At 34.9% G+C, this 144,179-nt stretch overlaps 3 protein-coding genes across 4 annotated transcripts in view; 1 reads left to right on the forward strand and 2 right to left on the reverse strand.

The window, feature by feature from the left end:
• Nucleotides 1-13,781: 13,781 nt before the first annotated feature.
• VTA1 (vesicle trafficking 1) lies at nucleotides 13,782-82,965 on the reverse strand. Of its 2 annotated transcripts, XM_074397382.1 has the most exons (9): nucleotides 82,806-82,896; nucleotides 82,456-82,641; nucleotides 63,851-63,945; nucleotides 60,837-60,964; nucleotides 60,096-60,171; nucleotides 36,325-36,433; nucleotides 27,902-28,078; nucleotides 22,494-22,574; nucleotides 13,782-16,018 (listed from the first exon to the last, which is right to left on the reverse strand). In XM_074397382.1, exons 3-9 carry the CDS (start codon nucleotides 63,929-63,931, stop codon nucleotides 15,873-15,875), a joined length of 798 nt encoding a protein of 265 aa, XP_074253483.1. In that variant the 5' UTR covers nucleotides 63,932-63,945; nucleotides 82,456-82,641; nucleotides 82,806-82,896; the 3' UTR covers nucleotides 13,782-15,872. The 2 variants fall into 2 exon arrangements, with proteins under 2 accessions (XP_074253483.1, XP_003926914.1); XM_003926865.3 differs by lacking the exon at nucleotides 82,456-82,641 and having other exon boundaries at nucleotides 82,806-82,965.
• Nucleotides 82,966-92,765: 9,800 nt separating this feature from the next.
• Nucleotides 92,766-94,498, reverse strand: GJE1 (gap junction protein epsilon 1). Its single transcript, XM_039467433.1, is given in 6 exon segments — nucleotides 92,766-92,879; nucleotides 92,881-93,025; nucleotides 93,027-93,135; nucleotides 93,138-93,156; nucleotides 93,627-93,809; nucleotides 94,460-94,498. Coding segments are annotated over 6 exon segments (609 nt in total).
• Nucleotides 94,499-140,154: 45,656 nt separating this feature from the next.
• NMBR (neuromedin B receptor) overlaps nucleotides 140,155-144,179 on the forward strand; it is a 16,316-nt gene continuing 12,291 nt past the window's right edge. The window contains exon 1 of the mRNA XM_003926866.4: nucleotides 140,155-141,138. Coding sequence (XP_003926915.1) covers nucleotides 140,717-141,138 — 422 coding nt within the window. The 5' untranslated portion in view covers nucleotides 140,155-140,716. The remainder of the gene's footprint in view (nucleotides 141,139-144,179) is intronic.

Genomic DNA, 144,179 nt, shown 5'->3' on the forward strand with positions numbered 1-144,179 from the left:
TTTTGGAGTATGTTATAGTGATACAACCCACTTTGGCTATTGTGAACCCGTACAGGTTTTCTTCAGTTGCATAAAATTGTATGATATTCTCTATTAGATTAAAATTAATTAAAAAAAAAATAGATCTACAAATTGCAAACTGTTTGCATCACCAGTAAATATTTTCTGCCTTTTTAAAAACCATTTGTCACTACAATGAACAGGCATCTATGATTTGTTTAGTCTATGAAAACATGAGTAAAATGCTGGTCTCCGTTGAGGGTTGCTGCTAGAGGTATGGTTTTCAGGTGTGGGAAAATGCAATTGCTTCAAAGAAAACGTAATTGAAAACTCTATGATGCACAATTTAAATTTTTAGAATTTTTCAACTGGAATTTTAATGTCACAACATTTTTTCACATATGAGAAACTCTCTGTAAGATGTTCTAAAATCTCCCATGTTAAAACCATTGTCATTTAATACTACTTTGAGGCCACAATGACTATATATCCTAAGTACTGAGAAATAGTACTATTGAATTCCTGAAAACACATTGAGGCCCATGAAGGATGGAAAGCAGATTTATCAACTAAATTAGACCCTGCACAGTGGAAAGCTGGCAACATTCTAGTTTTGGCATTGTATTTTGTGTAAGATCCAGTTATCATACTTTATTATACACTGTTTATAATTCTCGACCTGGGCTAGAGACAGAAATCTTTAGCACATCTGTCTTTGATTACTCAAAGGAGCTAGTCCTGGGAAATAATGATTATATTCCTTCATGCATATTTTCAAAAGCAAATTGATAAAAAATTTGGAATTTTACATCACTTGCATTGACAGCTTTAATTTTTTATTCTCTTAAGATCCAAGTGCATGCTTTAAACAAAACTGCTTGCTAACAGAGAATGTTGATGTTTTGCTGGGAAGTATACTGCAAATTAGCCTAACAGCAGGCATACGGGGCTGCTGTTGAAAAAGACAGACTCAACTTTCATTATTTCATGGTTGTGATTGTTCATAAGGAAAGAAACAATACTTTTGGATTACAAATAATTTTTTTTTCTGACTGACAGACTCTAAAATGGCAGTTAAGAATGCACTGTAAAAAATATAAGGCCTTTCCCCAAATCTTGACAAAACTTAAATATCACTACCAATTTTTGACAGATACTTCAAAAAGTGCTATTTACATTAAACAGATAGGAAATTAAAACCATGGAAAACATTGTTTTGGCATTAACATATTATAACAGGATTAGTAATTGATCCTGAGAATTCCAATCAAGATATCTTCAGAGACCCAATCACCCTTGGGAAGAGGAAACAAAGTTCCTTTGCCATATACCCTCTTCACTGGGTTTTCATTTCCCTACAACAATTCCCTAGCATGATATTTTAGTAGTTGCTGGGTTCATTTGAAAGCTCATAAAGTAATAATGTCAATTAAAAATATTAAAAACATTTTTCCCTGGGCTCTCATTCCTGCATGAATGAATTGTCTATATGAATGTAATCCAAATTTGGAAATGGTGGAAGCCAGAAAAAATAAGAACCACTGAGAAAGAAAGTCAAGGGAAAAGCCAAGCTTGAGTGAGAATTTAACTTGTGATTTTGCTACAAAAATTTTTACTGGAGCATCTGGATAATTGTGAAAACAGAGTTTTTCCTTTTGGTTCCCACTAGACATCGACTGGTGTCACTGTCAAACTACGTAAGACTTTTTTGTAATTACAGCTGCACACACTACTTAGGCAGGGTTTTCTAAAAACTATATACTTCTGTGCCTGAGAAGCTTTGTCTGGTGAAGATTCTCAGAATAATATTTTGAAATGCACAAAATAAAATAAAGGGTAGTTATTTTCTACTGCTGCTGTACCAAATTATCACGAATTTGGGGAATGAATACAAATTTATCCTACAGTTCTAGAGGTCAGAAGTCTGATAGCTGTCTCAATGGGCTAAAATTAAAGTGTTGACAAGGCTACATTCCTTTTTGGAAGATCTAAAAGAGGATGTATTTCCTTGCCTTTCCCAGCTTTTCAAGGCCACCCACATTTCTTGGCTCATGGAACCCCTTTTTCAATCTTCAAAGACCGCAAAGGTGATCAAGTCCTTTCCATCACCCTCTTTGATCCCAACTGGGAAAGGTTCTTTGCTTCTATAAAACCCGTTAGATGAGCCCATCTTTGTGATTCAGGATAATCTCCCTACCTGGTGGAATCTCCCCAGCAGTTTCCCTAACCTTAATTATATTTGCACAGTCCCTTTTGCCATTTGTAAGATCATATTCACAGGTACTGGGGATTAGAGTGTGGGCTTCTTTGGTGGCCATTGTTTTACCTAGTAGAACTATAGATAAAAGAACTATGTGGGAATTAGTAATAACAATATATTAAAAACCAAATTGTTGACATAATAATAAATATTTGTCTTCATTAATGCATAAACTAACAAGATCTAGAACAGATCTAACAATGTCCATATGTTTAAAAGAGTGATGTACATAAATTATTTTTCTGCAATGACTGTAATGAGGTATGAAAATGTCTGTAATTCCTATTTGTGAAGGTCACAGAAATTGCTAACACTACTGTGGTTTGTTGTTTATATTCATATTTATAGAAAATGCTAAATTTCAGCTAGATATAAAAAGTAAAGGTATGTTTTTACCCCTATCCAAGATCATAGACCGTTTTCCAAGTTAAGAACCTCTTATTCTAAGGAGACATCAAGAATTAAAACACTGGGAGTGTCAAAAAGAGTACAGACCCTTTTCTGCAAGTCATGCAAATTATCTTGAATGGTAAGAGTGAGGGTTTCCATAATCCAGGAAAATACAAATATGTTGAAGCTCCTTCTATTCTACAAAGCCTTTTTGGACATTTTCAAGGGCACAATGATAGCCTAAACCCTTGCTATTTTATCTCTCAATTTGCCATTTTATCATACGATTTGAAGTGTTATTATAGAATGTCTCAATTTGACATTTTATCTTGGGATATTAGGTATCTTGGTATGTGTATGTTTCTAACTGCTCTAGGGAGACTGGAAGCTCTGTAAGCAGAAGTGATTTATGTATTTTTTCTTTTGTGGAATTTTGAGGGCATTCTAGAGTAATAATGACTGAACATTTATGAAGGAATTGAATAGCCAATTAATGATCCCCACTGCACTTACACAGGTATTTGGGGGAAAATGTCAAATTTCCAAATGTGCTTAGTTAGCTGAGTCATTTTGAAATAGTCTTCAGAACATGATATAAGAAAAGAGTTAGAGGTGTTTTGCTCTTTTCTCTTTCACTAACCAGCTGTGTGATCCTGAGTAAATGACTGCATCTTTTCTGGATTTGAAGTCCATCCTTTGTTAAATAGAAGGACTGGATAATATAATCTTTGAAGTCCCTTCCTTAAGAGTTTGCGAATCAAAGACTTCAGATCACTGTCATCAACATTGCTAAAGCTTTTCATACTTCATTAGGACTGAATTCAAGTTTCCAGGATTATTCATCTTCCCTGTGTTGGTTAATAGTGAGTGTCAACTTGACTGGATTGAAGGATACAAAGTATTGGTCCCGGGAGTGTCTGTGAGTGCATTGCCAAAGGATATTAACGTTTGAGTCAGTGGGCTGGAAAAGGCAGACCCACCCTTAATTGGGTGGGCACCATCTAATCTGCTTCCAGTGAGTGTAAAGCAAACAAAAAAACATGAAAAGGAGGGACTGGCCTAGCCTCCCAGCCTACATGTTTTTCCTGTGCTGGACGCTTCCTGCCCTTGAACATCAGACTCTAAGTTCTTCAGTTTTGAGACTTGGACTGGCTCTCCTTGCTCCTCAGCTTGCAGACAGCCTATTGTGGGAACTTGTGATCATATAAGTTAACGCTTAATAACCCCCCTTTATATCTATCTATCCTATTAGTTCTGTTCCCCTAGAGAACCCTGACTAATACATTCCCCAAGTAGTATAAGAATTTAAATGCCTAAACACTAAGACTTTATTGAGAAGGTAAATTGTGACTATATAAACACACCTCTAATAACATGTGCTCCTTCTTGCCCAAAGATTCATTTGGAGTGATATTCCATCTCCAGCCCTAATTAAACTGTTTTACATTTAGATGAAAACAGGATTAAGTGGTGAGGTCCTTGGAAACTTTTTAAATGAAAGCATCCTGTGAACTTTTCAACAACTTTCTAACAAGCACTGTAGTATTTTCATGACTTACCCTAAACACTCACTGAATAGACCATGGCAACAACAATCATCAGTGATCCTCTGAGCAAAAACTGGAAAAGGAGGAACTTTTTCATAACTCATTCTATGATGCCTGCATTATCCTCATACCAAAACCTGGCAGAAATATGATGAAAAAAGAAAACTTCAAGACAATATCTTTAATGAACATCAATGCAAAAATCCTCATTCAAATACTGGCAAACTGCATCTAGCAGCACATCTAAAGTTTATTAACCACAATCAAGTTGGCTTCATCTCTGGGATGAGGATGCAAAGTTGGTTCTCTGGGATGTGAGATTAGTTCAAATGTGATTCATCATATAAACAGAAATGAAGACAAAAACCACATGATTATCTTGATAGATGCAGAAAGGCCTTCGATAAAATTCATTATCTCTTTGTGTTAAGAACTCTCAATAAAATAGGTATTGAAGGAAAAAACCTCAAAATAATAACCATGTATAAAAAAACCCACAGCCAATATCATACTGAATGGGAAAAAGCTGAAAGCACTCCCCTTGAAAACCAGCGTAAGACAAGGATGCCCTCTGTCACCACTCCTTTTCAACATAATACTGAAAGTTCTGCTCAAGGCAGTTAGGCAACAGGAAGAAATAAAGCATATTCAAATAGGAAGTAAGGAAGTCAAATTATCTTTGTTTGCAGATGACATGGTCGTGTATCTAGAAAATCCCATCGTCTTAGCCCAAAAGCTTCTTAAGCAGATAAGCAACTTCAGGAAAGTCTCAGGATAAAAAATCAATGTGCAAAAATTAATAGCATTCTTATACGCCAACAACAGGCAAGCAGAGACCAAATCATGAATGAACTCCCATTCACAATTGCTGCAAAAAGAATAAAATACCTAGGAATACATCCAACAAGTGAAGTGAAGGACTTCTTAGGGGTGAACTTACAAGCCACTGCTCAATGAAGTCAGAGAGGACAAAAACAAATGGAGAAACATTTTATGCTCATGCATAGGAAGTATCAATATGGTGAAAATGGTCATACTGCTAGAAGTAATTTACAGATTCAATGTTATTCCCATTAAGCTGCCATTGGAATTCTTCACAGAATTAGAGAAAAACTATTTTAAAATTCATATGGAAGGAAAAAAGAGCGTGAATAGCCAAGACAATCCTAAGCAAAAAGAACAAAGTTGGAGGCCTCATACTACGTGACCTCAAACTATACTACAAGGCTACAGTAACCAAAACAGCATGGTACTGGTACAAGAACAGACAGACCAATGGAACAGGATAGATAACTCAGAAATAAGACCACACACCTACAACCATCTGATCTCAATAAAGCTGACAAAAATAAGCAATGGGGAAAGGACACCCTATATACTAAATGGTGCTAGAAGAGCTGACTAGTCATATGCAGAAAATTAAAACTGGATCCCTTCCTCACACCATATACAAAAATCAACTCAAGATGGATTAAACACTTAAATGTAAATTCTAAAACTATAAAAACCCTAGAAGAAAACCTAAGCAATACTATTCAGGAAATAGGTGCAGGTGAAGATTTCATGATAAAAAAAAAAACAAAAACAATTGCAACAAAAGAAAAAATTGGCAAATGAGATCTAATCAAATTAAGGAGCTCCTGCACAGCAAAAGAAACTATCATCAGAGTGAACAGACAACCTACAAAATAGGAGAAACTTTTTGTAATCTATCTATCTGACAAAAGTAGACATTTGGAGTTTACAAGGAACTTAAACAGATTTATAAGAAAAACCAGACAACCTCATTTGTAAGTGGACAGAGGACATGAACAGGACACTTATTAAAAGAAGACATACATGTAGCCAACAAACATATTGAAAACAAGTTCAACACCACTGATTACTAGAGAAACACAAAGCAAAGCCACAATGAGATACGATCTCACACCAGTCAGAATGGCAACTATTAAAAAGTCAACAAACAACAGATTCTGACGAGATTGTGGAGAAAAAAGAACTGTTGGTGGGAGTGTAAGTTAGTTCAACCTTTGTAGAAGACAGTGTGGCGATTCCTCAAAGACCTAGAACCAGAAATACCGTTTGAAACAGGAATCCCATTACTAGGTATATATCCAGAGGTATATACATCATTCTATTATAAAGATACATGCATGTATATGTTCACTGAAGCACCATTCACAATAGCAAAGACATGGAATCAACTTGAATGCCCATCAATGATAGACTGGAGAAAGAAAGCCTAGTACCTATATACCATGGAATACTATGCAGCCATAAAAAGGAACACTATCATGTCTTTTTCAGGACATGGATGGAGCTGAAAGCCATTATCCTGAGCCAACTAACACAGGGACAGAAAACCAAACACCACATGTTCTTACTTATAAGTGGAAATCAAATGGTGAGAGCACATGGACATGCTGGAGGAAGGGGACAACACACACTGGGGCCTGCTGATGGTGGAAGGTTGGAGGTAAAGAGAGCACCAGGAAGAACAGCTAACGGATGCTGGGCTTAATACCTAGTTGATGGGATGATCTGTGCAACAAACTACCATGGCACATGTTTACCTATGTAGCAAATCTGAACATCCTGCTCATGCACCACTGAACATAAAGTAACAGTTGAAGAACAACAACAAAAAAGAGGTAGAGGCTTCTAGGAGGTGCTTAAGTCATGAGGGCAGAGCCTTCATGAATGGGATTGTGCCTTTATAAAAGAGGTGGGGGTGAGCTTTTTTCTATTTTGCCATATGAGGACACAGCAAGAAGGCAACATCTATAAAGCAGAGAGCCCTCCCCAGATATTGAATCTGCTGGTGCCTTGATTTTGGACTTCCCAGCCTCCAGAACTGTGAGCAGTCCATTTCTATTGTTTATAAATTACCCAGTCTGAGGTGTTTTATGGTAACCTGAATGGACAAGGTTGTAGGCTGAGCTTTAACAGTCAAATTAATAAAACATGCAAACAAGGGGTAATTTGTTTCAAAAGTATATTCATTGATATGTCAAATCAATATATAAATGAAACAGCATCTCCTTAGGACTAACATAGGTATTTTGCTGCTATTAACACAAGTTACTTACTTTCCTACAATCATAAGTTTCCTCTTATACCTCCTTGTACCTTAATTGCCCATCTCACTTTCCCTATTGAAATTCTCCTCATCGTGTAAGGTGCAACTCAAATGCTGTCATCCCAGTGAAATGCAATGCCACAGTTACCACAGTTTGGAAAAAAAAATTAAGTTTCAATAGCAATGCATTAACGTCTTCTTTTTGGCACTTCATGCCTTCAATTATGTTTGTGCACATGAGTCCCTAAATAGGTGTTAAGCTCCTGAGCAGCAGAGACCTCCAATGAAAACTTCAGTGTTTTGCATTTAACCAAAGTATGTTGAACTGATATTAATTGAATTATCTACTGTGTCTGTGCAGTAGCTCAAAGATCATTCATCAGACATGTTTTAATCTTTTGCAGTCTATTTTGTGGTGATATATATATATATATATATATATATATATATATATTTGTTCCTGTTATACTGATATATATATATATGTGTGTATATATGTCTATATATATATATATATATATATATATATAAAATCCTTGTATTAATGTCTCCATCGTCTTAACCCTGTTTCAAAACAAAATTCATCTCCTTTCTTTATGTGAATGCATTCTCCACAAAATTCCAGTATTTAAAAAGCAGTTTTACCATTCTGTACTTTGTATTGTATCACAATCAGGTAAAAGCCACTTTAAACTGAGGAAAAGACAAATTGTGTTTTAAAGCTCTTTGTATTTCTCCAGTTTCTGACCTTGTAAATTTGTATATATGCACTAATAAAGTTTTTATTAAAAATATATATATTATATATGTATATATTATATATATAAAATATATAAAATATATATTATATATACATATATGTGTATATATATACACACACTGATATATTTATCTATATACAGATATAGATATATCAGTATAACAGGAACAAAAAAGTCACTAGCAGATGAGAACAGCAAGTAAATTATGCTATAATTTACTTTGCTTTTTGTTCCACACAAAGTGATATTTTCAGAGGGATTACTGATACATATGTATATATCTGATATGTATCACATAGACATATATACAAATGTACTATTTCTGTATGGTATTCTACCTTCAAAGCTGAGATTTTTCTCATAAATGGTACCAAAAAATAATAAATTCATCTTAGAGTTTTTGCTATAGAAACTTGGAATAAATTATTCTAAGCTGCTTGGTTGGCAGACATTTGGGAATACATATAGGGGGATACTTGGAAACAGTATCTCAAGAGAGTATTGAACAAAGGATCAACAAGAATATATACTCATTTGTAAATAAACACATCTCGTGTTTCCCTTTAAATTCAGCACCAAAAGGGGCAGGCATGCTGTTTGCATTCTTCATCAATGTAGAAATAAAATCTCCATTCAGGAGAAAAACATCAATGAATTCTTTCCATATCGTTCTATATAGGAGTCACTCCCAGGAAGAGTTTACTGAAGAAAAAAAACATGGTGTCATTCAGGGTCATAGGGCCAATTTATTTTGGATCGAATGTACTGGTCATATTTTCTAATGGTTCCATCAATTATTGAGAGGGTGTCAAAATCTATTTTTCTCTTTGCAGTTGTATTAGCTTTTGTTTCACGTATTTTGAACCTTGGTGGGCAGGCACATAAACCTTTAAGATTGTTATATCCCCTTGATTAACTGAGCCACTTTATCAGTATGAAATGACTTTCTGTATTCTTGGTAATGCTCTTTGCTCTTAAATCTTCTTCAGGTTTGTGCTCATTGACAATTTTCACACTGGCAGAAGAAAATTCCCTGTCCAAAGAAATAGCAATTATTTTGCTATTATGGTGTTTCATTTCACTTAGTTCAGGGGATTTTATTTACTGAATTCTTGGCATATTAACAGAAGATGTTTAGTTAATATGTACTCACTGAATAGGATGAATGTCAAAATTTAAGTTTTGAAACATGTTACAATACGTTTAGTTAAAATGAGGGGGTTTCAAGGGCCATAGACCTCATCAGAGTCTAAGTATTATTCAAAGACTTGAATTTTAGATCTTCAAAACAAGGTAGAAATCTAGCTTTGCCTGCTCACGTTTTGTGTGGAAAAATGAAAGCTCATAAGAGGTTCAGAAGGGCCGATTTTCTGGTAGACAGAACATATTGTGACAATGAGCAGACCAGCACACCAGCTTCCTGACTCAGAATAGACCCCTCTGCATAACAGCTTCCTGTGCCTATGGTTTTATCATCTTCACACTTTTTTTTTTGTCAGTTGCTTATCTTTGAACCACTAGGTAGTAGAAAAGATTAAATATTGATGAAAAAAATTAAATGAGCTCTGACTTTCCCAAAATGTAAACATCTCAATGGCTTTAATTTAAAACTTCCACTTGTCCCTTTATCTGTAGAAATAATTTTCCAGTTACAATTTCTCAGACACCATGAACATTTTCAATTTTCTACGTAGTCTAAATATTTTTTCCCTGTTTTTAAGACACAGTTTTACTTCTTCACTCCAGTGAGCTTGAATATATTAATTTCTGCCAAAGTATAGACAGGCCAAAAACATATAAGCTGCTAACAAATATCATGTATGTCTGTGACTAGGATGTTATTAGTGTATATTCTAAGAATGTCCTGAGCACACCTGACTTAATGATTTGTATTTCAAAAGATGAAGAACCATGCATTTGAATTAAGAATCAAGATTTACTGGGTGGCACAGATTTTTGTTTGTTTGTTTGTTTTTAATAAGATTAGCAAGTGATTTCAGAACTTTTTGATGCAACTATCATTACAAGCTTAAATCACACAGTGATAGAACAGAGGTTTCTGAACACAACCTTTATTTGATCATTTTAGTATATATTTTTTTGCCTATTTACATATTTATTTCACCAGTCCAGGATACTTATTATACATCAGGCTTCATGTGATTTACCAGGAATTCACAAATGTATAAAATATCAAGGAACTTAGCAACTAATGAGACAGGTAAATAAATGAAGTTTAACTTATGTGATATATAAAGTGAAGTGGCAAATAGTAATTTTGCCAAGTTACTGTTGTTGCTGGGGTGTTACTGGTTTTATACAAAAAGCGTTATACACAGAAAGTGTATAAGCATGGCACATTAGACAATGTCCTTCTTCCTTCTCAGGGACTCTGAATATCCCCATTTCACAATACAAATAATGTAGCTGAGGGGTTGAAAAGACAAAAAAATTCCATGGGATGAATTGAGGCAGGCAACTGACAGGGTTAAGAACATATTCAAACCTTTCTGTGCCCTCACGTGGCATCTTCTCTGTATACGTGCAGAATGCAAGCTCCAGTGGCTCTTCCTCTTCTTTTAAGGACAGCAGACCTATAGTATTCCTCACTTTCATGATCTCATGTAACCTTAATTGCCTTTTTACAGGACTCATCTCTGAACATAGTCACACTGGAGATCAGTGCTTCAAAATATGAATTTTGACGGGATATGATTTAGTCATAACACTTCCCCACCCAGCCATATCACATTTACAATCCTGGCCCCCATAGATCACATGCATAGCAAAACTAAATTGCTCAAGTTCCCTGAATTGCCCACATTTTTTCCTCCATGATGCTTGTGTTTTTCTCTCTGCTTTCTTTTCCTTGCTTCCCTGTCTGCCAAACCTTCAGCTCAAACTTATCTGTGAAGCTTTTCCTGACTTTCTTCAGGAAGAATTATTGTATCTCGTATGGCATTATCATATTATTTGATGGTGGATGCTCAATAAATATATTTTTGAACATGTGACTTAACATTTGACAAGACTTTCCAATGTTGCCTAACTCTGAAACCAGTTCTCCATTAAGTTATATTCATGGAAAACTGCTATGCAATTATGTCTTTCTCTCCAAACTTGATATATGCAGTAAGAGACAGGGGGCTTTTGCCTAAGATTTTCAGGGAGAAATTTAATTGAGGAAATATCTGATAATAAACATTATTGCTAATTTTATATTTGAAGCCCATATCACAATCTTATTTCCCGAAGATGAAGAATTTTTAGTTAGGGAAGACAGGGATGTTATTTAAAATAAAAAGGATCAAGTAGACACATTTGGGGAACCCAGACTCCCTAATGATGTGGAACACCTCCAAAATGACCTATGAATACATTGTAGCATCACACAAACTCTACTTAGTATCCCCTTGGATTGGTGTACAATTTCAGGTCATAGGCCAGTGTGTATTACAGATACTGAAGGTGCAATCAGATTTTCAAGTTCATGCCCTGTGTTCACTGCTTAGCACTCATAGTCAATTGGAACATACAGCCCAGATAATAGAAAAATTTAGCTGCTAACACCTTTCACTAATAAAAGGAACTGTCCAATGACCTTGATAATGTGGAACTCATAACATCTTATTGTATTTATAATGTAACAGGTGACTTACCTACATGGATGATACTTATGATCTGAAACAGGCAGTCTCAGCTTAGAAATAAATATTAGCTGTGTTACCTTAGGCAAATTTGTTACTCTGTGGCTCACTTTCCTCATCTTAAAAAAGGGGTAAAACCTACCTCTCAGGCAATCTGGCAGGATTAAATGAATTAGTATATGCAAAATACTTAGAATAGTATCTGGCATTTAGAAAGCACTGAAATGTTAGCTATTACGAGTTGAAAATATTTGTCCAGTGCTGTTATTAGAGTTTCTTTAGAAAAGACAGCATATGATCTTTAAATGCATACATAGAAATCTCAGATTTCTAGCATTACAAGTCATATATAGATTCTACACACATCTGAGGATATTAATCTTCAAGACCCATAAATGGAGTCTTTTTCTTGGTGTAGTCCTAAAGTCAGTAAACTGCCTGGGCCATCATTTAACTGTGGGAACTACTCTTGGCTTGCAACTCCAGTTCAGCAGCGATTTGGTGAGGTATCTGTGGCAATCATTGTGGACAGAACTTTATTTTCTTTTGTCCCTCTCCCACATTGACAAAACACTGTTATCAGTTTCACTTGGGTTGGTCACAAAAACTTGGAAACATTGCATTTCAATCTAAGTGTGAGAGGAATTCAGCAACTTTCTCCACTGCACTAAGTGATTGCTCATTCCTTCCAGGCATTCAGGTGAAAAATTTGGAGTCAACTTTTACTCATGTTCATACTTCATATCCAGTTTACAGAAATCCTGTGGCTCTACTTTAAAAAAATCGCCAGAAACCAATCCCATTTTATTACATCTAAGGCTACTCCCAGACGAAGCCATCATAATATCTCATCTTGATTATAGTAATACTTTTTTTGAGAAGGAATCTTGCTCTGTCATCTAGGCTGGAGTGCAGTGGTGCGATCTCGGCTCACTGCAACCTCCACTTCCCGGATTCAAGCGGTTCTCCTGCCTCAACCTCCTGAGTAGCTGGGATTACAGGTGGGTGCCCTGTAATCTCATCTGTAATCCTAACACATATACATATATAGGTATATACATATATTTACACACACACACAGACACACACACAGTAGAGATGGAGTTTCCCCATGTTAGCCAGGCTGGTCTCAAAACTCCTGACCTCAGGTGATCCACCTGCCTCGGCTCCCAAAGTGCTGGGATTAAGGCGTGAACCACTGCACCCAGCTTATTGTTAATACTCTTTTAACTGGTCTCCCAGCTTACCTATCACTGGTCTCCTCCCTTACCTATCACCCTCCCTATGGTCTATTTTCAACATAGGAGCCAATACGATTCTTTCAAAAGTTAAGTAACATCAGGCTATGCTCCTGCTCAAAACCTTTCCATAGCTCCCAGTCAAGTATGATCCTAAACTTTTAGCTCCCTCACCAGTCTTTCTCCCACGTACACCCTCTGACCTGATTTCTGTCTATGTCTGTTGGGAATGCTCTTCCTCCATTTACGTAACTGTGTGACTAGTTATGCTTTTCCTCCTTTGCTCAAACGTTACTTCAGGGAGGTTTATCCCAGCTATTCTATTTAAACACGTGTATGTCTTACACACCTAAGCATCTCCTGTCCTGTCCTCAATGTTTCCTCCATAGCACTTACCACTATTTAATACAGAAGTTCGCACAGTTGTGGTCACCGGAATTTCCTAGCAAGTTTGCAGGTGACGCTGATGCTGGTGGTCCAGAGACCACACCTTTGAGAACCAGTTTCAGAAGAATCTCTTCTCTCAGACTTGCAATATTTCTGACTTGCGTAGAGCTAAACCACCCAAACTTTAGGAACGACCTTAAGCGTCTCTTACTCAGGCCGGCACCCATCCCTAGAGTTTCTGATTGGTTAGGACAGCTGGGGCACAAGATATGCATTTCTAATCATAATTTGAGAGCCACTGATTAAATATAATGTATATTTTATTGTCTATTTGCTCCCTATTAGAATGTCAATTCTATGAAGCAGGGACTTTTATTTTCTGTTGTTTCTACTTGCAAAGAACAATATGAGGCACATAGTAGCCATTCAGCAAATATATATAGAAGGAATAAATGAAAATTGCTTATCCTAGTTACATCAGAACACATCTCGCAATTTTATTGTAAGATTTCATAAGAAAAAATACAAATACAAAGTTAACAAACATTGTATAGTTCAACCCCCTCATGCAAGAAGGCATTTTTAAGCATTGGGCCACACAGACAACTGGGATATCAATATTTGGGAAATAAACTATTAACAATTTACATTATAGCATTAGTATTGACACTAAATATTTATGAAAGCTACCATGTGCTAAGCACTTCAAGTACTGTATCTCTTTGAATTCTCGAAACTATTGAGATGGCTAGTGGTGTCATTTCCATTTTACAGAGAAGGGCTTGGTCACACCATGCAGCCCATTATCCACGGACTCCATAATTTTTATACTGTCTCCTTCCCTCCATGTGCTCTCTCAACTGGGAACAAAAAGGTAGGGTATGAAACAGGAGGTGATGGGTTTACTTTTTAGTGTACAGACATATCAAGGTTTGAATTAAAATTTCCTGAAACTCTTACAACACTAAAGGTCATCTAGCCATCTTTCTATTATAATAAGATTCAAAAGAGCACTGGATTCTAGATGCAAATGTGGAACCATAAATATGTTCATACATCTTGTAAAGAATGAGAAAATAATTTTTAGGAGGCATTTTTGTGTGTATAATTCAGAATAGTTTAGTCAGTCCGAATATTTATTCTATCAAACTCTGAACAGTAGAATTACATTTATGCAGAAAATAATGGATATAAATGATTATGAGTTAATGATACATTTTTTCCCCCCAAATAGGCCGTTAGACTAGGTGACTAACTTTTTCTTAGACGGCCAAATAGTAAATGTTTTAGACTTGTAAGCTATACAACTCTGCAGTTATGGAAAGCAACCACAGACTAACATAAATGAATGGGTATAGTCTTGTTTCAAAAAACTTTATTTACACAACAGGTGGCCAGTCCATGGGCCAAAGCTTGCTGACCCCTGTGTTTAAAGATTCCCATCTTAGTAGCATGAATACAATGGATCAGAAAAATTTCAGGTAACTTTGTAAATTTATCTTTAAAAAAAAAAAAAAAAAGATTGCTTCTTCCTATAGAAACACCGATATTCCTATAAATAAAAATTACTTTTAAAAAATACAATTCTAGCAGGCAAATAAAAACAGACAATTGTCTTTGTAATAAGTTGAATTAACTAAAATAATCCTTGTATTTATTTTTTACACAGCACAAATGCAGATGATACAGAAGTTCATAATTTCCCACGAAACTTATAAACTTAACAACTGGGAATCTAAACATAATATTCAGAGTCATCCACAGCTATCCACTGCATAGAATCCATTCTACAGCAGCAGAGGAGTACCTTAATTTAAAGCACCAAGTTTCCAGGCATTACTACAAATATCTTCTTTTCATTCTCTAATACATGCAGTCAAACTGCCTATGAAGCAAATACCAATTCATTTTATGCTTTAACAGATAAGGGAAAGCAGTTGGAAAACCAACATCATTAAGTCTAAAAGTGATCCTACCTTTTCACCTTACTATATTTTCTCCCATGAAATCTTAAACTTTTAATGTAGTTATATTTAACATGAGTATAAATCAAAATTTGAACTTAATGTCTTTTCAGATTCATCCAATAGCTTAGAATGTTTATATTTGTTTTATGACTTGAGGAAAACAAAAAAAATCTCGAATTTAGAATATTCTGGCAATCTTTATTAAAAGTTAAATTTATTATTTTATAGCAAAGTAATATTGTTTCTTTTTCCAAACATTACAGATTTTAAAAAGTTCCCCTAATGTATGTAAATATAAAGCTTATTCCCAGTACACATTTTACAGAGGTGTGTTTTCATTTTTTGAAGCAGGGTTCAATGGGCATTGCTAACATCAGCCCTATATACTCAGAGATGACTGAATCTACTCAATGGACAATGAAAACTGGTTGAAGCTGCTGATGAATGCTTCAATAAAAATCTGATACACACAGATTTCATTGTCATATTCAGTGAAACTGAAGTCTTCCTTAAAACTGATCCTGATAGGCTGAAGATGGAGTAATGGACTGTTAGTTCCTCATGCCAAAAATACATGGGTTTGTCATACAAAGGCTTCATTCTCTGCCTGTCGTCAATAACTTGAGGGCCTTTTGTAGATTCTGTACAGCAGTGCTTACATCTTCATACTGCAAAGCACTGCCAGCATATTTGCAGTACTTCTGAGCTCTAGCAAAGTCCTCTGGGGTTAAACGAATATCCCCTAGAAAAAAAAAATAATTAAGATATTTATAGGAATACAAAAAGTGTTCTGTAAGGTTGGGCAAATGCTTATGTTTAAGATTAAAAAATGTATTTAAGGCTATGTAAAAACACAATAGGTTTTGTCAATCCCATATGAACTTTGATAAATTTTCTTCATCCTTTTCAATTGTCTTTTTACTACTAATATAAACCACAGACATAGCAATACATAATAACATAGATGAATAAGATTTTCCTTTAAGAAGCAAAAATAAGGACAAACAAGGATAGTAGCTTTGGTGTCTATGCTAGAATCACTTAGCCTCTCTTCATGGCACAATACAGACAGACAAAACCAATTCAACCCTCAACTGAGCTGGAATATAAATGTAAATTTCAATAAAAAAAGGTGGATAACAAACTTTATGTAAAGAAAACCAGGTTGCTTAGCTTGTTTTTAGCATGAAAATATTTTACATTTTTGTGCCATCCATGTACAAATTTCTTAAGGTGTTCCTAAGGTTTCTTAAATTTTATATCATTGAAATATACAATTAAACATGTAAACAACCATTACAAATTATTTCTCCAAAACTTTTTCTAAGTTTTCTAGTTATACACATAATTAATATGTAGAGCTCAAATAAACAATTTCAGTTAATTAAACACATTAAAAACACTTCATTTAATCTAAGACAAATTTCCTTGAATATGTATTTCTAAAGACAAAATTAAAAATGGATATTGTATCTTGACTTTTGAAATAACCACCATCTTCTCTGGACATTTTCATGTATTTGGGAAATTTGTATACTTGGAAATACTGGAACACACACACAACATAAAATTTAAAAACTGACATTAACTAGGCAAAGATTTCTAAGTAGGTAGCAACTCCAGGCCAGCTAATATAATATTCTGATCCCAATTATTATTTTCTAAAATTTTCAAAAAGACTACTAAAACAATATATGCCAGAGTTTTTAGCTCAGTGTCAGGCACCTATAGGTGCTTAATCACTTCACTGCACGAATATGAAAAAGCTGTATTTTATTTCCTACATTTTCAAACTAAGTTCATATAGAATAAAACATTAATTAAATTACAGATTTTAAAATACACATATACTTAAACACAGTAACGAGTGTAGGGCACTACAGTAAATCTTCAAATATTTGTTGAACTAGTAGTATTGAAGATTACATAAAACTTGGCCTTGTTGTGAATCAGGGATTACAGATTCCAATTTTAACAGAAGTTATTGACTTGGCATTTGTTACCCATTAAATCTAAATATCAACTACCAGTTTCGTTGACAATTTAGTCAGGTATGCTTCAGTTCATATTTTTGATCTTGAAAAATACCTACCATATTTTTTAATGCGTTTTCAAATTATATTTAGGCTATATATGCTGTCTAGATGAGGGAAACATCTTTGAAAATTGAGTTTACCTTAACGCTACTCACTTTGTGCTTTAAGTCTGTCCTATCTCAGGGCACTGTTTTAAATACACAAGCCATCATTCCAGAATTTACTGGATGTGCTGAAAGCAGGCATTAATGTCAGATTAATCTTGTTTTTACAGCATTAGCTTTAGCACTGGTTGACATATCAGTAAAATGTGTATAGCTACAAGAACTGTTATTATTTTTGTTTTATAAACTAAACTTATCCACTAAAGATTAAATTATTTTAAAACACCAATATATTTTTTCATAATTTCAATATTTATAAAATGTGAATGAAAATATATTAACAGAAAAATATTAGATATAAAATATATAAAGCTTACAGACATAACCAATTGTATAATTCATATATAAAATATAACGAAATAACCAATGTATAGATTTATATGCAAAATGTAATTTATAGACATAGAGATATTAGATTTATTTTCAACAATGAAAAATATAAGCAAACAAACCATAGTTACTTGCTATTTTGTATCACATAAAGCTCTCCTTCATTTAAAAAATATAGTAGTCTATAATCATCAATAAAATGTGAATTAAAATTTTAAACTAAGTAAAAATAAAATGTCAATTAGGATTCTTTTAAATTAGCATTTAATAACTCAACAGAGAAAATGAAAAAGATACAGGAAGGGTAAACACATTTCAGGAAGAGAACAAGTGCTAAATTTCAATTTATTTGATTTTATACTCAAAATGGTAAATACAAGCTTAAGGCACTAAAATAAAAGCTGTTTTTTCTATCACTAAAATTTACTGGAGGCCATAATCAGAACCAGAAAGTGTGCAATGTGGACCTAAAAGGTGTTTCAAAGATTAGAGGGGTTGTTTACTAATGTATCTCTCTTCTGAAATCTTTGCTTGTAAGTCCCTGATGGGCTGCAGACAAGACAATCTATACAAGAGGGCTTCATCTCCTCTTCAGAGGTCAGGATAAGATCAGGCAGAAGAGAGCTAAAACTATCAGCTAAATCCTCTACTACAGTGGCAAAGAGAGCCTAGGTCAGCACTGGATCGAAGACAACCTTACTTAGTGTAAAGAGAAATCGCTGCATGCCCAGCTGACATTAAGTATCCATTTTCAATGTCGATATATCTAATGTCGTAATGGAGGATAGAACACTTAATTGTAAATATTTTCAAAATGGGTCTTTAGAGGCTCTTTTCTAGAAATTCTTTTTTTTTTTTTTGAGACGGAGTTTCACTATTGTTACCCAGGCTGGAGTGCAAAGGCGTGATCTCGGCTCACGGCAACCTCCGTCTCCTAGGTTCAGGCGATTCTCCTGCCTCAGCCTCCTGAGTAGCTGGGATTACAGGCACGCACCACCATGTCCAGTTAATTTTTTGTATTTTTAGTAGAGACGTCGTTTCACCGTGTCAAGGGCCTTGGATAATCTCATTCTGGTTACTCTCTTATCCTCTGACTTAGATGCAAGGCACAGGACAGAACTGTCATACATGCAGGCATTGTTGAGACATCACTTAACAATTCCAACAATAGTAGTAATAATTACAGGCAGAATTTCATTACGTCAAGTACTGCGCTAAACACTACTGTGATATTATATCACTTAATACTAAAAAAACTTTATGAGGTAAGTTGTCATTCACACTCAATACTATTCAGAGATGTAAAAGTAAAAAAGTAAACAGTGTGCTTCAAATACTTACCTATCCAATTCACTCTCCAGAGTTAGCCACAAATTTATTGCAATATATTTAATATACATTAATTTCACACATATAATATATGCATTAAAAGGTGATAAATATTAAGCACTATGGAGAAATATATAGCAGAAAAAGGATATAAGAAGTACCAGAAGTGATGGTAATGGTAGTGACAGTGAATATAAATGCAGTATTTTTTAAAAATAATTTTTCAGAGCAGTTTTAAGTTCACAACAAAGTTAAGAAGGAAGGTAAGATTCTCATTTCCCCTTCCCCACCATGCATAGCTTCCTCCATTATTAATCTCCCCGACCTGAGCAGTATATCTATCACAATCGATGAACATGCATTGATCCATCATTATTACTGAGAAACTACATTAGGGTTTACTCTTGATGTTGTGTTTTCTATGAGTTGGGACAAATTTATAATGACATGTATCTATTATTATAGTGTGACATGGTTTGGATTTGTGTCCCCACCCAAATCTCCTATCGAACAGGAGGAGAGACCTGGTAGCAGGTGAGTGGATTATGGGGGTGGATGCCCCTCTTGCTGTTCTTGTGATAGTGAGTTTTAGTGAGATTTTATGGTTTAAAAATGTGTGGCACTTCCTTCTTCACCCTCCTACTGCCAGGTGAACAAGATGTCACAGGCCACGGGTAAGAGAGACGCGAGTCCTCCGTGGCCGCTGGCAATAAAGACCCTGTAATTTGGCCTAGTCTTTGTCTCAGTGGTGATTTCACACTCACTCAGTTACAGCAAATAACTTGCTGGGATTTTGATGCTGACTGCCCGTAATCCATAGATTAAGCTGGGAAGAACTAGTATCTTGAGAATACAGAGTCTTCTTACGCATGATCACGAACTCTCCATTTATGTAGTTCTTTAATTTGTTTCATCAGCATGTTGTTGTTTTCCTCATATAGATCTTGTAATGTATTTTGTTATATTTATACCTGAATATTTTTGTTGGGGTGCTAATGTAAATGGTATTTTGTTTTGTATTATTGTGTTTACGTAAACACAAACACAATGGCAGCATGTTTTAATTTCAAATCCCACTTGTTTTGTGCTGCTTTGTGAAAAGCAGCATATTTTTGCATATTAATTATGTATACTGCAATCCAGCTATAACTGCTTATCAGTCCTAAGTGTATTCCCAAAAGTTTTATTGGGGGAAAACTAAAAAACATCTACAGTACAATGTTTACAGTCACAATTTGTAGTGAACTCATTCCCCAAAATATATTACAACTCAAGTTGACTTATCTTGTACATTCACAAACCTACTTCTGTCAAAGTAGTCCAGAGAGTACATATAGTGCTTCAACTGTATCTACGTACAAACTAAAGCTACCGCTCATTCATCTGCTGTCCAGGAAAGCTTAGGAAACATTCCTGCCTTTCTACATGAAAAAAAAAATAGTACAAGTTTTGGAATTTTCTGTAATTAAACAAGGCATATTCATGTAATACATACTTCAGCACTAAGAGGCGGTCGCTTCACTTTATATAAAAAAAGTGGTAAAAATCTATTCCTTTTGTGCAGTTGAACCCATCCTACATTCAGATTCTCTCAAAGCACTAATAAAATACTTATTTGGTCTAAGTGTATTTTTTAAATTGATTCCTTCAGATTTTCTACATAGACAATCATGTCATCTATGAACAAAGAAAGTATTATTTTTTCTTTCCTATCTGTATAGCTCTGATTTCTTTTTTTCTTACTGCACTAGTTAGGACGTCTAGTATGATGTTAAAATGTCAAGTGTTGATATTTACATTTCATTCTGAGTGATGTACTCTACGTTTTGTCATTTAAAGGAAAATAATCTTTGTGTCTAAGTCAAATGAAATCCCTTTCTTTTATATTCCATAATTCTATTACTGCTCAAAATCATGGCATATTTTTATTTGCTTCCAAATTGAGATTTCTTGTATAACTTCAAATTTTTCTTAGATGTTTTAGTTTAGCTTTTTTTTTTTTAATCTATGTCTTTCATATTCTACAGCTTCTATTCTATATACTACGAAATCCATGTATTTTTCTTAAAGGAGGGGAGTTCTCAGATTTCTTATTCTAATTTTGGAGCAATTACTTTCCAGGCATGTGGGAAAGATATCATAAAATTCTTCTTCGTTAGATTATCTAAAGAAGCATATTTCATAATTTGTTATATTTCATATTTCTTTTTATTGATTGCCACCCTTATCTTGATGGAGTACATCCTGAGGTAAGTTCCTTAAAAAAGGAATGTGCTAAGCAAAATATGAGTTCTTACATATTTAAAAATCCTTATTTTGCCCTAACACATGCCTGACAGTTTAGATGGGTAAAGAATTCTAGGGTACTGGTTCTAGGTGGTAGACTAAGCATATATAATTAACTAGTCTTCCTCCTGAAACCATGTTGAAATGATAAAGTAATGCAAAAGGAAATAAATCCACAAAATTGAAAAGAAGAGAAAGAATGAAAAATCCGAAAAGGGAAAACTGACAAGAGATGTAAAGAACATCTCCCCAAAACTGTGGAACAAACTGCTCAGGCAGTGCTAGGACTGTTAAGGTAGGTATGATATCCACCTCATTACCAAAAGGGTCTCTTCATTCCATGGCTGAGAGGCAGGTAGGCTTACTAGCCAGTTCCCACTCATACAGGGAGAACAGAAAATTCGAGTTGAAAAATATACCTGCAGACATTATCAGAGGAAACTCAGTAGCAGCTATTAAAAATAATCAAGGTCTTCACTTTAAGAGAATTAAATCTCATTTGACATATGAAGAAAACTAAAGTCTGAATGAGAAAGACCAAAATAAACACAATGCCTGATTTGGGCCAAAAAACAAAGAGAAGTCAGAAAAGCAGTAAAGATTATACCTAAACCAATCACTTAGCCTATAAACCAAACAACTAAGGTGACCTCAGACATTTTTATTTTCAATAATGGTCAGTTCCTTTCTTTTTTAGATAATTTAATAACTTAGTGTAGATTAGAAAAGTCACAATCACAATTCACAGAAATCTTGAAATAAATTAAAATAATCTAGTGTAGGCTTCCATCACAGCCTTAGTTACATGTTTGTTCTATATCCAGTAGTGTATGAAAAAAAGAGCTGTAACAAAAGGGGACACCTTTGAATGTTGGTATTTTTAATATCAAACAATCCTGGTTCATTTGAGTATCTAGTGAACACAGTCATTCAAATAAATTTGTTTCAAATTACCTAGAAATTCAAATTTAAGTAAGAACATTTAAATATATGGTACTGTAAAGTTAAAACTACAAAACAGCAAACCAAAACAGAAGATAAATGTGTCTCACAAAACAGTCAGCTGACTTACCCTGGGAAATCGTATTGAAAAGTGCTGGATCAATGGCAGGTAGAGTCTGTGGAGTAGGTTGGATGGTATTACTTGCTACACCTGCAAGTCAGAAAAACACAAACGGGTACAAAAGTATTACACTTTTTAATTATACAGTAGGACAGCACTAAAAAATCATGAAGAAATTTCATTACCTTGCTTATTTTCTTAAAACATCAATGGATTCTAATTGGATATACTTATTTGACGTTGGAGGACACTGAGTGTTTACACATGTGTACTGGCTATACATTTCCTAATATGTATTTTGTCTAATGCTTCAAATTATTTCTCAATTTAAGCTTATCAAATACCTGTAGAAGTAGTACATTATCTACCTTTCAATTTCTTAGCCAATTAAATAATTTGGTGATAAAGTAGAATATAATTATAATTTAGTTTAACTTAGAGGATGAATCCAATTTCATCACTACGCATGAAATTACAAATTAACGTTTTTAATTTTTTTTAGTTTACACATTTTAAGATGATATTTTTACATATTCAATACACAATTTTCCAATAAACAACTGTTTTGACTTTGTTAGAATATTTCAAAACTGTCAAATCAATCAATAGCTTAGCATTCTGGATTAATGGTAAGAAATATACTAAAGTTGAAGATTATTTATTAATCATCTAAAAAAATTAACAAAAAGTATTGAAAGTTTCCAAAAAAGACTGAAATGATTCAATCAACAATAAAATAAAATGAAGAAAAGTTGATTACTCCAAATCAATGGAGTTAAATAGTCTCTCAAAATGGACTGTTTGCCAAACTAATACACTGAATTCAAATAATCAATTTGTAGGAAGGGTAAAGTGGAAAAAAATACTGGAATAAAAAAAAGGAAACAAAGAAAAGGGTTAAAATAAAGAGGGAAGTTTCTAGGGGCATGGATATATATATCCACTGAGAGTTATAGAATAATGGTTTCACAAAAGATGACTGAAGTTCTGAAATTTGTTAAAGCTCTAAAGTTTTTCTGGTATGAAGTTCTAAAGTTCTTCTGTTATGAAGTTTTAAGATTTTTCTCATCCCCAACGTAAGAGAAAAAACTGGTTTAAATATACACTATTTACCTCACTTAATTGTGTTTCAGGGCAAACCAGCTCCATATTTATACCATTTGCAACTATTAAAAGCCATAAAAATCTTACTTTTTAAATACAAATTGAAAATTTTTAAAGTACCCAGGGATACAGATGAAAGGTGAAGTACAGATTTCATACAGTATGAAAAAATATAAAGATTAAAACCTGCCTCTCCTACTCCAAGCCACTTTAGGGCTAGTACCAGTTTTTATGACACCTTTCCATCCACCTACAAACAACTGTGCGTCCAATCTATATATGTCAATGCTGTTCTTTGCTAAGAAACTCGTGTAGTTGTCTAAACCAAAATCTTCCAGAAGGTATACTCTGTGTGTTTTACAAATGGTAGTTAAGTTCCGTATACTATACTGTTCTACGCATTTTTCACTTACTGCGTCCTAGCAGTAATTCCATATTAATACATACCAAAATGCCTTGCTCTTTTTAATGGCTACATAGTGTTCCATTCTATCCATGCACAATTTATAAAGCAATCCATTACTAATGGACATTTAATTTCCAATCTTTTGCTATTACAAATAATGCTATTCTTATATACTGTGTATATATGAATGCATTTATAGAAAACTGTATAGAAGTATAAATGCAAAGTGAGGAGACAGGCTGACCTATTCAATGGCTATTTTTTGCTTGATTTTGATAAGTGCTCACCAAATATATTTAAATTATAAACATCTGTCATAATTTTCTCCACAAAACTTGCCAAACACTGAAAGGCATAGAAATATATATCATTTTAAAAATGCTAGAATGTAAAATCTGAGATGCATCTTCAGAGACTAGTCATGTCTAGTGCTTTGAAACAGATGTGCCTAAAGCTTATGCAGATTACATATATTGTTTATATACATCTTTAACAACAAGATAAATCTACTCCAGTCTAATAGTACTATAAATCGGTAAATTTGTAAGATCTATAAATTTGTAATTTATAGATCAATGCCATTCCTTGCTAAGTAATTTGCATTTCTGTCTAAATTAAAATCCTCCAAACAAATCTTTGGATAGAGAAAATTATCCAGCAAGTGTGATTAAACAGACTCCTCAAAGAACGTAGCACTTGGAGAGACACAGAAAAAGGAAGAAAGACATGTTACCTACCTTACCCATGAGGAACAGTATAAGCAAAGAATGAGTGAAACCTTAGTGTAATCATGAGAAATAGTGCTGGGAGAAATGCGTAGGCCAGAGTTTCAGAGTTTCAACAACAGAGTATCAAAGCCTACAGAATAATGCAAATGTGGTACTTCTGACGCAACAATACAGCTGACATTTTGATGTATAAAGGAAGCTACATTTTACAATAAAAAGTCTAGCTTTAATCACAAAATAATTTTAACTTTATTACTAAAATCTTCTTCTGTAATATGAACTATAAAAAGGGTATATTTCTTGAGAAAGAAAAAACATACACTATATATCAACTGCATGTGGTATCTGTGCAGTGGTGAAAGCACAAGAAGCAAACACTTTGCCTGTTTAAACAATCCCTATCCCTGTCCTCATTGCACCGCCTTTGCTTTTTTGTAGAACAAAAAACTGTAAATTAGTACATACTATTCTTTTCAGCTATCTTAAGGATTTCCCTTTGATAAAAGTGCATCCTGAACCTTTATATGAGAGAAAATAAATCATTCTTAAAGTGAGTAAGAGGGGAAACATTTGGTATTATTTATATATTAAATTTTTTTTTTTTTTTTTTTAGGCAACTATGAACTTTTTTTATTGTTTTAAATACACTAGAAAAAAAAATCTGGGGCTAAAAGGAGGAGATTCCAACACCTCAAACCAATCTTAAGGGGAAATATACTAATCAGAAAAGTAGGTTTAATTTGAGAGGATTTCAGTTCCTTGGAGGAAGAATATAAGGCAGGTGGCCAAAACATGAAGTTAAAAAAACTTGGATTCAGGTCTTGGTTCTGTCATTACTGGGTATGTTTTTCTTAGAATAACTGCTTAGTCTTTTGAGAGTTTATAAATTAAAGACAGTAATACATAACACAGCTGCTGCAAGAATAAGTGTGGAAATTAGCTATGACAATTCTTTGACTGGTAAAGCTATAAGAGTGTATAAAATATGATAGGATCTCAATCTATAAAAGTTCTAAGTTTTTAATTTTATTCCTCCCTCTAAGGAACAAAAGAGAGAGAAAACAAGAGGCTCATGCTAGAGTTAACTGAATCAAAATGAACTGTTCATGACAGAAAACTTCCTAATGGAAAACAACCTAATATTTGTCTTTATGTCATGAATATTCCAGCCAGGAGATATATTGTGTAGTAGTTTGAATATATAAGACTACAAATACTTTATCGTTTTTGTTATAGAAAGCTAGCAATTTCATATGGATCAATCTACTATAGCCCTCTCACTAAAAGTGTTTTCTCTTTTGTATACTCATAAAGTGTATCTATATAGAAAATATATATTGATGTGCCTATACTACAACTCTGCCTTGAGACAGACTGTCTAAAACAAAACTCCTTGGACAGTCTTTCTATAAGGTTAGTATCTTACCCTAAGTTAAGTATTCATTAACTTGCCATTAAATACCGTGTCCTTCCTTGGCACAGAAATAGGAAGGAAGAGGAACAAAAGGAGGGAAAAGAGGCTAATTTGCTGAACACTGATTTTATGATAGGTCTACTACTAGTCCATTTTTATAGTTTTTCTCTTTTAATAATTAAAATAGCCATGAGAAGTTAGTAAGATTAATTTCATATTAGAAAGAGGAAAAACTTAGGCCAAGAGAAATATCAGTTGAGTTTATGATTTAGGAAGGGGTAGAAACAAATAACCAATATGCTTTTCCTCCAAAATGCATTTTATTTACCCTTGGCTCCTCTTTGAGAATGCTTGTGTCTGGGACTCCTGATTAGGATTTAAACCTTTAAGCATAATTTGAATGGTATTCATCTAAGGCAAATAGATCTAAGCAGCTGGTTTCACTTACATTATTGTACACAGGAAATAATGAATATTTCTAAACATGATATTTAAGTGTTCCATGAAATTTTACTTCCAAAACAAATGCAAATAGGTATGTCTAATAATGTCATCACATAGACCATAAAATATTAAAAAGGGTAAAATATGTTGAATGAAGACACAAAAAGAAATCAGTACTAAAATTATCATTTCATCAATAATCTTAAAGAAAATGCTAGCAATATTTTTGTAGATAATATAAACTTGAAAGCTTTAAAATAGGCAGAAAGATATTAATCATATTTGATGCTACAATGGTCAAACAGAAAACTTTTACATGTAATGTAATTCATACAAAATAACTTACAAGGTTTGGGTAAAATAGGGCTGACAAATGAAAGTCAGTAAAGTAATAGTGTGTTACATAATAGGAACAGTAGAAATCAGGGCTAGAAGGATGACTATCATTCTATTAATTAAGTATTTTAAAGTGTTTGTACAGTTTAGTACCATAAGACATCTGGGATAAAAGTATATTTTTAAGAAAAGTTCTTAAAAAAATTAAATGTAAAATTTATAGTTGCAAGTTGCAAGTGGCCTACTTGGACATAAAGGTGATACTGTGTCAACAATGCAATTAAAGGGAAGGGTAAGTGTTGTCAAAGTGTCTTTACTGACCCCAACTTAACTACAGAGGACTAGTTTTGTCAGATTTTTAAAAATAAAAACATACATATACAGTACTGATTTATTCAAAGATAGTAGATCCCTCTTTTCCGTTAGTTTTTTAAAGTGTCATATTTGTAAGGTTAAAAAAAAACCCGAACTCCTCGTATCACTTGTCTATGATTTCATTGTTACTGAGATTTTATGCCTCAAAGTCTACTCCTCATTATCATAATATAGCATGTTGAGGGCAGAGGCTTGGTCCCAAGGGATAAGACAAGACTAATTTAACCTAGGTATCACAATGAGACCCTGAGTGACAAATCCTATAATAAACTCCACTCACCTTCGTGCTATTCTAAAATACAGAGGGGAAAAGAAAGGGAAGAAAAGAAAAAGAAAAACAGCAATATACATGAAAAGCATAGAAACTAATCTTATTAATAAACTGTAAGGTAAATAGTAATCAATGCACATAATACTTGTCATTTCTCAAGTAACTAGAATACAACTAATATTAAAACTTTAAATAATTTAACGTTTCTTGGGGTTCAAGTGGAATTCAAGGAACTTGGTGTGTTTCATGACCATCATTATGAGGCACATACGTGATAAGAAATGAAGTTCTTATTTATAAAAGGGGAATTAAATAAATCATTCAGTTATAGTTTCCTACCTGTGCTGTGAGGCACTTCTGCTGGTGTATTAGCTGGAGCATGTGCACCAGGAGGAATCTGTATTCCAGTATAGTTGCCTGATGGCACGTTGCTTGGGTCATAAGCTGAAGATGATGATGGCTGAGTTGGTGGAGTGGGCAGAGAGGCTGCTCCAGCATCTTCATTTTCTTCAACATCTATCAGATCACATATACACAATGTTATCGTAGGTATTTTGAAATACAAATGTCAAGTATTCTTATTTCACTATACACATGACAAACCCAATTTTAAAATGCAATTCTGTTTAATGCAGTGGAGAAGCAGGCTCTATTCTTAAAAGAGTATTTTTAATTTTTTTATTTTCTTAAAAAATATAATCGTACCTGACAATATGATGATCACGTCTTTCAGGTTAATATTTTCTAATTCTGTAAACTTTGCATCTAGTGTATTTTTATTTAAAATAAACTTTTTTTAAATTTATGAAGACTCAAGGATATTTCTGGCAAAACATGTCACATTTACGCTACCCAGTAAGAACTCCATTTTCTGACAGCGGATTTTCGCTTAATATTTTCCGTGTACTAGCTACTATATGACTATCTGTGTGTTAGTTGTTTAACGCATTTAGCTAATAAACAAACAAACAAAAAAAACTACTGCATTTACCTATGTAGAAATGAGATATTTCATTTTGAAAAGTTTTGAAATGTAAACTTTTAAAATAAAGTGTCTCACAAGCCAACTTTGAAAACTACTTTGAAAAACTGAATTTTGGGTATAAAATGACAATCAGCTGCTTTTAAGAATCACAGTAATTTTAAATAAAAGAAAAGCAAGCTAGAGCTACAGATTTATCAAAGAGATATCTTATTGCTTCCTACCACATTTTAAAATAGCTTTTTTGTCTGATTATAAACATGATATTCAATCTAGATAATTTCAAATATATTCAATGTAGATAATTTCAAATAAGAAAAAGTTAAATTCCCCTACTAATCTGAGATGAGCATTTTATCACACAACCTTGTGGACTGATTTATACTTTATATACTTTAAAATGACTTTCCCTAATACTGGAGAACTCTAACATTTATACATTTTGGGAAAGGAAAAGGCTTCCACAACATAAAGACATTAAGGCACGACCAAAAGCTGGTAGAAACCAGAATAAAGGTAAGAGGAAATCTTACCAGGTAAGGTTTGATTTTATGTGGCTTTTCATCTGAGGGCACTCAACAGTCTACGCAAAAGAAAGAGTTGCCAAGAAGTTGAGCCATGAAATGTTTGTATGAACCCCAACTAAATACCTGCAAGCTGCGAATTATGCAAACTCATGTCAGACTCTAGGAGGCACTAGAGAAAAGCAACAACTTACAAGGTGAAAGCGGGGGCAAAGTTTGAGTTCTGGCAAGTCAATGGTCTACTGGAACAAAAATCAAGACTTTGTAGAGAAAGATGACACAGGATGCAGAGAAGATTCAACATGTTATCAACAATAGAAATTATTAAAAATTAGGAAAGAAAAGGAAAATGAGAGAAAAAGTCTACCGAAAAAGACCTAAAAATGATCCTGATAATGAATCAGCGAAAAAGCACTTTAAATCTGCTATGATAAATTTGTTCAAGGCCATAAATAAAAATATAGACATAAGAAATGAAAGAGAAAAACGGGGAGAGGGTAAAGACTGTAAGAAGAGAACAAAAACAGATGGGATTAATAGAAAACAAATGGCAAAACAGGTTTAAATCTAGCTACAGCAATTACATTAAATGTAAATGAACTAAACTGTTTCTCACACAGCGTTAAGAGACAGAATAGAATAGTACCTATGTGCTTTTTGCAGGAAATGTACTTTAAAATACAAAGATCTAGATTTGTTTAAACTAAAAGGATAAAAATAGATACACCATGGAAATACCCCACAGACAAGAGCTGGCAACTAATTTTAACAACAGACAAATAGAATTAATGACAAGGAATATTACCTGAGATAAAAAGGAAGATTTCATAATGATAAAAAAATTCACATAAATAACAAGCTGACAAAAGCTGGGGTGGCTAACTTTACAATAAGGCCAAACAGAATCCGTGACAAGGAATATTAGCAAGATATAGTGGCATGTTCTATAATAATAAAAAGGTTACTGCATAAAAAATAACTATAAGGATACATGTGTCTAATATAATAACAGAGCCTCAAAATGAAATAAACTGACAGAACTGGTAAAACCCCTAAAGTTGGAGATATTAACACAGAACATCATAACCAATAACTGTAAAATACATTCTTTTCAACTGCATATGGGATATTCACCAAGACAGACCATATGCTGGGCCATGAAATAAATCTTGGCAAACTACAAAATACCAAAATCTTTTGTAGTATGTTCTCTGACCAAAATGGAATCGAATTAAAAATCAGCAACAATAAGATATGCAGAAACACCTCTAATATTCTGAAATTGAACAACATATTATAAATAATCCATTATTCAAAGAAAAAAATCACAAAAAAAGCTGTAATTACGTTGACCTGAGTAATACCAAAATGTGCAGGATATCGCTAAACCAGTGCTCACAGGGAAACTGATAGATTTAAATTCTACTATCAGAAAAGAAAAGTTTAAAGATCAAAGATCTACATTTCCTCCCTAAGAAGCTAAAAAAGCCAAAAGCAAAATAAACTCGTGTGGAGGAAGAAAAAAATAAAAAAGAAAACAAAGAATAAAAAAATTTTACAAAGTACTTGTTGAAATATTTAACTCACCCAAAAAGAAATGATCTGAACAGTCCGAAATCTATTGGGGAAATTGAATTCATGGTTAAAAACCCTCCTAAAAAGAAAATGTATGGCCCAGATGAAATAAGCAGTGAATTATATCATTCAAGTAAGAAAAAATACCAATCTTACGCAAACACTTTCAGAAAACAGAGAAGGGATTACTTTCACCTTGTTTTATGAGGACATTGTAACTCTGATACCAAACCTCACAAACACTGAAATGTAGATAAACAAATCCTTAATATCAGAATTAAATTCAGCCATATAATACAAGGCCTTATCATGACTAAGTTTACCAATGACTGCAGGGTTGGTTCAACATTTGAAAATCAATCAATGTTAACTCACATTAACAGAAGAAAAAAAAATCTTATGGTAATTTCAATAAATGCATAAAAAGCACCTGACAAAATTCAACATCCATTTATGACAAAACTTCTCAGCACCCTAGGAAAATAAAGAAAATTTCTCAGTATCACATAGGGCAAAAAACAAAACAACGGAAAAATTTATTGCCACTGGTGCAATAGGCAGGAAAAAGAAAAAAATGAGGATTAGAAAGGGAGAAGCAAAACTGTCTCTCCTTACAGATGACATCATTATTTACATAGAAACTCAAGGAGTTTACAAAGTAATTATCAGAATCAACAGGTAAATTTAGCAAGGTTGCAAGATAAAATACTATATAAAAATCAATTGTAATTCATATTAGAAGCAAAGGACTGAAAAACTAAATTAAAAAATAATTTCAGGCCGGGCACGGTGGCTCAAGCCTGTAATCCCAGCACTTTGGGAGGCCGAGGCGGGTGGATCACTGGATCACGAGGTCGAGAGATGGAGACCATCCTGGTCAACATGGTGGAACCACGTCTCTACTAAAAATACAAAAAACCAGCTGGGCGTGGTGGCACGTGCCTGTAATCCCAGCTACTTAGGAGGCTGAGGCAGGAGAATTGCCTGAGCCCAGGAGGCGGAGGTTGCGGTGAGCCGAGATCGCACCATTGCACTCCAGCCTGGGTAACAAGAGTGAAACTCTGTCTCAAAAAAAAAAAAAATAATAATAATAATAATAATTTCATATACAAGAGAATGAAAAGATACAAAATACTTGAAGTAAATTTAACAAAAGAGGTATAAAACCTCTATTCCAAGAAATCTAAAATATCACTGAAAGAAATTACAAAGTTTAAATAAATGGAAAGATATATTATGGTCATGTACTGAAAGACAATTCTCCCTAAGTTTAATACAATGCTAATCATAACCCAGTAGGCATTTTTTTTCTAAAAGAGAGAAACTGAAAATCTAATTCTATAATTTATGTGGAAACTCAGAAGGACAGATTTGTTAAGATAAAGGAAAAATAAAATTAGATGGAGTCACTCAATAGATGGGTCAAGGTAACACACCAAATGAGGAACACGTTGACTCCAAAATCCAAACAGGCCCACTAGGCGTTGTACCTCTTTTCTTGATTGTAGGAGTGGCTAGGTGGAACAACTTATCATCACCTTAGTATAAATATCTTGACATGCCCCCATCACTGGACGTTTAGAAATTTCACTAAGGTCCCTGAATTTTAGTCAGATTGATTTCCCATTCTCTGAGAAGCAGATGTCTTACCAATAAGTCCAGAACAGTTGCTCACTAGGTACAGTCAGCATAATGTCATCAATATAATGGACCGGTGTAGTATCTTATAGAAGGTTAAGAAGGCTATTAAGATCCCTGCAAACTAAAGTGTGATACAGAGCTGGAGAGCTGACATAACCCTGAGGCAGGACAGTGAAGGTGTATTGCTGGCCTTGCCAACTGAAAGCAAACTGCTTCCAGGGAAACTTACAGACAGGTATGAAGAAAAAGGCACTAGCCAGATCAATAGCTATATACTAGGTACCAAAGAGTGTTAATTTGCTCAACCAATGAAACCACAACTGGTACAGAAGCTGCAACAGGAGTCATATGAAGGATCACAATAAAGAATAATGATTAATGAATTATAATCATCAAATATAAATTCATAAGCCCACAATGATGTAAATAATAAGCAAAATGAATAAACACACATTTATGTACAGATTAGAAAGTTCTTCCTTATAGTAGAGTGCCAAGTAATTAAAATAAAAAGAATGAACGCTAAACCCAGAAGGTGAAGTTGCATAAAAATATAGGATATTTACATAATATCAAAGTATCTTCCACAATTTACTTATTAATAACAAAGGGAAAAATAATTTTAATGGGGAATAACCCAGAAGACACCACATTACCCAAGTGGTCAGTCAATATCATCAATATTTCACCAAAATTGTATACTTCTAATATAAGGCAGAGAGGACACAACTTTATTTTTGGCTATTCCTGCAAAAAATGCATAGGGTTAAATTAATTATGAGGCAACATGAGACAAACTGAGCAACAATTAACAAGTAATTGTACTTTTCAAAAACATCAAGGCAAAGAAACACTAGAAATCCTAAGGAACTACTCCAGATTAAGGAGACTAAAGGGACATGACAACTAGATGGAATGTGTGATTTATCTGTATGAGAAAAAAAAACTACAAAGAATATTATTGAGTCAACTACTCAAATCTGAATACAGATGGAGATCAGATGATAGACTGAATAAATACTATACTTCTCTCAATGTTGATAATTACACTGTAGTATAAAGAATGCCATTATTCTTAGAAAATACAGAAGTACTCAGGAGTAAAAGACCATATCTCTAATTATTAACAAAGACTTCAAAAATATATATTATCCTCTTGTGAAGCCATAAGCCATTTCTGAGAAAATACTGCTAAAAACTGACATTAACATACTGGATTATGATATCAGGTTGTATTTTAAAATCTGACACATGCACACACATATAAAATAACCTCATGTCCTCTCTTGTGTATGTGTGGTGGGGGAGTGGGGAAAGAGGGAAGGGGACGAGGGATGCGCAAGCAGGAGAGACTATGAATCAATGAGAGAATGTTTAATTCTGGATCAAAGGCATATGAGAATTCTTTATATCATTCTAGCAACTTTCCAGTAAATCTGACATTGTACCAAAACAAAACCTCTTTTATTTTACCATATAAAATGAGTAGTTTCAAGGATCAGCTGTTTGTTTTTTATATCATTAACTCTATATACAGATGCTCATCAACATATGATGGTGTTATATCCCCAATAAATCCACTGTAAGTCAAACATAGAAGTCAAAGACACATTTTAAATACCTAACCTACTGAACATCATAGCTTACTTAGCCTAGCCTACATGAAACGTGCTCAGAGCACTTACGTAAGTGCAAAATCATCTAACACAAAGCCTTTATGTAATTTATTAAATACTGTACTGGAAGTGAAAAACAATGACTATGGGTTCTTGAAGTACAGTTTCTACTGAATGCATATTGCTTTGCTATCTTCTTAAAGGTGAAAAACTGTAAGTTAAATCATAAGTTGAACCCTGTCTGTAATATGTATTCAAATGTCATGGTGCTGTGGTATTCAGTTAGAATTTAAAACACAGCACTGTTTTCAAAAGTATATCCTATTTTGTTCTTTATCAAAGTTAACTAAAGTATCTATTATTTTCTACCGGTTTTACTAGAAATTAAATGCCAGAACAACAATTATGTTTTTGTTAAATATACTACCTTTTTCACTTATAGTTGCAAGAGTTAAAATACAACAGAATATAAATCTATACGGAGAAAAAGAAGAAAACAAATCAAGATCTTAAAGACTTTTTTTAACACAAACTGAGATTTAATGACATTATGTCTTACAACTGTATAGGCTATCTTTGAGGAGATATTATTGGATGTTATGACATTAAGCCCTGACTATGACACTAGGTTATGTTTTAAGTTAATAAGTTGGCAAAGTATACAGTGAAAAGATTCTCCTTTATATTGTACAGGATTTATTATTAGTATTCTGTAGCTTACAATTTCCTACTATCCAGAAACTCCATCAAATTTGTATGCAAATAAACAACAGAAATGACAGCTTCCATTTAAGTTGGTTTTTGGAAAACAAAAGCTATCTACACTTTATAATCTATTTGACTAATATTAATAGTAAGGGCCTACAGTAAGGTCCGTGATAATCAAAATGGACACTTCCTACTTTCAAAGGCAAAATATTAAGTGCTTTAAGATTAGAGAAGTCACTGATATTGAAAGAATGCCAACAATCCCAAATTGACAAATTATTACGTATTTCAATGTACCTAAAACGAAACAGCTAAAATAGTTCTGAAAAGTAAAATGGCTAGTTGGTTTCACAAAAAATTTCTAGGATGCATTTAAAGACGAGATAATTCTACTGTTCCAAAGCATAAAAAAAGACTAGAAAGATTTTGACTATATTTATGAAGCAAGCATAACATTGATACCAAAAAAGAAAACTGTAGACCATTTTTAGTTATAATTGTCAATGTAAAAATCCTAAATGATATAGTAGTAGTGAACTGAACCCATCAGTATAATTTAAAAAATAATATATCACAACTAAGTGGGGTTTATTACACAATGTAAAGTTGGTTAATAATATTCAATCTTTTAATAAAATTCATTATAATATAGAACTAAAGAGTTTAATTAGATTGTGGTTGGCCAACTATGGCCCATGGGCTGGCTGCCTGTTATTGTAAATAAAACTTTACTGGAACACAACCACATTCATTTTTTTTTTACATACTATCTATGGCTACTCCTGCACTACAACAGCAGAGCTAAATAGATGCAACAAAGACTATATCATTCATAAACTGAATATATTTATTATCTGACCCTTTAAGAAAGTTTACTGATGCCTGCATTGGATAATTATCTTCACAGATGCCTAAAAGTATGTAACAAAATGCAAGGATTGTTTGGAATTTTCTCAGTTCCTAAACAGTTCTCTTTTTATCTATTTGCTATGTCTAATAAATAAAAAGTAGGTGAAAAAAGGTTTTTCTTTTTGATTACAAATTAACTGAAAGGCCAAGTAAAGTAGAAAGACCTTTATTTTTTCACGATTAAAATTTGTAAAACATATTATGTGATGGTAAAATTTTCCTGTACATATTAAGTTAAAAAAACATAGCCAAGTACAGAACAGTATGCATATTACCAGTTGTATGAAAAAAGGGAGGATATATATTTCTACTTGCTAGTAAATTCGTAAAAAATGATCTCTGTAAAGATACACAAAAAAACCAAAAACAACACTTGAGTTTTGGTAGGATCTGGTAAGATGGGGGATGTGGTAGACAGGAGAAATTCATTTCATATTTTTTATATACTCTATGATTTTTTGAACCATGTGAATGTATTACTAACTTCCCAAATAACCTACACAACTCAAATAGATTCATAAAAAATATTATAGTATTCTTTGTGGTTTGAAAACATTTTACAAATTATAAATGGATTGCCTTTCCTATATAACAGGAATGAAATCTGATTAAAGGTAAGACACAGGTCATTTTGTTGGCATGGGCAGGTATTACAGCAGTTTGACCTTTTCTTTCACTGTTCCTAAATTTATGATTTTATACTTAACTTTCATAGATTCTGGGCCTGATGAAAACAAAACTGTATTGTTCCCTCCAAATAATGTTGATTCTACTAATTCCTTTTACTTGTAATAAATAAATACATACCATTATCTTCTTCAATTCCAACAGGGCCTGCTTGAGGAGTCTCCCCATTCTTTAAACAATTATGGATGTATGTTGCCTTCCACCGGGCATATTTCCTGTGTTTCAAATTCTAAAAGAGAGCATTTTTATATCAATATCAGACTATGGTAAAGAAGTAAAAAACATTTATAATGAACTATATCATATTTCTGAGATAAAACCTATTTTTGTAGATTACAGCTCTGAAAGAAATTGGCACTCTCCCCACCCTATTGACAGACTTCACGAAAAGTTACTGTCCTCAAAACAGATGCCCAGTTTTCTTTTATTGTTTAACATTTCAGAAAGGATCTACAACGGAAAAACAGGAGTGTCCTTCCAGCAAAAATTGCAACTCTTCTGCACAGGGGAGACATAGGCTAAAGTAGAATTCTAAGACTAAATACAAAAGTAACAATAGATTGAATTATTTTCGCTAAAGATAAAAAACAGATCTGTACAAATCTAGAAAAAAATGAAAAGAGAAATAATATGATGTAGTGGTTAAAGCAAATACGAGACTGATAGGCAGGTAAATCTGACTTTTTAGCTAGTCACATGCTGGTTAACAGCTCTGAACCTCAACTACCCTGATTCTAAAAAGGGAAAAATAATACTTCATTGAGTTGTAAGAAGAACTGAAAAGATCATGAAGAACCTGTTAGTTGCCTCTTCTTCTATGCCTTAAAACTAATGTTACATGCTATAAGATAAAAATGTGCTTTAAAAAATGGAGGTGCTAGTGATTTTAGTTTATATTTTCAACTGACCTTTATTGTTGCATCATTATCACTTGGGAACTTGTTAGAAATGCAGAATCTTCAAGCCCATCTCAGATCTACTGAACTCAATCTGTAAGTGCCAGCCTGCATCTACACTACAAGACCCTAGGTGATTTATATGCATATTAGAGTTTGACAGCAAACTTGAAAACAACTACATTAGAAATAGAGGGCTGGACACAGTGGCTCATGCCTATAATCCTAGCACTTTGGGAGGCTAAGGAGAGAGGACTGCCTGAGCTCAGGAGTTAGAGACCAACCTGGCCAACATGGTGAAACACTGTCTATGAAAAATACAAAAAATTAGTCGGGCATGGTGGCACGCACTTCTAATTACAGCTACTCAGAGGCTGAAGCATAAGAATCACTTGAACCCAGAAGGCGGAAGTTGCAGTTGGCAGAGATTGCACCACTGTACCAGCCTGGGTGACAGACTGTACCTCCTCCTCACCAAAACAACAACAACAACAACAACAAAAACAGTAGCCTTTTGCAAAGATCCAACAAAGCCATCAGTAAGTACAAATGCAGCACATGGTCCGGATACTTAGTTGAGTATTCTATAATGCAAGTCTCCAAATACTACTACAGGTAACTTATGCACACAAACCTAAAAAAATTAACCCTTAAGTTACTGAATTTGTATCAGACTTCCCTTTTCTTTTTCTTTCTTTCTTCTTTTTTTTTTTTTTTTTTTTAAGACAGAGTTTCGCTCTCATTACCCAGACTGGAGTGCAATGGCACGATCTCGGCTCACTGCAACCTCTGCCTCCTGGGTTCAGGCAATTCTCCTGCCTCAGCCTCCTGAGTAGCTGGAATTACAGGCATGTGCCACCATGCCCAGCTAATTTTTTGTATTTTTAGTAGAGACGGGGTTTCACCATGTTGACCAGGATGGTCTCAATCTCTTAACCTCGTGATCCACCTGCCTCAGCCTCCCAAAGTGCTGGGATTACAGGTGTGAACCACCGCGCCCGGCCCCCCACTTCCCTTTTCTTATCAAATTCCTCTTATATATGTAATTAAAAATCTATACATTGATTCTGATTTTCTTCCAAGTATGACATTTTGCTCCATTTCACAAACAAGCTTTCCAACAGAAGTATCCATATTTAAAGTCTTTACTTCACTATTTGGTTCACTATGGTGGGTGGGGAGGGTATATTTCTTTTCTGTTTAGTTCATTTTTTCCAGTAACACAAAAGGTCAGATAATTTGAATATGCCTATGTCTTTTACTGGTAGGGAGCCCACATGTTCCAGCCTATACTTCACTTAAGATGTCAGTTCATTCGAGGAACTGCTCTTGGTAGCATCAACTGCCTCATCCACAACAGAAAATCCCAAGGGACACTTTTCAGGTATCATCTAACTAACTGCTGAACTCTCTAAACGTATTAAACCCTGGACTATGCCAATCTTTGTGAAACATTCTCTATCTCTGGTTTTTATGACACTCTATTCTTATGGTTTCTCTCCTATCTCCCTTGGCTCCTAATCCTCTAGCAAACCTTCAAATAATTTTAAATACTCTGTCCTAGCAGAGACTGCAAAATAGTTGGTGCGATCTATAACTCATATAGAATTTTAAATATGAATTATATTTTATATATTCAAATACTGGAAATTCAAATATAGCCAAATTTCTAACTTCTCTTTAAAAAATGAAAGCTCTGGGCCCACATTTATTTAGCAATAATTATCTGAGCTGAATGAATAGAGGCAGTTCCCTTCAGATAATGTATATTCATTCATTCCCTCCTCCCTCATCTCAAGTTCATATATCCTATCAGTTGCCATTTATTACCTCACAGTGGGCTGTCTTAACTCATACCACCTACAAGATTCTTACAAGCATCATGATCCTGCCATCCTAGCTTGTATTTTTTACTTCTTCATATGCTTTCCCATAGTTTAAATATTATTGATAAACTTATTACTCTGAAATTTATGTATCTAGCCAGAATCTGCTTTGACAAATATCCAACTATGTGACATCACCACCTGGATGTCTCACATACAATTAAAATTAAAACTATTTTTTTGATTCCCCTACCATGTTTCCTTCCCTTGGGAACTTCAATCTCAAGTAAATGGGAAGAGTCATTTTTAACAGCTCTCCCTATCCTTTGCGTCCCTCCTCACTCTCTCACCTAATTCACCAAGAATTCAGTTGATTTTCCCTTTGAAACATACCTTGATTGGTCTTCATCTTCCCCTTTTCTCTGCAATAGCCCTCTAATTCCCAATTTCTATTTTGCCCTAGCCCCGACCACATCTTCCTTATCTAGTACTCTTTTTTTTTGAGACGGAGTTTCATTCTTGTTATCCAGGCTGGAGTGCAATGGAGCAATGTCGGCTCACTGTAACCTCCACCTCCTGGGTTCAGGCAATTCTCCTGCCTCAGCCTCCTGAGTAGCTGGGATTACAGGCATGTGCCACCATGCCCAGTTAATTTTTTGTATTTTTAGTAGAGATGGGGTTTCATCATGTTGACCAGGATGGTCTCGATCTCTTGACCTCGTGATCCACCCACCTCGGCCTCCCAAAGTGTTGGGATTACAGGCTTGAGCCACTGCGCCCGGCATCTAGTACTTTTGAGCACGGTGATCTTTCAAAAATATAGATTCATTCATGTCAAATCTTTTCAGTGGCTTCCTAATTCATTTAAAATGTAAAATAAACTCTGACTTGGGCTACAAGGGTCTACTCCGCCTGGTTCTTGATTGTCCAACTTCCTCTCTATATCCCTATCCCATTCACTGACTACCATCAAGCTGTGCAATTTTTTTTTTTTTTCTGTTACTGCACATGCCATGGCCCACACAACCTGTTTTCTCAGCCTGCTGTCTTTCTTCTTCCTTACCCACCTAACTCACCCCTGCTCAGCTCATTCCTCATTATGCCAGATCAAATTCCATTTCCTCAGAAAGGTTTTCCTGAGGTTTCCTATCTAAGGTCAGACTCTCCAGTAATCTTATATCTTTTTTTTTAATCATTAACAATATTTATAATTGTTTATAATTATATATATTAAATAATGCTTACAAAGTATCCTCTCCTAACCCACAAAACACTCACATACCTTACAATACAAGTTCATTAGAAGCAAAGACTATGTCTATCTGTTGTTTATACCAAACACTTGGCTTTGTGACCAGTATGTGGTAGTTGCTCAAGAGTATACACATCTCCAATGTATTTAACTGATTCTGATTGAAGTTTCTGTGGTAGTATAAGAGATCATTATTTCTGTGGTATATAAAGGACTACTGGACTTAGGAAGTTCTGTTACATTTATAATACAGTTAGACAGAAGGACTTGAAATTTCCAGTGTTTGTTTTAGACCTATGGAAACGGCAATATCTTATGGTTCACCTTTTTCTTCCTTTTTCATTCTTTCAGAGGAGAGTATGTGCTAAAGCACTGACTTTTCCAAATTATTTTTAACTTCAAAATCCTGAGCAATTAGAATTGAAGGGCTACAAACGCTGGATTTGTATCAGATTTGAGTCTTTACATTCACATGTCCACTTGACTTCAGTATCTGCAAAATGATATTATTTTAAAATGTTCATTATTAACCTATGCTTCAGCAATGAAAACTAATGAAGGTAATTAATTACCCTTAATTTTTAGTGGTTTAAACTTTCCCTCTTTTGGGGAAAACGTAAGATATGTATGGTTAACCTCAACATACTTTTAGGTTCTATAAAAGTATGCTATTAATTAAGACCTTTAATTAGCAAGATGGGATATATATAAATAAGTTAATACATTATTTCCACCCTTAGGAAGGGAGCTAGTCATCTTGCTACAGATATGAAATTAAAATAAAAGGAACGATTACTATAAAAACACATTTAGTAAGAAGTATTAAAGTTGTTTTCCATACTAAGTACATGGAACAGTTCAGAAAATAAAGAAAAACCACAATAAGGTTATGGAAATGATACTTTAGTATGGCCACGCAGGATGGGTAAGATGTGAAAAAGTGAAAGTGATGAGATTCTGGAGAGAAGGAAACGTACAAACAAAGGAAGATATAAGGAAATATTCGGGGAATAAAGATAAATAAGGAAATATTCGGGGAATAAAGATAAATCAATTAATATGCCCTGGATAGAAGATACATATTAAATGCTAGTTGGATAAGTAAGATAAATCCAAGATTTAAGTCTTGGACTGACATCTTCATAGCATTCTGTAGGTTATTAAGCATTTCAACACATTTTCTTCTTACTTGTTCCTCAGAACCTTGAAATTTGGGCAGGTCACATTTTACTCACAATAAGGCTTTGAGACATTATAGGACTGTCTCAATGTAAATACAGTTTAATCTGGCATTCAAGGCCCTCTACATTGTGGACACTCAGTCTTATTTCCATTTCCCTCAACCAAGATTGGATTCCTGCCTTACCTGCATTCTTTTCTCATGCTATTCTCTCTTACCTAATACAGCTCCCCTTTCTGCCCAGTCTCCTTGTCTCCAAGGCTAAGTGCAAACGTTTACTCCCTATGAAGCACCCTCATTTCGAGTAAGTCAACAGTTATTTATTATTTACTCAAGTCAGGTACTATGCTAAGTGCTGGGGATATATGAGATGAATGAGACAAGCATGAGCTTTAGAGTCTAATGTGAAACCAGACAGTAACTGCCATCCCTAAATGTGTCATGTGTCTTATCTGGAGTCCCTTATTTCTTCATCCTTCTTTCTTGGGATTCTATAATCCTATCACTTTAGAGATGAAGAAATGTCATTATAAAAGTAAAGTAATTTACTGAAAGTCATACTGTTTTAGTAGTAAAGTTAGCCACTCAATTCAGGTCTACCTTGGTAAACTACAATTACCACACTGCATTTTGCAATTCAGATGAAAATAAATTAAACAACAGAAAATAAGCCTTAAAGGTCAACTACTTAATGTTTATCAATGTGGAATGTACCTTCTGGTAGTTACAAAGACTATTTCAAAAGTAAATAAATTTCTAAGGAAGGTTTTAACTGCTTTCTTTGAGGGTCTTTAAAATTAAGACAAAATTTCTTCAAGCTGAAATAATTTAATCCTGTCTAAAGAGTTAATGGAAAAGTTGTAGTAATTTTAGAAGGTTCCTTTGGCCCTAACACCTAAGTGTGAGCAGTGTGGAGAAGTTTAAACCAATTTGGATTTCTGCATTAGTATGTGAAATTTAAGAAACTAAGCTGAAAAGAGTTACTTTTAGTAAAGCAACATATTTGATTTTTATTTTATACTATTTCCAAAACATCCCTATTCCTACAAACCGATGCATATACTATTTAGCAGAAATTTCTGGCAATTGTAACTCAATTAATTCACTTTCCAATGTTGTTTTATTTAAAATTAAGGATGTAAAGGATGCTGGATATTAATCAATGTTTTAAAAGGAAATTTTCAATGTTTTAAAAGGAAATTTTAAGAGTTTCGTTAACTCCTTTTGGCTGATTAGACATCCTTTCTGGGAAACAGGAACTGCGAAAAGAACTTTTACTTTTGTCCCTGGCCTCTAAGTTCCTGTTTTGTAACTGGATTGATGAGAATCACTGACAACTGCAAATTTTGGCCACTAGAATTAGCATGAATTTTCATTTATTTATTTTATAATGGTTTATTTTTATTTTTGAGATGGAATATCGCTCTGTTGTCCAGGTTGAAGTGCAACATTCGCCTCCTGGGTTCAAGCAATTCTCCTGCCTTAGCCTCCTGAGTAGTTGAGATTACAGGCGCATGCCAACGTGCCTGGCTAATTTTTGTATTTTTAGTAGAGACAGGGTTTCACCATGTTGGTCAGGCTGGTCTCGAACTCCTCACCTCCTCCTACCCGTCTCAGCCTCCCAAAGTGCTGGGACTGCAGGTGTGAGCCATCATGCCCAGCCTTCATTCAATTTTTAATTTGCTACACTGAAGCATAACTGGTTAGAGAACGGCAACCATAGGCTGGAGCAGGAATTTTCAAACTTAGTGCCTCTAAGAATCACAAGGGTGTAATAATGAATTCCTGGCTAGAACTATGAAAAATATTATATAAATTATTCTCTATCAGCATACCAGAAAGTCACCTTGCAAGATAAAGTTTTATATTAGCTGTCTCTAACTAATTCTTCCTCTTTGATTTTATCTTGAATCCATCCTAGGAAAGTTTTTAATCCCTATAACGCACTGCAACAGCTTTTGACAAGGTCACAGATTACTTCTACATTGCTATTAGGTTGGTGTGAAAGTAACTGTGGTTTTTGCCACCTAAATTCAAGGCTTACATTATCATCTTCCTTGACCCCTATCACCATGAATCGGTGATTATTTCTCACCCCATTCCTTGATGTCCCCCTTTACACTTACTTTCCTGGTTATCAAGACCTCCTGGTTTTCCTTTTCCCTTGCCACCCCTCCTTCAGTCCTTTATACTGGTTCTTTTTCATGTTTCAATGTCAGGAGTACCACAGGCTTCAGCTCTTGGATTCCCTGTCTCCTCCTCTTTCCACATTTGACGATGTCATAGAGTCTAATGGCGTCTAATGGCTTTAAATATACAACTTTTAAATAACATGAGGTGTATTTGCTGCCAACTTCCATATTTATATATTCTGTGCAGACTTCTCTGTAAGTACACATACAATCCATATTTTTCCTGTATGTTTGATAAGCTCCTCCAAGTTCAAAACTAACTCCTGATTCCCTCCACAAGTCTATAAATGGCAACAATGGTTAAGCATAAGCTCACAGTTGTCAAGTCCAACCCTTGGTCATTTTTGAGTTACATGTATCTTTTACACTCTGCCAATGAATCTATTAAATTATGTCAGCTCTACATTCAAAATATATCCAGAATCCAACCACTACTCACCATGTCCTCTTCTGCAAACTCTGGTCCTAGCAAGCATTATCTTTAACCTTGATTATTTAATGATGTACTGATGAGTTTGCCTTTTCCACTCTTGTCCATTATAGAAAGGAATAATACTTTAAAAAATACAAGTCAAATTTTATAAATTCTGTTTGAATCCTCCCCCCTGCAACCCCCATCCTCATCTCCTATCTTATCACTACTTCTCATTCTGGATTCTGCAACATTGTTCTTGTTATTTCTCAAACAAGAATAGGTAGCTTTTACTGTCCCCAAAACATAGCACTTTCTCTTGCCTCTTCCTGGAACATCCCCCAAATTACATGTAAAAATGCAATACACATTTGCATGAGAATCCACAGCTTTCATAACACTTTCAAAGTAGTCAGTATTAAAATGGGATTAATAATCTCTAAATCTGTGGCAACATCACAGATAATACATTTATACTTAGTCCCTCAACCTCCCAAGTTATTACATAAACAAGAGTTTCAAATAACTCCCAAAACACTGAGACATGGTATAATGAGAAATGCTTGAAAAAAACACATATTAAATTTATAATCAAAATGACTCAGATATTGAAATATAGTCATAGATTACATGTATTTCCTGATATTTATTCAACATTTTAATTCTTTTACATTTTTCAAAGCACCTATAATCTCATCACACAAGTTTTAAAAAGGATAGTAAAACTATACCCCCAAAGTCATAACTATAACTTAATACACAAATACTTAAATATAATTCCTCTACTTTTATCATAATATCGGAATATATGTTCCAAGCAGCCAAAAGATTTCCAAATAAGGTATGATCGGTAACTGTATAATACTTAATCTACTGGGGTAAGAAAAGAAACCAATGTTATTTTTTGAAAAGAAAATATAGTTTTCATCAAACTTAGAGAAAGTTTTAAAAATAGGACAAGATACTCTCACATATCTTCTCAGATTCTCCAGCTATTTAATTTTTGTTTTATCAATTTATTTATACAAAGGTATAAATTTGTGTATATACATATATATATAAATAAAAAAATATGTGTCTGTGTGTATACATATTCTTTTCTTTTTTTCTGTACCATTTAAGAGCAAATTGAAGACAATGTCCTCTTATCCCTCCACTGCAGTTTCTAAAATCTAGGACAATCTCAAAAATCGAAAAATTTAATACTTACACAACACTACTGTCTGATCCACAGTACCAATACAATTTGTCAATTGTCCCAATTATGTACTTTGTAGTTACTTCCCCTCCAGGCCCAGATATACTCTAACGAGCATGATTAGTATTTCTTGACCTTGACATTTTAAAAAATACCAACCAAGCAGTAAAATGTCTATCAATTTCTAAGATGTCTCCTGATGATTAGGTTCCAGTTATAAATTTTTGGCAGGATTATTACTGAAGCGATGTTTGTCTTTTTCAGTTCACATGATGTGGGCTGTCCAATATTGGTCGTGTTAGGTTTAATGACTTGGCCTAAAGAGGTGTGTGACAAGGTTTCTCATTACTGAATTACTATTTTCCTTTGAAATTAATAAGCAATTTGATGAGACATTCAGACAAGTAAATATACTTCTTTTCATCAAACTTTCCATTTACTACTTTTAAAGTCCACTAATAATTTTCTAATTTTATTATTATTTGTATATTTATAGTTAGAATACTATGTGATAAAGAGCCTTCTCAGTATGTATGTATGTATTTGTATGTATGTATGTATGTATATATGTATATATGTAACTATCTATCAGTCTGGATCTATACAGATTTTTAATTTATTCAATGAGTCATCCATTAATATCATTCTTATTTTTATGCTCAAACTGTCCCTGGCTTGGACAACGGGAACCCTTTCAAGTTGGCTTCTGGGTCCTGTAATTATGATAACACTTTCTTACTTTATATCACAAGAAGGTCCAGCCTTATCTGTAGCTTTCCCTGACTCAGCCCTAGGTTAAGCACTTTTTACGAAAGTCCTGGTACCTTGTACAGATAATGGTACCTAGAATAGAAAATCAGGCAGTAGGGATGCTCATTGTGTGCTCACTGCTACTGGTTGCATCACTGCTCCTAGGAGAGCATAGAGATACACAAACTATAGTATACATATAACATCTATATAAATACATCTATTCATCTAATGTAATATATTTAAAAGCATGAATAAGATTACAACAATTCCAACCTAACACCACAACACTAGTCTTCTCTCATTCCACACTGCAACTAAATTCCCCAAAAGTGAGACAACTGTCTCCCTCAATATATTTAATCATTTGGTTACTCCCAGAATACAGAATAAGGCTTAAAACTGCCAATCCACACTAAGATAAACCAAACCTGTAAGCAAAATAGTTCAATATTTAACTTCTGCAGTAAAACATACTTTGAGATGCATACATCTTCAGTACACACAGATTAATATACCTGTGTAAATCATACTTCTATTTATGTTCCCTTCCAAATCAACTTCCTTTGGTGTGTGCATATTAACACACATACATATTTATATGAAGGGAATCACGTAGTCTGTAATCTTCCAGCTCTTTTTTTGCTCAGCATAATGTCTTCTAGATTTATTCACATTGTAGGCAGTACCACTAGTCAGTTCCTTTTTGTATCTAACACCCAATGCGTTAGATACAAACAGTGCCCTGTTGGTGGGCATCAGGGTTGTTTCCAGCTTTGGGCTATTATGAATAAACTTCTCATAAGCACTCCTGAACAAGTCTTTTTTAAGACATACGTTTTTATTTCTCTTGGATAAAAACCAGAAAGGAATTGCTGGGTAAAAGGGAGTATGTTTTGCATTTTTAAAAAATTGACCAATTCTTTTCCTAAAGTAGTTATAACATAACATTTCCATCAAGCAATGTAGGAAAGCTCTTGGTTTTTCACATTCTAGACAATACTTTATCCGGCCACTCTTTATTCACGCTATTTTATTGATTTTTAAAACTATTCTATCAATGACTAACAAGTGGGTGTTGAAATTTCCAACTATGATTATAAATTTTTTCTTATTTTTCTTCTGTCAATTTTTGTTTCATATAGTTTGGAAGTTTTATTACATGCACAGATATTTGTAACTGTATTTTCTTAATGAACTGACCCCTTTATTGTTATAAAATGTCCCCTTTTATCTCTAGTAACCCATTTTCTCAAAGTCTATTTTATCTATGGCCATTTGGGATTCTGCTTGCTTAGTATCTGCATTGAACATTTTTCCACATTTTCATTTTCAAAATATTTATCTATTTGAAGAGTATCTCTTATATTAAAAAACAAAATAAAACAAAAAAACCAATATACAGTTAAGGCTTGCTTTTAAAAAAAAAACAAACAAAAAACCTAGTCTGAAAACCTCTTAAAATTTGAGTGTTAGTCCATTAACAATTATGGTATGTATCAATATAGCAGCAGTATTTGGGCCTAAAATTTGCGATGCGTTTTTTATTGGTTCCACCTGTTTTTGTTTCCTTCTCTTCTCCTTCTCTCCCTTTTTTAGGGTTTGCTAAATATATATGTGTAGTTAAAGTAATTTTTATAAATATAGTCATCTACCTTTTAAATAAATAAGAAATATATAGTCTTTTACATTTACCTACATTACTATGTCCAGTGTGCTTCATTTCTTCCTGTAAATCAAATTCCTACTTGGTATCCTTTTCCTTCAGCCTAAAAAACGTACTTCCTTTTAGCTTTTCTTTAGTTCTTTGGAAGTTTAGTGCAGATCTGCCGGCAATGAATTAATTTCTCTAAAAATGGCTTTTTAAAGCCTTTATTTTTTGATGCACAGCCTCGCCGTATGCAGAATTCTGAGTTGATAGGGTTTTTGTTCATCTGTCTTTTGTTTTTTTTAGATAAAGTTTCCCTCTTTGTTGCCCAGGCTAGAGTGAAGTGGCATGATCTCAGCTCACTGCAACCTCTGCCTCCCGCCTCCCAGGTTCAAGCAATTCTCCTGTTTCAGCCTCCTGAGTAGCTGGGATCACAGACACCTACTAACACGCCCAGCTAATTTTTGTATTTTTAATTGAGACAAGGTTTCTCCATGTTGGCCAGGCTGGTTTCGAACTCCTGACCTCAGGTGATACACCCGCCTTGTCCTCCCAAAGTGCTGGGATTACAGGCCTCAGTCACCAGCCTGGCCTTGTCTTTTTTGTTATTATTTTCAGTCCTTTAAATATGTCATTTTATTATCTTCTGGCCTTCAATTTTTTAAAAAATGAGAAGTCAACTATCCCTCACAATATTGTTACCCTGTGAGTAATACATTACTTCCCAAGGCTGCTTTTTCAAGATTTTCTCTTCCATCACTAGACTCAGTGGTTTGACTATGTTTTTAGGTGTGATTTCCTTTGTATTAATCTTACTGGTGTTCACTGTGCTTATTGGATCTGTAGCAGCATTTTTACTCAATTTGGAAAATCTGTGGTCATTATTTCTTCGGATATCTTTTAGTACTCGTTTTCTTTATACTTTCCTATGGAATTCCAAATGTACAAGTGAGACTCCCAAATTTAGTAGCAATAATACATAATGTCCATGAATAAGCTCATCTAAATATTAAGCACATATATAAGCCAGATCAGTTAGGATAGTTTCCATTACAATTTTTATGTATTTGCTGACAACTTCTCTACACACAGCACACTAGAATATTACTAAAACAAATGGTTTAAACAGTATTATATGATGGAGCTATGCTTCAAGCTCAGCTTACAGGCAGAAACTAGCAATGCATATACATTTAGTACTCTGAGTGGACCACATGAACTGCCCTTTGTGTAGGCAAAAAAACAAAACAAAACAAAACAAAAACCATGTAACAGAAAAAGCATATTTAGCATATTTTTTTGAATGTAACCCTACTCTCTGATCCCCTTTCTGAAAACTCAAGTTTTCATCTTACACCCTAGTTCATAAAGACTTCTTAATTGGTCTTCTCAACTATACTCCATACTATTGCCAGAATCTGCAAGAGCTAATTTTTTAAAGCACTTATATGCTAGGCACTTTGCTAAAGGCTTTACACACATGTCCTACGTGTCTCCAGGACAACTTGACAAAACAGGTACTACAATTTTTGTCATCTTACACATGTGGGAGCATAAGTTAACTTACCCAAAGTCATGCAGTCATGGAGTGACAAAATAGAATTTTAAGCCGAATGCCTGTATTCTTAACTACTTCATACTAATACAGTATGCACAAATACTTCATTTGTTCACAACTGATCGATTAGATGCAAAACATTGTTCTTGGCAATTATTATACAAGTGAATACAAGACACGTGGAATTTTTACTCTACTAAGACATAACACTACTCTCATATTTATTTATTACTATGATAACTGCTAAGAATGAAACTTCCAGGATACAGTAAGAACATGAAAACCTAAAGTATGGTGTACATAAGGAATACATGCTTTTGTAATTAGAAAATTTCTCTGCTTTACCATGGTTTTCTAGGCTAACAATAAGACGTTGTTCAGTCTGAAACCTTCCAGTGCAGATGGATACCCTTAAACAGACTTAACTTCCTCACAGCCAGCTCTTCATGTGCATTATTGCCTCAGTAATTGTACAGCCCTGTTTTTCAAGCAATGAGGACCATAACAGGATCCAAAAAGGATTTAGATCTGTGCCAATTAAAATGTGGTACCAGAAACACTGCTGGTCTGTAAAACTGTTTACAAGTTTGTGACAAGATAGTACTGAAACTGGATTTAGAAATATTTGAAACACATATAGCAAATTAGGCTGTATATCTATCTGTATGTCTTTTTAAAGTTTCTCTTTTGTAATTCATTTATTGCTTGCATTTGTATTTTACAAAATCATCAGTCACTAAAGGGTTGAAAATTTAAAAAAAAAAAAAAAAAAAAAGGCTGAACCTTTATCACAGAGAGTTTGAGAAACATTGTCCTAAGCTACATATCTGGGGACAAAGTATTTTATATTTTTCAGACCTTCAGTTTTCTCACTATAATTCAGAGTTGTGAAAGGTGACACAAAATAAGGTATCTAAGTATAATGCCAGGCTAACGTTAGGTAGTGCCAGTGGATTCCTTTCCTATATTTCATCATTGACACATCATGTATCATCAGAGTTATTCTGTTTCTCTTTCCAGGATAGAACACAAGCTCAATGAAGGCAGAAAACATTATATTGATCTCATTCCCTCAAATTAGCAGAAACTCCATAAATAAAGATAGTATTATCTTTCACCTGTAATTTTCATGTTCTATCTAATTTGGCAGTATTCAATCTTAACCAAAGATTACGAAGGAAAAACAGTAAAATGTTATTTGTTCCTCAAACACTGCTAGCAGTAAAATGAATGTAAAACACAATGAAAGGAAGCCCATCAGTAATACTGGCCACAAAAAGATTACATAAGATGCTACAGTAGAAAAAGAAAATATCATGTTGACTCTATTACTAAAACTGGGCACAAGAGAACCACAGTTTCTGTAACAACAGAGTTAGAAATTTATGTAACAGCAAATTTAATTAAAATGCTGCAATGGAATGATATAAGGCACAGTTAAAAGAGTTAAATACATATACCTAAAACAGATAACTGAGAAGTAGAACAGTGGAAGACAAAATATTAAAAAATAAACAAAAATGTTGAAGGACTAAGGAAAAGACATTAGTTTTATAGAAGTATGAGTAATGACATGAAAGGAAAAGAAAAAAAAAATCAAGAAATGACCAAGAAAAGTATCATTGAATAAATGAGATCTATTACATTTTAGAAAAGTTATGAAATATCGTAAGTTATATATAAACAAGCATAAGGCATTTTTCCATCTACAGATTAAAAAATGAAACACTAACTACAAGCAACTTTTTTTTTTTTTTGAGACGGAGTTTCACTCTTGTTACCCAGGCTGGAGTGCAATGGCGCGATCTCGGCTCACCGCAACCTCCGCCTCCTGGGTTCAGGCAATTCTCCTGCCTCAGCCACCTGAGTAGCTGGGATTACAGGCACATGCCACCATATCCAGCTAATTTTTTGTATTTTTAGTAGAGATGGGTTTCACCATGTTGACCAGGATGGTCTCGATCTCTTGACCTCGTGATCCACCCGCCTTGGCCTCCCAAAGTGCTGGGATTACAGGCTTGAGCCACCGCACCCGGCCTACAAGCAACTTTTGAAGCAGAAACTAATTAAGACAAAGTCCCTCCTTCAAGTACTGGCAATATCATTTATTCAAAAATACAATACACAAAAATGAAGTCAATATAATCATAGCATAATATTCTTAAAGTTAGAACTTTAAAGAAAGGTGAGGGAGAGCTGAGAGAATGGAGAAATTCATGTAAGTCCTAGAATAATGTAGGTGAGACTTGAAGAGAAGATAAAACTTAGGCAAAGCAGGCGAAAAACACAACATTTCCAAAGGAAATGAGAAGACAGTGAACAGCCTGGTCTACAAATAAAGTAGGACTGGCAAATAGTGCTGCAAGTAGAGCACAGAGCATGACAGAAAACCTGGAAATCTGACAGAGGAGCTTGGACTTAGAGTGCCAGGAAATAAGAAGTCCCTGTAGGTTCTTTAATGACAGAAGGATGAATTGCAGGGGAAAAAAGATCCAAATAAGATGAATTAATTATGCAAACTGTATAATCCATCTTGTGGACCAACGGCCTTTTTGAAAAGGGATTGAATTTTAAGTAAAAAGAACTTAATTAGAAGACCCCAAATCATCACGTACAGACACCATACAGAAGGCTTCATTAGTAAGGTTTTTTACTTCTTGCATTAGTCTGTTTTCACTGCTGTAAAGGAATACCTGATGTTGGCTAACTGATACAGAAAAGAGGCTTTCTAGTTCTTCAGGCTACATAAGCATGGTACAAGCATCTGCTTGGCTTTTGGTGAAGCCCAGGAAGCTCTTACTCACAATGGACGGCAAAGAGAAGCCAGAGTGTCACCAGGCAGGAGAGGCAACAAGAGAGATACCAGGCTCTTATATTTTTTATTTTTTGACAGACTTTCATTTTTATTACCCAGCCTGGAGTGCAATACCCCCATCTCGGCTCACTGCAACCTCTACTTCCCAGGTTTAAGTGATTCTCCTGCCTCAGCTTCCCAAGTAGCTGGGACTACAGATGCCTGTCATAACACCCAGTTAATTTTTTGTATTTTTAGTAGAGACGAGGTTTCACCATGTTGGCCAGGCTGGCCTTGAACTCCTGACCTCAGGTGATCCACCGGCCTCAGTCTCCCAAAGTATTGGGATTACAGGCATGAGACACCGTGACTGGCTGATGCCAGCCTCTTTTAAACCACCAGCTCTCACATGAAATAACAGAGCGAGAACTCACTTATTATGGGGGGGGGGGCACCAAGCCACTCCTAAAAGACCCCCCCACCATGACCACCCCTCCCACCAGGCCTCACCACCAACACTGAGATCACATTTCAACATGAGATTGTGCGGGGCAAACATCCAAACTATACAATTCAACCTCTTCTCCCCACCCCCACCCTCCAAATCTCATGTCCTTCTCACACTACAAAATATAACCACCTCTTCCCAATAGTCCTCTGAAGTTTTAACTCATTTCATCATCAATTCAAATGTCCAAAATCTCATCTAAGAATCAAGGCACATTCTTTCTACCCGTGAGCCTGTAAGATTAAAAACAAGTTATTTACTTCTAAGATAGAATGGTGGTACAGGCATTGGATAAGTATCCCCATCCTAAAAGGGAGAAATTGCCCCCCAAAAAGCATAATAGACCCCACATAAGTCCATGAACCAGCAGGGTAGACATTAAACCTCAAAGTTTCAAAATAATCCTTGACTCCATGACCAGCATCCAGGGCACACTGTACAAATGGTGGCCTTGGACGGCTCTGCCCCTATGGCTTTACAAGGTGCAGCCCCTGTGGGTTGAAGTTGAATGCCTGCATCTTTTCCAGGCTCAGGGTGCAAGCTGCCAGTGGCTCTACCATTCAGGTAAGTCTGGGTGGTGGCAGCCCCATCCCTACAGCTCCTCTAAGCAGTGATCCAGGTGGGACTCTGTGTGGGGGCCCCAACCTCACGTTTTCCCTCAGCACTTGCCCTAGTAGGATCTCTTTGTGAAGACTCTTCCCTGAGGCAGGCTTCTGCTTGGGCATCCAGGCTTTCTCACACATCCTCTGAAATCTAGATGGAAGATGCCAAGCCTCCCTCACTCTTGCATTCTGTGCATTTGCAGACTTAATCCCATGTGGAAGCTGCCAAGGCTTACTGTTTATGCCCTCTGGAGCAGTGGCCCAAGCTATACCGGGGGCCCTCTGAGGCACAGATGGAACTAGAGCAGCTGGGATGCTGGGAGCACTGTCTGTAGACTGCACAGAGCAACAGGGACTCTGGCCCAGTCCCTGAAATTATCTTTTCCTCCTAGGCTTCTGGGCTTGTGAAAGGAGGGGCTGCCTCAAAGATTTCTGAAATACCTTCAAGGACCTTTTTTCCCACTTGTCAAGTAGCACTTGGCTCCCTTTTACATGCAAATCTCTCTAGCAAGTAGTTGCTTCTCAGCCTGCTTGTATTCTCCAGAAAATGCTTTTTCCTGGCTGGGCTGTTAATTTTCCAAATTTTTATGTACTGTTTCCCTTTCAAATATAAATTCCAAAACTTTTAAGTCATTTCTTTGCTCCCAATCTGATTGTAGGCTGTTAGAAACAGCTACACTACTATTAAATGCTTTGCTGCTTAGACACTTCTTCCACCAGATGGCCTAATTCATCACTCTTAAGTTCAACCTTCCACAAATTCCCACGGCACACACACAGTGCAGCCAAGCTCTTTGCTAATGTGTAACAACGGTAACCTTTGCTCCAGCTCCCTATAAGTTTCTCACTTCCATCTGAGACTTCATCAGCCTGGCCTTCACTGTTCAAATTTCTACCTGGTTTTTGGTTAAACCATTAAACCAGTCTCTAAGAAGCTCCAATCTTTCCCTCACCTTCCTTTCTTCTGAGCCCTCTAAACTCTTCCAATCTCTTCCTACTACCCAGTTCCAAAGTTTATTCCACATCTTCAGGTATCTTTACAGTAACACTTCACTCCTGGTGCCAATTTTCCATATTAGTCTACTGGAATTGTTATAAAAGACTATCTGAGGCTCATTATGTATAAAGAAAAGAGGTTTATTTAGCTTACAGTTCTGCAGGCCACACAAACATGATGCCAGCACCTCTTGGCTTCTGGTGAGGTCCAAAGCTTTTACTCATGGCAGAAGGCAAAAAGGAGCCAGTATGTCACATGGCAGGATGAGGAACAAGAGAGATGCCAGGTTCTTTTAAACCAACAGCTCTTGCATGAACAGAGCAGGAGCTCACTTATTACCACAAGCAGGGCACTAAGCTTTTCATAAGAGATCTACCCCCATGACCAAAACATAAATATACTTACTACCCACTTTGCTATGCCACCTGACATTTCTTCTTCCTCTTCCTTGTAGAAATTTTTTCTTTACTGCTATAATTCTCAGTGGTAGAAAAAGTAAAATTATTTCTACTATCATTTATATCATTTGTTTCTTAAACTTCCTTTTGCAGCTTCTACCTAAAACTTTTTGTTTCTTTTTCTTTTGTCTGCTTTTCATTTTGTTCTTTATTCTTTTCGCATCACCTTGTGCACACCTGAACCTATAATCATACACTGGCAGACCTGCAAAGGACCTCAGAGATCCTCTTGTCCAAAATTCCAATTTTACAGAGGAAAAATGAAGCCCAGAGAAGTAACATGACTTCTTGGTTTTGAGTTCAGTAAGGACTACTCTGACAACTTTCTTTTTAGAACTGAGAGCAGACAACCATAAAAATCTTCTAACTTAAAAAAAATTAAAAATGATTGTCTTCACTATAAGGATGTTGAAATTAAAAGACAAATATACAAATAAAAATTATGTCCTTCCCCTGCCCATTTTCTGTTTTTATTTTAGATTTCAGTGTTTCTCAAAACACATTCTCTGAGAAGAAAAGCAACCAGTTTTGAAGGAAGTTTCTACTTTGTTAAAATGCTATGAAACATCAAGCAGTTAAATAACATCAGTGCCTTTCCTTATCAATGAACAAGCAGGTTAAGGTGGGTCTTGAACCATGTCTAAATATACCTAAAGAGTATATATCAAAAAAACAATATGTCTACCTGAAATCTTCAAACTCATTGTTTTCCCACTTTTCTGTTTCCTGCCTTTGTCTCTACCAGTGTTTTCCAATTACACAATGAAACTAAAGTGGAAGTGTAAAGAAGTGTTGAGTTAAAACTGCTAAATGCTTTGAAGTAATCACTTTGTATCCATATTTTTTGAAACAACCCATCTTGTTACAGTTTTAGAAATAAACCGTTACAATAGTTTGCCTTGTTTTAGACATATAGTGCTTAAATCACAGGTAAACACAAGACTTACATGTTCTTAGACAACAATGACGACCTGTGAGAGGTCTGATGCTGCTGACTACCTTGCTTATCCATATTTTTAAGAGCCGGTAAATACAACGCTGGAGTGTACTTCTCCCTATTCCACCTAAGCAAGCATTACTGAAAATTCCTGACATTTTAAATCATTATTTTTAAAAAACTTAGATCTCAGTAATCACCATGAAGACTCAATTTCTAGAAATGGAAGATGATGGAACAAAATACAACACATTGAAAATAAGAGAAAACAAGTCTGAATAAGGCTGATCAAACTGGTTGACCTGAGGCATATGGATAGACTTACCAGTATATTCCTTTCCTTGGCTGACTTCATACATTTAGTCAACCTTAGTTTGTGGTCAAAAATCAGTTTACTAGCCATGTAAGGATAAGATCACTACAATATACTGGATATGAGAAAAGTTAGTATTTTGAGTGTCTAGCAATTTGTTTATTTTTACAAATGTACAAATGTGTATATACACACAATTTTTGCTGAAAGTGCCCTTTGTATGTTATAACTAACAAAGGTTAGTAAAAAGCACATTACACATTAACTGTGTACATACACATTTTTAAATTTACATATGCAGGATTTATGAAAGGCCCAAGTATATACTTTAGCCCAAAGCATATGACCACAGAGACATCCCTTTCCACTCTGGTCATGTAAAGTTTAATTTCTTCTTTCCATGCCATTCTAGACCCTTCCAACGAACTGGAATCCTTTATCCATCAACAAAGATGCTAACTCCTACTTTAATCTAGCACCAGTGCAAGGCAAAGGGGCTTAGGAAGCAGGCTGGGTAGTGAGATGGTGGTAAAAAATTCCTTTCACCCTTATTCTTTATCTAAACAAACCTCATCCCATCACTCCAATCTCTCTTGAAGCCTTCTCATTGGCCTCATTTACAGTTTTTGCCCTAGTTACTATGTTCAAAAACTAAGAAAGCTGGTTCTTCATTAATGGTAACTAAAAGTAAACTTAGATTTTTTTCCTGAAATACAGATAAATTATATATTTTATGTATGTGGAAGTGTTACATATCCCTTAAGTGAGAAGGACCTATTACTCCCTTAAGATTTCTGGAAATTTTGTTCTTTTTCCTATGACTGTTACTTTACCTATTATCTGTGTTCACCACTGTTAGCAGTTATAACTTTAAAGGATTATGTGCTTGCTTCTGAAACACACAGGCGAAGGTAACTTCCTTAAGTAAGAACAAGGAGAGGGCAAGAAGAACGCAATAAACCATGTGGCATTCTGATCTGCTACTTTGCCTTAACATGATCCTCTCCTCTGGTATCTTGAACTTCCATTCATATCTACAAATGTTTATTCACTTCTTCCTCCTACATTGTAAAAAGTAGATGTTTATCAAGGCTATTTATTTAGTCATTTTCTCTCTCATTCAAAACAATCCACTTACCTAAAGGGTTTGTCTAATCTTGTAACTGAACTGTCTGTCCCCTTGAGACAGTTCTTTCTGGGTCCACAAAGGGGTGTAGTTCTAAGGGCAAGAATTTTCCAGTGCCATGCCCCCCTCCCATCTCTCTCCATCAGAGAGATTTAATGGTTTATGTTTGCATTTCGCGGGCACGGGAAGAAACTAAAGAGTCAATCACTCTAGTGGAAGTTCTAAGGAACTCCTTTCATTGGCTTAGGGTCTTGGAGAAGGTGGGGGTTCCTCCTAGGTTACAAGTCTCCTTCTTCCACAGCCCCTCAGACTCCATGTTTGGGACCCCTTCCACAAACACTCCCTTTGTGGAAGCCATCTTTCTCCTGGATTTCCCCTCTGGAGTTCCCTTCCACATTCTCTTGTGGAAGCCTGTCTTCCCCTCCTAAACTCCATCTCTCTCTATTCCCTTTCACTCAGTTTGGAAGCTGCTTTCCTCTCCTGGATTCCATCTTTCTGGATTCTCTCACTCAATGTGAGAGGAGATTTCCTCCTCTGGTTTTCCCCCTCTGGGAACCCTTCTCACTCAGTGTGAGAGTGGCTTTTCTTTCTCTCACTGAGTGAGAGATAGCTGTGTCTCTCTCCTTCTCCTTTTTCTCTCTCTAAATATATCACCTTCCACAAACACTTGTGTGTCCGGCATTTACTGTGCACTGCGCCGTGGTCCCCTCTCTCATTCTTGAGAGGGCAGAACAAGAACCTGGAAAAACATCGTCTCAGTGGAGCTGAGGGCACCCTGAACCCCTGAACCCCAATATAACACCCTCTACTTTGCCGTCTTTTGCTTATTTCCAAGAGGCTTCTACTGATTTCTTTTTGGCTGTCATACCTGCATCTCAAATTTCAAAATCTAAGTCTCAATATATTATTGTTTCTCAAATCAAAACAACTCATCGTGTATGGTTCTCCACTTCTCAATTAATGTCCACAGTTACTCATCAACCTTTTTTTTTTTTTGTCAAATTGTTTCATAGTTTTCCCTCACTCCAGTTCACTGTATGGACTCCTATCATACAAAGCATCCCAAGGAATAGTTCTTTACTCAAAAATACATATCAAAGATTGCAGGTCTTCCATCAAATATCCAACCTGGCTTATAACTTATTCTAATCTGAATTCTCACTACTCTCCTTCAACTACCTGGTACTCTCCAAAGTTCTACTGAACCACTCAAAGCTTTGCATCATGTCATGTTTATATTACCTCTGCATCCCCAAGTATTTAGTATAGTGCCTCACACTAGTAAAACAGAGAAGAAAAGAAAATTTGGACCAGTAATAACAGGAGATGAGGTGAAAGGGAACTAAAAAGGTGGATCATAAGGCCATAAGAATATAAAAAGATAATACCCATTGAGTAACAGTTCAGATTTTGACACTCCAGGTATTAGTTCTCCTTCATACGACTCTGTATAAGTGTATAAAATATCTGAGAGCAGTGGCTCTAAATGGGCATTGCCCCATACCCTAGGGTCAGGCTATTTTGAAGATATCTCAGGTACTTTCTGGTTAGCTCAATTACTGGGGAATTCCACTGGCAGTGTGTGGGTAAGGGCCAAAATTGCTTCATGTTTTGAAATAAAAGAAATAGTCACATTTTTAAAAATGTCCTTCATTTGTCACAATTTTGAAATGTCCTATAAAACTTTCATGCTGGCAAAACCCCTCCTTGTAATCATTAAGAGTAGACAGTAATTCCATTTTGAATATAAACTAAAAATAACTTTTTACAGTTTTGCTATATAATCTTTTACAAAAATGTCTTAAACACTGATTGTACTTTTTTTTGTTTGGGACTTTACTAAGAGCTACTCATCATTTTGAAAAAATATCCCATCACAGAAAACAACATTGCTCATAGTATTCAAATCACTGATATAACATATGTATCAATCTCACTTATAATTCTTTCTCTGTTTCTAGATTAATATATTCCCTCTCATAAAATAAGCTCTCCATACCAGTGATAAAGCCTGCTACAGTGAAAATAACATTAAACTTAAAGCAGTAAATTTGTCGCTTAACCCCCATTTGCCCTTGTCTAAAATGGTTACGTGCTCTGCTTAAAGTCATTATGGAAATCAAACTGATAAAATGAACAGGAAGTATGTTATAAAATACTAAGTTCTATATGCATTTTACAAGGGAAACAAACCATTAACAATAATGCTGCCTAGAAATGAAACAGAAAAAAAAGTCCTAAAAAGATTCTACCTCCAGGCTGGGCGTGTTGGCTTACACCTGTAATCCAGAACTTTGGGAGGCCAAGGTGGGCAGATCATCTGAAGTCAGGAGTTCAAAACCAGCCTGACCAACATGGTGAAGCCCTGTCTCTATTAAAAATACAAAAATTAGCTAGCTGGGCATAGTGGCATCCACCTGTAATCCCAGGTACTAGGTAGACTGAGGCAGAAGAATCACTTGAACCTGGGAGGCAGAGGTTGCAGTGAGCTAAGATCGCGCCATTGCACGCCAGCCTAGGCAACAAGAGTGAAACTCGATCTCAAAAAACAAACAAACAAACAAAAAAACAACAAAAAAAGATTCTATCTCCAGTATGTTCAACAAATTACAGTGTAAAAACTTAACATACAGGATTAGTAATATATTAATACTTAATAAGATCAAACTCTAAACCTGTGCTGTCCAATACAGTAGTCACACATGTGCTAAAGTGTAAAATACATGCTCGATTCAAAGAACTTATTACAGGCCAGTTGCAGTGGTTTACACCTGTAATTCCAGCACTTTGGGAGGCTGATATGGGAAATTGCTTGAGCTCAGGAGTTCGAGATGAGCCCAGTGAAACCATGTCTCTACAAAAAAATACAGATTAGCTGGCTCTCGTGGCTTATGCGTACTGTAGCCCCAGTTTCTCAGGAGGCTGAGACAGAAGTGTTTGAGCCCAGGGAGGCTGAGGCTGCAGTGAGCTGAGATCACACCACTGCACTCCAGCCTGGGCAATGGAAGACGACTCTGTCTCAAAAAACAAACACAAACATAAAAATAGAGAACTTAGTACAAAATTAAAATATATTATTGGAAATAATTTGCTTTTTAAACAATGGCTAATGAGAAATGCAAAATTACATTTTCTGCTTGCATTAATTTCTGACACATTCTGCTATAAACAATGCAATAACAAAACTGATAAAAGAAACAATACTGATCTTCAGCTAATAAGACAATAAAGAATGTACACTCACTTCATCAGTTAGTTCTCCAAATACTGTTATGACATCTATCAAAAGACTTGCAGTATAGAAAGACTTGATCATGTTTCTGGAAGAGAAAAGAGCCAGTTTAGTTTAAATACGAACATAATAAAATGTAGTATTAGTCATGCAGCTGTAAGAAGAAAAAAATTTATATATTTATAAAAGCACTCTAAAATTAGTATTTTAAATAAAATCAGATTTCCAGAAAATAAAAATGATTTTCTAATCTGTTATTATGAGAAAGTAATAAGGCTTGCATTACAAGTAAATAAACTATGGCAAGATTTTTTGTACGTTTTGATATTAGAAAATGTAATTATAGTATTATATGACTTCATATAAAAACATAACACATTTCTTTACATGTAAATATTATACTGACAAATCATTTGAATCGACTGGGGTGGGTACCTTTAAAATCAAAATCATCAGTTGAAGCTATGATTTCGGCTAAAATAAATTCAGATTTTACTAAATGTTAAAAAACAGCTAAATAGAGTATATTTACTAAGTAATTAAATCTGCTATGGTTATTTCTTCTTTCAACCCTTTTCTTTTAAAAGAAAGGCTAGAATTTGTAAACTAAAATCACTGTGAAGTTCCATAATTCTTTTTAAAAAACCTAGATCAATCAGCAGGTTAGAAAGTGTTTCAGAGAAAACTAGTTAATTTTGGTTATACAGTTACAAAATTAATAAAATGATTTTTATTTTTCTCTTTTTTACTTACTTGTGAAATCGCCCAGCACGATCTTCATTGTCTGCATACAAAAACATTTTCAAAGCATAATTCTCCAAATGGGCACAACCCACTATTTCTTGAGTAATAGCTTCATTATCACCCAATTGCTTCTTAAGCTAAAATAAAATCAGATACATAGCTTATGATTTGGACTCTTGGAAGTGTTGGCTTAATTACAAATAACTCTAATAATCATTTTAAGTAAAATTATTTTACATTCATTTCAATAAAAGATTTATCAACGAAATCTTGCAAACAGAAAGTTGGTTTGCCTCAGCCTAATATATTTAAAACAAAATCCAATGCTTACAACTTTGAAGAAATACACTTACGATAGCCTGAAAATATAATTTAGCTTTAAGAATCAAAATAACCAAGCATAAAAAGATAATATAGCCAATTATCCATGTGAATGAAGCATCAAATATTTCAAAATAATGTTCTATTACCTAAACTATAAGTTACCCTAAAAATAGAATTAGAAAATAATTTCCTAGGCATATATAATTTAAAATTTTTATTTATTCTCATTTCAATTTCTTCTATCAAATCTAAAAAAAGTAAGACTAGAGGGTTCATCATGTCCTAAAAGAGCACACTGTATGAAAAACAAAAAAGATCTAATTCTAAGTACTGTATAAGATGACAAACTCAGAATCAAATTATGGAAACTTTTAAAATTTAGACAAATATATACCTCTAATCAATACAACTGTAGCTGTAAATTGTTAAGTCCTTTTCTAGAGTTACAATAATTTAAAGCATTAAAAAAAGAGTTCCTACTTTTTACTCAGGCTGCAATACAGGAGTAAAATAACTCTGGAGTATCAGATCTGAGCATCATGCTAATTTTTTAAAAAACTGCTTTTTTCAAAGATGTTACAAAGTAAAAAAATTAAAAGCCATCCTGGGATTTTTCATAAAATCAGCAAAGTAAATACTTTCATAATTAAACAGCGTAACTTACGGTCCAGAAGAGAGTTAATGGTGAAATTTAAGGAAATTATATCTATGTTTATCCGGAATAAAAACAGAAAAAAAAAAAAGAAAAAAAAAGAAATCCCCACATGTAACAGTAATTTATATATCGAAATTGCAAAATCATTTGTAAAGGCAGATTTCACTGTAGAACAATTTTAGTGAAAATAGGCCACTTCATCTCATCTTCATCAGAAAATATCAGACAGCAAAACGTAATATACTTGAAGTTGTAAAACTGTAATACAAACATCATAGCACAGACAGATGTGCCCTCACCACGGAATAAACTTACCCTACCTGTCATTTAATGTAAGTAGTGATAAATTCCTGATGAGTCCCTTTATAAATGTAATTTTACACTTCAGAAAACTGTTTGAATTTTGTCTTACCGAAGAACTATTATCTGAGCTACTATTGCTGTACAGTGAAGTTAATGACGTTATACTATACAAAAATGTCTGCTAGAGTTGGAATTTTACAAATATACTGCTATGTGTGTGAAACATTCTCCCTTCTACTCCAACCCACTCCTTAAAAAGAGAGTACTCAAATTTATCTTTTATCCACAGGAGCAGCTGTAGAAATGGAAGATCAGATAGGTAGCCTTACAGGAACAGCTGAATTTCCCCAGTGGTGCCATGAGGCTGATTTTGAGTAGTTAACAGTAGCAGATGACAGGAGTCAATGTGCCAGGGAGCCACACCAACTGAGAGAGAACACTACTGCCCATGGCTGCTTTATGTAACTATGCGGGAAGTTCCACCTTCACATAAGTCTTGATTTGAATCATAACTTCCTAACAATACATAAAAACAATGAAAACAAAAGCTGTGGGCTAAGTGTTTTTATTTTGTTTTTTATTTGTCTAAAGTTTCTCTAAGCAAAATAATGCAACTGATAGAAAAAATAGGTTTCTAATTCTCCTGAGATCAGATAACTAAATAAAGCAAATAAAAAGTAAGTCATGGTTAATAACAGTCTTGGAGTAGATGAATTAATGAGTAGACCCTGACTTTGTTAAGAGAAACCAGCTATGGCTGGGCCCAGGAGTTACAGGACAGAGTCCTGATTACCAAGTATAATCACTAAGGTTGGCACTGCCTTCTTTATGCAATAACATCCAATCCAATAGGCACTTCTCAATATGTATCTCTACAGTGATCTGTGAAGTTATATTAGGTTCAAGAAGGTGACTAACTAGTCAATTACCACATTCCTGCTAGGAAGGAAAGATGCCTAAACCATAAGATTATCTTCCCCTGGAACCCCAGAGAGGGAGGAAGAAAGGATAAGTAACTGGCATCATTTCTTTCATTGTAACTTTCACTAAATACATAGCCCATTATTTCATTATTATAAGAAATACTAAGATTTCCCAAATTAATCATCATGTGACTGCAAGGGAACGTTAGAAAGGTTTTTTCATGGCTGGGTGTGGTGGTTCAAGCACTTTGGGAGGCTGAGGTGGGTGTATCACTTGAGGTCAGGAGTTTGAGACCCCTCTGGCCAACATGGTGAAACTCCAACTCTACCAAAATATACAAAAAAATTGTCCAGGCACGTTTGGTGTGTGCCTGTAGTCCCAGTTACTTGGGAGGCTGAGGTAGGAGAATCGCTTGAACTTGGGAGGTGGAGGTTGCAGCAAGCCAAAAGATCATGCCACTGCACTGCACTCCACTCCGGCCTGCGGGGCAACAGAGTAAGACCCTGTCTGGAAAAAAAAGAAAAAAGAAAAAAAGAAAGAAAGGGCTTTTTACTTACAAAACGATGAGTCAAAGGCCATCTATAATAATTTGGAACAAAATATAATGGTATTTGAACATACTTTAATTAACACTCATAATTCCTCTGGAAGTATACAGCAAATAAATGAAAAAAAATTATGTCTAGTTTTTCCTCAGGTGTAATAGCATTGTTGATTGTTGCCCAGGGAAAGAACTAAAATGACAACACAGACAGGCAAATGAATAAAATGGTATTTTAACCATAATCAGAAAATAAATGATCAGCGTTTAACTTACAGCTTCTAACTGATCCATTAACTTTGATAAAAATTTGCGACATTCAGGAGTTTTGCTATCAATCTTCATTCCAGTCTGCATTGCGTATAAACGACCTAGAAAGAAAAGTTAAGATAATTTGGACAATTTCATTTTTAAACATCCATGTTTATGAGTGTTTAAAATATAATTGCTAGTAAGTTATGTAAAACTCAAGTAAATTCAGAAATAAAACCAATTTACTATGGAAGTTAGAAACCTAAAAAGCACAAAAATATTATCCAAAGAATAGAAGACATCCATAATTATATATATATATATATATATATATATACACACACACACCAAGTAAGGCCTTCTCTTTTGGCATTATGTTTAAAAACAAACAAAAAAAGGACTACAGAAGTCCTAAGGTGTTAAAGGCACCTATAATTTACCTGTTAAGACAGAGCACACAGCAAACAATTATATATACAAGAGTACCTGCCAAATGTCAAATAAGTGATACTGACAAAATATACAAAATGGGCTGGGAGAGTGGGAAATGAGACTTGAACCGAAGTTTACAGGAAGAACTGGTATCGTAATTTTATGTACACTCTCTTTGAATAAATATACCTTTTCTTTAAAAAGTTAATAAAAACAACTCAGATAAGGCTGAACTTAAAGAGCTGACATCACAATTTTAGTTAACTTTCCCAGTAATAAGAACTGTGAACAGTTCTGATGGTAATTGCTGTTACCACTGATGTATACATACAATGTCTGCAATTCATCTCTTACATTCAACAGTATGTCCTGGAGATCTGTGTCAGTGCTATGTTCTACAGTATGAATGTATCATACTAACGAAAGCATATTTAGGTAGCTCTCAAATTTTCATGGTAAGTAATGTGCATAAAGCAAGAAAAGTTTTTGAATGAAGATAGTAAAACTCTTGAATGTTGCAAAACATCTCCTTGTGATAATGCAAGAGTTCCCTGGGAACCAAGAGGTGAGATTCCTGGGTCATAGTCTCTGTACATTTTTCATTTTGAGAGCTACTCTTAAATTGCCCCCCCACCCCCACAAAAAGTATCTATACACAGTTGTATCTGCAACATACACAAACACTCATTTTGCCTAAACTCGCCAGAATTTATTAAACTTAAATTCCTATCAATCTGAAGAATGAATGTGCTATCTCACTGTTTGATTTTAAATTTCCCTAACCACTAAAAAACTATTAGATATTTACTGAATAGCTCTATACTCTCCTTTATGAATTAAGGTTAGCTATCAAAATAAAATAATCTGCTAAATTGGTTTGCTTTTAAACAAACTGACTTGTAGCCATTTTTTATACAGTACGAAGCAGAGATATAACGTTCCCCCACCAAATGGAATCTTCTATGCATTTATCCTATCTCTACCCTAACTAGAATTTACATTCCATGATGACAAGGATGTTAGTCTATTTGGTTTGCTGATGTATCCCTGGCATCTAGGATAGTGGTTGGCCCTTGATAAACATTTTCTGAATAGATAAACACATGAATGAAAGAACAGCTCATTCTGTCCTACTAATTTAAATGTCATTTTTAACATTCATTATCATATATTAAGTTTCCATGGGATAATAGGGCCCAATTCTACATACTGCCTTTCCTGGTGTGTTATTCTATGAGTCTATCATTGTTTAATTTACTAGAGCTTTATAACAAAGTGAATTATCTGTTACTCTCAGAATTTCCAATTCAATTATGTTTACATGTCAAAAATTCTCTTTAAAAATTAATATACACATGAAACAGTTTCCTATCTATTGTATCTGTGGGTTTTAAATTTTAATGGTTTTATCCAAAGGAACTGTTTTTTAGTGCTTAGGCTTTTAGGGCTATCTCATATTATCTCAATATAAAAACCACGTATCAATTTTAAGAAACTGATCCATCTAGGTATTAAGGAGAGAAAAAAACAGTTCCAAAAGTGTCACTAAGATTAACTGCTACCCAGTGTAGTGCACATTGCTTTCACTGCACACAAACTAGCACTGGAGATCACTTTGACATACAAAGGGATGCTAATCTGATCTCAGATCAAATGTTATCTTCTTATAAGGTAATATCTATAAATCTTAACATGCTCTTTCCCCCTCAAATTTAAGTTTACTGTATTGCTAAAAATTCCCAAAGAATATTAGGTATACTTTCTCTTATTTTTAAGAGGATGCTTCTAGTAGTAAGTAGGATCAGTTCCATGCCAGGTTGCTCATATTCCCCTAAGAGAGTCACTACCCTAAGCTATACTGAAGCTAGCCAGGCCTTTAAGATCCATATGATCCCAGGGATTGGCAAAATAATTGGCTAGAGTATGGAAAATAAAATATTAGCATTTCTACTGATATTTTATCTAATTCTTAAAACATTTCTATTTTATATATCTCTTTAATAATACAGTATTAGTACATCAATATGTAAATGTAATTCATAATTTACATAATATATTGAAGATCTGTGTTTAATTTTTTTTAACTCATATGGATAGGTCATCAAAAGGTTGAGGATCGCTGCTCTATGGCATCCTCACTCCTCTCAACTATGAACTATGTTTTCTTGCCCCAACCCAGCCCATGCCTCTTCCCCACACCCCCATGCCTTCTTCCAAAATCCCCTGGAACCACTGCTTTTTATCAGCATACTCTTCTACATTTTCTGGTTCCATCTTTTCCTCTGTCTTAACTAAAAGCAGATGTCACTTGAAGAAATTACTATACTCGCAACCCTCTTTAGTAACTTAAAACAAAAAATTCTCTCACATACCTCCTTAGGAATGGCAAGATCCTATATTACTAAGAAGGTGTAATGTACCTAGCCAAAAGAATACATTTTCCAGTATTCCTGACAGCAAAATATAGCCATGTAACCAAGACTAATATTACATACCCAGAAATAGTTAGGAAAGACTTCCGTAATGTCTCTGTAAAAGGGGGAATGACAGCAGGGAAATATCTTGCAGACCCTCTCCCTTTTTTCCTCTTGACTACCTAGAATAGTAGGTAGTCAAATCTGACTACCAGATGACTGAAGCCCTCGTACCTATCTTGGGCTACAAGGCAACCCTGGAAATAGTAACTATGTGCTGGCCGGTAGATTTGAAACTGGAAAATCAGCTGGGGTCCCTGATGACTTAATGGAGTTGGTACACTAGCACAGAGTACTGTCAACATGAGACTTTCTTTAAACAAAAGAGTAAATTTTTATTTTACTTAGCTATTGTTACTCTGGATTTTCTGCAACATACAAGTAAATCTAATTATAATGTAAACACAGCCCATGTTCTCAATTCTTATTGACCCCTGACGTCCAACAATTTTATGTGCTCTCTTTCACTCACTGGTCATTCTATCATTAAATTACCATCTTAAACTACTGCGAAAATCAATACACTCTCTAATCATAATCTCCTCTTCTTCCAACATTCAACTATGCACATTACTACAGGTTTCCAATTCACTGACTTCTTATAACTTCTTCATTAAGATCAGTCTTCTCCCCTTTAACTTCCTTCTGCAACTAGCTTTGATGTTACAATAGATTTTAAGAACTTTATTTTACTATTTCCTTCTACCTCTAAATCTTTTTATTACATCCCTCTGGCAAAAGCATTCTCATATATAAACCCAACTATCCTCTTTCTCTATACCTGCATCCAACCAGCAGAGACTGATGACAGATTGTCATCATTACAAATGTAATTATCAATCTTAAATGGGCTTAATAATTGCTTTTGCAACATCCCAATTGACTATTTGAAACACACTTCAATCTCTAAACAACAACCTTACTCAAACATACATACACATCAGGTAATTATTCACGATTTAAATGTACACTGGCCAATATGATAAAATGATAATTTGAAGGATGGTACCGATAGTGTCATCTCCCCACAGGTCTTTCTGTCTCCCTTTTTTAAACCATAGTAGTGAACACTATGTGAGGCCTACCATTCATGGAGCAGAGTCAGCTACTTGATAGATCAATTTTGGAAAGAAATATAGGTAACAGCCCAGAGAGTTAAGAAATGAAGTTGATTCCTTAGATTGTGCTTGGCTTTAGTGACAGCCATCTAAGGATTTAACCATTAAGCAAACATGCAGAAAATTAATCCAGCACACATTATCATCCTCTTCACAATACAAATATAAACTATCCATTTCTTGTCCTTTAGAAGTTAACCTAATCCAGACAGCTAATAGTTAAATATAGTGTAAATATAATATAGTTTAATTAGCTTGGCCTACATTCATTTTTTTTTCTTAGTTTGTGTGCATATTTAGTCTTTGCAATTTTAAGGACATTATTATATGGTAATATCTTCAACTGAAGAATTGGGTCCTCTCAGCATTCAAATACTTAGGACAAAAATTGGTCTGGCTTTTCTATTTCTGAATACTTTATGTTGTTTAGAATTCTTAAGTACAAAAAATTTACCATAAGATACATTTTCTACTGTTAATAAAAAGGAAAAGATCTTGAATTCACTTAAGAAAACTCAGTTTAAGTACACTAACATATCTATTCACCACAGGGATGAAAAAGGATCTCTTTCATAAAGAACTCTGAGACAAGCAATTCATTCTAGCAGCAGCAATATGATGAAAAATTAATGTCTAACATGGAAAATACCTACAAAAACAGAACAAATAAACATGCAGCTGAAATCATTTATAAGAAAATATATTTGATTTATTTCATAAAGGAAATGTGTTTATTTTAATAAATAAATATTATTTGATGAGTAATGATGCATATTTGCAAAAGGATTAAATACTTTCCAACTTGACTTTAATTTAATGTAAGTCATTTAGAAAACAAACATTCACTAATTCTGAAGGTATGTGCAATTCAAAGTTCCATAGAATTTGAACATTAACATTCAAACATACCCATGCTTATCCATAAGAACATAAAAACATGAAAAATGCATGATATAAACACATGCAAGAAGATATAAAAGCAATTGTGAGGAGTGAGGCTCTAACAGGTTAAAAAATGTGGCACTCAATAGAATATATTGAGAAAAAGAAAATTTTATTCCAAAAAATAGAACTTAATGTTATTCTATTTCTAGGTATAATGCAGATATCTACTATATGGTTAGTATTATCCTTTGTGAAGGTATCTCTGAGTCAAAGATTATTATACAGTTTTTATATAAAATTTATCTACTTTCCAAATTGAATAAAAATAATTTATGCACACAATTTGACCAAAAAGAAAGGGAAAAAAGAAGTAAGCATAATCGAATGCCTGCGAATAAAGAATATTTTACTATACTTATCCCTTCATAAAATAAATACTTTTGGAACTCCTATCATAACAGCAATTTTAAGAAAAAGTCAGCCACTCCTGACTTCCTGTTATTTGATGTAATGAAAATCAAAATAAAGGGTAAGAATATCTGGGTTTTTCATTGTCCAAAGATTAAACAAATAATCACCGGGATTCTGGATGTTAGCATTGTGCTGACACACGCAAACACTAAGTGATGATCTGATTGTTAAGAACACAGATACCTACTTCTAGCCTTGATGTAATTTTGGTTATCATCCCACTGTAAACAGAAAAAAACTGGACAAAATATATGAAATAAATTTTCAGACAATAGAAACAGACAGAAGAAGACCATGATACCTGCAGAAAGGAAACAAATGAGGTGGCATGCTGCCAGGAGGCACACTCCAAACTAAGGCCCAGGGAGAGGGGTCCCAAGCAGAGAACAGTCCTCTAGCTGAGTTGAAAAAAACACACGGGAGTGAATTCAGGGAGACTGAGGCAGCTGTACATTAAGGGCAGAGTTCTGAAGAGAAGGGAGCTATGCAGGAAAAAAAAGAGAAATCTGCATAAGGATAACCTGAAGACTCAGCTCAATACTAACATATGGTGTGCAGGGGAAACCTTCTCAAGGCCAAGAATGAACAGAACCTGTTCCATAAGCTTAATTGTTCCCAGTGCACATACAAGGCTAGAAAGCATTCAAGTTCCAACCAGAGAGAGTGAAGAGTCCTATGTATTATACTGGGTAGAGAGTCCAAGATGGGCATACTTTGATAGTGATGTTAAACTCTCCCTAGAGCAAAGGCTACTTTAGACCTACCCCAAAAAGCCAACAAACAAACAAAGAACAATACACAAAAGAATTAAATTGAATTCCAAATTACTTCATTGTTGGCCAGACTGAATACCTTCAAAGAAAGACCACAAACTCCACACATTCAAGAATGTAAAATTTACAATGTTCTACCGCCAGTCAAAAATTACTAAAGAGGCCAACAGATAAAAAGATGTGATACACAAGAAAAAATATAAGCCAACAGGAGCAGATCAAACAATGACAAAATAATAAAAACAGGAGATGATTACATTAATATACTAGGAAACTATAGAAAGCATATAAAGAAAACCATGAATAGAAAGGAGAAATGGAACATACACAAAGGAATCCAAATGAAAGTTCTAGAGGTAAAAAATACAACATCTGAAAGGAAAAACTCACTGGATAGGATTAATAGTATAGACACCAAAAAAGAAAAGCTTAGTAAACTCCGGGACATTAAAATATAAATTACCCAAAGTAGTTTATAAAATTTTTGAGACGGGGTCTTGCTCTGTTGCCCAGTTAGAGTGCAGTGGCATTATCCAGCTCACTGCAACCTCTGCCTCCTGGGCTCAGGTGATCCCTCCACCTCAGCCTCCTAAGTAACTGAGACTACTATGTGCAGGCATTTGCCAGCACGTCTAGGTAATTCTTTTTCTTTTTTTTGGTATTTTTTGGTAGAACAGGGTTTCACCATGTTGCCCAGGCTGGTCTTGAACCCCTGAGCTCAAGTGATCCACTCACCTTGGCCTCCTAGAGTGCTAAGATTACAGGCGTGAGCCACCGTTCTCAACCAATACCGTATTTAAAACTTGGATTTTGATGAGTACTGCAAATGATATTTATGAGGCAAAATATAAAAATTTGTATTTTTACATTTTATAAATTTCTTTGATGTAGTTAAAAAATAAAATAAAAACATAGGGTTTATGGTATACATATAGGTACAATGTATGACAACTATAGGCAAAGGACACGAGACGGGAAAAAACAGCAAAGATCTTTCCTTATATGTTAGGGGGTATAGCAGACTGATTAAGTTATTGTAAGCATTCTAGAGCAACCTCTATAAAAATAGAAGAGAAGTATCTAGTAACTCTACAGTGGAGGTATGATAGAATCCTAGAAAAACTCTGATTATAAAAAAGGCAGAAAAAGGAGAAAGAAGAAACAAACAACAAATGAGACAAATAGAAAACTAATAGCAAGACTTAAACCCAAACAGACTTATTAATTATAAATGTTTTGAACATTGCAATTAAAAGGCAGAGGTTGTTATACTAGATAAAAACTTAAGACCCAGCAATATACTATCTACAAGATCACACTGAACTGGGGTAATAACCTTCATCATAACCAATGTTAAATAAGTAATCACCATGGGTCATGTACTAATTTGGTCATCTAAAAATAAAAAAAAATGGATTAATCCATCAAAAAATTTTGTGAAGTTGATCTTACTATTATCCTGAGTATATGAAGCTCACAAGGTCATGCAGACCATAAATGATAGGTTTAGACTTGACTCAGGCGCAGTTTGGCTCCAGAGTCACTGTACCTCGCATCAAGCAAGATGTCTCTCTTCATACACACACATAAAATACATAACCATAAATCTGACATACATGGCAACATGTAATTTGTTTGCTCCCTTCATTTTTACATTATGCTGTGGGTTACAGCATCTTCTGTAATAAATATAACTCCATATATCTTTAACAGTTACATAATATAAACTTCCCATAATGACAGGAATTTAGATTTTCAATTATACTGCCTCTTGAGGGATCTACAAAAGTGTGGAGGCTTTTTTTTTTTCTATTTTAAAATGTAATGTTGGGGGTACTATTAACATTTAAAAGAGTAATATCCTGAAATGTACTGGGCAGTCCTGACAACAATGAATTGCTCCTCCAAGATGTCAACAGTATTACCAAACAGAAACAATAATAAATTGAGGTTAAAACCCCAAATAGTAGAAACATAAAAACTTGACAAGCCACAGAAAAATAAATATAAAAAATGCAAATGCAACAGCTCAATGAAGAATTTAAGTGAAAATAGAAACTTACATCAAGAATGGTTATTGAAACCTACTATACATAATCCTTGGCTGTTCAAGAATATATAAGCTTCCACTTTAAACAACCAAATACAATTGTCATAGAAGAAAAACCTCATAAAAGATGCTTAAACTTGTATGAATTAAGCTAAAATTCTATGAATGCCTAAAAAGAAATGAAAGTTAAGAATGCGTTATTTGACTCTATAGCCCCTTCAACTTTACAGTTTATTCTAAAGAGATATAAAATGAGTTAATATTACTCGAAAAGGAAAGTATTAATGAAATTTTTACAAAATAAAATCCATGTTTGCATATATGTTCACAAAAACAAACATAGAAGGAATGGAAGCCTAACGGATAAATCAGTGGTCCAGTATTCTGTGTGTTTACTGTCATTGCTATAGTCAAGAATCCTAAGTTTACTTTAAAAAAAAAAAAAAGTAAGTACTCCGGCAGTAAGAATACAGACTCTAGTTTATCATTCGGGAACCAGTAAAGACTGAAAGGACCGCTTCTTTTTATTGGTTTAGTAAAATAGTCTAAATTTAAAATCCAATTTCTATGTGATTAACCATAACAAAAAATAATAAGAGGCAAATGATTTATTTTATTTTTATTTTTTTGAGACAGAGTCTCACTTTGTTGCCCAGGTTGGAGTGCAGCTGGTGTGATCTTGGCTCACCGCAACTTCCATCTCCTGGGTTCAAGTGATTCTTCTGCCTCAGCCTCTTGAGTAGCTGGTACTACAGGCATGTGCCACCATGCCCAGCTAATTTTTTTATTTTTGGTAAAGATGGGGTTCACCATATTGGCCAGACTAGTCTCGAACTTCTGACCTCATGATCTGCCCGCCTCAGCCTCCCAAAGTGCTAGGATTACAGGCGTGAGCAAGTATGATTATTAATGCTAGTATTCATGTAGTTTACCATCTATCAATAAAGAAATCCATTATTATTTAGCATTTACACTAAATTAAAATTTTCTTGTATGTCCTGTAACATCTTAAAAGTGAAATAACTATATATATTTACAACTTCCAGATCAACTGTACTATATTTAATTTTCCAATGATGATAAAAACAAATGAAGACTCTTATGACCATGTATGTACTTTCACTGAGTCTATTAACTTTACAATGTCACCCCCTAGAGGAAACTTCAAAAATTGAATCTTGAAATAGTATACATTTACTTACTCAGGACTAACTGAAAAAGGAAAGGGAAAGTTCCGAGTTTAGCTTTATCTACAGGATCAAACCTGGCAGAATGAAAATATTTATCGAATAGTGCCACTTTTAGTAAATATTCAAATATTTTCTGGCTTCATTAAGGTATAGAGATAAAGCTCAGAGACATACTGTTCACAGAAAGCATTTTCCTCATTTCCACTCCCCACTTGGGGACTCCCAGATTATTTCACCGGCTTTTTGCCTTTTTCTTTTGTCACTGATTATACTAGTTCCTTTGTCCTCACTCTGTTGCTCACTCAATAAATAGTTCTCTAATTACTAGCTACCACCAACAATTTTTCATTCAACCGTTTTTTTCATCTGACTTTGGTCGTTCAGGTCCTAGTTCTATCACTTAGTAACAGAATGACTAGAAAGATTATGAGGATCAAATCAAATCAGACATCTTGCAAGAAAGCATTGTTACAAATGCCAATCAGCTACATGAATGCTAGTTGTCTGTCTTCCCTATTTGGTGACTACTCTATGGCCATACTTCCCTCCAGGGACCATAACTGCCTTAAAATTTAGGTCAATTTGGCTAACATTTTTTGAGCACCCATATATTATGTAAATATCTCTAGTGGCCTAGCACTACCAGGCACAGTAAATGAATAAAGACTGGCAGCACAGTGTAAACCTTCCTGAGTTTACAGTCTAGAAGAAAGACAAGCAAATGAAAAAGCAATTAAGGTAAAGCTACACCAAGGTGCAAAGAACAAAGAGAAGAAACACCTTAAAACTAGGAGACTGAAGAAAAGTCCTCCTAGAAAAAGTGACATTCAACTAGTACCCAAAGGATAAAAATAGAGGGAGTGTGATGGGGAAGAGAAAAGGCATCAAGGCAGAGAAAGTAGAATGATAAAAGGCTTGGAGACAACACAAAGTGCCTAACGTTCTAATAACAAAATGAAACTAATTTGATTAAAATTACAAAAGATGATTCAGAGTTCAAATCATAAGGGGTCACTAAAGACAAAGATTTCTTCAGATCGACATATGGAACTGCATGTAGAATTCTGTATCCTACACTTTCATATAAACTTTTCCCCATGTTATAAAAGATACTTTGTACTTTTTAAACAATTACATTACTTTCTATGCAGTTGATATAACATAATTTATGTAACCATTTCCATAATGATACATTTCTAGGTTATTTTGAGCTTATCACAAATGAATAAATAATTATTCAGGAAATTGTGCATAAAAGTCTTATTAAATGTATGATTATTTCCTGAACACAAGTTTCCCCAAATTGGAATTACTGAATTAGATACTTTACAACTTATCAAAATGCTTTCCAAACTTGGTGCCAATCACACAGCCATGTCAGCAAGGATCTGACGACATACTCATTTGTGCTGAAACATTTTTTTACAGTCAAAAATTGTTATGCCATTTTAATTTAATTTATTACTAATTAGGATGAACGCTAATGAATGCTAAGGAGGGAATGCTAAGCATTCCCTCCTTTAAAAATATGTATGTACATAGTTTTAATCTATGTGGATTTTTTTTATTTTTAAGGGATATTTATGAGTGTTTTGTATATCAGGGATATTGGCCCTTTGCCACTTGTCTACTGGAAATGTTTTTTCCTAATACAGTACTTGTTAATTTGTACTGTTTGTGTCACATACAATTTCTACATGTTCACAGTCTACTCCATGGATTATTTTCACCAAGCATTAGAAGTTGATCATTCTAGTGGCAACAGGGATTCCCTGTTGGAAACAAAAACTGAAAAGCTATGACATTAGCTTAGAATGTCAAAGGTGAGGATATAGTAACAGAGAAAATGAAGAAATAAACACAATTTTAAAACTTTCATGATTGGTTGATTATGAGAGATGTGAAAGAAAAAAACTAAGTTTTAACTTCTAGCTAATATATTTCAAAATACAATTGAAATGAAAGATATCCTAGAAAACTCTTAATATATCAATCAACATTGGCTCAAAAGGAAAAAATATTTCTAATGGAAGAAATTGAGAAATATAACTTCTCTCAAAAGCACAAAGTTCTGCTGTATCAATAATTTTTTTAAATCTAAAGGAAGCAATAAATCTGCTGCCTTTTAACCCAACTCACATTTGAGGAAAAAAGAAGTAATTTTCTCAAGAATATCTAAGAAACCAGCATAACGGTTATTGAAAATCTCAAAATGATAACATAACTACAATATATTAAGAACGCTCAAACTCAAAAATAAAAATAATGAACAAAAACATGAAGGCATTTTACTGAAGCAGATGCACATATGGTAAATAAGCACATGAAAAGGTTTTCAAATTTATTAGCTATCTGGGAAATGAAAATTAAAACCACAATGAAGTATCACTGTACCTATTAAGAATGACTAAAATAAAAAATAGTGACACAAAATGTTGGTGAGAATGAAGAGCAACTGGATTATTTATCATTCATGTGTTGCCAAAAAGAGTGTAAAATGGTACAGTCGCTCTTGAAAACAGTTTGACAGTTTCTTATAAAACTAAATATGCAGTTACTACATGATCTAGCAACTGCATTTGGGGGCATGTATCCCAGGGAAATGGAAACCAGTGTCACACAAAAACTTTATGTATTATACTCACTTTATTCATAATTGTCACAAATTGGAAACAACTTAAATGTCTTCAATGATTAAACTGTTACACTGTGGTATACACATATCCTGGAATTCTACTGAGCATTAAAAAAGGAACAAACTTGGACAATCTCCAGAGATTATGCCAAGTGAAAAAGCCAATCCCAAAAGCTTATGTATGATTTCAATTAACAGCACATCTTAAATGATACAATTTTAGAAATGGACAAGTTACTGGCTACCAGGGGATGGTGGTGAGGTAGTGAAAGGGAGAAGGTAGGTTATATTAATAAAAGGACAACAACGGGAATTCTTCTTAACTATTTTCTATCTTGACTATGGTACTGGGTACAGGAATCTACACTTGACAAGCTGTTTAGAAGTAAATATATACATACAAACAAATACACGTAAAACTGAGGAAGCCTGAATAAACTGGTGAAGTAGCAATGTCAATATTCTGGTTATGGTCTGTTACAGTTTTGCAAGATATTGTCATAGGGGGACATTGGATAAACGGTGCAAAGAATCTCTCTGCATTATTTCTTACAACGACATGTGCTGCACATGAACCTAGAACTATTTCAAAATAAAAAGATTAATGGGGAAAAAAAGCAAAAACTAATGAAATTCTTTCCAGAAACTGAGGGGTGTTTCTGGAAATAATCATCCCTCAGTTTCTAGAAAGATGAGAAAATTTACTATTTTGCTGCTACTTATTACATTAAAAAGTTCAAACACATAAACAATAAGCCTATTAGCATTTCCAAAGACGACCAAAAGTAATTGGATATACCTTATTTCAACATTCATTCCTGATTTAAAAAGAAAACAAAAGATCAAACAACTTCGAAATGTAGGAATATTAAGGTAATTTTAAAAAGTGATAAAATGTTGGAGAATTCCCATTAAGGTCAGAAGTAAATCATTTTTGGAAATGATAGAAACACTAGAAAAAAGAGGGCACGAGGTGTATATGATATAATATCACCTATGACTCAATCTAAAATTTATTATAAACATAGCAAGGTAATGTGTTATACATGATACTGGGAATTTTTTCCATTATAATTTGTCATTGATTAGTGGTAGAATGTTAAAAAGACAAAAGCTATATATTACTGTATTCAAACAACAGGTAAATTTTACAGGCTACCATTTCTTAGATAATATATTAGGAGTTACAGATTCAATGATCATCATAAGACATACTTCTTGTTCTCACAGAGTTTACATTTTAGTGAAATATTAATAATATTTAGAGAGAAGGCATTCATTAAGAATTTTGAAATTCCATTTATGTGCCAGGTAGTTAAGTTAAAAAAAAAAAAAAGACGACAATCCCTGTCCTCCAAGAGAATCAAGGTTGAAAGGCAAATAGATTTTTATGACACATGTGATGAGGGGCAGACAAGAACAATTTCTAGATCATCTTTATGAGGTCATGAAAAATAATCTGTGGGAAGCAAAATTTGTACTAAGTCAGTACGTTGGTCAAATTAATAGGAATGCAGAAGGATTCCTGGCAGAGGGCAGCACATAGCCTATGGAGCTTTTATGAACCAGCAAGCAGTTTAGCAAAATAATCTTGAGTTTTTTTTTCTCAGAAAAAAATGTTTCCTTGCTCTAGCAATTTATAAAACTCTTATGTGCACAAAGATCATAGAAATGTATCCCTTAACACGTTTTTTTGCTGATGTCTACACCTTTCCATGAGAAGGTTAAACAGGTACAAAAAATGTGATTTCTATACTACATCAAATATTGACATCTAAAAATTATATCTTTCAAATTAAAATACAGTAACTTAATATTCATCATGTTTTAAAATATAAAGAGTTCTTTTTCAAGAGTCAGAAATTTTACATTGTTCTTTTTTTCTTTTAACCCATATTTGCATTTACCTAGCCTAAAGAATTTCACTATAAAGAAATAGATTTCTATGCTCAAGTCTTCACTTGATTGACGTATCACATTTCTCAGGCACAAAACACTGAAAATTGAAATTCAAATTTGTACAGAATTTCCTGCGAAATACAGTGCTAAGTGTTAAAATTTTCTTTCAAAATTGATCTATGCAATTGTTACAATACATAATTGATCAAAACAAAAATAATATACATTTCAATAATCATTAAATATAAAATGTAATATTTTATTGGCAATGCATCTTATGAATTAAATCAAATATTTACGCATTAATATTATTTATTACTATAATGAGGCAGAGGAGACTATTGGGGTTCTATTGCTATTTACTTTTACGAATTAAATTCACAAAAAATAATCCTCCCCCCCCCCCAAATTCATATAAAGAAACAAATGACAATGGAATAAATTTTGGCCCAGTAAAATCATCAAATTCTTTAAATTTTTTCTGGGTTCTAAGCTAAAATCCATATAATCACTTGTTATCAAATATTTTAAATAATTTTTAAGCTGACAATTAAATTAGGCCCACTTTAAAATTTGTTTAAAAATTAGAAATGGATTTGTTACCCCATCATTAGTTATTCATTTTCTCAATTCCTGTGATTTATGCAAAAATATAAAGATTCATCATCTTCTTTCAATCAGAGCCTTCTAATTTATTGTAGGACACAGAACGGTTGGGAAAACTTGAAATACTAGTCCCAACATCCCTCAGCAAACAAACTAACAAAAAAATTAAGGTTTTTATCTATCATCTGTTTTACATGTACTTCAGGAAGAACAAAACAAAAAACCTCAGAGCTGAAGATTTTAGCTCATTTAGTTTAAAGAGAATGTCTACCATACTATTTAAATGGCAATGTCAGTTGCTAATGCCAAACCAATCAGTCAAGTAAGAGTTACTTTTTCAGAGAAATACAACTTAATATTACAACTGGAATGTCAACTCATGCACCCATTTTATTTCTAATTCTAATTCTAAAATAGCAATAAGCTGCAGAGCCTTGCAGGAGCCTGTTTAGATGAAACAAGGTACTCTAACCTTCAGTGTTTCTCCTTTGTTCTTTTGTTTTGCTCTTAACCCAGGAATGGTATTCTTTAATAATAAATGTAGAATGAGGCGGTAAGGTCATTTTATGAAAATTTTTATCATTTTAAGAATTCAGAATACTGCAACACAAGACTGTTTTTAATATGAGGTATTACCCTTAACAGATACATGTAAAATGTAAAAGACTCTAAAATACTGAGCTTTTTCGCATTGTGGTCCTTCCATGTCCCTGTCCCTACAGCTAATCTTCCTCACATCTTCTTGCACATGACCTTGGCCCCAAACTGTTCCTCCTCACCGTCTTGATAAAATCCAAAATGACCAAATAATGGCTGCTAATATCCCAGAGTAACTCCTCCCTCTTCTGAGATCCACTGACCAACTGTTCTTAAAAAGAGACAAACTCCAGGTGACTCCCTGCATCCCCCTTATACAAAGTTCCACGCACTTCCCCCCAAATTAGAATGCTCTTTTGGAGCTTTTCATGCCTAGCATTTTTTTTTTTTCCCGAGACAGTTTTGCTCTTGTTACCCAGGCTAGAGGGCAATGGTGCGATTTTGGCTCACTGCAACCTCAGCCTCCTGGGTTCAAGCAATTTTCCTGCCTCAGCCTCCCAAGTAGCTGGGATTACAGGCATATGCCATCACACCAGGCTAATTTTGCATTTTTAGTAGACACAGGGTTTCTCCATGTTGGTCAGGTTGGTCTCAAACTCCGAATGAACGTTTATTCTCTGTTCTGGCTGATTTTCTTCTATGTAAGACCAGGAAAGACAGGAAGGTCTATCCACTGTCTTAATTAACGGAAGCTTCACTAACACCAGGAATTTGAACTGTCTCTTTTGTCTGGACACACTTGAGGATTTTTCACCTTCTCTTTCAAGGTAATACAACACAAAAAATGCATCCTGAGATGCATTTTATGTATGCATCTCAGGATGCATGAGAGTATGATCTTCTGCATTAAAGTGGGAGAAAGACAATTGTGAATGGGATATAAGAAAAGATAAGCAGCGTATTATAATACTTTACTACCCTGGCCACAGGAGCTTTGTCAAGATCAGTTTTTGGAAGGAAAACATGGAAGTTAAGAATTGGAAAATTGATTCCTTTGGAATTACTCACCTACTCCAGTTTGAAGAGCAATGGTCTAGCATGACTAGTGCACAATTGTAAGGAAAGAAGTCACTATGAGCAGTGTTCTGTTGAAAAGCAGAATCAGACCCACAAATATAGCAGCTACAGAAGGTATCAATCAGCAACTACAAACTGATACATTTAATGTGTTCAAAGAAATAGTGTGTTTAAAAATATCAGTAACAAGAAACTATCAGAAATGGCCAGGCCAATATGAAAACAAAAAGAGAACACTCATATAAAAAATAAAAGTAGAAATTCACTAAGAGGGTTAAACAATAAGATATAGGGAGGTGAAGGCAGACTTCAAGAAATTACACAGAATGCAGCACAGAAAGACAAAGAGATAAAAAATATGACAGAATCAAGAGACAAGGAAGTTAAATGGAGAAGTGCAACAGAGATAGAAGAAAATCTTGAACAAATAATAGTAGAGAACATTTTCCAAAATTAATTAAAAACACCTATCTATAGATTTTGAAAGCCAAAGTCCCAAAGAAATATACAAAATCAGAAAGTAAATACTAAGAGATTCATAAATTGATCACATTTTAAAATTAAGAACTTTTGAACACCAAAGGTTTTCATAGTGAAAAATCAAACTGAAGTGAGAGAAGATATTTACAACACATATAACAAAGGATTAACATTTAACGTTAAGACAGGACTGTGATAGATAAATGGGCAAAAGCAATAAACAAGAATTTCAAAATCGAATCACAAATGGTTAATTAACATATGAAAGGATGCTCAACCTCATTTAGGCTCAGAGAATTGCAAATTTCGCTCCAATGAGACACTACCATTTCACACCCACCAGATTGTCAAAAATTAAAAAGTTTAATAACATCAAATGTGGTGACCATATTAGTGTTCATTTTATTATTCCTTAACTGTCTGCACATTATATATGCTTTTATATGCACCTGTTTCATAACCAATATTTTTAAGTGTCACCTGAGCAATAAAAGTATTTCTTTGTAAAACTGATGAGAGCAGTTTCGGTGAAATACTGTGCAAGAAAACCAGACTGCACGGGCTGAAAGGCTCTACAAAAGTGTAAAGCTAACTTACAGACAACTATTTCAAGCTTACCTATGAGGCTGGACAAGCAGAGCTGCAACCTTAGGAAATGTCATGTTGAGAGTTTATATTATATTTTTAAACAAAGGAAACTGAATTAGGTTAAAAAAAAAAAAACCACCAAGAGGGAGAGGACAACAGTAAATAAGGAGTCCTTGGTCTGTCACAAAAATACATTATACAGGGACCAGGGACAAGAATTTCCTCTAGGGATGAGAAACTCTTTGTCCTTATCCCCTCACTCCCAAGTTCGTTCACTCCAGTCACAATAGTCTGCTTGCTCCTGCTTTCAGCAAGCCTCTGCCTCGGGACTTTTATAACCTCTATGGAGAATACTGTTTCCCAGATAGTGCAAGCCATGCCTTTCAGGCTTTTCTTTCCCCAAATGTCATCTCAGTGAAGTGTTCCCTGACCACTATGAAACTGAAATTCCATCTGCACTCCCTGCCACTGCTACTCCTGAAACTCTTATTCCTTTTCCCTTGCTCTATTTGTCTTTATAAGCTTTTAATACTCAGTATGAAAGACTAGGTTGTTGAATCACTGTACCTGCATTGCATGTAAGCTCCAAAAATGCAGCAACTATAGTCACAGGGCCTACTAATGCTTGATACAAAGGTAGCTCAATAAACACAGAATGAACAAATATGGATCCTCCTTAAGGAGACTGAAGAAAGAGTAAAATGGAAATAATGCTGGAAGATTTGAACAAAATTAAGTAACACACAAAGAATAATCAATTTGCTGCCCACAAAAGACATGACATTTGAGTTAGATCTTGAGGAGTTTGCCAAAGGCTATAAAAAAGTGCACGTTCGAAGATAGTGAAGAACATGGGAGGTCTCAAAGGGTTTTGCACATTTGAGAAACAGGGTACCTTTGCTGTACGGCAGGGATAACAGCAGATTTTAGCTAACCTTACAACATACACAATAAAAGACGTATTGTATCGAACTACTCAACTCTAAAAATCCTTTTCAGAATTACAGTTGTTCAGTTACTTGTTTTATTTGCAGTAAAGAGTACAGAATACAAAATAAAGTTAACACAAAACTACTCCCTTTACTCATTGCAAGTTTGAGCAGAGTTAACTTATATTGTTTTTAAATCAAACTGTAGATTAAACGTATCACACTCAAAATGAAAATATTGCTTTCAAAGGTCTCAACAGCAGTTATTATTCAAAGAAGTTAAAACTAAAAATTCTCTGTGGTAGAGAAAGGGGAATGGTCAGATTCAACTGCTTATTTAGTAGCAGATACTCTCCATTTAACCATTTGAGTTTTAGAGTTTTCCTTCAGCTTGCATGCTGTCATAAATAACTTTCACTTATTACTATGTTTTCAACTAGTCTATCGTCCTTTTATCCCCGTCACTACTTCTTTCGGACACTCACCTGCGTTTCAAACCTAACTCAACTTATTTTCAGGATTACTGCTTGAGACAGGAGGCTCTTGCGTGTAGACACAGAGAGAAGACCTTGGAAGACTGTATTCCACAGTTCAAGAGCCTGTGTAGTCAGTACTGGAGCATTTAAGTACAAGATAGGAGAAACAGTGGACTCCATGGTGCTTCGGGATTCCTACAGACAGAGGGTGGGGATCCAGGGAGTTCCTTGAGCAGGCTCGAGGTCAAAGCTCAAGTCTAGGACTAGGGGGGCGGGACATGCCCCAAGAACCACGGGAGGTGTGTGGGCCCTGGAGTGTAACTGGGAAAGGAGGGGCGCGGTCACTCGGAAAGACTCACAGTAATAAGCCACCACAGGGTCCCGCTTGTCATGCTCCTGAGCCGTCCTCAGATGATGCTGTATGCTCTTAAACTGTGCGGGGAGCGGGGGCAGCGGAGCAAGCGCGGCCATCTCTACTCGGGAATCACCACTTCCTACTCGCGCGCCACCGGCACTTCCGCTTCCGTCTGGGCGGTCACGCGCACCGGCGTTCAGCGTAAATCCAGCCCACTCTTCCGTTGCTCAGCGACGTCAAGTCAACTACGGATGCTCAGCTGGGACACGCTAGGCGTGTTTGGCTCTCGGCCGTGAGAACTCAGAGAAGGCTGAGCATTTCGACGCTTCTGCCGCGCATGGCACTGGCGCTCTCTGCTGGTAGGAGGAAGAGTTTTTGTTTTGTTTCACGTTTTGGTTTGTTGTTTGTGGCAAAAGGAAGGATAGAAAAGGAAAAACAAGAAAATTATGTCTGTCGAATGGGAGAAAGTATAAAGGCGAGAATTGCCTTTGGCGTCATTCAGGAATTACCACTTCTGGTTAATATTCCTTATTAATATTTCATATTAATAGTGTCCATTAAAAGCCTTTTTGATTTTAGAAACTTAGATTTCAATTCTTGCATGAAAAGAGAAATAACGTGTTTAAATTTTAAATTACATTTTTCTGTGTTCACATACTGGATAAAACAACCAGATTTACCCCCAGATTAAACACGAAACACATGAAGCTTAAAAAAGATCGAACTTTTGTTAACTGGCTAGTATGTATTTAGTGAGTGAATAATCTGCATATCGCTTTTTTTTTTTTCCTGGAGAGAAATTAACAATTTGCAAAGTATTTTCATATTTATTATCTTGTATTAACGTGAGATAGGGTGTCTGGGACTTGTTCAGTGCTGCTAACTCTTAACCTTGTGCAGTAGGCATCAGCTTTTCCTTCTACCTTCAATGACTTCAATTCTCTTCCTCTCCTCTCCATCCCATACTTACATCCTTCAGGACTGTACACTTTACTTCCTCCAATAACCCTCTTTATTTTATCTCCGTTCTCAGTTTTGAGGATTCATCTTAAAACTAGTTTTCACTGAAATCACACTATCCTCAAGAGCCAAAATCTCTGGTCTGAAGTTTCCCTCTGCCTACTATTTTCTGATCACTGCCCCCCTCCCCCGAGAAGAAGCCACTCCATGTCCTTGTGTTATCCCACTCTACATACGTTGTCTAGACCTATTTGCAAAGTCCATCATCTTATTCTGGGTCTGGCTTTTCTACTCAGATGGAAACTGAGTTCTGTATTCTTCCCCAGTCTCAGCAGCATATTTCCTACCGCTGGAGAATGTATGGTTTCTTTATTTTTCTCTTACTCCCACTATCTGGACTTTCCAGTACAAAGCTGCAAGATTGGTAGAGAAATCGATGAAGAAAAGCAGACATGGATAACCATAAATGTTTTCTTTCTATGCTCACAACTTTTCATTTATTTGTTTCCTAATACTTCTTGATTCTCAACTGCAGCTGCCCTTAAAGATCAAGTTTAAAGCCCGCTCCAGGCATTCTCACGCAATTGTTCTAGGTTGGATCCTAAATGTCAGTATCTTTAAAAGGTCCTCATGTAATTTTAACGGTACATCTAGGGTTGAGGGTCAGTTGTAGTCCATAGATGATGTTTCAAACTTCTCTCACTCTCTTCAAGCTAGGCACTCTGCCCCAATTTCCTTGGTCAACGACTGCATTTCCTGCTACTGAAATTAAGGCCACCACCAGATCTGAATTATTTTGACTTGCTTCTACCACAACTTTAAAGTAATAATAACTAGCTAGCAGCATTTCCTGAGCAACAACTATGTATCATACACGTTTCTAGAGTCTTTACGTTAATTTATTTACTTGGTACCACAACTCTGTTAGGAACATATTATTATAATTATTTTACGGATGAGAAAAATTAAGATATATAGAATCTAGATAACTTGCACTAGGTCACAGCCAGGAAGGATGAGTATTCCACATTAAAATCTAGGTGTTTGGGTTTCAGAGCCTGTGCACCTAACGATACTACTTGACCATGATGTCTTTCTAGGCCTTGTGTTTTATCTTTTCTCTGTTCCATCATCTTATGTCTGAGAAACAAATGTTCCTCTTCCTGGTAAAGACTGCACCTTCCTGTTATTCTCCTTATCTCCCCTTTCAGGACTGAAGTTTGCCAGTCTCGTTCTCATTTGCATACATTCATGCATACTCTCATTTGTACACTCTCATGAGCAGGGCTGGGGGAAAAATAGGAAAGTGGAATGGTTGAAATTAGATTTTACTTTATATGATCTAACAGCTCATAGTTTTCTCTCTCTCTCTTTTCCCTCCCTCCCTATCCCTCTCTCTTTCTTTTCTTTTTTCTTTCTCTTTCTTTCTTCCTTTTTCTTTCTCTTTCCCTCTTTCTTTCTTTTCTTTTTCTTCCTTCCTTTCTTTTTCTTTCATCTTTCTTTCTCTTTCCCTTTCCCTCTCTCTTTTTCTTTATTCCTTCTTTTTCTCTTTCTTTTTTCTTTTTCTTTCTCTTTCTCTTTCCCTCTTTCTCTTTTTCTTTCTTTCTTCCTTCCTTTCTTTTCTTTCCCTCCCTCCCTCCTTCCCTTTCTTCCTTCCTTCCTTCCTTCCTTCCTTCCTTCGTTACACTCTACGCTGGAATACAGCAGCACTATCAGAGCTCACTGCAGCCTTGAACTCCTGAGCTCAAGGATCTTCTTGCCTCAGCCCCCTAGTAGCTGGGACCACAGGCAAATACCACCATGGCTAAATATTATTATTTTGTTGCCTAGGCTGATCTTGAATTCTAGGCTCAAGCAATCCTGCTGCCTTGGCCTCCCAAAGTGCTGAGATTATAGACAAGAGCCTCATGCTCTCTTCTTTCTAAATATGTGACCCCTTTCATGAGAGGGTAATTGATACAACTGAGAAAAGTACAGAGACAATGTTAGTGTAAAACACATTGAAATTATGCTATGAAACAAAGTAAATATTAATGACTGTGAGGTTGCTTTTTCTTTTTTACTATGATGTTTTATTAGAAAGATCTAAATTCTTCTCCTTTCATCTCAGACCAGTTTCTAAAGGATCTGATGTCACCCTCCAGGGCTGGGCTAAATGCTGGCAATTAAGGGAGGTCAGAGCTGTAGAACAAAATAGGGGGTGAAGGCAGCCATAGGAAGAATAAAAGGGAAAGAAACTGCAAATGACAGGTGTTTTGATGGGGGAAAAAAACCCATTTTGCACCATCACCTAGACTCCATGTGTATGTGTGATCATCTGATGATAAAAGTATTCTTTGTCAGTTTGATCAGAACTACTTTGGTGGCAAATGACAGCACATCTGTCAATGTAATCAGAATAATATATATCTATAGCTGTATCTATAGGGTATACTGTCTTTGGTAGAAATTTGGCTTCCAGTATCAGGAGACTCACATCCTATTATTTTAGTATCACCCCCAAGCAGAAATAATTTTTCCTTAAAAGTTACAGCAGAAGAATGATAGGGAAGACCCTCACGACTTGGCCAGGACCGCTTGCCACCCCACCCGCCCATGGCTGGGACATGTAGACACTGTAAATATTGCATTTTATGTTGTCAACATGGATATGTAGTTGTTCCAGCACCATTGAATTACATTAGCGCATTTAAAACAATAAGCTAACTATATATGAGCAAACATATTTCCAGTCTCTTGATTATTCCCATTCCATATGCCTACCTTCATGTCAGGTCCACATGATTTTGATTATTGTACCTTTAAAGAAGTCTTCAGAGTATGTAGTGTAATTCCTCTGTCTGGTTTTTTTTTTTCTTTGCTTTTTCAAAATTGTGTTGGCTATTCTAGGTCTCCTATATCTCCATATAAATTTTAAAAACAGCTTGCCAATTTCTATATAAATTTCCTAGGATTCTGACTGGAAGTATATTGAATTTACAGATCAGTTTATAATGACTAAAGTTACATATAGGTAAGACTTCCAAGCCATGGACACGACGTGATTTATTTTTCCACTTAAAATGGTGCAGTGGCTCACGCCTGTAATCCCAGCGCTTTGAGAGGCTGAGGTAGGTGGACCACCTGAGGTCAGGAGTTCGTGACCAGCCTGGTCAACATGGTGAAAACCTGTCTCTACTAAAAATACAAAATTAGCAGTGGTGGCAGATGCCTGTAATTCCAGCCACTTGGGAGGCTGAGGCAGGAGAATGTCTTGAACCCAGGAGGCAGAGGTTGCAGTGAGCTGAGAGCATGCCATTGCACTCCAGCCTGGGCAAAAACTCCGTTTCAAAAAAAAAGTCTTTAATTATTTTCATCACTGTTTTGTAGTTTACATTGTACAGGTCTAGCATGTAGTTTGAAAAATTTATCCCTATGCATTTCATATTTTTTGATTTCATTGTAAATGATATTCTTTTATATTTAAATTTCATTTTTTTATTGCTCTATAGAAAAATTCTTCTTCTTCTTCTTTTCTTTTTCAAAGAGGCAGAGTCTTGCTCTGCCACCCAGGCTAGAGGGCAATGGTGCAATTATAGCTCACTGCAGCCTCAAACTCCTGGGCTCAAGTCATCCACTCACCTCAGCCTCTGGAGTAGCTGGGACTATAGGCAGGCACCATCATGCCTAGCTAATTTTTTAAAAAAATTTTTGTAGAGGTGGGGTATTCCTATGTTGCCCAGGCTAATCTTAAACTCCTGGACTCAAGCGATCTTCCTGCCTCCACTTCCAAAAGTGCTGGGATTACAGGCATGACAGTGCTTGGCCCATAAATTTAATTTTTTGGAACATCTTTTAGAATTTTCTATGCATATGATCATGTCTGTGAATAAAGATATTTATTATTTTGCAATTTGTATATTGTTCATGTTATTATACTTATTGAATAAATATATATTTAAGATAAAGTTTTATTTTGTTTTCATCTTATTGAATTCCAGTTCAACATTAAACACAAATGGTAAAAGTAGATAGCCTGGCCTGTTTTGAGACTACAGGGGAAACTGTTAATTCCTGTAGGTTACCTTAGATGCTATTTATCAAGTTTAGGTAGAACCCATTTAAAGTGAGAGGTTTAGGGTTTGGTTTTTGGTTTGTTTCATTATAAATGGGTGTTGATAATACAAGTTTTCATTACTAGGGTAAACCCTACCTAACATGATGTATTATCTTTATATATATTGCTGAATTATATCTGCAAATATATTTTTGCTAAGAATTTTTAACATCAAGGTTTGCTGTCCTCATTACATGAAATGGCATATATTCTCGTCTAATTCCTAAAAACTATTTTGGAGTATTATTTCTTCCTTAAACATTTAATGGAATTCACCACTGAATTAATCAAGGCCTGGTGTTTCTTTGTGGGAAGGCTTTGGATTTAGAATTTTAAAAATAGATGTATGGATAGTCATATTCATATTTTTTGTTTACATCTGTCAGTTTTTAGTAGTCTGGAATTTAGAAATTTTTTCATCTAGGTAGCAAACTTATTGACCTAACTTTGTTCATGATGTTTCCTTATAATCACTTTAAGGTTTTACTATAATGTCCATTTTTGATTTATCTTATGGATGACTTTCATTTTCTTCTTTATTATCTCATCAAACTCGAAATTTATAAATTTTATTAAACTTTTCAAAGAACTATGTTTTGGTTTAATTGATTTTCTCTATTGTCTTTGGGTTTTCTATTACTGCTTTATACTCGTATTTATATTTGCATCATTCTATTTAATTTGTATTTAAATTGTCTTTTAAAAACTTCTGAAAGTGAGAATTTAAAATTACTATATAACTTCTTTTCTAAGATAAATAATATTTAGAACTTCTAATATTCTGCCAAACACCATTTTAACTGCTTTCCACTTATTTTGATAAGTTGTGTTTGCATTTTTGGTTAAAGTAGTTTTTAATTTCCCAGGTAATTTTTTCTTTGATCTATGGGTTAATAAAAGTATGTTGTTAATTTTTCAAACATTTGGATGCATTTCCTGGTAGCTTATTTTTATTAATTTCTATTTTAATTCCATTGTGACCAGGAAATATAGTCTGTATGATTTTAATCCTTGAGACTTCCTTATGGGCCAGCCAATGATCTCTATTGGAGAATGTTACACACACACATGAAAAGAATGTCTATTCTGTCGTTGCTAGGTGGAGTATCCTATAAATATCAATTAGTTTAAGTGGCTTGTTAGTTATTTATAATTCCTCTGTATCCTTTCTGATGTTCTATTTACTTTGTCAGCTTATTACTGAGAGAGAAGTGTTGAAATCTTTAGCTATAACAGGATGTATTTCTCTTTTTAATCTATCAGGTTTTGCTTCATGCATTCTGAATCTCTATTAACTGGTGGCATACATATTACAATTATTATGCCTCCTGATGAAATTATACTTTAATCATTATAAAATGTCTCTTTAGTCTCTGTCATCATTCCTGCTGTAAAATCGACTTGGGTTTTCTCATATTAATATAGTCAATTGAGCTCGCTGATGCTTAGGGTTTGCATGATACATCTTTTCCCATTTATTGTCTATAAAATATTTAAGATTTTAAAATATTAAACCTTTTAATATTTAAAAATGTTTAAAGTAGGGTTCTTGTTAATAATTTGGTCTGACTTTAAAATACATTTAGACCATCTCTATGTCTTTGGAGTGCCAATATCTTTTGTATTTATTGTTAACTATTGATATGTTTGGTTTGGCTCCACTACCTTGTTATTGTTTTCTGTTTGCTTCATCTGTTTTTGTTCTCTTTTTCTCTTTCCTGCTGCCTTTTGTATTAATTGAATGTTTTATGATTCTAGCTAATTTTGTTTGTTTGCTTGTTAAGCTAAAATTGTGTTGCTTTATTAAACGGGTTGTTTTATATTTTAAAATATACATCTTTAAGTTGTCATAGCATACTTCAAGTGATTATATAATTTACATATATTACAAGAATCTTACAATAGTATACTTCTACATTTGATTTGATTTGCCAGAGGTTTATAAATTTTATTGTTATTTTTAAGAATGATCTGGGATTTATTTATTTTATTTTGTTTGTTTTCTAATTTGTTACTTTCTACGTACATCCTTATTAAATTATGTTTATTCATCTTTAATAAATTATTATGTTTGCTTTTTGAATTACATGTATTGTTTTCTTTTTCATAATAGATGTATTTTCAGCTGTCAATTTTCAATGCACTACAAATTTGGTCCTGTCTCATAGGTTTTAATATGTAACATTCTACTTCTTGTTAATACAAATAGTCTAAAAAACTTCAGTTTAAATTAACATGCTTAACCCAAAAGCTTTTTATGAAATAGTTTTAAATATTTCAAATGGTTACATATTGCTTAGTTTTGATGTTCTTATTTTTGCTATATTTGCATTTTAGTCTGGAAAATTTGTTTTTATATTTGAATATGAATTTTTGTATATAGGATTTGTTATTCAGGACTACGTAACTGTGTGCTAACAATTCTGATATAGCTACTAATAAAATGAAATCATAGAATAGTAGGTCAGCAGTGAATTTACAAGATTGTCTAAACCACCTCTCTCATCTTATCTCTATCTTTAAACATAACAATATGTAGTGTTTACTTAAAAGAAATAGAGGCAAGCAAGGTTTCTTTGGTGGCTTAGAGATGCCATCCTTCCACCTTGTCAGTTGAAGCAATCAAGAACCCAAGAAAGCCAAAGAAGCTAGCTAGATTTTAACGGGCACTACAGCAAGGTGAGAGCTGGAAAGGAAGAGAGCTCCAGAGATCTGCAATGGGCCTTAAAGTGAGTCCTGATCAGTAAGACATCCTTAAATACCTTTCCAGGAAAATAACTAACTGAAAGGATAAAAAGGAACAATACTCAAGATTCACACAAGACTGAGAATAGCTGCTATTCCCAAAAGCCAGAGAGGAAAAAAATCTCTTAATAAATGGATATATGTTGACAATACTCTACCCTAAAGGATGAATCAGAGTAAGAATAAATCCAAGTGTTCATCTATGATTGGGTAATAGTGTTAATGGGAAGTCTTCTATGGGATTTTTTTGAAAAAAATTATCTTCCCTGAGAAAGAATCCTGAGAGGCAAACCAGAAGAAGGTCCTTTTGCCCCATCTCTCTTCTTTCCTTGGACACAGACAGAATCTGTTTCTTATAGCAATGGCAGTTTATGTCACCACCACAAGTCAACCAGCAGGAGGGTAGAATTCAAGATTTTTGAGACCAGTGAAAGGATAGTATTTCCAAACCACCAAAGAGGCATCTGATAGAGCATTCAGAAAGGTTCTTCCTTAGTAGTGGGGCAAAACTGGCCTGTTAGTAAGTACTACATTGGTCATATATAACAAAGCTTAAAAGCAGAAAGGATCATCTATTTCCAAGTAACTTAACTGTACTCCAGAACTAGCTTGAAGAATATTCATGAGAAGAAAAATAACCGGCATCCAGCAGGATAAAACACACAATGCCTGACATTCAATAAAAAATTACTAGCCTTGCAAAGATGTGGAAAAAATGGGACCCATAATGAAAATGTGTATGTTTGTCAGCAGATTGCGGAAGCATTCCGCCTTAAATGCAGGTAATCCAGGGGTGTGTTATCTATAAAGAATTTAAGAATAAGGATGAAATATTAAACACTGTTGCTGTTTATTAACACCAATGGTTAATTGATCTAAACAAAGAAAGTCAATAAATATCCTTTCTTTGTAGAGTGGACTATTTTTACCAGTCCCCACCTTCTTGGCATGCCACTGGCTCACATGCTAGAGTATGATTTTATAAAGGTATTAAATCTTGATGATCTTTTTATATTAACTTTTTAATGCAGTACATGTTAAATAATAGACATCGGTAGCTATTTATGGGGTGAAGATATGTTGGATTTTCTCCTGTGCTTTCATGTAGAGAAAACCTCGATGAAAACCTTAAATGCAGAAATTCGTGATATCAAATAGGCTACATAAAGCTTAAGGAAAAAATGGGACACCTTAATGTTTGATTATACTCATTTTCCTACTATGTTACCAATATAAGGCAGTAATACAAAAAGATTTTAATAATACATTAAGATTTTAAATAATATCAAAAGTATCAAATTGTTGGTAAGGCAGACAGATAAAAAGAAATGCACCAAATCAACATAAATTTGTCTGTGAAATAATTTCATAGTTATTGAGGAAGTCTAACTAAGCACAAAATTTCTTTTTGATAACCTTAAATATGGAAGCTATAGTTACAGGACATCTTTGGGCACAGAAGGGTTTTTTTCCCAAGAAAAAACAAGGATACCATGCACAATATTATTCATAGCATTTTTTATTTATTTGTAACCATATTTCTATATCATTTAATATTAAAACTTTCAAGAAAATTATATGAATAAATCTTAAAAATGTAAATGATCCATTCCTTTAAGTTAATGATCAAACTATAGAATTATTCTTTAATAATTAATTTATATATTTTTTGCTTAAATAAGTTATATTTTACATGAGTGCAAAATAATTACACCCTCAAATTTAAAACTGCATAGTTCCACAGGAAGGGAAATTTGAAGATCGGGATTATATCCTAGTTGTATGACTTGGGACACCTAAATTAATCTTCCTAAGTATCGGTTTTCTATTTTGTATAAAAAAGACAGTAAAAGTTACTCTGGCCACAAAAAAACTGTGATTAATTGAGCTGTATGTGAGAGAACTCTGTAAAAGCACTGTTTAAAAATAAATTAACAGTAGTTGTATATATATTTTCTAATAAAAGTGATCAAAATTAAAATAAAATGAAATATTTCTTCAAGAATCCCTATCTTACAACCAGGTATTATATTTTATAGTTGACATAAATTTCAGACACATTGAAGTAAGTTTGTTTTGAAATTGTGGTACTCACTGAGGAAGATAAAACTAAATAAAAATGATAAACAACAGTAGCATGACAATAGGTAATCGATTCTTTGGTCATTGTCTGAATAGAAAGTATAATCTTCTAAATATGATCTCCAAAATCTCAGCAACAGATAATACTATTGTAAGTGTTGTAAATGTGTACATTGCAATGAGAAAAATGGTTTTTTTCAAAGTGTTCTGGAACCATGCATCTTATAATCATGTTTTTCCCAAGAGATCTAGCATCACACAGGTAAAGAGATTTTACTTCGAAACCAAAGAGATGAATCTGAAGCCAGAATGCTGTTGCCTCTAGACTAATTCTTAGTAAAAGAGAGTATATAAATTACAGTGTAGATAGGCTTTTGAAGAATGTATTCTTGATTGATGTTTTTACATGCAGCATAAAGATGGAAAATACCTCCAGGAACCAAGACAATCATAGTTGTAATGCCCAGAACAACTAAAGTATGTCAGAAATATCTTAGTAAAGAAATTAACCAATATGTAACTAAAAATACACTCCAAATACAATAACTTAAAAATTCCAAGTTTCATAAAAATCTTACCTATGTCTTAATATAATGAAGGTAGTAAGTTGAACATATTTATGGTGAAAACATAGTCATATATTATTGTAATTGTCTCTCTATGACTGATAATGATGCAGTAGTATATTAGCCAGCTAATTCTATATTCTGAATATAGTTCTGGAGAATAACGATAACATCAGTAGATAATAAAATGCCAGAATTGGAAGAAACTCCTAAAACTCAATTTATCTGAAATATGCAGCTAATTTTAAAAAAGCAACATAGTCCTTAAAAAAAAAACTGTTAAGAGTATTTCTCATATAGTGACTTTATTTTACATTTAAAGAGAAAATGAATTTGTTGTAGAGTTAATGTTTATATACACACAGAAATACCTAACTTGTGGGGAGATTGGCCTGAACTGATTGTAACAGATGAGATTTATTTCTCTTTTGTTTGAATTGCAACTAAAGTGTAAGGCCTCATTCCCATAAACTGCAAAGCGTAGTACCCCAAGGAAGAACATTCGGATCAATCCAAAGAAACGGATGTGGAATTGACCAATCACAGTTGGAGGTTTAACCTGTTATGATTTTAGGAGGAAAAAAAAATCTTTTAAAAACAAACAATAAAGGAGGACGTTTAAAAAGTCCCTATTACCACATTTAAAAAATGTAAGATTCAAGAAGTTTTGAAGCCAAATAGACCCTTAGAGATCATCAAGTCAAATATAATTACTGCATTATGAGATTTCTCACTATTGAAATATGAAAAGCAGCAGTCAACATGTTGCTAATCAAATGTGTAAATGTGGAAATATTTAACCAGCTTTGAATTCAATTAATACTCCCACCATGGTCATCCTTTTGAAATAAAATCAGAATATCTAGCACTTCTGTGTGCAAATTAGATAACAAATCCAGTAGTAAGTTTGGTCCATACACCATCTTAACAACCAAATAATGTTTATCCATTATAATTACAGTTTTTCTTCCTACTTCTTAATTATGGAATTGAGAGAGTGAGCTATGCTAAAACAACAACATCTAAAGATACTTCCTGAATTTCTCTTTTTATAGTTTTAAATTCAGAATATTTTGAAGTATATTGTTGATACTTATAGTATTCTCCATAGACATAGAGGAATTTATTCACCAAGGCTTATGTAAATCAGGTTAAAATACTTAGAAAAGTTTCATACAATTGATATTTTTTTGTTTGCATAATACTTACACATCCTTCATAGAAGTTTCTGATGTCATTTAGAGACATGTCTCAGGAGGTATTATCCTGGCATTCTTGTGGGTTGATTCTTGACTCACATTGCCAGTTTGCTTCTGCCAGAATCAAGCTCATACATTCTCTCAGGATTCTTAGAGCAGAAAACACTCATCACTACAAATTTCTTTCCCCTCCTCCTTTTCTCTTAGATCTCTGGGGTCCCATTCAAACTTCCTATCTCTGTCCCAAAAAAAAATTTGGGAAATTTTTTCATTTCCCAAAAAATGAAAACAGAGAGACAAAAGCTGAGAACATGTGGCCAATCTAATAATCCCTTGACTTACACTATCAGCATAGCCAGGCAGCCAGAGAACCAGCAAAGGAAGAGTCCAGCCACACAAAGGCTCTGAGCACTCAATGCTTCTGCAATTACCTGAAAATTGCCTGTTTTCTTTATCTTGGACTTTTCTCTGATAATGTTAAAGTAATCTATTTTTTTCTTTTTCTTTTATTTAGATGTTTCCTAAAGGATAAATACTTGGGAAATATTCCTGATTCTTTATTGTTTACTTCCATAGAGTATAGTTAATTTCTGGGTAGTCTAAGAAATTGTAACACAGAATGTAATAGCTATTGCATCATTGAATATTATTGATGTATTGCTATATTTGTCTAGTTTTTGAATGCTTACCACAGACATGGAAAAATCTATAATTATATCTCTGGGCTGAGGAAAAAGATAGGGAACTGCTAATTAAGGCAAGACCAGGAGCTAGCACACATTGTGAGAACAATTCTTCCTATCGTTTCTATTGTCCTTCAGTAGATACATCATCTTTTAGACATTGTTATGGGTGTTGAGGATCAGCAGGGATCAAGACAGACCAGTAACTACCTTCTGACTTACATATCTGCTTACTCTCTTCCATCCACCTATGTCATACAGCTAATCATTGATCATATCTGTTTTCTTCACCTGTCTTTCTCATTTTCTTGTGATCTGCCAAAGGCTGTGACTCCAGACACTGTCACTGCTTTCTTCCAGCAAGTGGAGAAGTGACTGCATGATACGTGTATTTGTAACTAATAAACAAGGGGCAGTAGTCTTGTTGAATAGAAGTGCTGTGCTGGATAGGAAGTAATAAAAATGAACAACTTAATGATCCCTCAGAATGGTTAGATAAAAGATATTTGTGTATATTCCCATGTTCTCAGAATCAGAATTTCAGGCTTCATTTGTGTTGATTCCCATGAAGGGACATCTAAAAGCCCTAACAACCATTTGCATAAGAAGGAATCCTGCTTTGGCTTTTACCACTATGCAGTAATGAATGGTATTGTTTAGTCAATAGTATACAATTATCAGACATGTAGAATCATCAATGTCTCCTTTCAGGCATGTATAAAATTGTCTTGAACCTTAACTGCAAGTGTAGAAGAAAGAAATGAAGCATCATCTTCATTGCTGAGATCTAGAGGGGCCATATAATTAATACCAATCTTTCTCTTACATGTTCTGATCCAATTGTGTAATAAGACAAAGGAATGGAGCATATGTGGGCCAAAATATCACACATAAAGGATAGACTGAGGAGGGATGTTGCTTATCCCTTTAGGAAACTGTGATCCTTAGTGACGCTGGCCTCACATGTATGCTAATTGGTAAGGCTGTTTATTGGAGTGACAACCTGGGTTTCTTGCATGCTAACAGTTACAGGTTCCAAAAGCAGAGAAAAGGTTATTCCCAATGCATAAGCATTGTTTAAGCCTCTGCTTGCTTCATATTTGCTAATGTTATATTAGGCAAAGAAAGTTTCAAGACAAACCCATATTTGAGAAACATATTCTACCGCTTTGTGGATCTGTGAAGTCACATTGCAGAGGTGTGGGTTTAAGAAAAGAAAACATTTGTGGCCAACTTTATATCTATCATAATGTGCCCACTGGTTACAAATATTAACATCCCTCCCACATATCTTCACCATCATTCCAGGATGCCAAAACTGTCATCTAATTATAGAACTAAGATTGAAGTCCAGGATTTTGTGATTGGCGTTGTATCTGGATGTGGCTACTCTTGATCTAGAATCTAGAGAAACAAAGGGAAAAGTTGTATTCTACATTATATCAATATACAATGGTGTTACAGGGTTAGGATAACTACAAGAGACACTTCTACTCCAAAAGTGAGAGAACAGAAAATATGTAACTGTTACTGTCCATAACAAGTCTGGAATCTTGTGAGGAAAAATACTCCCAGTTGTCCCTACTCTGGAAGCAGGGAACATTTCGTGAGTAAGTCATGGTAGTATTACCCAGAAAGCTGTTCCACAGTATATTATACTTTTCTACTGAATGGAAGTGGTTCTCTGGTACATTGTTGTCAGTGGCCTGTAGCTCCATTCTCTGTATTCTTGGCTGATAGCATCTTCCCTTTTTCATTTAAAAAGAAATTACTATGCTTGAATAAGTAACTTGCACAGACTGCTTCTTGCCTGAAGAAAGAAAGCTGGGGGACCAGAAGTCTTTTTTATAATTTGACCAATATCTGTTTTCTTTAAGCCAAAGTAATAGTTGTTTTGATGGTACCATCCGCTTAATTACCCTTTGGTTTTCTGTGTAACAGATTTAATATACTTAGCTTTAGTAAGAGTCATGCAATTAAACACATACTTCTCTCTACAAATATATTTATGTCTATTTTAGGATTAGGCTTTTCTGAAGTGCTTTTAAGATATATAGAAATCTTTTGTCTAATTGAGATAGTCATTAGTCATGCCTTAAATATTTAAAAAGCCTTATCAAAGGACATTATAGCCACACCATTAATTTGACTTTTACCCTAAGACCATTTGTTAATTTTTTTTCATTTTTAAATTATAAATTTTTTGTTTCTTATGACACTTTAAGTTCTGGGGTACATGTGCAGATCTTGCAGGATTGTTACATAGGTATACATATGCCGTGGTGGTTTGCTGCCTTCATCCCCACTTCACCTACATTAGGTATTTCTCCTAATGTTATCCCTCCCCAACCCCCCTGCCCCCTACTATCATTCCCCAAGCCCCCCACCCCCCAACAGATCCCAGTGTGTGATATTCCTCTCCTTGTGTCCATGTGTTCTTATTGTTCAACACCCACTTATGAGTGAGAACATGTGGTGTTGGTTTTCTGTTCTTGTGTCAGTTTGCTGAGAATGATGGTTTCCAGCTTCATCCATGTCCCTGTGAAGGACATGAACTCATCCTTTTTTATGGCTGTGTAGTATTCCATGGTGTATATGTGCCACATTGTCTTTATCCAGTCTATCTTTGATGAGCATTTGGGTTGGTTCCAAGTCTTTGCTATTGTAAACAGTGCCACAATCAACATACATGTTCATGTGTCTTTATAGTGCAATGATTAATAATCCTTTGGGTATATACCCAGTAATGGTATTGCTGGGTCAAATGGTATTTCTAGTTCTAGATTCTTGAGGAATTGCCATACTGTCTTCCACAATGGTTGCACTAATTTACACTCCCACCAACAGTGTAAAAGTGTTCCTATTTTTCCATATCCTCTCTAGCATCTGTTGTCTCCAGAGTTTTAATGATCACCATTCTAACTGGCATGAGATGGTATCACAATATGATTTTGACTCCATCATCTCAGCCCCAAATCTCCTTAAACTGATAAGCAACTTCAGGAAAATCTCAGGATACAAAATCAATGTGAAAAAATCAGAAGCATTCCTATATACCAATAACAGACAAACAGAGCCAAATCATGAGCAAACTCCCATTCACAATTGCTACAAAGAGAATAAAATACCTAGGAATACAACTAACAAAGGACATGAAGAACCTCTTCAAGGAGAACTACAAACCACTGCCCAAAGAAATAGGAGGGGACACAAACAAATGGAAAAACATTCCATGCTCATGGTTAGGAAGAATCAATATTGCAAAAATGGCCATACTGCCCAAAATAATTTATAGATTCAATGCCATCCCATCAAACTACTATAGATCTTCACAGAACTGGAAAACACCACCTTAAACTTCATATGGAACCAAAAAAAGAGCCCGCATAGCCAAGACAATCCTAAGTAAAAAGAACAAACCTGGAGGCATCATGCTACCTGACTTCAAACTATACTATAAAGCTACAGTAACCAAAACAGCATGGTACTGGTACCAAAACAGAGATATAGACCAGTAGAACAGAACAGAAGCCTTGGAAGTAACACCACACACCTACAACCATCTGATCTTTGACAAACCTGACAAAAACAAACAATGGAGAAAGGATTCCCTGTTTAATAAATGGTGTTGGGACAACTGGCTAGCCATGTGCAGAAAGCTGAAACTGGACCCATTCCTTATGCCTTATACAAAAATTAACTCCAGATGGATTGAAGATTTAAACATAAGACCTAAGAACATAAAAACCCTAGAAGAAAACTTGGCAACATCATTCAGGACATAGGCATAGGTAAGGACTTCATGACTAAAACACCAAAAGCAATGGCAACAAAAGCCAAAACAGACAAATGGGATCTAAACTTAAGATCTGCACAACAAGAGAAACTATCATTAGAGTAAACCAGTAACCAACAGAATGGGAAAAATTTTTTGCAAGCTACCCTTCTGACAAAGAGCTAATAATATCCAGAATCTACAAAGAACTAAAACAAATTTACAAGTAAAAACAAACAACCCCATCAAAAAGTGGGTGAAGGATATGAACAGGCACTTTTCAAAAGAAGATATTTATGTGGCCAACAAACATGAAAAAATGCTCATCACCACTGGTCATTAAAGACCATTTCTTACATTAGAAAGTTTTACTGGCTAGGGAGACTAGAAATGAGAAAAAAAAAAAATCCCAGGTTGCCAGACTAGACCTCTCTATATTTTCTCCAGGTTTTGCCTGCAAACTTATCTCTAGACCTCTTTACAGGGTTATGTAGGTTGATTGCTGAAACATGGGTAAGTGAGGGGGATATCACCTTTGATCTTATTGTCTCCTCTGAAGAGCTCAGAAAATTATTGGAGTACATAACACCTGGATGGTGCTGCAGAGCTTGGCCCTTATCTACACTCCTCATCAGATTTCAATGTGAAGAGCACATGCCAAGCAGAGAAATAACCAAATACAATACATACCAGAAGTGTCATCGAGAAATACAAAGGACCCCATATAAACGAATGGCATCAATTTGAGTAGGAGGGAGCACACAGTACTTAAGATCACGGGCTCTGGAATCAGAGATTTGAGATCTCAAGCAGATTATTTCACACCCTTGAATCTCAGTTTCTCAAACTGGCAATGAAAATAGTATTTACCTCAAATGATTGTTATATGTGGATTATTAAAGGATTTGGAGAACATTTATCCTGTTCGTAATGAGAACTTCAACCAACTATTGTCTCCTTGTTATATAAACCATGATATATTAACAAATACATACTCCATAAGCAAAGAAGAGTCACTACTTCCTTGAGGGTAAAGAACCTTTGCGTTGGCTAGAGTAAGTGTTTTAGGGAAGAATTAATAACACATACAAATTCCATGTCTGTTTTCAATGTCTTTTCTCTCCCTCCCTCTCTCTCTCTCTCTCTCTCTCTCTCTCTCTCTTTCTCTCTGCTTCTGTACTTGGAAAATGAGTACATTTTCCTTTCGAGTCTATCAAGATACCAAGACGTCTGCTTGTCAGCAAGGACTAGTGGATTGAACCCTAGAAAAGCTTAAATCTTTTAGTTAATTTAATCATTAAAATATACCTCTGTTCTCCCAGCCCTAAAGATTTTTTAAATGACTGGAATACATTAATACATTTTCTGAGCAAATGGGCAAAATTTGAGGCACAGATACTAGTGTGTTTGCTCAAATTTACTTGAAGTTTTGAGTTTCAGATAAAGGAGGCAAGGTAAGCTCAGATTTACTACTACAAAGATTAATACAAAAATTTCTGGCATTTATTAATCACTACTATATGCTAGTACTAATCTAAACCCTGGGAGTTATATATAATCTTTTGATAGATGTTCTTGGTGTCCTAAAATTTCTTTCTGAGATTAAAAACATTTAAGACCTTGTAGTGTAAACAAGAAAGGGGGTATATTCTGTGCAAAATCCCAAATAGGATCAAAAGAAATAAAAATGAGTTAAAGCATTGTGCATGATGATTAACACATGGAAATTAATGCATAAATGTTATATGTTATTACTATTTACGTCCATTCTAATTTAATAGTTTGCAACAAGTTACCAAACATTCAAAGAAGAATGAATACTGATCCCTCTTAAGCTCTTCTGAAAAACTGAAGAGGAACACTTCGAAAGTCCATTTTCACCCTGATACCAGAGCCAGACAAAAACACCACAAGAAAACAACAGGCCAACATCCCAGAATAATATAGACGCAAAACCCTCAGTAAAATACTAGCAAACGAAATTCAGCAACATATTAAAAGAACAATGCACCAGTGGGATTTATCTTTGAGATGCAAGGATTGCTTAATACATTGCAAATCAATAAAAGTGATATACCACCTTAATAAAATGAAAGATAAAAACCATGTGATCATTTCAAGAGATGCAGAAAGATCATCTGACAAAATTCAAAGTCAATTCTTCATAAAACCTCTCAGCTAATTAGGTATAAAAGGAACTTACCTCAACACAGTAAAGACCATATACGAAAAGCCCACTACTAACAGCATAATCAATTGAAAAAAACTGAAAGATTTTCCTCTAAGATCTAGTACAAAGTAAGGATGCCCACATTTGCTACTTCTATTCAACATATTACTAGAAGTCATAAGCAGATCAATTAGATACAAAAAGACATCTGTACTAGTCTGTTCATGCAATGCTATAAAGAAATACTGGAGACAGTAATTTATAAGGAAGAGAGGTTTAATTGGCTCACAGTTTGACAGGCTGTACAGGAAGCATGGCTGGGGAAAACTTAAATTATGGCAGGAGGTGAAGGGGAAGCAGGCCCGTCTTTATATGGCCAGACACAGAGAGAGAGAGTGGGGAGCTGCTCCACACTTTTAAACAACCAGATCTCAGGAGCACTCACATACTCTCACAAGAGCAGCACTGAAGCAGAAATCTGCCCCCATGATCTAAACATCTCCCACCAGACCCCACCTCTAACACTGAAGAGTACAATTGAATGTGATTTGGGCAGGGACACAAATTGAAACTATATCAACATCTAAATCAGAAAAAAACAAGTAAAATCATTTGTTTGCGGATAACATACTTATGTAAGTAGGAAACACTAAAGACCCGACCAAAAAAAACCTACTAGAACTGACAAATGAATTCAGTAAAGTTACAGAACACAAAATCAATACACAAAAATCAGTGACTTTTCTGTACACAAAAAATGAGCTATCTGAAAAAGAAATTAATTTAAAAAATCTCATTTACAATAGCAATAAAAAGGAAAAAATATTTAGGAATTAACTGAACCAAAGAGGTGAATTACTTGTACAATGAAAATTAAAAAACACCGATGAAGAAAATTAAACAAGACAGATAAATGGAAAGATATTCATGTGCTTGTATTGGAAGAATTAATATTATTAAAATGTACACACTATCCAAAGTGATCTACAGATTCAGTGCAATCCCTATTAAAAATCTCAATGGCATTTTACACAGAAATAGAAAAAACAGTCTTAAAATTTACATGAAACTGCAAAGGACCCCGAATAACCAAAGCAATCTTGAGCAAGAAAAACAAAGTTGGAGGCATCAAAGTTCCTGATTTCAAAATATATTACAAAGATTACAATATATTATTAGCATAATAACAGACACATAGACAAATGGAACTTAAGAGAGCCCGGCAATAAGTCCACCAGAAGGTCAACTTATCTTCAGCAAGAATGTACAGAAAATCTAGTGGGAAAGTGATAGTTTCTTCAACAAATCATGCTGGGAAAACTGGATATCCACATGCAGAAAAATGAAATTGGACCTTTATTTCACCCCATGTGCAAAAATCAACTCCAAGTAAATTAAAGCTTTACGTGTAAGACCTGAGACCATAAAACTACTGCAAAAAAACATAAAGCAAAAGCTTCTTGTCATTGGTGATCATGAATTTTTGAATAGGACACTAAAAGCCAGACAATTAAAACAAAAAAACAGATAAGTTATTTAAATTAAAAAGCTTCTGCACAGCAAAACAAAAAACAAACAAAAATCAAAAAGGCCACACACAAAAAAAAGCAAAATAAACCTTCAAAACCAAAACCAAACAAAACCCCCCAAAACCCAACATTGAATGAGCAACCTAGGGAGATTAGGAGAACATTATTTGCAAACTGTATATCTGATAAGGGTTAATATCTAAAACATGTAAAGAACTCAGACAACTCAATAGCAAAAAAAATTCCCCAAATAACCTGACTCAAAAATGGTCAGAAGAATGGACATTTCTCAAAAGGAGAACCAAAGATGGCCAATAAGTATATTAAAAAGTGCTCAACCTAGCTTATTATCAGGTAAATACAAATAAAAATCACAATAAGATATTGCTTCACACCTGTTAGAATGGCTACTAAAAAAAAAAAAAGATGTGTTGGTAGGATGTAGAGAAAAGGGAGCACTTGTATACACTGTTGGTGGGAGTGTAAATTGGTACAGTCTTTAAGGAAAACAGTAGAGAGATTCTTCAGAAAATTAAAAATAGTGTGACTTTAATAATTCAGCAATTTGACTTCTAGTTATATACTCAAAGGAAATGAAATAATTATCCCCTAGAGACATCTGCACCCCAATGTTCACTACAGCCAGATTCAGCAATAGCCAAGGTATGGAAACAACCTAAATGTCCATCCACGTATTAATGTATAAAGAAATCACACACACACACACACACACACACACACAGAGAGAGAGGGAGAGAGAGAGAGAGACAGACAGAGAGAGAGAGAGAGAGAGAGAGAGAGAGAGAGAGAGAGAGAGAGATATTATTAAACCTTTTAAAGGAGGAAAATCCTGCCTTTTGCAAATGAATGAAAATGAAGAACATTATGTTGAAGGGAAAAAAGCCAGACACAGAAAGACAAATACTATACGATCTCACTATATATGGAATCTTTATGTTGAAACTCACAGAAGCAGATAGTAGAATGGTGGTTGCCCGAAGCTAGTTGGCAGTGGGAAATGGGGAGATGGTCAAAGACTAGAAAGTTTCAGTTATGGAAGATAAATAACTTCTGGAAATCTAATGTACAGCAATGTAACTATAGTTAACAATACCATATTGTATACCTGAAATGTGGTAAGAGGGAACTCTAACATATTGTCACTGTGAATTATCAGACACACACAAAGATAATTATGGGAGGTGATTGACATGTCAGTTAGCTTTACTGTGGTGATTATTTCACAATGTATATGAATATCGAAACATCAGGTAGTACACCTTAAATATAATTACTTGTCAGCTACACCTCAATAAATCTGAAAATAATAAAGCAAGTTACATTTATTGCTTTAGAGCTGTGCTTTTCTATGTGTTCGTGCTTATTTATTTTTTATTTCATTTAAATAAATATTGGGTATCTATCATACTAGCTACTGTGCAAAGTGTTAGAAATTTGTGAGAACAATGTAGCCCTTGCCTCTATGGGGCTTACATAAGAGCATTAGTAGTTGTGTATGTATGCATATGTGTATGTACATACATATGTATATGTGTATATGGTTAAAATGTATGCTGCTGTTAATTTTCTTAAAACAAAGTATTGTTTATATTTAATCCTTCAGATTATGGTCATGAACTGTCTTGGCTTATTTTACATCTGGAAAACAAGGGAAAGTAATTTCTATATATGTTTTCTCTCTGCTATTTTTTGATTCTCAGTATTTTGCATTATGTCAGAGTAATTTACCCTCCTTTTCATGAGATACCCAATGATGGTAAAACGGGGTTGAATAGAGGTCAATTTAGGTACTCAAAATAGTGTGTTTCACAGAGAGACAGCTGAGATAAGGCAATCTGAATAGCTGCCTAGATTCATAAATCACAACCCTTAGCCAATTCGCATCTCACTGAAATCTCTGACCTGCCAAAATTAGGTTTGTCTTTCTGCATGAATAATTTATATTTTCTGGAATGGAACTGGGCATGCCTTAGTAGAAAGGGTCAATAACCAATCATGTTATTTTGGGTAAATGATTTAACCTTCTGGGGTGTGTTTCTATTTCTCCAAAAAAGGGATTGGATTCTATGATGTGTAAGTAATTTCACAATTCTATAGTTTTATGATTTTAATTCTTATAATCATACTTAGAAGTATTGTACTTGCTCTGAGATTTATTGTTATTAATTTAGATGGTGCCAGCAATTGCTTGACCTAATGGTTAAATTGAAGGTCTTATTTTCCTTCTTTTTCAATGAGTTCATATTTCAAATATTCCTAAACTGCATGATTTCTAGTTGTGCAACACATATAAGGATTTCTTTTTTGGACAGTCCATCCACATGATCTACAGCTATTTTTTTTTGGCAGGGGATATACCATCCACATGTCTCTGTAGGAAAACCCTGTCTGGAAATCCAGAAGACCTGAGAGTGTGTATGGTTCTTTTAAATTTTTTTCCCCTACTTTACTGGCAATTATTTAAGCACACAATGTTAATTCTGCTAGTTTTAGTTCTTTCATCTGTAAAATGGAGAAAATGATTCTTACCTCCTAGATATGTTGTGACCAAATGAGATAGGACATGCGATAAGATCTTGTACAGTGCCTGAGACATACTGGTTTCTCAAAAATCAATATTTTTACTTTTATTATGGAGACTAGACTAATTCTAGAAGTTTTGGAGAAAGTATACCAAATAATTATAAACTTGGGTTCTTGAATCAGCATATATGGATTTGCACACACCTTGTAATATAAAAGCCTTGGAAAAATTATCTAGTAAGTCTAAGCCTACTTTCCTCATCTTCTTGGGGTGTCTGAAACTGTCTTGATCTGTGAGTTTGTTTGCAATAAATTTTGGGAAAAATAATCAGCCATTTTTAAAAAAATATTTTTTCTTTTCCCTTTCTGTCTTCATGGACTCCGGTTTTTTAGTTAGACTTAGTGTGGTTTCAAAGGTAACTGATCCTCTCTATATTCCTCCTTTTCCATCTTCACTATCATTATATTTTATTGTTAATAATTACTGTGTTAATTTCACTGCTCTCTTCTGCTACAGAATCTCATCTGAATTAATCCTATTCATGGCTTTTAAAATTCCAGTGTGATATTTTTAGCTCTAGGAAGAAGTTCTGCAAACTATGGCCCATGGGTGTGCCACCTCTTTTGTGAAATAAAGTTTATTGCAGCCTTGCGATATCCTTTCATTTACATATTGCCTATGATTGTTTTTTGCCACAAGGTCAGAGTTGAATGGTTTATTGTTTTAAAATGCTAATAATCACCACAGGCTTCAGGGAGTTGTAATATTTTCACTGTGGAGGGTCTTGCCTTGATGTAGATGGCTGCTGGCTGATCAGGATGTTGGCTGCTGAAGGTTGGGATGGCTGTAGCAATTTCTCAGTATAAGACAATAATGTCTGCCACATCAACTGACTCTTCCTTTCATAAAAGATCTCTCTGTAGCATGCAATGCTTTTTGACAGTATTTTACCCACAATAGAACTTCTTTCAAAATTGGAGCCAATCTTCTCAAACCTTGCTACCACTTTATCCTCTAAGTTTATGGAATATTCTAGATCTTTTGTTGTTATTTCAACAATATTCACAACATTTCACCAGGAGTAGATTCAATCTCAAGAAATACTTTCTTTACTAATCCATAAGAAGCAACTCCTGGTTTTATCATGAGATTGCAACAATTCAGTCACATCTTTAGGCCCTACTTCTATTCTAATCTTCTTGCTCTTTCCATCACATCTGCAGTTACTTCCTCTACTGAAGTCTTGAAACTTTCAAAGTTTTCCATAAGGTTTGGTATCAACTTCTTTTAAATTCCTGTTGATATTTTGGCCTCCTTCTATGAATCACAAATATCCTTAGTGGCATCTAGAATGGTGAATTATTTCCAGAATATTTTCGATTGACTTTGACCAGATATATTAGAAGAATCACTATCTATAGACTTATGAAATGTATTTCTTAAATAATAAGACTTGAAAGTTGAAATTACTCCTTGTTCCATTGACTATAGGATGGATATTGTGTTAGCAGGCATAGAAACTACACGAATCTCTTTTTGCCTCCCCATCAGAGCTGTTGGGTGACTAGGCACATTATCAATGAGCAATAATATTTTGAAAGGAATCTTTTTTTCTGAATGCTAAGTCTCAATAGAGCATTTAAAATATTCAGTAAACTATGTTGTAAACAGATGTTCTCTCATTGAGGCTTTGTGACTCTGTTTATAGAATGCAGGTGGAGAAGATTTAGCATAATTCTGAAGGGGTATAGGATTTTTTGAATTCCAAATGAATATTAGCTTCAACTTTAAGTTACCAGCTGTATTAGCTCCTAACAAGAGTCAGACTTGTCTGCTGAAGCATTGAATCCAGGCACTGACTTCTTTCTAGCTATGAAAGTTTTAGATGGCATCTTCTCCCAGCATAAGGCTGTTTGATCTAAATGGCAAATCTGCTGTTTTTTGTTGCTACCTTCATCAATTATTTCAGATCTTCTGCATAACTTGCTACAGCTTCTACATTAGCACTTGCTGCTTCATCTGCATTTGTATGTTATGATGATACCGTATGATGATATATCATCTTGCATTATATGGTATATTTTTATGGTTACTTTCCTCAAATAAATCAATCTCTGCTAGCTTCAAACTATACTTTTGCAGAATCTTTACCTCCTTTCGCCTTCAAAAACTGAAGAGAGGGCATTTTTCTGGTTTAGGTTTTGGCTTAAGGGAACGTTGTGGCTGGTTTTGTAACTGAATACAAACTCAGCTGCCTACTGCTTTCAAAGCCAATAACATGGACCAAATGCAGTGAAAGAAAAGTGACTTTATTCCAGAGCTAGCAGTGGGAGAAATGGCCAAGTCTCATGCCTTAAAGGAACCATTTCAAGCTTTATGTTGAGAAGAGGGGCTTAAAAAGTGAACTGGGAATGAGAGGCATGTGGGGTAGGCATGTGGGGAGTGGCACTGGGGACCAGGTCTATGTGTCTTGTTCTGGTAGCTATCTTGAGTCATGGTCCACCTGAAGTGTGGGCTGAGTCATCTCAACGATCGCTGAGTATTGACTACCACCTTGAGGTAATCTCTAGAATTTTGCAGCTGGGTCACCATTTTTGGTCTGTCTCAAGATTAACGCCCGGAACTTCTACGTAAGCACATAATTAAATACAAGCATATAGTTAGGTAAATGTGCATGGTGTACAGAGTGTACAATGGGGAAGGGAGGGAATCAAAAAGTTGTCAAGTATGTTTTGAAGCTATTTTTAAAGACTAAGGTGGGAATAAAAGGTCTCTGTCATTTGCTTCAAGGTTGTATCTTGAGACTAGGGAGAACATAGAAAAAGGAAAAAAAAAGGTTTAAAATGTGTTTTGAAGCTTAGCTACTGAGTTACAATTTGATCTCTCCAGACTACTATTACTTTCCCCATGTCAGCAATAACGTTTTATTGTTTTCTTATCATTCTTGTATTAATTGGAGTAGCACTTCTAATTTCCTTCAAGAACTTTTCCTTTGCATTCACAACTTAGCTAACTAGAATAAGAGGCCTAACTTTCAGTCTGTCTTGGCTTTTGTCATGCCTTCTTCACTAGGCTTAATAATTTCTAACTTTTGATTTCAAGTGAGAGACCTGTGACTTTCTTTTGCTTGAACATGTAGAGGCTTTTGTTGGGTTATTATTTGGCCTAATTTCTATATTATTGTTTCTTAGGGAATAGGGAGCCCTAGGAGATATAGAGACATGGGAAACAGCCAGTTGATAGAGCAGTAAGAACACACACAACATTTGTCAATGAAATTCACCATTTCATATGCTCAGTTTGTGAGATGTCCCAAAACTATTACAATAGGATGATCAAAGGTCACTGATCACAGATCATCATAAAAGATGAAATAATAATAAAAATGTTTGCAATTTTGTGAGAATTCCCAAGATATGACACAGAGACACAAAATGAGCACATGCCATTGGGAAAATGGTGCTGATGGACTAGCGGGATGCAGGGTTGACACCAATCTTCAATTTGTTAAAAATGCAGTATCTGCAAAGGACAATAAAGTGAAGCACAATAAAATGAGGTAATTCTGTAACTGGTAACTTTTGACTAGATTTCTGATGTTTTAAATTTTGTTTTCTTGTTTGCTGAATTCTAGAGAGTGTTAGAATTTGTTCTGGCATGCAGTTAGTTTACAGGAATCATTTAGGTATCTCTGAATCTTTATTTAAGCATTGGTAAGGTAGGTTTAGATTAGCTTGTCGTATAGGGCAAACTTAGGCTCAAAACCAAAGTAATATACTTGTGAGTGCTCTACAGGACAGACCTTAAATTAAAAGTTCTTTCCACTCTGCTCTAGAGGCCCTGTATGTGCTTCAAATGTTTTTAAGTGTTTCTCTGAACTTGGGTATTTTCTCGTCAGACATGAACAGATCAATACTTGGAGCTTCAAGCAGACCCCTCTGCAGATCTCTGAAGTTCTCCTTGTTTAGCTTCTACTTCTATGGTACCATATTCTTCTTAGCAAATTCTAACCGTCTTTATTCCCTCCAACACTGATCTCTGGTTCTTCAATTCAATAAGACCACTGGGCTCTGCTAGGGTTCCGTCTTTCTAAAAGGTGGTGTGAAAACTGCTTCTGGAGTAAGCTGATGCATTCAGGGCTCACTCAGTTTGTTTCCCTTTTCTCAGAGATTACAGTCCTGTGCTACTTGTTTTCCAGTATCAGTCTCATCTTTTATAATGATTGTTACAGGTTTTGTCCAATTGTCTAGTTGTTTAGGGCAGAAGAGATTATTTGATCCCCACTATTCCATTTCTACCAGAACACAAAAGTCTTTAAAACTGGTCTTGTGGTTCACAATAATGTTCCGAAGAGTTAAGATCATTGGATATATGACCTCTGAATAAATACAATGTCATGCAGTATTTGTAATAGAGTACATATGGCTTTATACTTAAAATGAAGCCAATAGATTTCCATGCAAGTGTCAAATAGTATATGATCATTAATAAGCCAGCCTCTGTGGGTTGTTTAGTAAAATTATTAAAATGAAAGACTCTGAAACTCTTTGTTTCAAGGTCTATGACATTGTTTGTATGGTATTAGATATATTTTCTGCTTTTTTCTGGGTTTCAATTTTTCTTCTGTAACAGGAAAATAATAACACTTACCTCATAGGGTTCCTGTTAAGATTAAATGAGATAAATTGCATAAAGTATTTAGCATAGTATCTAGACTGTAAATACCAAATTAACATGAAATACTATTATATCGTTGCTGTTTTTTTGTTGTTATTGATAAGTTGGTAATTTGTTATATTGTAGATGAGTCTGTGAACCTTTACATACCCGCCACACCTAGACTCCTTGACAATCTTTCGCGCTTTATGTTTTGGGTGAGAACAGATCAACTTACTTGGCATAACCAATTGGACCAGCTCTTAGGGAACCAGCCAATGGCAACCAGGAATAGGCTTATAATAAGCCAAGCCTAATGAGATGGTCCTATTTAGATGGGGGTAGCCTGACCCAGCCATATGTCCCTTCCTGGTGTGGTGAATGTTCTGATCCTTCACCATGTCTCTGCTGCTGGTAATATTGGCTACTGACAGTGTTCAAGTATTTCACTCACAGAGCATAGCCCTCCATTGCAGAAAAATGTTTCAACCAGCTTATGGCCCTTCCTAGAGGCTGAAGCATAAACAGTAACTTGCTGATGTGGTGGTCCTAAAGGGCCTTCTCCCATCTCAATTCAGAACAACACTCAGGGTCCATTCCAGTTGTAGGGCTGCCCTTGGCTTTGCCTAAGACTTCAGTTACAATGACACTGCAGATGTTTCTTTCTCTGTTCAGTCCTACCTTCCTCATTTCTTCATGCAGGTGACTCCTGAGAATACTTTTCGATAAACCTTCTGCAGAGAGCTTACCATCTTAGAATCTTTTCCTATGGAACCCAATCTGATATGTGGGGAGCATGAATGTAAGAAACACATAAATGAGAGAATGCTGTATTCTGACTGCCAACAATCCTCTACTCTCACCCTTCATGAGACTTGACATAGGCCAATTAGAAGTACTGGGATAAAAAGTTGTTGTGCAACTGCTAAGATGGTTTCTATGTCCTTCCATCCATGGGTTTCTTATCTACAGCCTTCTCTTGCCTTAACAAGTCTGTAAATGTTTTATGTTTTTAAATTGACAGACTTTTATAATACATGTATTCCTAAATATATTTCATACCTCCTGAGTAAGAGCTTAAAGAGAAAGAAAGTTTATAGAGAAAGAGGAGAAGGAAAGGCAACTAGCACAGTGCTTTCTGAAATCCAAAAAAATGGTAGCTCTAGGCAACTTAGATGTCAGTCCTTCAGGTGTTACTAGCTAAAACTGAAGGGATGTAAGTGTAATTCTTCAATTAACTGGTTCTTCCATTATGAGATAATCTGCATTATATAAACCTAACTTTTGGAGCTCTCATCTGAAGTAATCAAAAACTGTCATTAGCAAATTAGGAACGTGTGCACTAAGGCTGGCTATGTGTATGTGATGAATGTTCTTAGGAATGACAACTAATATGAGTGTATTAGAACTGGACTGTTAGCATATACCATTTGACATGCTCAGGTTTTTATGTTATTTTAAATCACTTTAATACCAAGGGAGTTAATTAACATTATGGCACTAGAACTGGATCAAGTAGATTTATTGGTAAGAAGATTATACTCATCTTTCTGGAAAATACTGATTTTAAAATTTGCACATGGCCAGTTTTCTGTTCTGTTTTTTTCTATATGTAGAGACATATACATCTAGTAGTCAATGATTTCTGTGAAATTATTTGTAACAGGAGTCAAACTCAGAAGGCCCAGGTTTAATACTACTCCTTTGTCAGTGCTTATTTCTTACATCATCCCAACTTTCATCAATATAAATTTAATAAGTCATTTGTTATCATTTTTCAATGTTGAATGTAATGAGAAATTGTAAATGCTTTTGTTGTGTGCTTTAGTGTGAGAAAAATTAATGATTGCCTTGTCTGGAAAAGCAGTATACTATAACTGCTTCTTAATTTTGGTATATACTGAATCATATTTTGTACTTTTTTCATATTTGACATTATTGAAATACATAGCATTCGTTTAATTTGTGAAATACTTGTAGAATTGAACTTTGGTGCATATAATCAGTCTTATGTGCATAAACTCCAGATTAATTAATTAAAACCTCATGCTAAATTGCTGGGCTATCATTAGAATTTCCGTTCCTTATTCCCTTTGTGACATGTTACCAGGGAAAATTCACTGCTTTGAATAATAATGAGCTTGAGACAAATTTAGCTTTTGAAACCTGATTAATGTCTTTCCCTGTTGTGAACACCTAATTTATAAGACACCTTTGCTCCCTTTTATAAGGAAAACTTAATGTCCATTATTCCTTGAATTTCTTCTTATTAAGTATTGGGGTGTGCTAATTTATATTTAAAATATTGTAGATCTAGGGGTGCAGATCTATTGGAGCTGGTAAAATATGAAACTATATGTGAGATTCTTTATATTAATTATTATATTAATATGGGGCAAACTACAATTATTTGGGTTTGTGGAGTCATATGAACTAAAACTATTAAATCCATTACATATTCTCTGGTAGTTTCAAAAGAAGTGATTTCTTTAGCTCTATATGTTAGGACTGTATACTTTTCAGGGTGTAGTGAAAGCTTCTGTAAATGTCTTGGTGACCATTAGTGACCTTACCTTCATAAGCATTTTTGCACACACAAATAAATGGAAGTCAGTCCTACTATTTATGTTATTGGGATGGGAATGGAAACAATTTAAGACATGAGTTTAAGGTGCTACAAGTTTTAATAACAGCTTTTATCTATAAAATAAACATAGAATTTCTTAACATTTTTAGTGAGGTTGCAGGTTTCTAATAATGTTAATCATGATCATGCTAGTGGAAGTTAATAGCTGGTAAAAAGCAGTTATGCTAATGACAATGATAATAATTATGGCTTATTTAACAGTGAATAAAATTTACAGTAATAAGCTGAAAGATGATTTAAACCAATAAATCAGCAAAAATTTATAACAAATTTTAACAGAAGCATGAATAGGTAAGACATAACAAAATAATGTGCCTAAATAATGCCTGACTAAAAATTGCTTATCAGTTGTCAAATGATACAAAAAGATCTTGACAAAAAGGAAGACCCTTCTGGAATGAATTCCCCGAAGTTGATTCCCCAAAGAAAAACTTGGAATTGAATGATATTATAGATATGACATAGGGGCCTTCTCTTGATTGTCAAGATTCCAGAACTCAAAAGCATCAGTAGCCTTGTAGGGTTTCAGTACTACTATTTAGTAGATGTATGGTCCTAGTAATTTATCCTTGAGTTCTTTCTAAAAGGCTCTGAAGATAGAAGCCCTTGAGGGCCTTTATTTGTGTCCAAATAAGATGTTAATAACTCTACATAATCTCTTAGATGCAAACATTCTATATACTGCATCCTATAGTAACGACAGGCTGAAACGGTATTTTTGTGTTGATGTGGGTATATGTGTTTGGGTATATTTTTGGGAGACCAAGAGGGTGAAGAGAGGAATGGGTATTGTATTGTCTGTTTTCATCCTGCTGATAAAGACATACCTGATAAAGATATACTGGGCAGAAAAGAAAGAAGTTTAATTGGACTTACAGTTGCACATGGCTAGGAAGGCCTCACAATCATGATGGAAGGCAAGAAGGAGCAAGTCACATCTTGCGTGGATGGCAGCAGGCAAAAAAGGACAGCTTGTGCAGGGAAACTCCCGTTTTTAAAACCATCAGATCTCATGAGACTCCTTCACCATCAGAGAACAGTGCAGGAACGACGGGCCCCCATAATTCAATCACTTCCCACTTGGGAATTGTGGGAATTGCAATTCGAGATAAGATTTTGGGTGGGGTCATAGCCAAAGCATATCAGGTATTAAAGTTCATTCTTTGATTGAACTCTTAAAATCATAATTCAAAGTAATTATTTTTCACAACCATTATCAAATTCCAAAACATTTTAGTGTTTAAATTTGATGACCACAGGAGCAAACATTAAGAACTTAAAAACAGCTATTGTTCACAGGAAGAAAGAATAATACTTGCATGTCTAGTGATAGAGTACTTCTCTTCTCCATTTCCATTTCTTCTGCACCAGCATAGTTCAGGTCTAGTCTTAATAGTTTCTCCATTGTCTTCATATTGTCATATTACCTGTTCAAAAACATCTGCTCCCAACACCAGAGTAATAATCCTATGTTTGGCCTTGTTGTTTCTCTCCTGTATCCCCACAGCTTCATGACCATATACCTTAACTCAGCATTCTGAGTGTTCCACAAGTTGGCCTTTCCAGTCTGATCTCCTATCTTGCTAGAAATTCTATGTTTCAGCCAATCCTAACTCCTATACCTCAAATATGCCTTATTTTTTTTTTTCTGCATGTGGATCCTTTGTAGGTTCTAAAAATATTTTATTTTACCCTACCACTATACTCTCCATCTTCCTCATTAAAATCCTATTCTTTTTTTTTTTTTCTGGAGACAGAGTCTCATTCTTATTGCCCAGGTTGGAGTGAAATGGCACTATCTCAGCTCATGGAAACCTCCACCTCCCGGGTTCAAGCAGTTCTCCTGCCTCAGCCTCCTGAGTAGCTGGGATTACAGGCATGCACCATGATGCCTGGCTAATTTTGTATTTTTAGTAGAGACAGGGTTTCTCCATGTTGGTAAGGCTGTTCTTGAACTCCCGACCTCAGGTGATCCACCTGCCATGGCCTCCCAAAGTGCTGGGATTACAAGAGTGAGCCAATGTGCCCGGCCAATCCTATTCATCATTTAGGTTAAATTTAAATTTCTTATCTCCATGATCTTATTCCTGGTCAACTGAGTTAAAGCAAACTTTTTGAAATTTTAGAACATTTGACAACACACAGGCTAATATGAGGTCACTTGACGTATTTGTATAAATTAGAAAAAACACTTGATTTGAGCAGAAAGTCCTGAAGGCACACAGCTTGGTGAGCAAACAATCACTGAGTGAATTAGAACAGAATCTCTTTCAATCTTTGCAGATTTAGCTCCTTGCCAGTATGTATGACTTAGTGATTGCACATCTGCGAAGTTTCAGTTCTCTTTTCTGTCCCTACATGGCTGGGCGAGCTTGAATATGTTGTTTTACTGCTCTAGATTCACTTTTGTCATCTGTAAAATGGGAATAGTAATATGGTGTTCATAGTGTTGCTATGAATATGACAAGAGATAATGAAGGTAAATTAGCAGCTTAATATCTGGCTCATAAACTCTAATAATTAAATTGCATTGACCATTACAACTTATGTGCTATGTTGCCACCTTTACTCTCAAGGCTCACATGTATTTCTCCTTAAAGTTTCTGTATATTAAATATATTTATAGACACAAGTACATTTTTATTTTTATTTGACTGAAATATTTACTGATGTTCATTATCAAGTCAATACTTCATGTAAATATTAACAGGACCACATTTCTTGAACCCGATGTTATTTTCCTCTGCTGTTGACATCAGCTAGACACATGCAGACATGAAATATATACGAGGAATGTAGAAGTCTCATATTAATACCCTAACTTTGATTTAGAGTTATGACAGGTTTTGAGAAAGACATTTATTAGCATGATCCATCATTCTCATTCAATTACTGAAAAAATTTTCTATTTCCTGAAAGAAAATTTGTGAAAAAATATTAGATTACCAACCACAAAAATGTCAAAACCACCTAGTTATCTAAAAAAAATGAAAAGAAGAAAAGGTGATAGAGATGATTATCTTGCACAATAGCAAAGAAAAAGGCATTAGCCTTGACCTATGGAGATTGCCTTCAAGGCATAAAGGTAATTTATTTTTCCAACCTGGGCTCATTCAAATCCTCTTTTATGGCAATATTGCTGCAGGTTATATGCAATGGGCCAAATTCATATCAGTCTTTTAACCTCTCCAGAACATTTTGCAACTGCATGTATATATAGGCTTTGAGTGGCACTTTTCCTATTTTGTAATTGGGCTCTTCATGCTGAGAAACCCCCTGGGAGATCAGGAGAGATGGCCATGAAGATCCCATGTAGGGGGAATTTGGCAAAAGAATGATTTCTGTTACACATTAATATATTTGCATGTGGGAAGGTGGGATTGACTTCAATATTTTGGCTGCATTTAGATTTACAAAATGTCAAAGCCTCTGTGGGAAGAGATAACATTTCAGGTGGTTATCTTTTATGTTTATGACAATCATTTAAAGGTTTACACGTATTTAGATGCTTCCAAATTTGATAGGGCTGCTTGATATTCTTGTATATTGCGGATAACAAAGCGTGCAAAGTGAGCGTCATTTGATTCATCAAAACTTGTGTTTTTTGAACCTGCACTATGTATATGGTGGAAAGAATAAATGTAATGAATGCATTTACTCAGATATATGGAATCACTTCATTTTTATTTTATTTTTTATTATTTTACATTGTTTTACTATTTCAAACAAGACCTACAGACAGGTGATAAAAGAGTTAAAGCTTGTGAGAGGAACATTTCTTATATAGAATAAACCTATTTTATAAACCTCACCAACAATCAAGTGTCAATAAACTTGATACTTAACCACATTAAGTTCCTCATGTGCTTCATACATTCTTTAGTAGTTTCAGCAATATCAGAAGTTTGAATCACCAACTTTATTTTTATTAATAAAGTCTTCATATGCCACTCTCTGTGTGTATGATTCAATCCATTTTCAGAACTGAAAAATAAACATGACTTTAGGCTATAAAAGTAGCCTTTCTATTTTTATAGTGATGAGAAAACAATATATAAGGGATTCTAAATCATCTAATGTAGAAAATTCCCATCCTTTGAAAGTGCATGTTTTAGCTTTTCCAAATGCTAAGCTCAACTGAACCTAAAGTAGTATCTAGCTTGTATCATAAATTTAGTTGTGGCATTTAAAAATTTTTTGAAAAAAAATTATAAAATGAAAATGCTATTACATTATGGAATAATGCATTAAATTTTTAATGTTTTGTGGTTTTCAAGGATTTTTTCAAATGAATTATTTTGTATAATTTTTGTTATAACTTTAAGGCAGGTATGGCTTAATAATATTTGCTTTTGTCAACATAAATCCTCTTTAGTCAATTGTCATATTTATATAAATGTAATTTATAACATTCTTTTTCTGACATGTCATTCACTGCTCTGGTAACTGTATCTATACGTCAGTAGTGCTGATGAAAATAAAAAGCTGGAGACTAATCATTGTATTTTCATCGTTTTGTTAACTTTGATTTGTTTCCTTTTGCATTTTCAGACCGTGATTTGTAACTGAGATTTACAAAATGTGACCAGCACTCAGTAGGTGGCGCTAACAAGACGTACAATATGAAATTGTCAAATCTATTGCCACACAGGATTTATTACTGAGTTTAGTAATAAGGATGTTGGGAGTAACCACATTAAGTTCTTCATGTGCTTCAGACATCCTTTAGTAGTTTCAGCAAAATCAGAAGTTTGAATCACCAACTTTATTTTTATTAATAAAGTCTTTGTATGCCACTCTGTGTGTATGATTCAATCCATTTTCAGAACTGAAAAATAAACATGACTTTAGGCTATAAAAGTAGCCTTTCTATTTTTATAGAGATGAGAAAACAATATATAAGGGATTCTAAATCATCTAATATAGAAAATTCCCATCCTGATGGGAATTTCCCAGGCTGATTGTACTGTCTCTCATTTGAGAAGTGCAGATGCCATATCGAATTATTTTAGAGATTTATTCAATCCATGCTTTTATTAATTTGAGCATAATGTTTATTGTTTCTTGTCTACTTCATAATATTTGGGAAAAAAAGCATCTTTTTCCACTGAAAACTGAGCCTAGTTGTTCACCTATATGAAATGCTTTCCTGACATATGCTGCAAGAGGAGAAAAACTAGATCACATTGTGGTGATTCTGTTAAACCTGAAATGTGAAATTCAAATGAGAATCTTGGGAGTTACTAATTGCTTAGAAATTAGAATCCTGCTTATTTTTGAAGACCACCTGGCAGATTATTTACCAGTTTCCAATTCAGGCCAAGTCTTCCAGGTTGAAAAATTACTATTTTCTTTTTCATTTTGCCCATGCCGGTCTTGAACTCCCAGTCTCAAGCTATTCTCCCAACAGCCTCCCAAAATGTTGGGGTTACAGATGTGACCCACCGCACTCACCCAGAAAATTACTATTTTTTGACTTTGTTAAACATTTGGAATGAAAATCAGATGTACTGTGGCAATTAAATACATATTTTGAATAAGCAACTGCTATTTAATTAGAAAGGGTTGAAGTATTTGCTTACCTTGTCAATTTAGGAGTGAAGCTACAACATGACATTCGCTTTTGTGCTGAGGGAGGCTCTGACGGTTCCTGAACAATTTATTTGGGAGCGATCTTACCAAGAAAGAAAGAGCTACATTTTAAATGGGAATTCAGTAGAGCCTACTAATGCATGTTCTCTGGTCACCTTTCTACACAGATGAAATCAGCATTGACATTTCTGGTACCCTAAGTTTTTCAGGATTCAATTTTCTTTCAATAAAAACCAATCTCATTTCAATTCTATGTTTTAATTTGCATAAAATGATTTATTCACTTTTTAATAATCCTATTTGAAATTGATGGATGGTTAAAACTATTTTAAACAAGTTTCCTCAAATGTGACTAAGGTTAAGGGACAAATAAATAAGTGGCAAGCTAGTTTTATTTTTTTACAAGTAACATTAACGATTGGAAAATTCATAGGAATCACATTATTATTAAACCAAAACAACTTTTCTCGCTAGGAAAATCATTTAATTTTGTTTGGGTTTTATCAACAAATCAAAAATTATGATTGTTGTATTCTTGCCCCTTGCTAATAGAAATGACCTCTTCTTGGCCACAGGTTTTGTTGTGTAGGGTGTTATAAACCTAAGGCTAAGTCTCACTGATTTCAATGTACAAGACAGAAATTGTATAATTTTTCAGAATCAGACTGAAATAGTTTCCCCATGGGTGGGCTCTTCTAAGATAAACAGTCAACTTTTAAGTAGGGTTTTCTGAGAAAAATGTAATTTACTCTAATTCCTGTCTTCACAAATTCCACAATTGTGTATGTCTTTTTTTTTTTTTTTTTTTTAACAGTGTCACACTCTGTTGCCCAGGCAGTGCACTCCACGGCACGCTGCAACCTCTTCCTCCCAGGTTCAAGCAATTCTCCTGCCTCAGACTCTGGAATAGTTGGGAATACAGCTGCGTGCCACCACTCCTGGCTAATTTTTGTATTTTTAGTAGAGATAGGGTTTTACCTTGTTGGCCAGGATAGTCTCAAGCTCCTGACCCCAAGTGATCCATCTGCCTTGGCCTCGTAAAGTGTTGGCTTTACAGGTGTGAGCCACCATGCCCAGCCGGTATGTCTTATTTTGATCTATGTCTAATTGATTTTATTTTGATCAAAGCTATTAAAGAGACTGATGTAAACTATATCATCCATTTAGAAGCCTCCATAATTAGGGTGGTTCTGACAGATTTTCTATAAATGAATTTGGCAGTTAAGATGAAAAGCTGATGATCTGGGCAGGTCCTACTCCACCTTCTTCTTTCTTTCTTTTGTTAACACCTTTGTTGATGTATAATTCGTATCACATGCCATTTACCCATTTAAAGGATACAGTTGAATAGTTTTTGTATGTTTTTTTGGTATGTTCACAGAGTGTGCAACTGTCACCATAGTAAGTTTTAAAACATATTATCACCCTTAAAAGAAAATCCACATCTGTAAGCATTTCCCCCCAACTCCCCGAGTCCTAGACAATCACTAATCCTTCTGTCTCTCTAGATTTGACTCTTCTAACATTTTATATAAATTTCATGCACTCCATTTCATACAAATGTAATCATGCAATAGTGACCTTTCAAAATAAGCTTCTTCTGCTTAGCATAATACACTCAAGATACATCCATATTATTGCTTATTGATTCATTTTTAACGTCATGCAATATTTCATTATATGAATTTAACATATTTTATTTAATCCTTTCATCAGTTGATTGGACTTTTGGATTCTTTCTACTTTTGGACTATTATGAACAATTCTGTGATGATTTGTATATAGGTTTTGTGTAGACATATATTTTTAATTATATAGGGTATACACCTAGAAGTGAAATTGCTGGATAACAGGAATTTTATGTTTAGTCTTTTGAGGAGTGGCCAGACTGTTTTTACAAGTGGCTGCACCACTCTAAATTTCTGCTAGCAATCTATAAGGGTTTGAATTTCTTTATATGCTTGCCAACACTTTTTTTGTGTCCATCTATTTGATTGTAACCATCTGTCTTAGTTCATTCAGGCTGCTATAACAAAATACCTTAGACTGAGTAACTTATAAACAGGAGCAATTTATTCTTCACAGTTCTGAAGTCTGGGAAGACCAAGATCAAGGTGACTTGTGGTGTCTGGTGAAGGCTCATTTCTATACATGGTGCTATTTTACTCCATCCCTACATATGGGAAGGGGCAAATAAACTCTCTTGGGCCTCTTTTTAGGGGCATCAATCCCATTCATAAGGTTTCTACCCTTACCTAATCACTTCTGAAAGACCCCATCTCTTAATATAATACCCGTAGGAATTAGGTTTCAGTGTATGAATTTTGAGGGAGTAACAAACATTCAGACCATAGCATTTCATCTCTGTAGTCATCCTGAGTGTGATGTGGTAATTTACTGTGAGTTTGATTTGCATTTCCATGATGAGTAATGATGTTGAGCATCTTTTCATGTGCTGATTACCGTGAATATATATATTCCAAGAATATATATACATATATATATTCTTTGGAGAAATGTATTTATTTCTCTTTCCAACGAATACCTGGGGTACATGAAGGAGATTTAAAAAGGCATCTTTTTATTACTTCTGACCTAATATTGTCAAGTCCCAGTGACTTTTGCAGGTGCTGACCATGGGTGCAAGTGTGGAAGGGAAATGTGGGGTCAGAGCCACCACACAGAGTCACCACTGGGGCACTGCTTAGTGGAACTATGAGAAGGGGGCCACTGTCCTCCAGAGCCCAGATGGTAGATTCACTGACGCCTTGCATCGTGTGCCTGGAAAAGCTGCAGATAGTCAATGCAAGCCATGAAAACACCCGGAGCAGGGGGTGTACCCTGAAAACCACAGGGTTGGAGCTGCCCAAGGCTGTGGGAACATACCTTATGCATCAGTGTGACCTGGATGTGAGACAGGGAGTCAAAGATCATTTTAGAACTTTAAGGTTTAATGACAGCCCTTTTGGATTTCAGACTTGCATGGGGCCTGTGGCCCCTTTGTTTTGATCAATTTCTCCCATTTGGAATGAGTATCTAATTCCTATAATTTCATTGTATCTAGGAAGTAACTAACTTGTTTTTGATTTCATAGGTTCACAGGAGAAAGGAACTTGCCTCTCAAATTACACCTTACTTTGGACTTAGACTTTTTGATTAATGGTGGAATGAGCGAAGAATTTGGGGGATTGTTGGAAAGGCATGCTTGGTTTTGAAATGTGAGGACATGATATTTTGGAGGGCCTGGGGCAGAATGATATGGTGTGGCTGTGTCCCCACCCAAGTCTCACCTTGAATTATAGTTCTCATAACCTCTATGTATTGTGGGAGGTACCTGGAGGGAGGTAATTGAATTGTGGGGGTGGTTACCCCCATGCTGTTGTTGTAATTGTGAGTGAGTTCTCATGAGATCTGATGGTTTTATAAGGGGCTTTTCCTCCTTTGCTCGACACTTCTCTCTCCTGCTGCCATGTGAAGAAGGATGTGTTTGCTTCCTTTTTTGCCATGATTGTTAAGTTTCGTGAGGCTCCCTAGCCATGCACAACTGTGAGTCAATTAAACCTCTTTCCTTTATAAATTACCCAGTCACAGGTATTTCTTCATAGCAGTGTGAGAACAGACCAGTACATAACCTTACTGGTGTTACTGTTTCTGTAAAAAGTCATTTTTATCTTGGTGCTTTTATTATTTTATCATTGCCTGTGACTATTTTCATTTGGATATGTCTAGTGTAAGTTTCTTTGTGTTTGTCCTATTTGGAATTTATTAAGTTTCTTTGATGTGTGGATTAATGTTTTAAGTCAAATTTGGAAGGTTTTCAGTCATTACTTTTTTGAGTAACTTTTGTGCTCATTACTCTTTGTCCTCTACTTCTGTTACTTTCATTATGCATATTTTGGTTTGTTTAATTATGTTCTACATTTCTATGAGGCTTTTTCTCTCTTTCTTTTCTTTTTCCTTGTCTTCTCTTCAAAGTATATAATCTCTGTCAATCTATCCTTAATTTCACTGATTCTTCTGCCAGTTCAAATCTACTGCTGAGCACTCAAGTAAATGTTTCATTCCAAGTATTGTACTTTTAAACTGTAGAATTTCCATTTGTTTTTTAAAATAACTTTTATCTTTTTATTGATAGTCTCTAGTTGTTGAGACATTGTCCTCATACCTTTCTTCAGTTCTTTATGGTGTTCTTTAGTTTTTAAAATATATTAACATTAAATTCTTTGAAGTCTTTTTCTGCTAAGTTTGACATTTGGATTCTCTCAAAGGCAGTTTTGTTGTCTACTTTTTTCCTGTATAGGTATCACACTTTTGGTTTCATTGTATGTTTCATATTTTTTTTTGTTGAAAACGAGATATTTTAGAAAATATGCTGTAGGAAATGTTTATATGGATCCCTTAAAACTTATTGGATTTTCAGTAACAAGGTGTACTATTTCAATGATGTCTATTTTTTCCCACAATGTGCAGCCTCTGATGTCACTGCTCAGAGGGTGAAGCCTTGGTTACGTGCATAGTCACCCTGGGGTGAAGTGGTTTTAGCCATATTATCTTTGATTCTTTCTTTCTCTGATTTCATTATTAATTTGTCTGCCACTGTAAGTATTACATCCAGTTGTTAGCCTCCTTGAATTGCTGGCTGATTGCTTCATAGTTTTTAATAGTGCCTTTCGGGCATTAATTGTTCCACAGTATAATCCAATTAAATTCAGCCCCTTTTGCAAGACTGGTTTTTGAGGCCTTTCTTTGACATTTGTTTCAACCCTAGGAGGGCTCTTGTTAGCTATCTCTTTCTTTAATTCTCTCTGGCAAACATGTAGGTGGCTTATAATCTAGATTGCTCTTTTCATAGAACTACCAGCTTCCTCAATTTCTTGTCACTTCTCCACACTGTTTCAAATAAAGTCAGTTCTCTTGGAGAGAGCTTTGGAGCCCTCTGCTTTTAGAACTTGCTCCTGCCCACCCTCCCACAAAATATATGATACAGTGATGGGAGCAGGGGCAATGACTTCTTTTTTCTGAGTGACACCACTGCTTTACAAATAGAGACATGGGCTAGGGTGGTAGCCTCCAGTCTCCTTGGCTTGTCTCTCCCAGCATGGAATATACCCCGTCAAATGAGTTGATGTGAGACTGATTAACGGTCTGCTATACCTGCAGTAGAACTTTTATCCTACTAGTGTGGTTTATGCATAGCTAAGAAAGCCGAAACCACTCAGCTGATTTAAGGAGAATGAGAATTGGTGGTGGCTGCCCCCTCACCCCAGGGGGATACTGTAGCACATAACTGGGGGTTGAGGAGAGAGTGTTCTTGACTGAACACCCATGAATAGAAGCTTCTGTCATGCTGAGCTCGGGTTGTGTGGAATAAAGAGAGTGGGTGGAGTCTCAAATGCCATAGACTTTGGCTGGTTTTAGTAGATATTATTGAAAAATGTTTCTTCATTTGTTATGTGTACTTTGGACAAATTGTAAAGCTATTAAACTGTTAAGTATGTTTATAATTTTCACCAGTTACAATTTTTTCACTGGGGATATTTTCTGCCATTCCAGAAGTGGTTCTCTCACCCTGGACCACTTCTGCTTCTTTTTGTAACAGCATATCCAAAATCCCTGCTTAATTTAGAGTGCAACCTCCTTTCTATCATTGGGTTATGTTGTTTTAACATTTTATTTTCATTTTAGAAAACCCATTTAGTTAAACTTCTTCATCAGACTAAGAAGCTTGCTTCCTTCTGCAATAGGATAGCCATCACATTCTTGCAAGAAACTTTTACCCTCTGAATGTCTCTTTATGTTAGAGGCAAATTCTGTTTGCCATAATTTTCCTATGCTTGGTCCTATTTCCCCAAAATATCTCTTTGATCTGGTAATATCGTTTTGTTTTGTCTACCATATATATGCTTTATCCATTGTTAGCTAAATGCCTGGTGCGATTAGGAAACATTATGTTGTGTTTCTTAAGACAAAATTATGTGGTAAGGGCTACCCCAATATACCTTTATCTGTGTGTGCCTGAGGGTCTTTCATAGGTCATCCGGGTTATAGGTGCTGTAATACCCAGTATGTGACTCCATTCGTGATTCCCACATTGTCACAGGGAATCTCATGCTTCAATATCTCTACATTTTGTTCTTAAAAAACAAAACAAGTTAATTGCTATTGTAAATGTTTGTGTTTCCTTCAAATTCATATGTTGAAACCTAATTCCCAATATGATGGTGGGGAGCTCTGGGAGGTGATTAGGTCGTAAGGGCAGAACCCTCATGGGTAGAATCAGTGCCCTTATAAAAGAAGCCCAAGGAAGTTTGTTGGTTCCTTCCACCATGTGAAGATGTTGGAAGAATGCATCATCTGGGAAGAATGACCTTTCACTAGATGGCAAATCTGTTGGTGACTTGACCTTAGACTTCTCAGCCTTCAGAACTCTTAAATCAATTTTTAGTCTAAAGTTGTCTCCTTACATATTTTTAAGTTTGGGTTTTAAGGTTTCTCTGTACATAGTGAATTATAATCTAACTGGAAGTATAAACGGACAATAATCTACTCTTATGCCAATCACCAAGTTTTGGCCAATCAAAAGGGAACAGTTGTTCAAACCATGTTCAAATAAGGCAAACACTGAACTGTAACCAATCTGCTGTTTCTTTTCTTTCTTTCTTTCTTTCTTTTTTTTTTTTTTTTTTTTTTTTTTGAGATGGAATTTTGCTCTTTTCTCCCAGGCTGGAGTGCAATGGTACAATCTCAGCTCACTGCAACATCTGCTTCCTGGGTTCAAGTGATTCTCCTGCCTCAGCCTCCTGAGTAGATGGGATTACAGGTATGTGCCACCATGCTCAGCAAAGTTTTGTATTTTTAGTAGAGATTTAGTAGAGATAGGGTTAATAGACCATGTTGGCTGGGCTAGTCTCGAACTGCTGACCTCAGGTGATCTGCCTGCCTTGGCCTCCCAAAGTGCAGGGATTACAGATGTGAGCCACCACGCCCAGCCCAATTGCTGTTTCTATACCTTACTTTCATTTTCTGTGCATCACTTTCCTTTTCCTGTCTATAAAACTTCTTCCAATGTGTGACTGCACTGGGGTCTCTCTGAGCCTTCTGTGGCTCAGGAAACTGCCTGATTCATGAATTTTTCTTTGTTCAATTAAACTCTATTAAATTTAATTTCACCAAGGATTTTGTTTTAACAGATGGCATCAGAAGTGGGATCCAAAATAGAGTTTTTAACGACCCCCAGAAACATTAAGGAATCAATGTTACTTAATGGGTACCTGCTGGGCCCATTGTGTCCATTGTTGTCTCAGAGCAACTTGGGATCTTGGGATCCTGGTGGATTCTCTCTTGGGTTCCAAAGCTCCATGGATTTGTTTTGAACTCTCAAGTAAGTTTGAGCAAATTTCTGATCCAAACTGGATTTGGAAGTTCCAGTGGAAATTAGACTGGGTCCAAGATCAGATTGGTTCTGATAATTAACAGATTTGGATAGAGTTGGAAGCCTCTTAGGTTTAACTGGGTCAGAAAGAAACTGGGTAGTAAATGGCAATGTTGCAGGGGCTGTGAACTTCAGCTTTTGGAAATTTGCAGGGATTTTTGTGCTCTCTATCTCCTTTGTTTCTTTGTTCTTGAACACTTAGGTGGGAAATAAATCATTGGCTAAGTTAGTCAAGGGATCTGAGAGCCAAAGTCAAAATCTGAGGTACAAATAAGATCCTGAATTTCTGAGCTGAGTGTGTCCTGGTTTATACATGCTTAAGGATTAAGGTCCAGAAGTAGTAAAGGCTTACAGAAATGGCAAAATTGTACTAAAGATAATTTATTGTTACTGTGGAGGCTAGACATGTTGGCTCATGTAATCCCAGCACTATGGGAGGCTGAGGTGGGTGGATTGCTTTTGTCCAGGAGTTCAAGACAAACCTGGGCAACGTGGCAAAACCCCATTTCTGCCAAAAATTCAAAAATTAGGTAGGCATGGTGGAACATGTCTGAATTCCCAGCTATTCAGGAAGGAGGCTGAGGCAGGAGGATCACTTGAGCTCAGGAGGCAGAAGTTGCAGTGAGCTGAGATTATGTCACTGCACTTTAGCCTGGGTGATAGAGTGAGACCCTGTCACAAAACAAACTAAAACAGAAAAAGCTGTAGAAAATAATTAAAAAAAATTAAGTTACAGAATATTCCCAATGAACAACATTGCACTTAAAGAAGTGCATTTGAAGATGAGGGCTCCCAAATTAGTATCACCTAGGAATACCTATTGATAGGCAGAAGCTTCTAAAAAGATTTCAAAATTTTTATTTAAAGACTCTTTATAAAAGATAAATAAAAAGCTTAAGGGACTAATTAATAAGAAAAGTTGAATCTGCCAGCCTTTTGGCTTAGTTGTTATTCTGCTCCAAGATAAACAAAAGCTCTCCTAGATAAAGTGTCTATAAAATAAAGCCCCTCAGTTTAACTAGGCTTGCCTCTTTTTCAGATCTATTCGTGCTGAGTTCAGACAGAGTATACTTTGCCCTATTCCTGATGGGCTCTGCCCTGAGTTCAGTAATTTTAGCTAAGAAGCAGTAGCTAAGTTAACAAGAACACTTAGAACCTAAAATAAAGCTTTGTGGAATTTAACTGGCAATCTTTAAATTCTTTTGGAAAAGAAATTTACATCTACAAAGGAAGTCCCCATTTTTAAGATCTATGTTGATATACCTTAGAAATTCTTACCATTGTTTTAAATTTACATCACAAGTTATACCTTTGTTTAAGGTGCTTTTCTGGCCATCTCGTCTTGACTGAACTTTTACTTGTTCACTGTATTTTTCTCTTAGTTTGAGCAAATTATGATACAATATTTAAGGCTAAAATCTTAGCTCTGTGCTTACAAAATATATTTTTGTTTCTCCTAAGAGTTATCTTTTTAGAAATACAAATTGGTAGTGTAGTTAACAATTGCTTAAGGCAATGAAACAAGTAATGAAAGATTGATAGTTTGAATGGGGAAAAGAAAATCTATTTAAAAGGCAGCAAATGAAAATCCTTTAGGAAAGCTATAAGAATTGCTTCTCTGTGTTTGTATGTCTATATGTGTTAGGTGTATGTGACAATATTTAGTAAATAAAGCTGCTTAAAATTTTTTTAGTAAAACAGGAATGATTTAAAAATTATCAGTTAAATGAAATTAGAAACTTGGTTGATTCGACTGTGAGTTTATGTTTTTGGATTAGAGTCTCTGGATTTGGGGGTCTGGATAAGGTAGACATGACGAAGTCTGGAGACAAATTCTCAGTACCCAGACTAGTAACTGCAAGCCAGAATCAAGCCCAATAGGGCCCCTTCTTCCTTACTCTCCCTGTTTTGCCTCCTGGCTGTTTTGGGAAGAAATAGAACATCCAGGTATAGCCTTCACAGCTCTGTCTTCTGTTCTGACCCCTCTATACCCAGGATTTAAATTCAGGACTCAGACAAGTCCTGATCTTTATAGCCCTGACCTTCCTGGGTATCACATGGCAATCTGGGACCCAGGTTTACTGGGGAAAACACTAGGGTGGGTACTTGTGTTTACTTCCAAATTATTTTCAGTAATTTAAAATCTTAAAGTCATATTATGTTAGATTAAGTAATAGATAATCATAAAATGTCTGAATCATTTTAAGTTAAAATACTGAAATATTGATTATTAAACATGAGTTTAAGTCTATATACCTTGACATGCTATTTTTAAAATGCTATAGAAAAGTTGTTAATAAACAATAATTTGAAGAACCATCCTTCTTAAAAAATTATAAAATGGGTTTTATTTACAAATAGTGATAGCAAACAGTTCAAAATTACTTTCCAGAGTTTTCATTACAAATTGGGGTTACTAAGAGTTAAAATTATAGTTATTATATGTAACTAAATGTACTAAATGTGCGAAAAACAATTCTGTATGCAGAGTATATGAACAAAAGTATAAACAAAAATATGCTTTTAATGAGAAAGTTTATAAAGTCATTAAAATGTGTGCTTGTATAGAAATTTTTTTCTAGTTTGAAGTTACTTGCAGGTTCCAAATTGAAGGAGTAAAAAACCAGATAAATCTGGATGAATATAGAAAGTTGGAGAAAATGTAAAACAAAAGGCTTATAGAAACCTTCTGTGGTTAAAAGAAGACAGATTTGATTAATTTATTTACAGGGTTTTATTAAAATAAGCTTTTGCATTGCTAATACACAATATAAAACTAAAATTCATTTTTCTCTTTTGAACAAAAATTTACATAGTATTAATCAGACATATTCAAATAGTTTTCCTTACTTTTTGAGTAATTGTAAAAAGAAAAAAAGAGAGAGAGGAGAGAGAGAGAGATTCTGTCTCATACTGTCTTAGATCTTTTCCTTATTTGGAAACAGCTTCTTTATTAAAGAGTACAGGTTTTTGATTTTAAAAAATCTTTTAATTATCACTTTGGCTAAATGAATTATTTTTTGGTGACCTGTGATCCTATTTCAGTCAAATATTTTAATACTTTGCAATATTTGACAACCTTTCAAAAATCAAATTTCAGCTTCAAAGTTAACTCTTTTTTGATCTCTAACTTTGGGATGCTGTAGAAGGCCCCTAAAGTATCTAAAAGACAGATAAGCTGATTTTTTGACATGTTAAGTTACATGAAAACCATTGCCAAATAAAAAATGATTTTCAATCTTTTTCAAGTTATATTTTAATGATATATTATAAATATGTGTTCCAAAATTCTGTAAGATTTCTAAAATTCTACTATGTTTAGATATATGCTATCAACCATAATAATGGTTATGCTTAGTTATTGCAGGCCACAGAAATGACCAAATTTCCTTGTCAGTTGTGTCTTTTTGACCATTTATGCTGGGCGTGGTGGCTCATGCCCGTAAACCCACCACTTTGAGAGGCCAAGGTGGCAGAAATCCTTAAGGCCAGGAGTTCAAACCAACCTCATCAACATAGTGCGAATCCACGTCAGTTTTTCCCACAATTAATTGCTTAATTCTGATGCAGTTTCTGAAAATTTGACAAGCATATGAAATCCTAGAGTATGGTATCTTTAAGGAGGTTCATGAAAGTATGGAAAGAACCCTGAGAAGCACTCTTGAATATAAGCTTCTGATAACTTCAGGATTATATGATTCCTACTGGGTAAGCATTTACAACACTTTTATGAAAAGATTAATTGATTGGTTTATAAAACGGCTAACCCAAGTGGGACAAACATTTAACTGAATACCAAGAAAATGCTTTGTGAGATTTTCATGATAAATCAGTCAGTCCTGAAATATTTGGATATACAGTTTGAATGAACTCCGCGGTTGAAGTCAAATTGCATATGATAACCCATCAGTTATCAGTGCTATGAACAAGTATTGGAGAAATAATGGTATTTAAGAGAATGTAAGTCCAGGGTTAAGAATGGATTCATGAAAATTCTGACCAGCAACCTCATCTTGAGTCCTTAAAGTATTTGATATTAGAAGGCTGCATATTTCATGACCCATCAGGGAATAAATAAAATTATCCAAATTAATATATATGTATTATTTTGGTGACTATTCTAAATTGCTCAAATAGTTGATCAATGGTTTACTATCAAACTCATTTCTGGGTTTGAAAACCTTAGGTACATTTCTGCTACCTGATGGGCCATTTAAACATTTGTAGAAGAAATCCATTCAATTGTAATTTGTAATGCATACTTTCTGGTTTTATAAAAGCTTTCCCATGCAAGAGGGCTGTTGTTATAACAGTAGCTCATTATGCCAAAGTATATTTCCACCAGGTAATGAATGCATTTCATGGTCTACTGACTGGGGATAATCAAACCCTTTATAATCTAGAACCCAAGGATTGGAGTCCGTGGTCTTAGAGTGTAAGAGAAAGACTGACATTGTGCATACATTGCAGCAAAATTTTGGTACCTTGAAACTGGTGCTCATAATCTCACAACTCACTGCCCCCTGCACTCTTGGGACTGTACACCCATTGAAAACCTTATCGTAAAGCTAACCAGGGAAGTTCCCAGAAACAGATGGCATATTTGATATGGACAGCTCTTCCCCAAGAACATGGATCAAGATTTATCTGCTATTATGTGATTCTTATCATTCAATTTTTTCCCTTGCTTATGTCTCTTTGATCAATAGAACTGAAAAGGGGGTCTGTTGTGTACATTCATGGGGTCCATTTTTATTTGTGAAGAATTTTGCAGCCAGCCTTATACATGGACAACCTTATGCCTTGATAAATAGAAGACGCAGGGCCAACATAGGTGAGAAATTTTAATGGTATATTTGTTGTCTCATAATTAGTCAGAAGCAAACACTGATTCACTCCTCTTAACTTACATAATAGGTCTCCTCTTAACCTATATCACAGGTTAAAGAGAACATTGTTAGGAGGCTTTAGCTCTTCTAGATGGGCCTAATTTGTTATGTCTCTTTTTCTGTGGTTTTGAGTAAATGAGACAATGATAGACTTTATAGCTCATTCTACTCTAAAGAGTGTGGTTGCAGAACAGACTTTAAATTCTCTTGTGAAAGTTATGCTACATAATAGAATTGCTCTAAATTACTTACTGGCTAAACAGAGAAGTATCTGTGCAGTTGCTTGTACTTCTCGTTTTCCATAGAGAAATAAATTGGGTATTACGGAGATTCTGTTGTAGGGGATCAATGAACAGCCTGCTTTGTTAAAGCAAGTAGACTCTTTAGCTCATTCTTTGATGTATTTGATTTTAGTTGGTTTCGCTCATGAGAACGCTGGCTAAGGAGTGTACAAGCTCTTGGTATTATTCCTGATAGTCATAATAGTAGTATTCCTGGTACACTGTATTCTCTTAAAAGTTTTAAATGTTTGCCTGCAGCCATCTTAGAGTGTCAAATGGTCTGTCTTCAACTGGAATGACAAGAGCTGAAAAAAATTTGTGACCATGAGGGTACTGTATCCTATAATGATGTGCTGAGTCCAGAAACCCAAAGTCATGGTAATTGAGAGTGGTGCTAAAGCCTGAAGTTTTGGTCATACTCTCACTTAAGTGGGAACTTGACCAAAGACGGTTATTTTCAAGCAAAATTATGACAGGCCATTGTTTTGGATTGAGCTCATTCACTAGGCCCCAAAAGACCATTTTAAACCAAATTAGAGTCACTTATGCTAAATCTGACCTAATCAAACTAAGATCTTAAAGAAAATGATAGATCCTAAAACCAAGTTTTGTTTTTCTCCTGTAAACAGGAGATTCCACCTTCAGGAGCTACTCTCTACCCTAAACCCTGCAAAGAAATTAATCTGAAGTCCTTGTTCTCACCTAAAAAAATCACCGTTCTGCTATTTCCCAGTGAGTTTTGAGACCAAATAAGTATATTTATCATGGTGCTAGTGACATCAATGTCTAAAATTTTAGTAATCCTCTCAAAATTGAGAGGATGACCCAAAATAGGGAGTGTTAAATCAAGTTTAGCCTAAAGCTGCTTCCTTACATATTTTAAGTTTGACATAAGGAGGTTTCCCTGTAGTGAACGTCACCTGAATACAAGTGTAAACAGACTGTAACCTGCTCTTGTGTTAATCACTGAGACTGGTCCAATCAAAGGGGACCAATTATTCAAACCATGTTCAAATAAGGCAAACGCTGAACTATAACCAGTCTGGTTGTTTCTTTACTTCACTTCTGTTTTCTGTATATCACTTTCCTTTTTCTGTAAATCTCCTTCCACCACATGGCTGCACTGGAGTCTCTTTGAGCCTACTCTGGCTCTGGAGGCTGCCCAATTTGTAAATTGTTCTTTGCTCATTTAAACTCTGTTAAATTTAATTTGGCTAAGAATTTTCTTTTAACAGATCTGTGGAAAATAAAGTTCTCTTTTTTATAAGCTACCCAATTTATAATATTTTATTATAGCAGTCTGAAAGGACTCAGAAAGTAAAAACTGCTTTGACATGGCAAAATTAAGAAGAAAGTTTAGTCATGTCTCCTATACCCTCTACCCTCACACATACATAACCTCCCATTTTCAACTTTCCTCATTAGAGTGGCACATTTGTTACACTTAGGTAAACCTAAACCTATACTGAGACATTATTATCACTCAGCCACAGATTACATTAGAGTTCAGTATTACTGTTGTACATTCTCTGGGTTTGAACCCATGCGTAATTACACATTTCTACAATTATAGTATCATACCGAGTAGTTTTACTACTACAAAATCCTCTGTAATCCATACATTTATCCTTTCTTCCTCCCTTCCCCTGGGAAGCACTTATTACTGTCCGTGTTGTTTGACCTTTTCCAGAATGCCATATAGTTGAAATCATACAGCATGTAGCCTTTTCGGATTGACTTAGTTCAATCAACAATATACATTTAAGTTTCTTCCATGTTTTTTTATGGCTGGATATCTCATTTTTCTTAGTGCTGAATAGTACCCCATCGTCTGGTTGTACCACAGTTTATTTATTCATTTACCTACCAAAGGACATCTTTTCTTCTAACTTTTGGCAATTATGAATAAAGCTGTTATAAACATCCATGTGCTGGTTTTTGTGTGGACATATGTTTTCAACTCTTAGGTAAACAGGAAGGAATGTGATTGATGAATGGCATAGTAAAAATATATTTAATTTTATAAGAAACTGCCAAACTGTCTTCCAAATTTTGCAATTTCACCATCAATGAATGAGAATTCCTATTGTTCCACATCCTGCTCAGCATTTAAAGTTGGCAGTGTTTTGAATAAAGTTGCAATGTTGTGTCATTCTAATAAATGAATAGGGGTATCTTGTTATCTTAATTTGCAAATTACCTAATGACATGATGTAAGGAACTTTTCATATGCTTATGTACATTTGTGTATCTTCGATGAGATGTGTGTTAAGGTGTTTTAGTAATTTCTTTCATTGGATTTTTTGTTTTTTTAACTGATGAATTTTAAAAATTATTTGTGTACTTAGGATATCTTGAGTTGTAAGAGTTCTCTGTGATACTTGTACATGTTGGATCATAAATCCTAGTATTTTTGTGTGTATATATATATAAAATTGCATTTTAGGTTCTTGGGTACATGTAAAGAACATGCAGGATTGTTGCATAGGTACATACATGGCAATGTGGTTTGCTGCCTCCATCCCCAACACTTATATTTGGCATTTCTCCCCATGCTATCCCTCTACAACTACTTACCCCTCTCTGTCCCTCCCCTAGACCCCTACCACAGACCTCAGTGTGTGATGCTCCCTTCCCTGTGTCCATGTGTTCTCATTGTTTGACACTTGCCTATGACTGAGAACATGCGGTGCTTGATTCTCTGTTCCTGTGTCAGTTTGCTGAGAATGATGGTTTCCAGGTTCATCCATGTCCCTACAAAGAACACAAACTCATAGTTTTTTATGGCTACATAGTATTCCATGGTGTATATGTGCCACATTTTCCCTGTCCAGCCTATCATCAATGGCATTGGGGTTGGTTCCAAGTCTTTGCTATTGTAAACAGTGCTGCAATGAACATACGTGTGCATGTGTCCTTATAATAGAATGATTTATAATCCTTTGACTATATACCCAGTAAGGGGATTGCTCGGTCAAATGGAATTTCTATTTCTAGGTCCTTGAGGAATCACCACACTGTCTTCCACAATGTAGTATTTAGCCTGCTTATTGTCTTGACAGTGTCATTTGCAAAGCAGAATCTTTACTTTTGAATAAGTGACTAAGTACAGCAGATCAATATTTTTCATGGGTTATCTCTTCAGTTTTGTGTATCTTAAAAATCATTTATATACCCAAGTTGATATGTTTTGGCTCTATGTCCCCAGCAAAATCTCATCTCAAATTGTAATCTGCACCTTTCAGGGGAGGGGCCTGGTTGAAGATGATTGAATCATGGGGCAGACTTCCCCTTTGCTGTTCTCATGAAAGTGAGTGAGTTCTCACGAGATCTGCTTGTTTGAAAGTGTGTGGCACTTCCCCTTCACACTCTGTCTTTTCTGCCACCATGTGAAGAAGGTCTTTGCCTCCCCTTCTCCTTATGACATGACTGTGAGTTTCCTGAGGCCTCTCAGTCATGCTTCCACAGTCATGTGGAACTGTGAGTCAATTAAACCTCTTTTCTTTATAAATTACCTAGTCTCAGTTAGTTATTTATAGCAGTGTGAAAGCAGATGAATACACAAGTTCATCTAGATTTTCTTCGATGTGATCTTCTAGGAATTTTATAATTTTTGTGGTTTACATGTAGGTCTATGATCTATTTTTTGTGAATTTTTGTATAGGGTGTAAAGTCTATGTCTAGATTTATTTCTTTTGCTTAAGGACATCCTGTTGTTCCAGCATCATTTGTTGAAAGGAATAATCTTTGTTTCATGGTTTGGCCTTTGGTTCCTTGTCAAAGAACAGTTAGCTATATTTATGTGGGTCAATTTCTGAGCTCTCTGGTTTGTTCCATTGATCTATTTTTCTATTATTTTATTAAAATCCATACTATTTTGATTACTGTAGTTTTATAATAAGTCTTGAAAAAAGTTAGGGCCAGTCTTGCAACTTTGTTCTTCTCCTTTAAAATTGTGTTGGCTATTCTGAGTCTTTCGCCTGTCCATGTAAATGTTACCATCACTTTGCTGATATCCACAAATTACCTTTCTGGGATTATGATTAAGATAGCACTGAACCTATAGATGAAGGTGAAAAGAACTTACAACTTGATAAGAAAACTTGAGTGTTCCTATCCATGAATATGAAATATTGCTTTATTTATTTATTTCTCCAATTTTCTTTAGTTTTTGAATTTTCCTTCTATAGATCTAAGTACTGTATTCTAACTACTATAGTCTAAGTACCACTAAGATCTCTTATCTAAGTACTTCATATATGGTGGTGACTAAATGTTTTAGTGTTTTCAATGTCAAATTCTGCTTAGTAATTGATGGTATATAAGAAAGTGATTTACTTATATATATTAATTTTTATTTGGCAACCTCATCATGGTTGCTTATTATTTGCAAGAGTCCTTTGTTGATTCTTTCAGATTTTCTAGTAGACAATCCTGTCATTTGTTAACAAAGACAGTTTTATTTCTTCCTGCCCAATCAATGTACACCTTAGGTACTTTCTTGTCTTACTGAATTGATGGGAACTTCCAGGACAAAACTGAAAAGGAATGGTGAGAGCAGACATCCTTTCTTTGTTCCTGATGTTAGCAAAATAGTTTCTAGTTTCTCATCTTGGCAGATTTTTCTTTGTGTTTTTTCTGCCTGGGATTTGCTGATCCTCTTGGATATGAAGGGTTTAGCTTTCATTAACTAAGAAAAATTGGGGGCTGTTATTTCTTCAAATACTTTTTTCTTCTGTTCTTTTTTTTTCTGTCCTTTGGGGATCCAACTATAGCTATATTGAGCAACTTAAAGTTTCCCAGAGTACACTTTTTGTTCATTTTTTCCCCAGTCTTTTTATCTCTATATTTTGTTTTGGATGCTATCTACTATATTGAGAAGTTCACTTATCTTTTCTCCTGCAGTGTTTTTTCTGCTGTTAATTATATGAAGTTTATTTTTATGACTTTTTTCTTCTGTAGAAATTTAATGCATGTCTTTTTATATTTTTCATGTCTCTCCTTAATATGCAACTTCCTTCTTCAACACATGGAATAGAGTCTTGTTAACATTTCTAATGTTCTTATCTACTTATATGTCATCTGTGCCATTATTGGTTTAGTTTCAATTAACTGATTTTTGCCTTTATATTAAGATGTAGTTATCTGCTAATTTTCATGGTTGGTAATTCCCAAGTGCATGCCAGTCAGATATTTTTTTTTCCCCTGGGTGGGTTCTATGTAGTTAAAACATTATAGACAACCCCAACTTAAAATAGTGCAGTTAAAATATTTTGAGCTTAACAATGGGTTTATCAGGACATAGCCCCATCCTAAGTTGAGGAGCATCTGCACTTACAATGATTTGACTTAACGATTTTTTTACTTTATTTTTGATAGGTTTGTTAGGGTATTTAATGCATTTTCTACTTAGGATATTTTCAATTTATGACACATTTATTGGGATGTAGCCCAGATATAAAACGAGGGCATTGGTACTTTAAATATTCTTAAGGTTTGTTCGAAGACACCACCAGGTTTCTTAGAAGTAGTTTTACTATTTGAATCCTTGCCGTTAAGCTTGAAGGCAAGATCCGAGAAGCCTTTGGTCTGTGGTTAACTTTTCCTAACTAAAGAACAATACACTTCTGAAACGATGTTTTTACAAGGTTGTTAATACTCTGACTGGTAGGAATATAACTTCTTTAAATCACCAACTGACCCCTTTTGGGTAAGTGTTTTCCTGAGAGTTGGTTAATTTTCCCACATGCAGGTAGAAACATGTATTTAGCTGAAAACGCAAGGGGAAATTCTGTGAATCTCCAGAGTTCTTTCTCTATATGACTCTCTTTTCTCTGTTCTGCTGATTCCAATTCCATCTCTTCAAGTAAGAGAGACCACCAGGCTCAGTGTGGATTCCTTATCCTTGTGCATGGGCTGAAAACTCTTTCTCTGGTCAGTAAGATAGAGCAATGGTAGCACTCATCTCATTTGTTAACCCTTTTGTGTTGCCAGTGTCTAACAACAACTGTTCAAGATGTTTTGTCTGGTTTTGATTTTTATTATGTATTCTCTGTTATTCCATCTTGACTTGAAGTAGGAATCACTTCCTACCTCCATGGTCTCATATATATTCTTTAAGATTTTATTCCGTTATCTTCCCCAAATTACTTTTTCATACTGTGACCTTTAATGCACTAGAATTGCAATACTACGTATAGTATTACATACAGACTCCATTTTATTCTTCTTGTCTGTGAACCAGTTTTCCCAGTAGTATCTAGTAAGTAATTTATATTTTTCTGTGTTCATCTGTTGCAACATACATTTGAGTTTTGTTTTCTTATCTACATGCAACTGCCTTTGAACTTCTATTCTCTTCCACTGATGTTTTGCTCTGTTCTTTTGCCAGTTCCACTCTGATTTTAATATTGTATCTTTGTATTAGTATCTTCTTTCTCTCAAATTTTAGGCTTTTCTTTCAATATCTGTTGTTGCTGCATTAGTTGGAATCACCTTTATTGTTTTAAATAACAATGATAATAGTGGGTATATTGCCTTGGTCATGATCTTAAGAAAAATCTGTAAAATGTCTCCATAAGTATGATATTTTATATTTTTTCATAATGCACTAAGGGATAGATACACTGAAGCAGGTGAGGATTACAAAATTGGTTTAAATTTTAAATTCCTCATATACATTTGCAACAATAATACTCATGTCAATGAATTTGAAACAGCATCAGTATGGTTCTGAGCAGTTCTTGTATTAGGGCAATAAAATATACAGTGTGTATTAATAAACATGAAATACCTCAAGATTAAATGTGTATACTTACAGAAACCACATTTTTTCACACAATTGTTTTCTCTAGAAACAAGGAGACATAAGAAACACTTATTCCGAATACAATAAATTTCAAAATGCAGTTTTTTGAGGCCTCTTTGAAATTAGACAATTTATCTTGTGTCTTTGAATCATGTGTAAATTAAGACTCAAATACTTTTATCCAAGAATATTGATAAACATTAAGTATATGAGTCTAAGGAACCTAATATGGTGTATGACACATTGAACACAATGAAAAGGTTTTTATGGCTGGGTGCAGTGGCTCATGCCTCTCATTATAGCAGTTTGGGCGGGTGAGGCAAGAGGATTGCTTGAGCCCAAGAATTTGAGACCAACCCTCGGCAACAAAGTGAGACCCCATCTCTACAAAAAATTTGAAAAAGTTATCCAGACATGGTAGGGCACACCTGTAGTCCAAGCTACATGGGGAAGGTGAGGCAGGAGAATTGCTTGAGTGCAGGAGGTTGAGGTTATAGTGAGCCATGTTCATGCCACCACACTCCAGTCTGAGTGACAGAGCAAGACACTATCTCAAAATATAAAGAAACAAATAGTGTTTCATTTCAGTAGATGTTTACTTTTGATGTGTATGCATTCTATAAATATAAGACAGTACTCTGTTCCTATATATAATTTTGTGATGAATCTAAATAATACATTATGATAATAACTTTATAACATTTCAGCAAAGTATCAATAAAATCATCATTATTAAAATATTCATTATATTATTCACTACCATGATCACAAATCTTTAATACATATGGATTTACTTAAAATGGAGAAAATTCAATCCAGATGCTTTGCTTCTACAATGCTTTGCTTCTACAATGATATTTATTAATCCAGCTTTTAGACTAAACATTTTTCCTCATCTAAATGATTAGGAACACATAGACACAATCAGTGGAGAATGTAAAAATTCATACAGCAGTTTAAATTTCAATATATATTTATATAAAATATGTTAAAATGGCATAGTTGCAGTTTGAGTTTTAGATATCTCACAGTTAGAAGATTGCCTTAGTAATTTATTTTGTGTAGTAATATTGGTTGTTAAAAAGAAAACAAATAACTTTGGAGATAAAATTCCTAGAAACATTTCTCAACCTATATGTAATATTAATTTTTTGCTTTCTCTTCCTCTTTTTCTCTCTCCCTCTCTCTATGTATATAATTTTCATAAATATAAATAGAATATTTATACATTCAAATATATAAACATTCTATTTAACTAATCTTAATTTTATAATGAATTATTTTAAGTAGTGAAATTCTGTAAGAGTGCAATAAAGACTTTTATTTGAGTTAGAAAACATAAAACTAAAAATTGATTACAAGACAAATGTTTACCTTGTCTAATTCAATTATGATGTGATACTGCTCTTGGTGGGCAATATCTGGAAAAGTTGCCTAATTTATGAATGACATTGCACATAATACACATTTTATCAGTTTATGGCTAGATCATCTTAAGTAGTCCTTGGCTAGTTACATTTTTATTATACAATTTTATCCTTTAATAACAATTAGCTAAATGTTTTTCCTAATGAAGAATGTTCTTTAGCTCCAGAACCGAGCCACTATTTCTGATCAGTTTACATTAGGCTCAGACGTTGGTGATTTGGGAAAGTATTTTGCTCTTAAGGACAACCTATTTTAACCAGCATATAAGATGTTTATTGAGTATATATCTAGGAGTGACATTACTCAGTGATAAGCATACATATGCTCAGCCTTAATAGATATTGTCAAGCAAGGTTCCAAAAGAATGTCAGTAATTCATTTAGAAAAATTGTCAGTTTCTGGTAAAGCTGGACATGCTCAAGTACTAAAACCTGGCAAATCCACACCTGATATTTATTCATATGTGTACCTGAACATCTGTAAAAGAATGGTCTCAGAAGGATGAGGCAGGAGAATCATTTGAACACGGGAAGTGGAGGTTGCGGTGAGCTGAGACTGCGCCATTGCATTCCAGCTGCCACAACAAGAGGGAAACTCCATTTCAAAAAAAAAAAAAAAAAAAAAAAAGAATGTTCATAGAAACATTATTCAGGTTGGCTAAAATTGTAAGGAATCCAAACGTTAATCAATATAGAATAGCTAAATAGTGGTATATTTATAACATGATGTAATATACAGTAATAAAAAATGCAACCTGAGAAAATGAGTGGACCACAGATATGATGCCCAGTGAAAGAACCTAGACACAAGAGTGTATGCTGAATGATTCCCTTTATACGATGCTCAATAGGAGGCCCAGTAATCTAATAACAAGCCAAACAGTGGTTATTTTGGGAGATGGTGGTTAGATTGTGGGCTCTGAATGATGGTTATATTAATCAGGACGATTATGAAATTTGTACATTATACATGTTATAATTCAATACAATATAAATTTAAACATAATACGCCAACTATAGGAAATAATTTTCACATGTAAGGTAAGAAAAGTAGATAATCAGAAGAACAGTAGCGAGAGGATTTCATTTATGAACTTAATTCTTTGGCACTCATTTTCTCCCCCTAAATTCTGTATTTCAGCATTAGGGACTTGCTAGCTCAGCCCTTAAATCCTCAGAGATTCCAAACTTCTTGCCTGGGGCTCCTACCGCTTGGAGGCGGGTGAGGATGGATGTATATATGGGCGCGCGCGCACACACACACACACACACACACACACACACACGACGGAGCTCCTGTCCAATTCCACACAACACAACAGGAACTTCACAAACAAGAACAAAGCTGCAGGAAAAGCACGTTGAGGGTGGCCCCTCGCTAATTCCCAGGATTTCAGCCGCAGCCCGCTGGACAGCGCCAGGATGACTTTCGCTACTCTGGGCGAACAGTCGGGCAGGTGCTTCTGCTGATCCCGAGGGACAGCTCCTTGTTCCTGAAAGGCAGTTTTCCGCTAGCTAACCGCGAGAACAAGCCACTGAACACGGAACAAAGACGCAACCGCTTTGCTTTTTTTTTTTTTTTTTTTTTTAATTAAATTCAGAGTTACCCGGAGTCGTGTACCCCCTCTAGAAGCGGAGCGCCTGAGTGTGTGGACGGATCCTCTCCCCAGGTCCTGAACTCTTACGGACTGGGCGCTGTGACGCGCGCCCTGCGGGCAGTAAACTTGCAGGGGCCCGAGGGAGGGACATCGATTAAACCCAAATCGTGCGCGTTCAGTCCTCAGGGCACCGGCGCGCGTGAAAACTCCATCGGACTCTGCTGGAAAGGAGATCATGCCCCCCAAGTCTCTTTCCAACCTCTCGGTGACCACAGGTGCGAATGAGAGCGGTTCTGTACCCGAGGGGTGGGAAAGGGATTTCCTGCCGGCCTCGGACGGGACCACCGCGGAGTTGGTGATCCGCTGTGTGATTCCGTCCCTCTACCTGCTCATCATTACTGTGGGCTTGCTGGGCAATATCATACTGGTGAAGATCTTCATCACCAACAGCACCATGAGGAGCGTCCCCAACATCTTCATCTCTAACCTGGCGGCTGGGGACTTGCTGCTGCTGCTCACCTGCGTCCCGGTGGACGCCTCGCGCTATTTCTTCGACGAGTGGATGTTCGGCAAGGTGGGCTGCAAACTGATCCCGGTCATCCAGCTCACTTCCGTGGGGGTTTCTGTGTTCACTCTCACTGCCCTCAGTGCCGACAGGTAAGAGCACAGGTAGCTGTGGGTAGCGTGGAAAAGACGTGGAGAGGGGCGGGGAGAGAAGATGCACCCGAAGTGCGCCTACTGGCAAAAGGACACAAGGAAAGGTTGGGGGTGGAGAGGAAGAGAGGGAGAGAGTGTGTACCAGGGAAGAAGAGTAAACAGAGTTAAAACGGACTGAGATGTGAGGCTTGGAAAAATATAGGAAAATCACTATGTTTTAAGAAACAAATAAAATTGCATTAAAAAATGCATTTCCTAGTCCCACCCCCGACACTTAGGGAATATTATTCCATAGAAAAGCTATAGAATAAGGGTTCAAAAGAGCAAGTATCCTATTGAAGTTTTTTGTGTGTCCTTAAAATCTTAAAAGTGTACTTTATGCAGTAAAATAATCGGTTAGGTAAGAAGTCTGCGTAATATTAGGCAAATACTCAATTTTGATTTTTTAAAGTGAGAGAAGGCCTTACTTTAACTGAATTTTGCTAGTAAACCAATTAAAATAATAAATGTTCTTTATGCAGATGACTTTTCACATTCCTCTTGTTTAATAACTGAAGCTAAGATACTTTTTTTCACAGATAGGTACCCAAAATACATCAAATCTCTTTTCACATATGTTAGGGTATGAAGAGTACATTATTCTAATTTGCAGATCAACTAGTTCAACTTTGTCATGTTTTCAGATGTGCATACTGAGGCCCAGGGAATGTGATTTCTAACGGAAAACCAAGGAGGAAAGCCCAAGTCTCCTGAAACAGGGTCCATTTAAGCAGAGGAAAATGTTTGGATATGGGTGGGAAAATGCAAAATTAGGTATCTTTACATGCAGCTGTGGCCTAATTCACTTTGGAATGGAGACTGACTTAAGCTATTTAGATAAACAATTTAACTTGGCTAATTAAGGTGGTATTCACTCTCCTCTTTAATTTCCACATTCAGTTGCTAATGAAAAATGATTCTGTATATGGATTTCCTGGTATTTGCAATAATACTGGACTACTACTTTGGCATTGAAGAGTTAATCTTCATTGAGGGAAACACAACAGTTGACAGAGACTTGAGAAACTGAAAATGATTCACTTTTTAGTTCCGGTAATATATTCTTTAAAACTACACTCCTGGAAAATTTGGTGCCTTTTGTATAAATTATGTACCTAATTTTGTTTATCTGTCAGCATTTCTATTATCTTTTAAAATATTTTTCTGAATTCCACAACAAAAATATGACTAGTTTAGCTACCCCTCTTTATACAATGTTATTTTATCTAGAAAGTTTAAAAAACCTGCTTAATGATTAGAATAAATCTTAATGATTAGCAACAACAGTAGTTTAAATTACTATCATTATGCTTTCATTTTAAAGAGGTGGCATTGGTAGCAATTATTTCACACCAGTTTTTACAATCTATTGTCATGGTGACACATAAGGATTTACACAGTTAAATTTGCCCTAAGATCAGATAAAATAATAATCCTCATATATTTACTGACTTTTTCTGTTTCATTTGTGCATCATGTACTCTATGGACACAGAATGAATAATAATAGTGATAAGGAAAGGTGAGATACTTCTTCTACTTGGTCCATAGGCTGCCCTTGTCTATGAGGGTGTAGGAAACATAAACTAGGAAACCTGAGTAACTAGGAATGAAATTATGCAATATATCCCACGATTCACTTAAAATGGATTGGAAATGGTTTGTTATATATTGCCAACACTTCTATTTTTCTTCTAGAGCATAGCAATCAGTAGTTGATTAGTACTTGATGACCTCTTACTACATCTCACCCAATGCTGTGATTTCTTGTGAATGTGGAATCGATTGTAAGATTAATTGCACCTAGCAAGTGCTAACTTTTTTGTGTGAATTTTCAATCCTCACAATTCTGTGAAATAGGCACTATTATTTTTAAATTAAAAACTTTAAAGCTAAGAAAACTGAGATTAGAAATTCAGCAACATTTTCATGATCTTACAGCTAGCCACTGATGGTGACAACATGTTTGAACACCATTTAAAGCCTGAACTCTTCACCATTAATCCACATTATTACAATTATAAGAAATTACTAACACTATTTTCTATTTACCAGCAGACTTGGAAGTTGAATTTGAAACAAAGCACCCAAGCATAAAAAAATTGTACAGAAGCTGGTTCATTAGATTTATTACAGTGAAAGAACATCATAAAGTGTAACTTCAAAATAAAAGAGGCACCTTGAATTCAAAATTAAGTAGTAGTTGCAGCAATAAAAACTATAGCAAATAACAAAAACTCTGTTATTAGAGTCTTTAAACAACAAATTCAATTATTTGTATCATATATCCTATCTTCATAGATGGCCTAAGTGTCTTTGCCTAATAAAATAACAGTAGAGAGTTAAGAAATAGAGATCACAGTACATAGAAAAAAAAAACAAAACAAAACAAAACAGGAAGATAATTAGATTTCAGAAAGCGTACTCCAATGTGAAGAAGAGACTCATATTATATACTTCAATAATGTCAGCATCATTAGATTGCAGACACTAAAATGAAAAACACAAATATTTTTAATCCACCTCGAGGCCTAAATCAACTTGTTTGATATGGCCAAAGTGTGGTCACATCACACTGGTATCTGGGACTATTATTATATTTTATTTTTTTGAGACAGAGTCTTGCTCTGTTGCCCAAGCTGGAGTGCAGTGGCAAGATCTTGTCTCACTGCAACCTCAGCCTCCCAGGTTCAAGCAAATCTCCTGCCTCAGCGTCTTGAGTAGCTGAGACTGCAGGTGCATGCCATCATGGCTGGCTAATTTTTGTATTTTTAATAGAGATGGGGTTTCACCATGTTGGCCAGGCTGGCCTCAAACTGCTAATCTCAAGTGATTTCCCACCTTGGCCCCCACAAAGTGTTGGGATTACAGGCGTGAGCCATCGCGCCCAGCTGGTGTCTGTGATTATTAATCCTCGACTTTCCAAACTCTTCTGAGGAGTTTCAACAAACATATCCCTAGGCAACATTATTTGTGTATGGCATGAAGTGACAGTGGTGCTCT

This window comes from Saimiri boliviensis, chromosome 4 (genome assembly GCF_048565385.1).
Source record: "Saimiri boliviensis isolate mSaiBol1 chromosome 4, mSaiBol1.pri, whole genome shotgun sequence".
Classification (NCBI taxonomy): domain Eukaryota; kingdom Metazoa; phylum Chordata; class Mammalia; order Primates; family Cebidae; genus Saimiri; species Saimiri boliviensis.

Bases quoted from the DNA above. Each gene is read 5' to 3' on its own strand.
- VTA1 (XM_003926865.3), bottom strand. From the start codon at position 82,917: ATGGCCGCGCTTGCTCCGCTGCCCCCGCTCCCCGCACAGTTTAAGAGC. The intron at 60,965-63,850 runs GTAAGTTAAACG...ATTTTATTTTAG, and splicing joins TAATGGATCAGTTAGAAGCT to CTTAAGAAGCAATTGGGTGA. The intron at 36,434-60,095 runs GTGAGTGTACAT...GCTCTCTTTTAG, and splicing joins TTGGAGAACTAACTGATGAA to AATTTGAAACACAGGAAATA.